Source organism: Paramisgurnus dabryanus, chromosome 6, assembly GCF_030506205.2.
Source record: "Paramisgurnus dabryanus chromosome 6, PD_genome_1.1, whole genome shotgun sequence".
Lineage (NCBI taxonomy): Eukaryota > Metazoa > Chordata > Actinopteri > Cypriniformes > Cobitidae > Paramisgurnus > Paramisgurnus dabryanus.
In genome coordinates, this window is record NC_133342.1 from 29,551,641 (window position 1) to 29,695,819 (window position 144,179).

Below are 144,179 nucleotides of genomic sequence, written 5' to 3' on the forward strand. Positions count from 1 at the left end.
ACACAACACATCAAATGTAAACCACGGTAAACTAAATACATTTGACAGCAAAGATCTCTAATTTTCTGACAACCCCCAAAAAAGATGATGGGGTCATCATCAAACATCACTCACTTTTTAGGTAGCGAAAGGTTTTTGTTTATTTTAGTTTAACTCGACACTGAAATTTTAGTTAAGCACACAGAAATGCACAGATTTTACGTTTTAAGTATACATGTGTACATCACATTGCGATTTCAGTCTCAACTAGATCGATGATCTATCAATATTAGCTACAAATGTTGTTAGTATGCTTGCTCTGATTTCACAAAACATCCATATACATTCAAAACCTAGGGGTTCAACGCCTTAAAGTCATCAATTTTATTTCGTACACATCAACCACACCAAAATTTTTAGAATGTGCAAACTGTTTTACTTCGTTTTAAACATGTTTGTGCGGTTTCGGTCTAGATTTTATAGAAAACTTCAGAACATGACACCGTTTTAACATTTACAAAATGATGAAATATTTTACTTTTAAATGGCTCCCATGAGTATGTGTTGCTGTGACAAATACTTTTGATTGTTTGGAAATTATATGAATGCAGAGAAACAACGCAAAAGTTTTGAACTTTAACATAATTTTATATGGGTCCTGATTTTTAAAAACAGTAAGCTGTAATGTTTCTTACACACAAATCTAAACACATCACAAGTCTGAATGTTTATTAGTATGCAAAGGGTTGTTGGCGTATTTTAAACACAAGCTGTTTATCTTAATCTTTAAACAAATGTGTATGACAAAAGTTGTTCTGCCTGAACTGACACTAAGGATCGATGCCGAAATGTTAAATCTTAAGTATTTGCAAAACAACCTTGACCACCATATAGATGTTTTCAATCTAATGGTACCGGTTTTAAATGTGACCAAACTATTTCAAACATTACAAAGTTGTAGTTGGTTGCGTTTTACTTTACAAGGTTTTAACACACATTACTGTTTAGTCACGGTGTGTTTCATTGCATTGCTGCTGCATACAACAGACTCTCTAGTTTATGGTAAAAGGCTTACTAAATAAAAACCTAAGCACTCTGTATTATGTTGCCACTGATGATTTTACAAGTTTACAGTTTCAAACATTTTTGCTATCTTAGCTGTGAAAGATTTAGTAAATAACTCTAAAACATAAACAGTGCTGAAGCATTCTCTTAATCTTCTAGCAACGATTTTCAAGAGATTACCAACATGTATGATGTACTAGCTGTCAAGGGGTCTGTGATATTATTTTTGAAGTAATTAGCTATCTAATGGCTACTGCACAATAACTTAAGCGATAAAGAGGTTGCCAAATGTTACATAACCTATAGAAACGAAACAAGATCAATTACAAAGCCACTGGCATAAGGTTTACACTTAAACAAATCACGCAGATGTTTAAAGTGCAGTTGTTACCCCTCAGAGAGGGGTGTCCCTAACTCCAGGACTCCTATCTCCGCCTATCCGTTACAGTCATTAAAACGGCGCCATTATGATTGAAAACATCTATATGGTGGTCAAGGTTGTTTTGCAAATACTTAAGATTTAACATTTCGGCATCGATCCTTAGTGTCAGTTCAGGCAGAACAACTTTTGTCATACACATTTGTTTAAAGATTAAGATAAACAGCTTGTGTTTAAAATACGCCAACAACCCTTTGCATACTAATAAACATTCAGACTTGTGATGTGTTTAGATTTGTGTGTAAGAAACATTACAGCTTACTGTTTTTAAAAATCAGGACCCATATAAAATTATGTTAAAGTTCAAAACTTTTGCGTTGTTTCTCTGCATTCATATAATTTCCAAACAATCAAAAGTATTTGTCACAGCAACACATACTCATGGGAGCCATTTAAAAGTAAAATATTTCATCATTTTGTAAATGTTAAAACGGTGTCATGTTCTGAAGTTTTCTATAAAATCTAGACCGAAACCGCACAAACATGTTTAAAACGAAGTAAAACAGTTTGCACATTCTAAAAATTTTGGTGTGGTTGATGTGTACGAAATAAAATTGATGACTTTAAGGCGTTGAACCCCTAGGTTTTGAATGTATATGGATGTTTTGTGAAATCAGAGCAAGCATACTAACAACATTTGTAGCTAATATTGATAGATCATCGATCTAGTTGAGACTGAAATCGCAATGTGATGTACACATGTATACTTAAAACGTAAAATCTGTGCATTTCTGTGTGCTTAACTAAAATTTCAGTGTCGAGTTAAACTAAAATAAACAAAAACCTTTCGCTACCTAAAAAGTGAGTGATGTTTGATGATGACCCCATCATCTTTTTTGGGGGTTGTCAGAAAATTAGAGATCTTTGCTGTCAAATGTATTTAGTTTACCGTGGTTTACATTTGATGTGTTGTGTATATGAAACTAAAACTCTGTCAGGATTCGTAGAGACATGAAGTATATGAGCTTTGACTATGTGACAGACGTCAGGTATCAAAATTAGGATCAGCTTGTGCCTGTGCTGTTTTAGCATCCCATACTAACATTGGTGACTTTAATTTACGCCTCTGAAAGACATGTGATGTAGTCACATGTAATTTCTATTAATCTTTCACATTTCTCTGTGTGGTGTTGCAAAAACATATGAAGAATGAGCAATGTCACACGTTGTCTGAACAAGATGTCTAAATGTTCTAATGTTTGTATCTTATGGTAGCAACAGACATTAAGACCAAAAAAATCCTTGTATATTTTGTTTTTATGAAACCGGTACAGCAAAACATACAAAAACATAAGCAGTATACAAAATCAATGATGAAAAACCACCAGTTACCATACATTGAAACTACTAGAACGTAGTTTTTGTTAAAGTATACATTTGTTGTCGGACATGGTTTATCAATCATAATGTTGAGTAAAAAATAAAATCAGATTAAAACTTTTGGTAAAACTAAAAAACAACTGTAAAACTTGCGTAAAATATACCATTGGCTCACAGGTTTGGTTTTTTAGTCATCATTAACCGTTATGATATTATCTAGATACCATAGATAGTGCATGCATGATCCAAGACCCTTTTCAAACATGAAATCTACGGCATTTTCTATGATTTCACACACATTAATTTCTCGTTTCTTTACAAGGATATCAATGCATACGTCAATTACAAAGGCCGACATAAGTATGATATTGATGATGTAGAACTCGGCCTCGTCACATTCATAAAATATCTCTAGGGCCTTTCTAATAATCACACGGGGTTCCTCTTGGGCCTGTACAACTGTCTGTACCATGTTATTGAAAGAGCCATCTATAATTTTCACACCATCTGTTTTTTCCTTGAGTCTGGTTACACGACCGGCGCTCGCTTCGCAATAGTTTGGAGGCATGCACACATTGGCTTCTTTGTATATCACAGTACATAGTAGATTGGACATCTCGCGCTTGTAGTTCTTTTTAAGCATATCTTTAAAAAGGTCGGTCCCGTACACATACCCCATCTGGCCATTGCGTAGTCGTTCGAATGATCTTTGTGCCATCTTTTTCAAGAATCTGTAGTTTCGTAGACAACTTTGCTTGCTTGTTTGTTTCTGTGTTCAATCGCCTTCTCAGCAACAAAAGGCTCGTGTCCACTGTTTCCGCCGCGTTGCGTTTGATAGTTTCTTTGCGAATTCGGACACCTTCGCAGCATCAAAAGTTTCCACAGTTTCTGCAAAACATAAAACAGACCTCTGTTGTGTACGAATCCGACACGGTTGTTCAAATTGTTCTGTGATGTGTTAATCCGGGGTTACGTTTTTGTTAAAGGTTCTGTGTTCAGAAGGAAAAACTTCTCATCTATACAGAACTCCTTCTTCGCTTCACAACCCCCGCAGCGTTGGTCGTTTGGTCCGCACCACGTGATAACATCCATTGCACACACACACACGCACACACACACACATACCATATCCTCTGGGGGGTTTTACGATGTAATTCGTAAAGCTATAGACACTGATTCATCTTAAACCTAACCTAATGTCGGTTAAGATGTTAATAGTTTATTTTATTTTATTTAGTAAAAATTATGGTTTACCTATTTAACGTATGTACGTGATTTTAATGTTATGTAGAACCATGTCTTAACTGTTGTTGTGTTTATGGACACACACAACCATGTTTAACAAAATCATACAATACGTCTCTGTGGGCCATGTCAAATTTGTTAAATGTTTTGTCTTTAAAGAAATGATTGTTGTCATGTATGTGACAACCTGTTTTATAACAACATCAAACGTTGATAAATAATATTTGCACCCGTTTTGTTGTCCTCTAAGGGCTAACACAAGGGTTTATGTCATCATAGGATGTGTGATGAAATGTCTTAAAACTTCTAAGTTTCTTTAAATTACGAATAAGAAATAACATGCTTTAATCTGTATCTGAGTAATAAAGCCTGAAATCTAAAATAAACCTATTACTTTTTGTCAATGGGGGCTGAGTTTCTTTTATTTTACCAACACTCCCTCTGTCCAGACATCTGGGGGGTTGTCTGCTGGTTGATAGCGGACTGGTGATAGAGAGAGAGAGAGAGAGAGAGAGAGAGAGAGAGAGAGAGAGAGAGAGAGAGAGACTGAAACTGTTCGTCCAAACAACAAACTTTTTCCACATCAATAAATATGTCGAACATTCGCAAAACAAAAAACACCCCCTGGAATAACATGTTCAAGAACCCTTTTATTTTGGCAATGTTTACCGTGTTACATTTATCGTAAATAGACATGTGCACACTTCGATATTAGATGACATTAATGAATTAAACTCAAAATAGGGTGTGAAATGTCTTAAAACGTTTAAAAGGCTCTTAACGCCAGATATATGTGCGCATCAGCGTACGTTTTCTGGCAACGTTGGTACACGCATTCACATGTTTTAATCAGAGACTTGGTTAAAGAAAGTCCCAAATCTAAAATAAAATCCTATTTTGCCATAGTGGTCAGAATTACATTTATTAACATTATTTTAAAATGGCAGATATGAACGCTCACCCTGCGCTTTGTCAGGCACCGCCGGATCTTTAATGGCTTGAACAGAACCCCCTGCTTGAAATGCTTCACAGATCTCGTGAAGCGAATCAGCTTTTATATAGTTTAAAATAAATAGGATTTAGTCTAAAGAAATGTCGACCTACGGGGGTTTTGGTACAATTCCTTGCTATACACGTACTGCGTATTTCATTAAATTGTGTTGTTAAAAACTTTTAGATACAGTAATGTTTGCCATAAATAGATTATGATCTAAAATAAACCTTTTACTTTTTTTGACAGAGTTACCATATTACATTTTACCACTACAGTTTTAAAAGACTCTACCTAGATTACAAACCGACCCTGCTGTGAAATATCTATCACACACGGTCATAAGTTCAGCATCAAAAACTTTGTGTCTTATCAGAAAAATACAGCTTATAGTTAAATAGATAATAACAGATTTAAGTTTAACCAGTTACAATTAAAATATTTTATTCTTGTGTGACTTTAAAGAAGTCTCTTTACAAAACAAACGTATTATCAAGTTGTATTTATAAGACACACGCAGTCAATTCCCCTAAATCTAAAAAATACTTTATTTTTGTCAGAGCAGACAATATAAGACTCTTTGTATAATATACACATATTCACACATGTTTTAAGAAGCCTTTAATTAAAAATAAAACCCAAAAATGGGGTGAATACGTCTTAAAAACATTTAAAAGTTTATTAACGTCATATATAAGTTTCTCTGTCACCATCTGTGCACGTATACACATGTCTTAGTCAGAGACTTGGTTAAAGACTCCCCTAAATCTAAAATAAAATCCTATTTTGCCATAGTGGACAGAATTACATTTATTAACATTATTTTAAATGACAGATATGAACAATCACCCGACGCTTTGTCAGACACCGCCGGATCTTTAATACGCGTGAAACTATAGAGCAGGTCATGAAAAGATTCACGGAACTCATGAATCGTTTAAAATTGTATTTAGTTTAGACTTTCGTCTAAAGATTATAGTATTGCCGGCTCCGAAGGTTATGGCTCAGATCATTGCTTAAACTATACACGTATACGGAATATTTAATTAAATAACTTGTGATGTTACAAACAAATGTTTTAATCAGAGACATGGTTAAAGATTCCCCTAAATCTAAAATAAATTCCTATTTTGCCATAGTGGACAGAATTACATTTATTAACTTTATTTTAAATGACAGATATGAACAATCACCCGACGCTTTGTCAGACACCGCCGGATCTTTAATACGCGTGAAACTATAGAGCAGGTCATGAAAAGATTCACGGAACTCATGAATCGTTTAAAATTGTATTTAGTTTAGACTTTCGTCTAAAGATTATAGTATTGCCGGCTCCGAAGGTTATGGCTCAGATCATTGCTTAAACTATACACGTATACGGAATATTTAATTAAATAACTTGTGATGTTACAAACAAATGTTTTAATCAGAGACATGGTTAAAGATTCCCCTAAATCTAAAATAAATTCCTATTTTGCCATAGTGGACAGAATTACATTTATTAACTTTATTTTAAATGACAGATATGAACAATCACCCGACGCTTTGTCAGACACCGCCGGATCTTTAATACGCGTGAAACTATAGAGCAGGTCATGAAAAGATTCACGGAACTCATGAATCGTTTAAAATTGTATTTAGTTTAGACTTTCGTCTAAAGATTATAGTATTGCCGGCTCCGAAGGTTATGGCTCAGATCATAAACTATACACGTATACGGAATATTTCATTAAATAACTTGTGATGTTACAAACAAATGTTTTAATCGTAGCATTGTTCATGATTTGTCTAAATCTAAAATAAACATTTTACTTTTTTGACACCGTAATGGGGGATTGTTTTACCAACATTGAGTTTTAGAAATCTTTAATCGCTTTACAACACGCACCCCTGTGAAAGAATGCAGGTCTTGTGCGAAAGGAGGGAGGAAGGGTGAGAGCTGACATCAAATGTCAATAAACAGCAAATGTCGAAACACAAGCCGTCATTAAACATAACAGCATACGCTTGACATAAAACACACTCAGGAAAAACAATCACTCTAAATGACCCGTCATAAAACCATTAAATACTTTCTGTCTAAAGTTGACAACTTGTACAGATTTTGATTGATGGTCCCGCCCTCTGCCAAACACGAGCTGTCAAAGAAGTCATAAAACACAAACTGTCAAAACACCATCTGTTAAGGAGTCATAAAACACAAACTGTCATAAAACCATCTGTTAAGGGTCATAAAACACAACCTGTCAAAACACCATCTGTCATGGGGTCATAAAACGCCATCTGTCAAGGGGTCATAAAACGCCATCTGTCAAGGGGTCATAAAACACGACCTGTCAACGGGTGGGGGGAGGGGGTCATAAAAGTTTGACGAGAGGTGGTCCTATATAACTACTGCTGTGCATAAAAAAAAGGAAACATGTAGTTTTTAAATCATAACAGTACGAAATGTCTTTCTGTAAAGATTTGGCTATTCTCAGATGTTTGTAGACCTTCAAAAGATAATGGTCAAAAATGGTTTCCTAGCTGTCACTGGGGCAGTACCCTTTAAAAAGTCCTAATATGTGCCATTTAGACAGACAACGTATGTATACACTGATACCACTATAAACCTTTGGATAATATGCACATTTGAGGTACTAAATAGCACTTGTTGGTACCAGTATGTACCTCTTAATTACTACAGTAATATGAACTCTTTAGGTGCAAATGTGTACTTTTTCAAAGGGTACCGCCCCATTTTTTTTTATAGTGGATGAATTATTAATATTGTTCATTTAAGTTGTTCTGCTAGTTTAATGTGCCAGACCTGTTGCCAGCTTGAGAGAACTTACAAAACAATAAGACTCTTGCCAAAAATGTGTCAAAACAAATCAATTAATAGAAAAACCAACACCTGCCTTTACCTGCATAATCCTTCAAAATAACATAAAATTGTTTCAGTTTGCTACAATACAAAATGCACCTTACTACTGACATGTGCTGCCAAAAAAGTTTGAATAAAATCACACTTGTGCAGTAGCAAAACCTTGACACCATTGCCCAACCACAAGCAACCACGCAAATTTGCACTTGCACAGTATACACTGTAACCAATGCAGATGTTAACTAAAACAGTCAAGCATTTGGGCTTTTTTTCCACAACAAAAATATGGTGTAACTCAGTTTGCAGATTATTGCATTAGCAGCACAGAAGGTTGTGGGTTTGACGAACATAATGACTGATAGGATATTGCATAGCTGAAATACATTGTAAGTCACTTTAAATTTAAGGGTTTGCCAAATGCATAATGTAAATAAAAATATGGTGCTTATAACCAACTTAAAAGTAAGTTTTACATATTAGTTTCACATACAGCCTGATCTAGAACCTATAGTTGCAAAACACCTTACAGACAAATGAACAAAAGTAAAAATATACTTGGGCTAAAACAAGAAAACATGAATTCTGTGTTTGCTTTGAGCTTTCACATATTGTGTCATTTTGATTTGAAGATCATACATAAAGCGTATGAAAGGTGTTTGTAGACAGTTACTGACAAGGTGTCACGCGCAAACAAAAATGTAAGAACCGATAAGACAATATCCACACACATGCAGACTAAAGTGAATACTTGGAGCAAACTCAATAGCATGCATGAGTCACAGTAAACAGACTCATTGCTTACAGGAAGAACAGACAGAAACAATCTGCTCTGCCCTCAAGCAAAGTCCCGAATCTAAGGTAAGCAAATGCATGGAAACTTTAGTTTAAAAGATTTTTTCTTTTAGGTTTAAAGATTTCATTTAAGATTGCAGATGTTTACCAGAATACCTGAAAGTTAATTTTCCAGTTGCTGTACTCGCACACCATTGGAAAGAAACGCCTTAAACAGAAAGTATGTGACTGCAAAAGTTCAGATTACTTATCAGCTATTTGTTCTATTTCAAGTGTAATTTATCACATTTGTTTTATCTCTATAATAATGTAAATAATGTTTTGTATGGCACAGATTCATTATTGATTACAAATGATTCCTAAGTACAATATACAGTAGTGTCTTTACTTATAGTGCATACATTTTCCATATGATATCAATGCTTTTATTTGTGGAAACATTTTTTTACTATGAGAAGTAAAGAATCCATAGAAAAAAGCTTTCTGATATTATCAATTAAAAACACTAAAATAGGAAGAAATGTTCCTAAAACACATTTTGAGTAGAAGTGTTGTTTTTACCAATTGAGGGATTACATGGAAAAGATGGAATGAATTTATGACTGATAAGATCTCTAGTTTCAATTTTATCTCAGATTTTGGCATGCATAGAAAAGTGTACTGGATAGGAATGTTTGGAATGAGCTGACGCAATATTATATCCTGCCATATGGTTTCTGCTGTTTTGTGAGAAAGATGATCAACTTTATACTACAAAGCGTTAAATCAACTGTTTTCATTTTTTTTAGCAATCTCAACTTGAGAGGAAGAATGGAAAGCTCAGATGAGTACTATGATGACTATGATGAATATAACAACAACAGCAGCAGCAGCAGCTCAAACTTCAGCTACGATGATTATCAGACCATATGTGAGAAGAGCGACGTGCGCTCCTTTGCCAGGATTTTCCTCCCGGTCGTTTTTGGGTTGTGTTTGGTGATAGGTCTAGCGGGGAATGCCCTGGTTGTGGCGGTGTACGCTTACTGCAAGCAGCTGAAGACAATGACTGATGTGTTTATAGTGCATCTGGCCATAGCCGATCTGTTGCTTCTCCTGACGTTGCCCTTCTGGGCCGCAGATGCGGTCCACGGCTGGCAGCTCGGAGTTCCTCTCTGTAAACTTGTCTCTTCCTTGTACACCATCAACTTCACTTGCAGTATGTTGCTTCTGGCCCATATCAGCCTGGATCAGTACCTGGCTTTAATGGCGGGAGACAGAAACAGAGGCCTTGCGCGAGTCTTTCGTAAGAACCACTCTAAAAAGCTTTGTGTTGCGATCTGGATCGTTGCATGTTTTCTAGGCGTCCCTGATTTAGTGTTTGCGACTGTCAAGGAACTGCATCACCAAAATAATTGTCTGTCAACATATCCGTCGGATATGGCACACAGAGCCAAAGCCACTTTGGAGGTGTTGGAGGTCATTATAGGCTTCTTGCTGCCTCTGTTGGTGATGCTTTACTGTTATATCTGTGTAGGCCGAGCTCTGGTGATGCTGCCGGTGGAGAGGAGGTGGAGGAAGTGGAGGTCTATCCGTGTGCTGCTGGCTATGGTGGGAGTCTTCGTGGTCACACAGTTACCCTACAATGTGATCAAGTTCTGCCGGGCTATGGACATCGTGTACGCGTTTGTGACTCACTGTGGTGTCAGTAAACAGCTGGACAGGGCTACGCACATCACAGAGAGCCTCGCATTGACACACTGTTGTTTGAACCCCATGCTTTACACCTTCATTGGTTCAACTTTCAGACAGCACGTCATGAAATGTGCCAAAGGATTCGGAGACAGAGGGAGAAGATTAGCGCGCGTAAGAGAGCAACAGGAAATAAACATCTCCTTAAATTCCCATTCACAATCCCGAGAGACCAGCACATTTTCTATTTGAACATACCGAGCTGTTTGCCAGCCTGCGTGGATTATGCACTATTTACAGTACAAACTGTTGAAAGAGTACAGTTTGTGTAACCAGATGCTCTTTATATTGCTCTGCAATGCTGTCACAATATGTAATAGCTGATGTAGTGTATCAAAAACAACAACAAAAACAATATTTTCAGACGCATCATGGTGCCATTGTGCAAAATATGTGTGCCACGCGATTAAATGTGCATCTTTTTTTAGCCAACACCTGTAACGTAAATTCAAAATATGTGTTAGGAGTGTTATGTATGTTGCTCGTGTTTTCAAAATATGTGTTTTTTGCGTCATGTGAACCATGTGCATCACGTGTCTTGTCAAAATAAGTGCCTGCTGCACATGCGTCTAAACCGTTTATGATAAAAGAGACGCTCACGTTCACAAAGTACACGCAAGACACTCCCTTAACAGTAAACTCTGATTACGCATGATGAGATTATGCAGAACACATATTTTGAAATGACGAACACACACATGATGGGCTACATACATATTGTGACGAACTTCGCATAGTGCGCCTCGAAAAAGGAAGTCACCGGCTGCCACTGCTCAACACAGAAAGTTGTATTTTTCACATGAAAACCAATAAAAACATGATAACCATGCTACCTTCCCCGTTTCTGTTTTCTATGTAAGGCCTTGACTTTGAAGAGATAGTTCACCAAATGAAAATTCTGTTATTATTATTTACTCTGGGGCACCATTCACTTAGGAAAGAATAATACTATGGATGTCAGTGGGGCCCCAGATTTGTTTAATTACTGAATTATTAAATTCAAAATATCTTCATTTTTGTTTAGTAGAACAAAGAAATGTATGTTTTAAAACAACATAAGGGTGAGTAAACGATAGCAGCATTTTTATATTTGGGTGAACTATCCCTTTAAGCTTTCAGTGTATTGAGGGCCACCGGGAAACAAAGGAAGCAAACACTTAAATTCTTCACTTTAACTTTATTATAGTACAATGTAAATAATCTAAGAATAAACATCTGAAAGTCCAAGCATTATCATTAAAAAAAAAATGTATTTTTTCAGAAAAACTTATATTCACTAGTAGCGAAATCTTTCACCAATCTATAAGGGGCGGTTTCCCGGACAAGGCTTATCCTTGTTCCAGACTGTAATACATGTTTGAGCTGCTTTAATTTAAAAAAACTTGTACAGACATAACTTAAGATATATGTCAAAATGCACACCTAGTCCTGGATTAATCTAAATCCTGTCTGGGAAACCGCACCTTAAAGTTCAGGTCACAGAGCGTTTTTGTCATGAACAATTCTGCTTATTTTCCAGTTAAAACAACTTGAATTTACTCTTCCCTCCTGCAAAAACCGAATGCTCGCAGAACACCAGGAGAACTACAGAAGCAATCTTGGGCAATCTCAGCCAGTGGTTAGGGTTCATGGGGTGGTACGGCATCTGTATTATTTCCAGCTGCACGAATAAACAAACGTCTGTATACTTGAAATACACTGGAAAGATCTTCATCAAACCCATATAAACTGTTTTCCTTTCCAGTAAGCAATGGCGTTTTTCTTAGAATCAAAGCATGAACCAGCTTGGCTAATAGAAACACAATTCTTTTACTTTTAAGGCTGCTAAATGCTTACCGTGTGTGTTTTGTATTTATATTGTGCACATGAAGTACTGTCAAACTGAGTGGTTTTTATGGTTATGCCTTGAATAAAAAAAATGATGAAAATCTAAGGGTAAAATACACTTCTTTCACTAATATTAGCCTTTAAATTAGTCAAAAATAAACTGTGTTTATGAGTTACTAAAATCATATTAATAGGCACAGTAACATAAGTAAAGTTGGGTGGAACTAGGAACCACTATTCCCCAGACTTGGTCTAGACTAAGAAATGTTTTATTTTAAATGTTTATTGAGACCAGGGTGCATCTGTATATGTTGGGAAAGCCATGCTTTGCTTCTAAAGTCATCTTTACTGTGAACACAGTAAGTTGAAAGTTGGCACTGACTCGATTAAATATTTTTAGCTGTCATTGCAACTCTTAGAATACAAGAATGTACAAAAGATGTTGCTGGGGCAAAAACCTTTTAAAAATGTTTGTACCTAAAGGACATATTTGTATCAAAATTATACTATAGAAACTTTTTAAAAGGTTGTCCCTGTTTTACCTTTTTCTGAGTGTGTGGGGCAAATAAAGCCGCTTCACAATGCCAAAGAACCTTTTGCATCTAAAAGGATACATATGTGTCTAAATTACCATCTGAAGACCTTTCTGTTTCCCAAAAGGTTCTTCAGATTATAAAAGGGTTCTTCTTTAAAGAATCTTTGACTAAATGGTTATTTGAGGAACAGTGGCGGCCGGTGACGTCTTTTTTCGAGGATGCTCGATGCGAAGTTCGTCACAACATGTATGTAGCCCGTCATGTGTGTGGTTTGTAATTTCAAAATGTGTGTTCTGCACTTCGAGAGATCGTGTGTGCATCACGTGTCTTGTCAAAATAAGTGCCTGCTGCAGATGCGTCTAAAGGGTTTATGATAAAATAGACGCGTTTGCCAATCAGAGTTTACTGTTAAGGGAGTGTCTTGCGTGTATTTTGGAAACGTGAGCGTTTCTTTTATCATAAACGTTTGGACGCGTGAGCAGCAGGCACTTATTTTGACAAAACACATGATGCACACGACGCAACAAACACATATTTTGAAAACAAAAGGAACACACGACACTCCGAATACTTATTTGAATTAGCGCCCCTCAGATGAACAGTCACGAGCCGCCACTGTTGAGGAAGCAAAAAAGGTTCTCCTATGGCACTGTGAAGAACCCTTAAAAGACCGTTTTTTTAGTTTAAAGAGATACTAAAATGTACCATGTAGGTACAATAAGTGCAGATTTGGTACCAATGTGTACCTCTGATCTTTATTCCTTCTTTATGTTTAAAGGGTGCCGCCCAGGGTACAGCTTGACAGTGCAAAATATCAGGAAAATTTTAATTTGACTATAAATGTAAAAAATGTATACTGCATTTGTGAAAAATAAGAATTAATAAACACACTTGATGCTACATCAAAAGATGTAACCAAGACCTTAAAGTGGCCTGCTGTATTAAAAGACAAATTTGGACACAACCCATATTTATGCATCATGTGGCTTATATTATAGTGATAATTAAAGAAAAATAAACACAAAACTTCAGCAATGTCGATTGTTTATATAAAACTTTGGTAAAGTAAAAAAAAGTGCAACAGAACATAGCATTGCTCCTTTGATTGGAAAATTAAGAAAAAGGCACAATTTTGTAATATTTTTACACATCTGAGGCAGTCTAACAACATCCTGTCCTCCACTTCAAGAGCACTATAAATTATAGTAATTTCTCTTTACATTTGCAAGATAATTGCCTTTAAACAAACTACAAAAATAACTTTAATTGCCTATCTGGAACTAAATTAACAATATAGTGATGCTCCAACAGGACATAAAGTTTCAAATAAGAACAATATAAATATGTCTGGTGGAGCTTTATAGTGACTACAAAACAACAATCTTCATATACAAGTAATTAGTGTAATGATGAAATAATTAGACACAAATAATCATGCTATTCTATTGAAATCTTACAAAAAATATTTTGCGTGTACTTTTAAATTATATTACACATCTTCATAGTGCTCCAGCTTATAATATGCAATGACAACAAGTTAGAGCCGTTTATAAATATCCTAAAAAATATGTCAGGGTGGCACAGTAAGGACAAGCAGAACAAACAGGGTGTTAAGGCACATGTTCCAACAAGCGTACAGTAAAAACTTACAGTATGTGTATCAAGTGTGGGTGGTTTTGAATTATCAAACTACATTCAAGACACCTTTAATTCGCCTTTACGAAAGCAATCACTCATCAAGAACAATAAGGGAAACCACAAAACTGGAAAAAATGTGTTGGGGACAAACAAACTGGCAATGGACACGGAAGGTGCATGTTCCCAAAGTCAAGCGTTTTGGCCAGGGTGCAAATTTTTCCTTCTCTTCCCACCAGAGAGACCGGCAGATCGGTAAACACTGTTAAAGACTTGCAAACCCAAGGGAAAGATGAAATCCAAAGATAAAACGTGAACTAATGTGAAACTGAGTGCAAGGTTCAGGGAGCAAGCACTGAGGCAGGAATGCAGCCGTTGGCAGTTGGGGAACACTTATTAGCACCCATGAAAGCAAGTGTGGGCCAGTGTGGCATGTATCATGCCTTAATAATTAAGAATCTGCACATCAAAAAGGTCACAGACTCCCTCGTTGTCATCAAGGTTGAAATTGTAATCCACGCCATGGTTGGGTGAAAGTTTTAACAGGGGGAAAACTATAGTGATCAAACACAAAAACACAAAACAAGTTACCACAAACAGCAAACACTGGTTTATTCAGTAAACAAGTATTGTAGTTTCATGCTAAACTGATGAACCTGGGTCAAACAATCTAGAAATTATTTCAGAAAACATTTTATTTCTATATCAATCCACCACACAAAATCTAGCTATTTAAGAAGCATATCAGTGCGATTGAAACAATGAGCCAAGGGCACGAGTGCTTAAACAAACTGGCAAGCACAGGAGAAAGAAACCTTGAAAGGAGTCATCACTCAGCTGCCATGAAAACCTATTCCCCTTAGTAAGAACATACAAAGATTTATCTACACTGTAATCTATATGATTCATTGATTAGGACAGCCGTAAATTGCTTGAAGTCAGAACTAATATAACACAAAAATCTATGCAACATAACCACAAGGGGGCGGTGATAGTCAATACCGACACAAACATAATAAACTAGCTGAATATTGGCTTTGGAGTCTTACCATCTGATGACATTAATTCATCTATGAGGTCAGAAACACCTGAAGGAAAAGAAAAAGATGAGTTTAAGTTAAATCCACTTTGAAAACTATTGTGCTGAAAACTTCTCTCTTATCAGTATAGCCAAACAATTGATTGAATCCACTTTACCCTCCCTCTCCTCCCTCATTTCATCCAGCATGGACTGTAGATCCTGACCCCCCATTTCCCGTTGATGGTGTTCAACGGCTTCGGCATCACCTAGAGACTCCTGCATCAACAAACACTGACTAGCAGGGGTCTCTGGGTTGCAATCTAAAAGAAGGGGTAGAAAAAATGTGTCAAATTCTAGATAAGTATCTGTTATCTAAAAATTTAAAAATCAATAAAATTATACATGCATTTGTTTAATGTATATTAAACATCCCGTTTAATATACATAAACAACTACAGAACTGTCCAAAAGTCTTAGGCCAACATGCAATTGTAAAGTGATCATATATAATTATTTCTTAAGTCTCTATTAGAATACAACTAGAAAATACAGAAAATGTGTATTTAGTATTAAAAACAGTATAAAAGTATAAGCTTAAGTGTCAAGTATTTAGGGTAAACCCCCCCTTTCCACTTGAGCAATAGCAGGCAGCTGCAGGATCTCTTAAACCTAAATGAAATTAAATCCTAATTTCTAATTCTAATCGAATGACTTCAGTCTCCTGAAAATTGCTCAAGATGTGTTTCGTGCCAAGAGAGGTCACAGTAAAACTTTCCATCCATATTATAACACATTTGGGTGAGCGAGGGGGCTGGTATGAACAACGTACCCATATGCACATCAGGCGGTGTGGAGGACGGTGTGAGCTGGTGCTCCACTGCAGGGCTTTTGAGCTGACTGCGCTTTAGATCACAGAGCTCTGCTGAGGATATTGGGAACCTCTGCAGACCCGCTGGAGTACTAGGAGGAGTTGGCATGGCAGAGATTTCATCTAAAGGAGGAACAGAGACGACCACGGGCTTGGAGCAACTCGACTCTCTATTTATTAGCATCACCTGGATAGGAGCCAAGTGACTTCTCAAGTTCACCTGGTATTTCTTCTGACCATTGTGGCCCTGCGTCAAGAGAAAAGGCAACCATAAATGCATAAAAACCTCCAGGATAGTTTCCTTCATACTTCAGCTTTGGTTGTTTTTTCAAATCGCCTTACAAAAGATAAATTGTGCAAATGGTATAACGTACCATCTCAGGTACCGGGACCTCCAGCTGTGTCCCTGATGGTGCCATAACAGCTAAAAGAGTGTCTCCACTGAACGCATCACATATGTCCTCATGTGTCACATAGCTGTACGTATGCAGTGCTAAGGAACATTCACAAAGGACTAATGCAATTCCTTTGTTTATCTTCAGTCTTTTTCTTCAAAATGTTGAAATAAAAGGCTGAGTTGTCCTTAAAGCTCTTTCAAGTTTAATCCGAAGAGGAATAACTGGTGGGGTGAGGATTATGAAACTCTAGCATGAAGTGGAATAGACAACATACTAGAAAAACTTGACTAGGGCCACTCGAATACCCAACAATAACAGCACACAGGCAAAAATGACTGGTATAGTATTCACTATGTAATTAGCTGCACAATGGTGTGAGAAAAGCTTGTTTTGGGGGTTGTTAACTACCCAGAAATCTACGGTACCCAAAAATTGAAGAATGTCAGAAAAGAAAAAACATTATACTAAAACTTCTGACATATATACATGGATTAAAATAAGGATATCTGCAACTCAAGGGGTCTTCATTCAGATGTTTGATGCCCTGTTGCAGACACGCTTTCTGCATGTCCAGCTCTCTCTCTTGAACTTCCAGTTCAGCAATATTTGCCTTGAGATGTTCCACTTGCTCCAGAACTTCCTGAGGCTGGCATCCTGAACTCTCTCCCCTAATTAAAATACAAGAAGAGAAATGCTTTACAAAATTTCTTTAGTACAGCAGTGAGCACTTATGATCCAAACAAGCAAATGGTAGACAAAGCAAACAACATATAAATTATATTGCAGGTGTTTTGCACAGAAACACACATCATGTTATGTTTGTGTGTAGCATTGCCGTGGAACGACATTTAATAATGGAGATAATTATTATTATTATTATTATTATTATTATTATTATTATTATTATTATTATTATTATTATTATTATACTTACTTCCACTGAATGGTGTTTTTTGTCTTTTTTTCAATGAGCCCAACTCCTTCCAGAACATTGGTAATATCATAGATCCTTCTTTTCTGTTTGACTGCCAAACTGTCTGCAGCCTATAAATATAAATGTGTCATTTAAAAAAAAAGTATTTTAGATTAGAAGTTTCTAAATGTATTAAGGCACAAATGATATGAAGGATATTTACGATGCCTTAAATAATTAGGTAGCCTTTGGTTATCAGGAGTGTTCTTTCATGCAGCGATGCGGAAACATATCGGCTTATGACATCAAAGTACCGCGAGAACGATTCGAAAGCACAGGTTTTGAATAGCTCTCGCGGTATTTGGCGTCATATGCCAAACGGTCTGCGCTGCACTAAAGTCGAACGCACTTAATGTTCTGGAATTCTCAGAACGTATTTTTTATTTGTTCTGAATGTTTACAGAATTGTCAATTGAAATAAAACAGAATTAAACACTTCTGAAAGAACTGCAAAACATTCTAAACTCCAAAGCTTTATGAAATCTGTGCGATACATTCGCTTCACTGAAGCGTCAGGTAACAAACACCTGCTGCGCGAGACAATCCAAAGCTGTTTTTCTTTCGAAACAATCTCTCAGTTACTACAAAAGTATTCAGTTTTCATTCAATCTCTGACACGTTTAAGTCATCACTAGCCGAACGCGTTGTGTTTACGCATACACAAAGTCTCAACGAGTGTCCACTATATTCAGTCAGGTAAAAATTATTTCTTTGTGTGACTCCTATCAGAACCGCCTTGCAACTTTCATGCATTCGCATCACTCATTCATTCATTCCGTCGCTCGCGTTTGGACCCACCACTTTTAGGTCGAGCACCCCGTCTTTGGCCTCCTGTAGCAGAGTGACGAACTTGACTGTGAGGAGACCCAAACTCTTCTCGTGGCGACTGGACCCGTTCGGGGTCGCGTGAGAGAAACTCGCGCTGTTCGACTCCGCCATACCAACCAAACCCCCTTCAGCGGCGTCTTCCAAAAGTCTCTTTTGTCTCGTTTAGGAGTGTAAAGGTTCGTGAGGGGGAGCAAGAATCATCTCTTTGACTTATTTACCTCAGGGCAACTCTAATACTGATGCCTCGAGGGTTTTTAAATGAGAGGAAGTGACGTTGGATTACAGTTACTATGGAAACGTCTCTACTCGTTCGCTTGTGTTAATGCTCGAGCAGAGATAAGCTCCACACATTGTTGAGATAACACATTTTGATATTTCGTATAAGTTATAAAAATAAAAAACAAACACGTTGTGATTTATTTAAATTAATTTAATTATAAAATATTAACAACAAAAAACACAAGACAATGTTACATAAAAGTGCATTACATAATGGTGAATAAAGGTACGTCAGAACTTACATTTACTTTTTATGTGTGTGTGTGTGTGTGTGTGTGTGCGTGCGTATATATATATATATATATATATATATATATATATATATATATATATATATATATATATATATATATATATATATATATAATATTAAACTAATTTAATTATGTAAAATTTTTTCCAGTTAGAACCCTTTTGTATTTTTATTAAGGATGCATAACGATTAATCGCGTTAAATCTATACATGGGTTTCAGCTGGCGTCACTCTCTTGTCTTCCGCCATTTTGAGGACCTGAAGTGGTCGCAAAAGAACTAGAAGCTATGCCTTCAATATGTTGTGAGCATCAAAATCGCTATTTTTACAACACTAAGAAGGCTCGACAAAACATGATATTTTGCTCGAAGTATCGCCTGTGTCTCTACACGTGAACTCGAGCATTGAGAACATTGTTTGTGAACAAAGAGTTTACTAAAAAGAAGGTTTTAAACAACTGACTTTGGTTGATTTGGCTTCCGCTCGCCGCCATCTTCCCAGTCAAGATGTATCGATCTGCGAATGGAACGTAAGGAGGGAGGAGAGTAAAGATGGATAGCTCCTAAAGCATAGTTCCATATAAATGCACAGATAATTCGTTGTTTTGTCGCAAGTGAAAAACAATATTGACCTTCTATGTGAAAAAGGAGCCTCATATGAGATTCATTCATTCGCATTCAGAAATCGATTATTTCCGTCTGGCAGGGATGACGAGCAGACACCATAACAGCCAAAATCAGTTGTACAAAACTTTCTTTTTATTAAACTCTGTGTACACAAACAATGTTCTCAATGTTCGCGTTCATGAGTAGAGATCCAGGTGATACTTCGAGCAAAGTTTCATGTTGTGACGCGCCGCCTTAGTGTTGTAAAATAGTGGTAGTTCGGTAGCAGCGAACAGCGGCTGGAAGAACGTATCGGGGATTGAGTAGGCATCACACCCAAACCAAGGTATATTTTTTTAAAGTCGCGTTTCTTTTCATGACAGTCGAGGTGCGACATGTTGTCTTTCGTAGCCATTTCCCGTATCCATAAGAATCATAGACAGTAAAAGATAAGAAATCCGTAAATCGTAGCAAGCCAGCCAATGCTTGTCAGTAGCCTACTGGTACTCGGTAGGTCCTCAAGATGGCGGCATAACGTAAAAAGTCACATGACTGAAACCCATGTATAGCAGAATAAAAGTTTTTGTTTACATCATATATGTGTGTAAAACTGTGTATAATAATTATGTATATATAAATATGCACACATGCATGTATAAATCTAAGAAAAAATATTTCATTTATTTATAAAAATATATCAAGTATTTATATTTATATATAATACAAATTATACATAAATATCCAAATGCATGTACACACATAAACATTTCTTAAATATATACAAACATGTGTGGGCATTTATCTCTACAAAGTTATTATATCAGTTCACACACATATATAATGTAAACCAAAATGTTTATTCTGCTATAGATTAATCGCGATTAATTGTTGTGCATACCTAATTTTTATGTATTGTATTTTGTCTTTAAAAACAGTTCAACATCAGGATCATGTTGGCAACCAAAATAAGAACCAGACTGTAGTATAGGTAACAAAATCCTGTGACTTTAAAATAAAGACATCTCTCAAGTATTTTGTCTGTTTTGTCTTGTGGCATCATAATGTATCAGAGGTTAAAAGTCTTTTAGCACTTTTGTGAGACGTCTCATTTTCTCCTCCATTATTCTTTTATTACTCTCAGTTTCTTCAAGCAGCTGGCGCATTTCCTCCTCCACCTGAAGCACCTGTGACAAAAAAGACAGAAATGCAGTCTGCTCATGTTTAAACTGTTTTGAGAGTGACAATCAAGCATCACTTGCCCTTGTCGATCACTTTATTCATCAAAAGAGCAATATAAAAACAACTCAATCTGCATGTAAGACTTTAAATGTAACAATTTGTGTGAGAAAACAATGGCCTCTATAACGCTTAGTAATACCTTTTGATTGGCTTGCTCTATCTGTTTCTGTTTGTCATTGGCAAGACGTAGTAGTTCAGCCTGATGGGATGCCTGCAAAGATTCCAGTTGTCTACGGAAAGCATCATCCACACAGTGAAGCTTCTCCACTGCCGCTCTAAAAATAAAAAAATAAAACATTTGAATTCATTAAAATACAAGTCTGAGAAAACCCAGCTAAAGTGATTTTTTATGATTAACCGTTTTCTACATAAAATCATTCCAAATGTAAAGGACATTCTGAGAAAATATAACCTTGAAATCTAGAAAATTGACTTGATGCTCCTAATCTCATTATTAGATTATGAAACTGAACTATATAGTCACTGGCCAATAATGGTTACCTGGTTCCCATCACATACCTGTGTGCTTGTGAAGCTTTGTCTCTTTCTTCCACCAGAGCCCTCTCTTTGGAATCAAAACCCTCCTTCATTCGTTTCACCTGGCTCTCGAGCCTGTTCAACAGTTCTGCCTTTTCCTGCCATTTCTTACTTGAAGCCCTACAAAGTAGAGAGCCTTTATAACAACAATGCCATGTAATGTAATCTAACATTCAAGACATATTGTTAAACTTGTGTCTTAGCTGTGTTATCCTATACCTGTAGGTCTCTTTGAATTCATCAAGCTCTGCCTCCTTATCAAGGAGCTGTTGTTTTAGCTCCTCCTTCCTGAGACTAAGCTGCTCGACGTTGTCTCTGAGCTCCGCTGCAGATGCCATGTCCTCCTCCAGCTTCTGTTTTAACTTTCGCTGGTCCTGCACACTCTCATCACGCAGTTTACGGATCTGCTCATCTCGCTCAATCAGTGCCTAGAGCAACACATGAACAAAATTCATCAGGCTGTGAAAACTGATCCTATTACACGTAGGACTTTCTATCTGACCATATGCTTCATTAATTTATAATAATAATTGTGTGAGCCAACTGGAATTTACCTCCTTTAATTTACGAATAGTCTCTGTCTGGTCATCAACAATCTTGGCTTTAATCCTGAGCGCATCATTGTCTCTCTCGTTCTGTTTCTTTTGCGATTCCAGTTCGCTTGACAAAATTTCAATTCTGGCCTCTAGTCGACCACGATCCTGTGCTAAGGATGCACCTAAAAACACACAAAGCTTAGCAGGTTAAAAAAAGCAACTCTTTTAACACTGTCTTACTGGAAATGCATATTGTGTACAGACATATGGAGTAAGATTTTAAAGCAATGACATTTAACAGTATGTCAGGCAATCAACATGATTGTACAAAAAAAAACGATCAACAAAATATCCTGTTGCTTTCGGCAACTGAAGACGATCGGGACAAACACTCTGATTCACATGAAATACATAGCTTTCATCGTGACACGCCTGATTAAGAAGTGTCAGACACAGTTTCTGTGAAGTTATTGTAGTACCTTGCTGTGCAAGTTCCTGGCCCCAGAGCTTTCTCTCTGCCCGTAGGCCATCTATGACAGACTCTTGAGCTGTAAGCTGGGACAGCAGCTTGGACTTGTCCTTCTTCAGTAGCTCCACCTGTAGACTGAGGCGTTTATCCTCTTCTAACCTGGATTCCAATGACTGCACACGGTCCTGGCATGCAAAAGCAGAGCATATTGTGATGTCTGAGGCACTGTATAATGAGTCTATATTTTCAAACATTTACAACTCTTGCCTTAAACTCAGTTGCAGCTTCTCGTTTAGCTTTGAGAAGCTCAGCTATTCTTGTTTTTTGCTCCTTCACCATAGTTGTGAGCTCTTGCACCAGAGAGGCTGACTGTTTCTCTTTTCGCTGTGACTGGCTGAGGCTTGATTTCACTTCTATCAGCTCAGAAGACATCTGATCAAAAGCCTCCTTTACCTACAAACATATAAAGTCAGGGTCTGAAATAGGGCAGTGCAATTTACAGAAGACATTGATAGATATAACTGTGCACGATAGCGGTGATATTTATTTAATTTAATTTTTGTTTGTTTGTTTACATTGTTAAAATGTCTGATTTGGTTTATGCAACAGGAAATCATGACTTCACTTTCGGAAGTGGTTGCGATGCTTTCTTTTCCCAGAAATAAGAAACATATGTGTGTTATATTTTTTAATTCCTTTAATGTCGCACAGCCCTAGTCTGCAAAGAAACCTTAATAAAACCAAAAATAAATTTTAGAATTAAATTTTATTTAAATGATTAGTCTATTTTCTTAAAAAAAATCCAGATAATTTACTCCCCACCATGTCATCCAAAAATGTAATGTCTTTCTTTGTTCAGTCGAGAAGAAATTATGTTTTTGGAGGAAAAAATTCCAGGATTTTTCTCACTTTTATGGACTTTAATGGACCCCAACACGTAACAGTTTTAATGCAGTTTAAAATTGCAGTTTTAAAGGACTCTAAACAATCCCAAACGAGGCATAAGGGTCTTATCTAGCGAAACGATTGTCATTTTTGGCAAGTAAAATAAAAAATGCACTTTTAAACCACAACTTCTCTTCTTCCTCCGGCTGTGTGACGAGCCAGTGCGACCTCAGGTAATTGCGTAATGACGTCGAAAGGTCATGTGTTACATAAATGAAACGCACATTTGCAGACCATTTTAAACAATAAACTGACAAAAAAACATGAATTAGTATTATTCCACATACAACAACATCAGAACGGTCCTCTTTCTCCACATTTGTAAACACTGGGGCGTAGTTTCGATACATCATCTGTGACCTCTTGACGTGATGACATATTATGTGAGGTTGCGCTGGCGTGTCACATGACCGGAGGGAGACGCAAAGTTGTGGTTTAAAAGTGCATTTTCTTTTTCATGCCAAAAATGACAATCGTCTTTTAGAAAAGACCCTTATGCCTCGTTTACGATCGTTTAGAGTCCTCTGAAACTGCAATTTTAAACTGCATTAAAACTGTTAAGTGTTGGGGTCCATTAAAATGATTAAAATTCTGAAATGTTTTCCTCAAAAAACATACATTTCGTTTTGACTGAACAAAGAAAGGCCAACATTTTGGATGACATGATGGTGAGTAAATTATCTGGATGAACTAATTCTTTAAATCCTTTTAAGGACTGCACTGACATTTAGCTCATAACTCAATTCTTTAATATATTTACTTACTAGTATTTACCAAATAAAAATTATATTCTCCTCTTCTGTGGGTTTGACTTTCTAAATTAAGAGTTGATTCAAACCTTTATAAAATATAATGTCAAAAGATCACAGTTTTCTTTTAATTTCCATTTGCAACATGTAAGTCTACCTCTGAGAAACGCTTTGCTTCAATGGTAAGAGCAATACGAAATTCATCCTCCAGGGCGGCGTACTGCTTTTGAGAATCTGCAATCTTTTGCTCCATCTCAGCCTGTTTCTGGGCAAATCTTTTTTCTGTAGCCTCTACCTCTTTAGCTACAGCGTCCTTAAACTCAGTCCCACCAGGAAGCAGCCGCGATGCAAGTTCCTTCCTGTACCACAAAGTTAAGCAGTCAAACAGGTGCAAAGTGCAAGCAGTTAGAGGAACAGCTTCCTGGAAAGGTCCTGTTTGTAAACCGAATCCTTTCCAGGCAGTTACTCAACACCGTTCGGTAAATGATTTTGTGTTGTGACTGTGTACCTGTGCATCTCCTCCCTAGAGGCCAATAGTTCATGCAGCTGCTGTAGCTTCTCTTTGTGATGTCGTGCTGATGCTCTGAGTATTTCAACTTCCCTTTTAAAAGCAGACACCTTGTTCTCCAGCTCCTGAGTCCTCTTGATCTGAGAAAATATTGTGGGTCATTTTTAATGTTGTTTGCAAAGAAATCATCCATTTTGAAGTAGATCAATGTTATATTTAGGGTTTCCACTCTAAGCCAATTGTCAAATTCCTTAACATTAACTGACTAAAAAAGCTGAATTTGCATGACCTATGTCCAGGATGCCGTGAGCCTGGATGATGTAGTGTACACCCTGAGTTTATAAATATTTAGCTTAAATGTGTGAAATGAGTATACAATGCCAATAAACAGCTGTTTGGATTATAGTCTCACTTGAAATCAGTGGAGCCCTGGACTCGAAAACAACATTCCTTACTTAACAACTTAACAAACAGATTATATTTTGATAAATAAAAAACTAAAATTTAAAGTAACAAACAAAAATCCCTGATATTAGATGAATATAAATTTCCCTGACTTTCAATGTTTGGAATAGACCATTAAAAATGCCATGATATTCCAGAAATTCCATAACCCATATTCTTTCTCATGGTAACTGTTCAAGACAAACATCAGGTGTCAATATTCCAATGACTTACTTAAATTAGGTAAAAATTGCAACCAAATATATTTTCTGTGAGAGAAGTAACAATGTTTATCTTTAAAAGCTCTTTGTATCTATATTTTGCTTCATTTTATGTCACAGCTAAGGATAGATGGAAACTCAACCATTGATAACTCCAAAAAAACAGTGAACCAGCATATTACCAAATTTGTTGTGTTTTTGAGCGTCTTAGTTTGTTGGATTGCACTTTTTCCAGTTTACTTCTTTTTAGAAGTAACTTCATAAATCACTGTTACCTCTTCTGCACGCTGCTGTGCCCTGACAGCCTCTGCCTGGCTCATGCTTTCCTCCAGACTGCACAGCGCCCTCTTGTGTTGGTCTTCTCGGTTGCGCGTCTGCTCCATCTGCTCTACCGTAGACCTGTATCTTTCCTCCAGCTCCTGCAAGCGGGTTTGCAGTCCTGCCCTATCTGAACGCTCCTTTAACAGCATCTCCTTTAACCTAGAGAAAGACAGATCTAATTTCTCACAATATTTCCAAATCATCATCACTTCCATGCGTACCCCATGCATTCATGTTTTGCTTAAATCAAGTTTGAAGGACATCACAGCATTACGCAATTATTTTTCTGTCAATTTTTGACCTTATTCTTTACATGATGTTACAGACATGATGAAAAAGATTATTATTAAAATAGAATATTAAGATGATTGATTTTAGGATGCAAACCCATGTTGATGATATGAGCAGTATGGATTTTCAGAGCATTACAATTACCATTTTTGTGACCCTATTTTTAAAAACCCAGCAAAAGTCTTTTTTTTTGTAATTGACTGTTTTCTACAAAAACATCCTACATGCGGTAATAAACTTTATGTCAAAATATAACATTCAGATATTTAATACTGACTGAGGAAGGTCATGCCAAAGATTGACCTTAATGACTAAAAAAATCAAACTTTGATGCTCTTAAAGAGACACTCCACTTTTTTTTAAATGTGCTATTTTTCCAGTTCCTCTTGGGTTAAAAATTAGCTTTTTACCGTTTTGAAATCCATTCAGCTGATCTCCTGGTCTGGCGGTACCATTTTAGCATAATCCATTGAATCTGATTAGACCATTAGCATCGCGCTAAAAAATAACGATATGTCTCCTATTTAAAACTTGACTCATCTGTAGTTGCATCGTGTACTAAGACCGACCGAAAATTAAAAGTTGTGATTTTCTAGGCAGATGTGGCTAGGAACTATACTCTCATTCTGGCGTAATAATCAAGGACTTTGCTGCGTAACATGGCTGCAGAAGGTGCAATGATATGAATCAGATTCAATAAATTGTGCTAAGCTACGCTAAAAGTGGTAGCGCCATACCCGGAGATCAGCTGAGTGGATTGAGACTTTAGACTGGATTTTACAGACACAGTCACATCTGTAAGAGTAAACATAAAAACATTTTGTAAAGTGACATTTCATACAAGATGCCATCATATTTTAATATGTGGATCGTGTACTATATGTGTTGTATGTGCAGACACAAACCCCCTCTGATGTTATTTGCAATAAAAATGAGAGTAACAGATACTGGACTGTGGCAGAGTCATTAGCAGCCAAGTGCTGCAGGGGAAGCAATTAGAATTGACTGATGATGTTCAGGAGACATGTGCCTGTCACCTCGACTTTAATCTCCATTATAATTACGATTTATCACCAGGGGGAGCGTGTGGGCTATAATTTTAGAGCACAACATCAAGGCCATCATCACACCATAGCAACTGATGCGCAGGTGGGTAGACAGAGTTTCATGCATCAGGGCAGTGTAGCGGGGACACCAGAAACTTCTAATAAAATTTAATTATACCCAAGTGTACCCTGATCTAACATTTCAGCAGGAGCCGACACCAATTAGGTGCAAAGTGTCAAGCCAAATACCCTCTATGAAAATTTGGATGGGGCTGGAAATTGTTGAGGTGTCCTTTGTTAGTAGAGAACATTTGAATGAATGAAATAATAAAAGATTTTCAACTAATCCTGTTTGTTATTGAGGTTTTTATACATTTTAATGATTAAGCTCAACAGCATAATTCTTAATTGGCCAGCTCATTTGGGATTGATTTAATTTCATGTCACGTTTTTTAAACCAATACACAATATTTTTATTTTTTGATTAATAAGAGGACTCTCATAGCACTGTTCAGCTGCTTTGCTGTAAAATATAAGAGTAAACCATTTCTATTTAAATTTAGACTTTTAGTATATAATGAATTTTAATATATTTTCTATGGCTTTGCCAGTATCGTACCAATGTGCTTACCTGTCTGTGGTGTGCAGGGCTAAACTCTGTAGGTCCTTTTCCTCACTGGCTTGAGTCTGCAGGTTCTTGACTTGTTCTGTGAGCCTTTTCACAGCCTGCTCTGCCTTCCACCGTCGCTCGCGCTCTTGGTCTCGCTCTTCCACTATTGCCTAAATGAAAACATTTACAAGTGCATTATTCTATAGTGTACATATTTACATATAGCTTTATTAAGAGCAATGTTCGATCTAGGTAATTTAGTCTGCATACCCTATAGGTTTCTTGTTGGGATTGACCTGGGCTTTTGTTAGGACTTGCTGTGATTGTTTTAGGGCCTTTTGTTATAGACTCAACTGTTTCCACAGATCCAGAGCTATGGATGGACGTCGTCCTAAGACGGGTGCCAGCAGCCTGCTTTGAGGATCTCTGCTTTTGTGTGTCTGTTACACTGCAACAGAAACAAAAGTGGAAAAGAATTACATATAATTCAGACAGCAACAGCAATGCAACAGTCAATCAAAATGAAAGTTTTCTGGCTTTTAGTATGAATATCTCAGTCTATATTTCTATAGGGATATCGACAAACTAGTGTGCTATAAAACATTGACAAAATCCACAAGTAGAAGATATAATCATTCAATATTTTACAATATCTCTCACTTTCTCCAAAAGGCAACAACAATTTTTATCATTCTGCACTTTAGCTTCTCATTAGATTTCAGACTATGAGGTAAACTAAAAGCAATTGACTATTTAAAGGTAGGAGGTCCGAAAAACTTAGGCAGCTGACTTGTTGCCTCACTACCTCATGAGGCAATGACTTCAGAGGCATGAAGGCAGCTCACTGAAACGCTTTCGGACACACTTCATAGGCAGCTTGTTTGAAAGGTGACATAGAATGATTGAACGGGGTATTATCCTTATTCTGTGATGTGACATGTAGACAAAAAAATTTTTGTTTGGGTCTGTAATGCCTTAGAAGCTTCCTAAAAACCTCTCTCAGATAGCTCTATTAGGGTGGGGGATTTTAAACAAGTGGTTTTGCACCTATTTGGCTCCCCCTACTGGCTTAACTTGCAATCTCATTACTGATTGGCTGACTTTGCTGCCACTCAAAAAATGTAGCCAATTATTTTAAAGTGGAGGGGCAGAGAGATGCCTGTGATGTCATAAGCATCAGTTTTTCAGATTGGGTCGTTTTCTGGCTGACATTTCTAAAAGAGGAATTTCTATGAGACTGAGATGTTTAGCATGACTATCACTTTTTATATGTTTGTGAATGCGGGTAGACTACCATTATTCAACAAAGACATGGTAAAAATGATTTTTCATTCTCTGTCCCCTTTGAAATATAAACAGAGAGCGCCTTTGTGAAAACTAATCACATATTTGAAAACTACAATACTAATTTCTCACTAGAAATGCAATTAATAGATGTAAAAAGTGAAAATATACATTTATTTACACTAAATTGGTGCTCCAGACGCTTTCTTGGCCGCCATTTTATTTTTTCGAACTCGACCAGGCTCGACAAATCACATTCCCCATGCGAACACGTATAGAATTGTGGGACAGGCAATGGAGGTATCTCAGGAGTTAGGAAGTAAACCTAACATTGAATTCGGACATTCCTTGATGCCTTCCTGCCTTGAAATGCTGCCTCAGAAGGCAGCAATTTAGAGTTTTCGGACGAAGCCAATATGTCCCACCCTAACTTCCTGTTTCAATGCAAATTACAACACACTATACAAATCTGCACACTTAAAGGTGCAGTGTGTAAATTTTAGTGGTATATAACTGTGAGGTTGCGAATTGCAACAAAAGGCTCCTTATTCCCTTTCTTTTGAAGCACATAGAGCAGTGGTTCTCAAACTTCTTCAGCGTGCAGTCCCTTTTATGTACGGTGCATTCCTTCGCAGCCCCCCCAAAGCAAATGTATGACAAAAACAGTGCTTAAACGTAACATTTTAATTAAACAAAAAATTTTATTATACAAAGTAGTGCTGTTGATTATTAGCCTTATTTTTTTAGGTTTAATTACACAGAATTTTATGATAAATTTATGTATTTTATAAAATGTCATAAAACTGGGGGCCCCCTGACACCATCTACCACTGACATAGAGTACCTACGGTGGCCGACACAGAACAAAGATGTCTTCATCTGAAACAACATAGTGACGAAACTGCATGGAACTTACTAGCATGAGAGAGGTCATTTAGCTCTCAGGTAAAAATATTAAGTATATTAAAAAGCCATTTAAAAACGTATTAGGCACTTGATTTACATATAATTATATAAATTTAATGATACTCATACTCAAATCTCTGTGACTCCTCAATAGACTGCAGTATCAACACTGATATGGAGTGAGAGCAACTACATTACGCTGAAGCCAAATTAACTGTAAATGAACTTTGTGACAGCGTAATCACTCATGTATACAATCAATTTTAGGTGGGAGGAGTATGGACAATTAATGAACTACCTCATTACTGCGCTACAGTAGGTTTTTATGACTTTGAACCTTACTAAGTTAGAAGCACCATCCACTTTAATACAATCAGAAGTGAATATACTGTATTGTGTTATAGTGCATAAAGAAAATACATGGAGTAGCCTCTCATGATACAATGCAACCCTTACTCTAGAACATGACATTGTGAATGTAATCATATACAGTAAACTGTAAAGTGAAAAGTTACACCACCATGCAGATTTGGGCCTGATGTCCTTGGTGATTTTTTTCGCTGCAGAGCCTTTCGGACGGGCCGGGATTCTGGAATGCCGCTGGTTCTCTTTTGTGCTGTCACATTCACTCTCTGATGTCTGATCAGTATCTTTCTTAGCCTTACGAACTGCAGAAGGTAAAGCATGGCTCGTTTTAAAGCCATCCCCTGCTGGTACCTATGTGCAAAAAAAAAAATATATATATATATATATTAATATATATATATATATATATAATAATATATATATATATTCATTCTTGAAATTAAATAACTATTAAATCACGAAAACATAACTATCCACTGGCTTTCAACCTACCTTCTGAATGAGATGGGAAACCTGTTGCTCTAGTTTTTTAATACGTAGCTCATTTTCATGATTTTCTGCGGCTGGTTTTTCACCTCGCTGCCAAAACTGGGTCAGGACCTCGTCAATACGTGGAGCATTGAGAAGAGTGTCTGATTTTGCCTACAGAAGACAAACAAATGCACTTATGCTGTAAGTTGATGAAAGTATCTTTTTTTCAGGAATGTGGAAAAAATCATAAAAAGCATATTTTCAGGTATATACTTAAAAAGTATAATGAAAGGAGTTTACCAGATCTCCAGTAACGCTAGCGTCTGATGAAATAAGAAATTCTAGGAAATCCTCAAGTCCAGGAACATCCATAGGACTGTCCTCTGCTAAAGGAGAAGTGTTTCCCAGGCGATCTACTCCATCTAGTGCCGTGATCCGAGACAGAGACTGAAGGACCATATCTCTATAGCCTACAAACATACTTGTGAAAAATCTGACTTTTGCATTTTTTATTATGTGAAAGTTTTAAACCACCATTCATGCATTAATACAAATGCTTTAATCCAAAGAATTCATGTTTATAGCTTACGTGTTTGAAGAAAAATAATTTCCTTTGATGCTTTTCATACAAACCTGGCAGTAAGCAGACTGGATTCTGTGAGCCGTCTTTGCTGAGAGTAACATCCTTCAGATTCTGCAGTCCCACCATGCACTGCAGCAGATGGTTCATACTATCCAGACGATTGCTGTGGAGCTGCAGGTGTTTTAGTTTGTACTCAGCTCCATGAAGATATAAGAGGCCTGAAAGCAAATGCAAAACATGTTTTAATATTGATTTCATAAATAAACATTAAAAAAGTCAAAGGAACAAACAAACTAGGAACTAGGTGCTGGAAGAATACATAACAATTATACTAAAATATTCACATTTGCTGAATGCACTTATAATGCAATCCTCCAACTTACCAGTTAGGTCATTTATTTGATTGTAGGCTAAATTTAGACTTGTAAGATTTGTTAGTCCATTGAGCCCTAAAAAAAAACCACACACACATTAAGAAATTATAAAATATTATAAAATATGTAAAATATAAATGCAATAAAATTTGTACTAAAATGGGAACAAATGATTTGGGTGAAACTGGTGAAAGTTATAGAAGAACTGGCATGCAATTGAATAACAAACATTTAATAATAAAGATGATTAAACTTAATGGTCCCACAATACTTGTATCCTACCAAATGTTTTGCCTTACCTTCGACCCTAGTGATTAAATTGCAAGACAAGTTTAAGGTGCGTAGTGAGGACAGAGAAACCAATCCCTCTATACGACAGATGCGATTAGATGACAGGTCCAGATGTCGAATATGCCATGCTGTCGCCAAGCCTTCAATCTTACAGAGGCGATTACAGTGAAGATTCAGAGATGAGATGCTGGGATTAAGTGGTATCTCTAGCAGACTAAAAATAAAGATGTCCAGTTAAATCAACATAACATATTAGTTACTGTACCTAAAATTTAGCCAGCAAGCCTAAACTTGGCTATAATCTGTAAAATTTACCTTGAAATGTCCTTTTCAATCAGACAGAGCTCTCCAACAGCCATGACCTGCTACAGACACATTGACAGTGGCTTGACAATAAACTCCAGTCTTCTTTATTAACCTGTCAAACTGAAGGATGGTTTAAATAAGCAATAACCCCTGCAGACCCTGTTACATTTTCAAATAACTCACAACAAAACCACAACAACAGATGATAGAGTTTTTCCACAAAGCGGCTTATTAATCTACAACTTCACAGCTAAAAAAACAAAGCAGGTTGGACCAAATGTTTGTCGTCATCAAAACAATATGTTTTATAGCTTCCGTTAGACAATGGGTATCATATTGAGCTGAAATAAGAAAGTTTAAGACACCGACTACACGTCTGTCAAGTCGGCACCTGACAACACAACAAAAACCATGTAAACAAAGCAAAGACGACAAATCCTAATAGCTCGGCTAACAGTGTGACTAACGTTACCTCTTTTATAAACTCATATTCAGGACATTTAGTGTTAACAGCAGTAAACCACGAGTATACCAGAAAATGTAAAGTTAAATCAAAAATAAAGTGACAACGTTCGCACTTTTAACGATAGTTTTGTTGCTAACTTAGTCTGCGTTTATTTTTACTTCGCAGTAACCTACTAACACTCGTCACTACTTGTAAATAATGTTTACAAAATGTTACATAATGTTATTACCTACCCGAGTTGTGATAAACTTCAACTGCCTGTTTTCATGTTTTTGCCGCTGTAGAAAATTAAAAGTCCCGCGTATCCAGCACTTCCGGTCAAATAGTCACTTCCTTTAAAGTTTAAACGACTGCTCGTTAACGGTATTTAAAAATATCAAATTAAAAATAAGAAAAAGAAGACTTAAGTACAGAGAAATTCTAGAAAAAAATGAATAAATTAGATATTTAAACAATTATTATTAGTTTATTTCTACATGAAGGTGCATCAAATAAGCATTATTCAAATGTATTATGTATATTTATTCAGTGTCCATTTAAATCTTGTGCACATACAGTGTATATACATTTTATTTACAAACACGACAACGGCACTTACTGTAAGTAAGTCGTTTTTCTACATAAAATAAATTAATTTTACAAATGATGTTTAGTTGCTGGAATTGTGTATGTTTGTCAATTTTCTTTATTCATGAATAAAAACCATTTAAACTAAAATGTTTACAGAACACAGAAAAGCTGACAGTTTCCAAACAGACATCTTCAAAAATACAACTTGATAGATGCTGGTCTCAGTCCTAAAGAAGTAAGAGAAAGAAAACCCCAAACCTATTAAAAAAGGAAATATTTTTATAAATGTATTTATACACAAATATTAAAACTGTTCATTTGCTTAAAAAAACTACAATTGTTGAAACACTGAATTAAGCAAAATATTACTTGTTTGTGCGATACAACAGATCAAATAACGAGATAATAATTCACAAATACATATAGCTTTGTTGAACAGGCAAGCATTTCACATAAAAGCTGGTAAAAATTCTTCTTGGTAAAAATGAGAACAATAAACTGCACATTCCTATGGAAAGCAATGGATCTTTTATTTTCTCAAATGTGCTTGTTAATACATTCCACAAAATACTTGAAGGACAGACACCGTCTTCATGATAACATCAAATATATAGAGAAAAGGATTTCATATGGAACATAAGACATGAATGTGAGTACAAACCTGTTCAGTTGTCTACATCAGATATGTGATTTTCAATCTAAAACACATTCAATGCATTGTAATAAGTGGATCTTATATAACAATACATATATAGATATATATCACATTCAGATGAGTATAATGACTGCTCACCAGTTCATTGGTAACACTGTCAGCATAGCCATCATCACCTTCATCAATCACTTTCCAAGACCTTCCTTCCTGAAGCTCCCGATCCATATCTTCTCCAGAATCCTCTGCTGCCTCACTATAGAGGGATTGATGGGCCTTTTCATGCCTCCTCTGGGCCTCTTCACAACAATGAATTTCCAGACAGAGATGTGGGTCCAGATAAAAGTGAATGAGATGAGAGACAGAGATTAAAGGGTGGCCGATAGCAACACTGAATATTAAAACGATTACAAGGTGGCAAACTTTCAAAAAGTTATTTCCCAATGTGCCATCTACAAACCTAATGTTTATTTTTTTTTATGCTGCTTTTTCCGATTACCTACACTGACACTGAAAGTGATGAAGACAAGTGTTTTTAATCTAACTCCCGCCAACATGGCCTCTACACTGACAGGTCTACCTCTTACCTGCCTCTGCAAACTGCTTGCGTTCAATCTTCTCTAACCTTCCCAGTAAGGAGTCAATCTTCAGCTTGATCTGAGACAGTTCTTGCTTGATTGTCAGGAGCTGGTCAGGTTTTACTTAGATACACAAAAACAACAAGGATGGATATTTATGATAGTGAAGTGCACTGTATAGTAAGATAAAAGTGTCATGGCCATACATGTGATTTTGCATGCAACTTCAGATGCATCTTTGATAATTATATTGCATATTGGTCCTTCACACGTCACTCATCTTTTTCAAAATAAGTTGTCATAAAATGAAAGATGAAGTTCAGGGGCAGTTTTGAGAGGTTTGGTTGTTAAAAATGCACATTTTAAATTAAATAAAAAAGCATGTTGGTAAAGTCTTGCTGGTACTAATTTAACTGCCATTGGCACTGTGCAAACAATGCATGACACACCTTGTAATAAATTATGTTTTGCATAGACATTGCATGGATTTTGTCAAAACTATGGTATTAAGGTTTATGTACTGGCATAAAGCAATAACAACCTGATGATATTGATGTAAGATAAGAAGCGCAACTGGACATCTTTGGCTGGAAAGAGTTTTTTGTCCTACGTGTTGTTGAGAGAGCGACCACACGTGAATGCTTGATAGGTATAATAGCCCGAGGGGAAGGTGCCAATCGCCCATGAATGTCAAAAATCCTAAAGAGAAAAATAGATACCGGTATGCATAATATGGTTTAGGTGTGTATGTGTTTCTATTTATTGTATATATATATAATCAACCTTGCATTATAATCTCTTGCATTACGTTTTGTACAAATATGGAAATATGTGTTATGTATACAATGTACTGCATAGTGTAAGGTTTCATTATGCAAAAGTGCAAATAATTTCTAAACACAATTGCTGTGTGCCAAAAAAAAATCAATCAATAAATAAATTATTACATGTTTTGGATTCTCTAAATAATTGCACTAAAGGGATTTTGTTAGCAGTTCTATTTTCCATAGAGATAAAACTCGGCTCTGTCAAATGAGCAAGGAAAGCAAACACATTAAAATGTCAGAGGAAAGATGGCTGGCGTGTCTCTGTTGCTCGAGTAATGACCCGGCAGCTTTCTGACATTCAGTAAATGTCTCACTGGAGAGGAGTGTTCATCATTAGCCCGAGCAAAGGATCGAAGTTAAACCAATAAAATTACATTAATTATGGTAACTAGTGATATCTCTTCCTCTACTATTTTCAACACAGGAAAGGTCATCCTGTAAGTGTATAAGTGGTTCTTAACAAAAATTTTAATGAACAAAAACCTATTAAAAAGCTCCTGTTAAGAATATCACACCAGCATGATCCGAGTAAAGCTAATGTATTGCTCTGAAATGATCCGTGTCTTTGCTATTATTGTAAGTGAATGCCATGTACATACCTGTTATAAAAATCATCCCTGTAGAAATCATAATCAAATTCATAGCCACTGTAAGAACATGTGTACATGCTGTTATGCAAATCCATTTTTTACAATGAAAAAGTGTTTTAATTTTATGGCTAAAAAATGGGGGGGGGCTGAATTCTTTCACCTGTATAAGGAAAAGGGACGTTTTGATCCCACTTTCGGCCTATAAGGACGGGGCTCTCCGGCCATGTTGATGTCTGTAGAAAGATCAAAAATGATTGTAGAACATTTTCCTTTTGATTCATAGTCTCTTTCAAATAAATGTCAAGCATGTCTGGTGATTACAACAGACTCAGAGAAGTCTTCGTAAGTGCATAACCACAATGCCACAGAATGAATGAATGATGACTCTCATCTGCTATCACAGCATCTCTCTCACTTAACGCATACAGATGCAGAATCATTCTCAAGTATGTTTCAAGGTTACCCCGAACGTTATCCCGAAGGATGGCCTGCCTGCGCGCCATCACAATTCAGGCCTTTAAGACATTTACAAGCAATTTCAGCCTTCACTGTGATGAAGCACAAAACAAAACACTAAATCTGCAAAGAAAAGTATAGTGCACTTTCAAAGTTTAGATTAGGCTCCGCTTGACTGAGCCAAATTCATTATGGAGACATACAGGCATTTCAAGTAGATGCAGTCACACTCGGAATGTATTTATAAGATTGAAGACATTCGGGAAATGAGAGGGTCAGTATGAGTTTAATTAGAAAAGTAGACTGGCATCAGATATATTGGGAAATAAAAGTGCTCTCTGTATACAAAAGAGAAAGATCAGGTTTGTGTCAATTATTACAGTTTTGTGCAATGAGAAATGTTGTTTTCTATGAAAACTGTGCTGATAACACAAATAATCTAAAAGGTTACAATGACTTACAGAGCTAAGGTTCAAAGACAGTTTTCATCAAAGGTTTATAACAGAAAAGTAAACTTACAGTCACTTACTTTGCTGTCCTTATATCTCGATATTAGTATAAAACTTTGTATTTAAGAAAAGCCAGAACAGGATAAATGGCCAATTTGAAGTCTTTCAGTTTCGTTTTTTTTTTTTTTTTTTACTTTTAGGTCCGGATATAATTTTGAGTGTAAGTTGTCTTAATTTTTCTAAAAGAGCGCACCTACACTGAAAAAAACGATTCATTCAATTTACTAAATATTTTTAAAGTAAGTGGTTGCAATTAGAAAAAATTAGAAAGGCAAAACAAAACAAAAAACTTTTGTTTAAATGTAGCTTAAATAAATTGATTGCAACCACTTACCTTAAAAAAATTGAGTAAATTGAATTAATATCTTTTTCAGTGTATTGCTAAAAACAACGTTATTTTGTGTATTTGGTATAATACAATGTGTTTGTGTGGTTTGTAGTAAAAAAAAAATCACATTATTTTCCACATACCATACATTTTTTTAGCTTCAGATTTCACTCTCTTCCTGAAACACATGGATTTGAAAAGTTCTGTGTCCCTGATTGGCCAGCTAATCTGTACAATGTGATTGGCCTGAATACCTCTGACATCAGCCGGAAATGTGACGCTCCTTACCATGTTTGAAAGATGTGCTCACAATGCAATGCTAACATGAGTTAACTTACAGGCTGTGAGTCTGAAGCGGGAGGAATTAATATGATAATGTCGGTCTTGTCTACAGCACCAATCCCAGGAAGTAAACTGTTGCCTACAATCTGTGTGTTTGTTGTAGTCCAAGAAAATAGATTTACGTTGGAGATGATAATTCGCGTCATCGTTTACTTTGGGGTTTGTACCTTTTGCATATCATTAACATGTACTAATACAGCCATTCCCAAACTGTGGTCCGCGGACCACTAGTGGTCCGTGAGGGTACTGCAGGTGGTCCGTGAAAAGGCAAAATAAGAATATGTATATTTTAATATACAAACTCGTTCATATTTTGGGCGAACGTGTACTGCTGCCAAATAAACGTTACTGTGAACTCATTCATTCTGGTGCCTGTGAACGGCACGCTCTCTCAGTTTAACGTCGTTCAATAGGGTGCCAGATTTGTATATTCTTCCAGGCGAAAACCCGACTAAAACACACTGTAAACAGGCCTTAATGTGTAGCGGAAAAAACACCCAATCTGGCAACACCGCCACCACTCGGTGTTCACCAGTCACGCTGCATGCGTCATTACAACAACACAGACGCTGCTGAAATTCCTGCCGCACAACTCAAATAGTTTAAAGCAACACTATGTAGTTTTTTTACCTTTAAATAATGTCTCTAAAATTATTTAAGTGATAGAACAACTTTTAACTGGACAAATTGTACTGTTGCTGCAACCTGAGCAACCTCCTAGCTGCTACAAGCACACTCAGAAAGTGGCGGTGGAGGGTAGAGCACACAGCCCCGCCCCTCCCCCTGCCTGCAGAAGAGTGTCTGATACCAGGCACTGTTGCGCTTTTCAACCACATGGGGGAGCTGTAAGTCATTTTTACATGGAAACTACATAGTGTTGCTTTAACATTAAATAACATCATATTTGTCCTAAATCGTTAACGATTAACATAGGCTGCTAACGCATATTCCGCATCTTGAAATAGACTTTGACTAAGCTCACGCTATTTAACGTGCACGTGTGGTGTGCAATACCTGCGAGTTGTCATACACGCAATGCCTCGCAGCTCTTCTCGCCCGGGGTGCGACCCCCACCCAGCTATCCTTTCAAGGTATGTGTAAGCAAATACAAAAATTAAAAGACAGTCAATGCTAATGTAAACCCTGGTTGGATAAGGATTTAAAGTTGGACATGAAGATGAAATCTGACGCATTTAGCTTCAGTGTTAAAACTGATCAAATAATTGCTGTCTGTGGTGGTTCTATATGGGCTATAATGGCAATCATTTAAAAATAATAATATGGGAAAAAATAACTATAAATTAGTTCATTTTTGGAACTGTGACCTAGTTTAACATTTTCAAATATGAACTATGAACTGAACTAGTTCATTTTAAAATTTGTGAACTGTGAACTAAACTAGTTCATGTAGAAAGTGAACTTTCCCAACACTGAGAATATGTATATAAATAATTATGATATAAGGTTAAGAAACCTGTACTGATGTGATGACCAGTTATAGTTTTAGTGCTAGTAAGCCTATTTTGATGTGCAGATTAATTCAGGACTTTGTGTAGACATATTTTATAATGAGTATTATGAGGTGGTCCGCGAAAATTCTTGATTACAAATAGTGGTCCACACACACAAAAAGTTTGAAAACCCCTGTACTAATAGACACTTACCCACCAAAGGAAATGTAAAAACGTCTTTAATACGTGTGAGCTTTTTTATAGAAAAAAGGATAAAATGAACTAAGCTTAAAAAAAACACTGAAAATAATGCATTTTGCACCTACACTTTTAGAACAGATGTGTTAAAAACGACACAGTCAATGTTAGTTTAGGGACAACACACTAAATGTGTTGTCCCAGAATCCATACATCTCTGTATTATTACTGGAACAACACAACTTGTGTTTTGTTTTAACACAAAATCAACACAAAATGACACAATGTGTTAAAGCATAAGACAAAAAATTAACACATGCTTTTTTAGAGTGTATTGTTCCTCTCTGATGGGATGGGAAGAAAAGTGATTCCTGTCCATTTAAAAAAAAAATTGTCACACTGTCACTGGGGTGGTACCCTTTCAAAAAGTACATCTTTGCGTCTAAAGAGTTCATATTAGTACCTCAGATGTACATTTTGGTACAAAATACTTATCTTATGCAGGCACGGATTAACGCACGGGCCTACTGGGCACTTGCCCAGGGCACTTGGCCAGCAGGGGGCCCTGTCAAATTTACTGTGTCTATTATTTTCAAATAAATATTTTAATTTTATTTTCAGTAAAATTGTGTTAAATATTGAGGGATAATGTGAATTTTTTTGCAGTTGCAAAGTATTAACTAGTAAATAAATCAAATAAATAATCTAAATGTATTGCTGCGCTGTTGAGAGGGACATCTAGAGGCGAGTGAAAGGAATTGCGTAATATAAAAGTCACATGTAGAAGACGGTTACTCAAAAACTAAAACAAAAATGAGTTTAAAACCACAACCAAGTGGATCAATGATAAGAAAGCATAAAAAAAGACAGCTTTTCCTCACCCTGCCAGTCAGCAACTGTGAAGGAGAACGTTCATTTTCTCTAATGGCAAGTAAAAAACGAACTAAGAAGCAAAATGTGTCAAGAACGTCTAAATTCACTGTCTTTAATGGCCATTGAATGCGATCTTGTGAGGGAACTGGATTTTGATGATGTTGTGGAAGCGTTTTCTCTGAGGAAATCGAGAAAGATACCCCTCAGCTAAAGATGAAAAAGATTTAACTTTAGGTAAAAAGCTCCGCTCATCAATGTCAGTTCGAAAGCGGCCGTCCAATCACAGTGGAGGAGGGGCGGGACGGGGACATCACAGCAACCAACCGTCTCACAGCTGACAAAGCGCTTATGCCTGGCTCACACTACAGGATTTTTAAAATCCTGGCAGATTTTGAAATCTGGTTGCAGCACACACATAAAGAGAATCTTGTCAGATATTCTTCTCTAAAATCTTAAACATGCTCACACTACAGGAATTTAAAATCCTAGTGCATCACACACTACAGGATATTATTAGGATTATCTTGCCAGAGCAAGCACTTCACTTCACCTCAGGAGAAGAGTATATAAAGTGAAGATTATGACACATTTATTATGATTTCTTTTTAAATATTTACAAAGTAGCAGCTTTCTTTTTGAAACCTAGGCGATTTCTCCTCCTCAGCTCTTGTTTATGAGGCAACAATCATGATATGTTTTAAGGATGTGTTATGCAGGCAGTGTTTGAATGCATACTGTATAGCACCAACTCAAGACTAATCCTTATGCAAGATTTATTTAAATTTAAATACATCTATTTAAAAACATATTTTTAATATAATTGGCTAACCTATATATCATTATTTTTTGCACATTTAAGAGTTATTATAAGTGATCTAGGCTATTTCTATTAATACTCTGTTTTCCTGTTCCTAACAAGAATATTATTGTAGGCTAAGCGTTAAATGACTGATGCTTGGTTAAACTTGTTTTGCACTGTTGTTTGCATTATTTAATTCCACTGTATATATACTACTCTGCGGTGATATTGTTTTGTAGCTATATACTATGTGGATTCTATTTTTGTTGTTTATTCTTCTGAGGCTGCTGGTCTTTGAGAGCTTATAAACAAATTTTATTATAGTTTTATAATGACAGTAAAGTTTCTATTCTATTCTATTTTATCTTGCAGTGTAGGGTCTAGTGTTTAATTCGGTATTTACATTACCAATGGTTTTGGACAAATATGTCATTTAATGTGAAACGTTGGTAGTGTCGATATGAGGCGCATTAGATTCTCAAGTGTGCGGTATTTCAGCAATCAGTGCTGCACTTGGGTGAGGCTCAAGCGGATCATTTATATTTCGAACAACTAATGGCGTGATAATGTTTGTTAGTACATATCCTACATGCCGGTGAACACTGAACAGCAATGCATGCATGATGACCTTAAATTACTTTTATGGTTACATGGTCATACAGATAAAAACTTTGTGCGTCTGTAAAGTAATATTTAAAACATGATGCGCTTTCTGCCGGCTGCCCCATCGGGTTCTGTGCGTTTGTGGAGCGCGTCACAAAAAAAGAACTGAAAATCGTCATATCATTTTAAATTCATTTTGTTAATAAGCTAATTATTTAAGTGCAACTTATTTCGTGTATGCCTATTTATTTTATTACATTTCCTCTATACACATAATAGCTGCAGGTGCGTGATGTGACTGACCATCATCATGTTCTGTTGTTTTTAGGATATTTTAGATAGCCTAATGTTTATGACAACGTGAATCAAGCAAGGAATCAATTTCTATATTTTAAATAGTCTGTCTGCCCCAACGAGCTGCAGTTGTGGCGGAATGAGTCCGGCTGCGCTGTCTACCCGTACAGCAGCTTGTTTCGCGGTCCCGAAAGCTGTCAATCATCTCCGTCTCTCAATGATTATTGTGAAAGTATGACGTAATTATGCGGATTTAAAATCCTAAATATCAAACATGTTTGATAAGATCGGGGCGGCCCCGATTTGCTTGAGAGCATATCGGAAGGTGTAAGTTTAGATTTTTAAACGTCTCACATTACAGGATAATCTGGGCCGAACTTCGGAGCCGATCAAGGTCCGTTGCCCGATTTTCCCTCGGATTCTCGGGAGGGGAAAATCGGGGTAAATTCGGCCCGATTATCCTGTGGTGTGAGCCAGGCATTAGCTGAAGAAAGCTGGCACTCAGCTGAAAAACAGGTGCCATTTGGCTTTGTCCAGGCGTTTTCAGACGCGTTTAAAAGTTTTGGTGTACAAAGCCCCTAAAAGTTTTGGTGTGTCCAATCCCACAAAGCTTTTACGCCCGCGACCGGCGCATGTTTTCAATTGATTGCAATGGAAACTCGGCGCTTATTAAATAAGCAAGCAGCTAGCGGGTTTTTTCCGTGCTGAAAACCGGCGCTCGGGTTTTTTTTTCGCGCTGAGCGCCGAGAGGTCAAATGCTCGTCAATGTCAGTTCTCACACGGCTGTCCAATTACAGTGGAGGAGGGGCGGGACATTACCACAGCAATCAACCTGCTCACAGCTGCAGTATCACAGCTACCAAAGCGCTCAGCTGAAGAAACAGCTGGCATTCGGCATCCTCAAGGCGTTTTCAGCCGCGTTTAAAAGTTTTGGTGTGTGAACGAATGCCTGTGGTGAACGACAGTTACACATGAAATGTAATGAAATGTCTACTAAATGTAGAAATGTAAAATATTTGTGGAATTTTCTCCTGTGATATGATTTGGAGAGGTCAGAATCTTTTTGAGTATGTTGTACAGTATGTTGTATGTTGTCAGATACTGGTGAGATATTAAAACAAAACAATTTGTGGTGTGAAAGTACAGAATATTGTGTGCATTCTCTCCCCGCGTATTAGTGCCATTGTTAATCCTTTAAAATGGGGCATACAGGCAGAGGCGAACCAACACTTGAGCCCTGTGCATACAAGTGCAACGCTGTTGCCCAAAAAATTGGTAAAGGGGGCCTTTGAGACATCCGTGCCCAGGGCACATCATCGCCATAATCCGTCCCTGATCTTATGAGGACCTTTTTAAAGGATACTGCCTCAGTGACAGCTTGGGACAATCTTTGACCATTTTTCCTGGGATGTTTGAAATAATTTTTTTTTTGGAAGATGAAATGAATCAAAACAGTTTGCGTTATCCAGTTGTTCCAATCATCAGTGGATGACCATTGACGCACCATAAATTCACTTAAATACCAGTATATCTTATACATGAAGCCATATCAATATATTAATCACTTTTAACCAATGGTCCTCCAATGGTTAACCAGTATGCTTTCCTCTCTGTCAGTGGTCTGTCAGGTTATATGACCAGAGTGAAGATTGGCATTTCTCTTAGCAATGTCCTCTGCCTGTCAGCTAAAGGAGCTGGAAGAGGCAGAGTTGAGTATTTACAGTGATTCATTTGACAAGACATAACTGGCTGTGACAAGTCACCATCCCTGGGATAAAAATTGTGCTTAAAAGCTAAACCCATGTGAAATATAAATCTGAAAGCACATTGACCCAGGAATACACCTGACTGAGAAAGTTTGAACTTCAAGGAATTGTGTTCAACAATGGCACCTTAATAAACAAATTAAATTATACTTCTAGCTTATATCATACAGCCATTTGCTGTGCCATTGTGCTGTATCTTCTTTATAATGGCTTTCAGAGATGACCTACTTAACCAATTTTTGTCTTTTATTCATTCCTTTGTTATGATGTAATTCAGTGACTGATGTGCGCAATTGTCTGGAACTGTTTGTACTCTTGAGGACAAGTATCATATCCATAGTGCACCTCATTATCTCTATTGCCTTTTTCCATTAAAGCCACCTTTAAAACCTCACTAATCATAATGAACAAATAGCTGAGATCAAATCTTTCAATGGTAAAGGTTATACAAGTTAAACCAGACAAATATGTGGTTATATATTATCATTCAATTAAGAAAGCAGATATTTACTGCTCTAATTGAATCATAAACACGTTGTCACATCAACAGAATTTTGTTAAGTTATTTAAAAGCTTTCAACAGGAATAAACAAAACATTTCAGCACGGTAAAAATATATTGTCTGGCAAACTAAAATATGCTTCATGTTGTATTGTAAAATCTAAGTTAACTGGTTTTATTCGTAATATAAAAATATATATGAACCTATGGTGTATTTTATTCATCAAGTGCATAAGTTAATTGGCATTGAACAGCAGCTGTCAAAAGTGACTGCAAGTGCAGGCATTTGTAAAGTTACATGTAAAAATTTTCAGTCACACTGAATTCCAATATTATTGAATGTCGCACTAAATCATAACAGATGGTTGCTTTTTTTTTACAACGACTTAAATATAAAATATAATTTGCATATTTTAACAGGGTATTAAACATAATTTCTAAAATATGTGTATCATAATTTCTCAGTAAAGTACTCACATCTCTGACTGTGACGTCTGCCTTTATGCACTGTTCTTCTGTACATGTCCATCAGGTCGTGCACACTATATTTTGAGAAACAAGTGATTGCTCTCCCTTGAACCCACATCAACGCAGTGTCACAGTGAGACTGAATGAACTGAGTGAAGCATAGGCATGGACCCTTCCAGACTCTACCACTTACACTGTATGGGGGTGTAACAATTGATTTAAAATATTTATTCACAAAAAAACCAGGTTAAAATTTTTATTACTTTGCATGGGAAAAAATAAGCGTCACTGTTGAAATCACTTTTTATACTTATCTATCATATATATAAATAACAATTATTTAATTTGAAATGCAAACAATAAATTTACTGTTCTTGTAGCTTATATCAAAAGCTGAGCCCCCACAGTTGATTGTAATTGATTGTAGTAAATGGCATTAAAGAAGACATATCATGAAAATCTGACTTTTTCCATGTTTAAGTGCTATAATTGAGTCTCCATTGCTTCTATCAACTCAGTAACTTGGTTTTGATAAACCATTAATTGCAAGCAAAATAGGTAATTGAAATTTGGCTCCCCTTGTGATGTCAGAAGGGGATAATACCGCCCCTTAATCTGCACTCTCCAACCAAGGCACTGCCATTTAGTACAGAGATCAGCTCATTTGCATTGAATTGAATTGAATTGAACTGAATTTGCATTTTAAAGGACACACCGCAAAACGACACATTTTTGCTCCTACCACCTTCAAAATGGCAATTTTTAACATGCTATAACAAATCTATGTGATATTTTGAGATAAAACTTTTCATATGCATTCTGGGGACACCATAGATTTATTTGACATCTTAAAAAAGTCTTGAGAAATGTCCCTTTTAAAGACACACTTTGAAACTGAAGACATTGAAATATCTTTTCCATTGTCAATTAGATTTCAGCCTGCTGAAAAACAGGAAAGCAAATTATAGTGACATGGACACACATACAAATTCACTTTTGTTTTGTCGACACTGATATTCTTATAAGAGCTTTGTAATTTAGACACACTAAAAGAAATATGACTGATTTTAAGTACTATTTATGATACATTTAAACATAGATATAAACATTAATCTTACAAGGATTCAAATGATCAACATGGATTTTAAACAGTTATACATAACTGTCCTCTATTTGTGCTTACAGTACTGTCATGGATGGCTGATGTCTTTTATCGCCATCTAGTGGTTGAAATAAATTTCTGGTCTATTTGCCGTTCAGTATTTTGTCAGTTTAAGATGTTTTAAGTACAGCATTATGCACATTGTGTCTTATAAAGTCAACAAGCACCAGATAAAAATGCACTTACACTACTGTTCAAAAGATTAATAACTCTAACTCATTCTTTATTTAACTTTATTTACACTTTAAAAAATATTGGGTTGTTTTTAACACCGGGCTGGGTAAATATAGGACAGAACACATTTCTGGGTTAAAGTGGCCCAAATAATGGGTTGTTTTAACCCAACTGCTGGGTTGTTTCAACATGGTTGATTAACAATAACCCAGCAGTTGGGTTAAAACAACCTATTTGGGTCATTTTAACCCAGAAATGTGTTCTGTCCTATAGTTACCCAGCCCGGAGTTAAATATAGGTCTAAAAGTAAACTTATTAAAACTATGCAATGACATATAATGTAGTCTAATTATGAGAATGTTTTATGGATTATGATGTGACTAAGTATTAAAAATAAATAAAAAATGTTACATTTTAACATCTTCATTGCAGTCTCTCTTTGCCTAAAATTTGGAAAACCTTTCCCCCTGTTATTTTATCATGCAGCTTCTTGTGGTCTCTCCCTGGGATTCCTTTAATGTTTTCTTATTGGCTGATTTTTTTTTCTTTTCATTTTTGTTTGAAAGACATGCATATAGATTTATTTTCCATTGCACGCTGTATTTTGGTGACCTGTACGTCCTCCTGCTAACAGAAGGGGGCAACAAAACCCAACCTTTCCTAAAAGCATACAGGAACTATTCTCTTTATGAACCTTGTTTAAGGGTGATATTGATTGTGTTGTACTAATTTTGTTTCTAGGAAAATTTAATACTAAAAATGTTCAAAGAATGCATATTATATTATCAAAAATAAAAATCTTAACTACAGTATATTAGTATAATTTTGCTCATCATCTTGCTCCTTAAATACAGCTGGTCAGTGCAGGTCTGTAGTTTCAGGTTTTATCAAGCTAATTAAAACCCATCAAACCCAAAGTTCACACAGTAAAATATCACTAATAATCATAACCACAAAACAAGTCAAGTGGCTCAATAAGATCAGATATTGGTTTTACTCTAGTTTATTGAGCTGTGAAACCTCGTACTGAAGACTGACAATAACCTGTGAAACAAAACAGTTTGGACAACAGATAAATTAAAAACATTCATGCATATTTAAAAAAAAAAACATATATCTCATCTCAGTCCAAACTTTGTAGCCTAATCTAAGCAACTGTCTGCTAAAACATAAAATATGTTGATGCTTTACTGTGTGGGTTATTTGCATTTGTTTCCCCAAGATGTTAAAGTTTACAAATGTTGTCAAATTTGTAGCCTGCAATATTTTCCACAAGCATATAAAACACAAATATAACAAATAAACGTAACATACAAAACTCAGTTCAGCAAAACTTTATCACTGGTGTTCAGTTCAAGCCACATTCACATTTTTAATAAATGATAGGGAATATTTAGTAGGTTACCATGGGAACTGCTATGACCTAAGATTAGCTGTTTTGTGCCAGAAAATATATATATTTATTTTTCTCCTTTATTTCTCCTGATCTTTTCACTCTCATACATCCGTGTCATCAAACGCACTGACTCACCTGTTTTAGTGTAATTTATAACTAAAAAACAGACAAAAATAGTCACATACCCAAGGTTTGTCCAGCAAGTACCCTGGCATTCTCTCCGGCCACTGCAGAACGAGCGTTCCTCTCGCTGGCATACTGAACGAAAGCAAAGCCCTTATGCACAGAGCAGCCAGTGATCTTTCCATACTTAGTAAAAATGAGTTCAATGTCAGTCTTTTTCACCACAGTGGTGTTGAGGTTACCAATAAACACCCTGGAATTGAGAGAGCGAGGATCTGTCTTGTTTGTAATGTTGCTGGTTTGAGTTTTTCCAGTCATCCTTCCTACAGGATGTCCTAAATCAGACATATAAGAAGAAGAAATATTAAAGGAAAGTTCATCCAAAGATGAAAATCCTGTCATTATTTACACACCTCCAAGTGGAAAGTCTTTCAATGTGAAGAACAGACCAAAAGTTCTTATTCACTGAACATTTTGCATCAGTAAACAAGGAAAGATAATTAACACTTTTAAGTGTATTACTTATCTTAAAAAGTTTATGGGGCGGTTTCCCGGACTAGACTAGTCCTAGACTAAAATAAATGTAAGAGCTGTCCAAACTGAAAACAACTTGCACTGACAAATCTTAAAATACATCAGTGCATTTTGTTTTGCCATAAGTAATGTTTTAGTAAGGCATGTTTGTTAAAACTAGATATTTCCAGTGCTGTTTTGTTGTTATGTTGTCTATACAGTTTAAGGCCCAGTGTGTAATTTTTTAGTGACATCTAGTGGTAAGACTGTGAATTGCAACTAACGCCTAAATCCACATCTCACCTCTTTTTTCGATACACATAGAGAAGCTATAGCTGCCACAGGACAAATATGTTTTCATCTGAGACAACATAGTGACAAAATGTGATCTATAGAGCAGTTTGTCCATTTAGGGCCACTGTAAAAACATGCTGGCATGAAATGGCAATTTCCATGTAATAAAAACAATACAGTTTATTTTGTAAGATCTTTATACACCACTGATAACATAGTTATGTATATTATATTGCATTTCTATCAAGAGATCCCTTTAAAAGTTACACAATGTACCTTTAACAGTATAAAATATTTACAAGAAATATGTGGAAGAACAATCAATATTAATACACAGAAAAAAAACATCATTTATACTCCTGACAGATTCGAGAATTAACAATTTGATGAAATAATAAGTTATTTAATGAGCTTTTAAGCAGGCTCATTTGATACATTTCTATTACATGACTTTTCACCATGGTAACAGACACAAGGAACATAAAAGTGTGTGACCATGAAAGACTGAAAGTTATTTTCAGATACCTGCTCCACATATTCGCACCGTTTCTTAAACACGACCACACACACACACACATTGACGCATGCACAGGTAAGCAACAACATATACAACACCCCATACCCTATATATACATTTTCACATCTTCCTCCATATGCTAATATTATCCAGCTACTAAAAATGTGTTGAGCTCTATTTTGCATCTTTAAAAACAACACTTCTTACTTGTCATATACAGACCACACATTAAGCCGATAAAGCAATGAGATTAACACCATGAGCGAGAGGAGAGCAGTCAGGAGGAGCTGTGAGGAGAACCGCAGTGTGAGATCTCTGACATGTGTGAAGATGTTCACACTCACAAAAAGTATAAAATATGAGATTTCTCTCATTCTCAAACTGTTTCATCAGGATTTCTACTTTCTTTGGCTTGATTTATAATGTATAACCAATAGCATGAGAAAATCCATAAAGCTTGGCTAATATACAGTATAAGTTTCAATGAGAATCCATATTTATTTTCCCTCCCTTTACAGGAAATACGTACACACAGTTAGTAGGCTGGGGAAAAAGTCATTACTTATTGTGACCTGTCTTGACACTTAACACATCTTGAACTCTTTTGAGGAGACTGAAATCCTGAAGTCATTGCATTTTTGGCTTTTACGTCATTTTCAAGTGATCCTGCTGGTTCGTGGTATTGTTCAAGTGTAAGATGAAATGACACTAAATACTTCACACTTTAGCTTATCATTTTATTCAGTTTTTTAAAACTGCATACACACTTTCTGTATTTTCTGGTTGTATTCTTATAAGGAGACTGAAAATAAATACGGTAGCCATTATACCATTGCAACAACAACTCTAATGATTGCACTTTTTTACGGTAGTGTATGTGACACTGAAAGCATCTTTAATCATAGAGTTGAAAAAAGGATCGGAAATATTTGTATGGATGTCAGGGAAATATACAAAACTTATTCTCAGACGATAAGCTTTAAGCTTGGCCACAGTGGGACTACTCAAATGTGGAGCAATGTCTCACATTCACACATAATTAAATGCTAGAGAAAACATTTACATCTTATTAAATCAGCACAGTGACGTGCAAGCAAAGCATTTTTACCAATAGTCACGTAATTTTTTTATTCTTTTTTCATGTTTTTTTTCATGAACGTATCACGAATTTCTGTTTGTGTGTCACTGTCACGTATTGGTTACTCAACTGTTTTGCCCTATTTTCTTACCATTTTCACTTCGGTTATGAGTTAGATTTACATAAAATTACATCCTTACCCAAACCCAACTCTAACCTAACTGCAAGCGACAATGGTTTAAAATTTAGAAAATACAAAAAATTAATCAGAAAAAATAGTATAAACCAATACTTAAAGTGACATCCTAATGCAAACACCAAATCTATCCCTAAACCGAAGCGAAAATGGTTTGAAAATAGGAAAAAGCAGTTGAGTAACCAATACATGACAATAAGATAAACAGAAATTTGTGATACGATCACGAAAAAATGCGGAATTTCGTGACAGTATTATAAGAATAAAAAAATTACGTGACTATAGGTACACAATTTTGAGAGACTGGGTAGCAGAAAACACATCTGTGTCACAAAATGACATATTTTTTTAATGACATAATGAATAATTTAACGACGGGAAAAATTGTTTGTGCGCCGAGCGCAGGGTCAAAAAGGGTTGTACATATTTCCCTAGTGAGTAATGGGTGTGTTTTAATAATAATAATTTATTAATTATAATAATAATAATTAGTTACATTTATATAGCGCTTTTCCAGTGCTCAAAGCGCTTTACATATGAATGGGGGAATCTCCTCTACCACCACCAATGTGCAGCATCCACCTGGGCGTAAAGTGCAATAAACCAATGAGTCTTATCTCTCATCCCCTTTAAAAGCCAGTTGCGCTGGCACCGTGTGTAATTCCTATTTAGATGACGGACTTTGTAAACTGAAAAACTAAGCTGAGGAAAAAGACCACCAGTTTAAGAATAATGTAAAAAATGTGTTGTTTTCATTTTTATTGATTTTTTTAAACCTTTAAAAGCCCTTTTCTTTCAGTCATAGAAGTACAATACATTGCTGTCAATGTATTGATATCCTACATAATCAATGTGATCTCATAAAATAATTTGCAAATATGCAAGAAAAGGTTTGTACTCTAAAAATACAAACGAGAGATAAAGGATTTACAAACGTGCAAAGAGCCGAAGCGTTTCAGCACTAGAACAGCGCCATATGGGATTTTTGACAAATCATTACTTAAAATGTTTCTCATTCAACCATATCCACAGGTACAGAGTCATCATATACAATAAATCCGTAAGATAGCATTTAAAAACATTTAAAAATAGAGGCATTTGTTTAAAGCAAAGCATTTATTTATTTACCGGGCTACAGCAGCTCTTTGTGCTTTCTAACGTCTCATAATCGGTCCTCATTTATGTCCAAGAGACTCAATAATAATCTTTTACATTCAATCCTTTAATCTTTCATATTTAAAAGCGTTTTTGTGCTGCTGCGCATTTATGTATGTGATAAGCAAACCCGCGTTGTCGTCCCATTTATAGGCGCATATTACTAATGCGCTCTTTAAATAACAAAAAACATATTGTGCCATTGACTTTAGACCAGGTTTTTGTTGGTCAATGGCGTAGTCTAAAAAAATGCCTCAAAATAGCAACGCGCCAACAATGCGCCTGAACACACCTCGTTTTCAGACCAGAACGCCCATGGGCAGTGGCGTGTTTACCATTTTGGGGGCCCTAAGCAAAGTCCAAGGACCTGGGGCCCCCCATGCCCCAACATTAAGAAAAAAATTCTTGGTTTAAAAATACAAATAGTGCCCATTGTCTTATTCAAAAGAATAAAGAATCATTATCTGTCAAAAACATAAAGGTCTTGGTTTTACCGCAGTGGTTTCCAAACTTTTTCCAAAAGGCCTCCCTTTTGTACAGAAAAATATTTTTAAGCCTATCTCAGATATATCCTTTGCTGGCAAATTCCTTATAGGATGTATTTAAAATGATGTAATTAATACAGTACTGCAACTTCAGTGTGTGATCTTAAAAAAAGATAAAAAGATCTTAAAAAAAAATAAGAAAAAAGCGGAATGCTTACCACGCAGACTTTTTATAACTCTGCAATCATTAAATAAAAAAATCATTAAATAAGTTAACCGCTTGTGGACAGTAGGGGGCCCCCCAAGCCCGTGGGGCCCCAAGCAATTGCGTGGTTTGCGTGGTGGGTAAACACGCCACTGCCCATGGGCGCAAAAGGGGGCGCAAATGCATTTGCTATTTAAACAATGTGACGCTAAACGTGAAAATGATCATTGCGCAGGGTGGAAACTAGGAAAAGACACTTGCGTCGTGCATTGCGCTGCTTGCGCCGGGTGTAAGATAGAGCCCAATGTGTTAAAATAACACATTAAATAGGATAACACAAAACAATGTGTTAAAATGAACACATATTTCTTAGAGTGTAGGAACACAGATTGTGCTTTTCAAACTAGACACTCTTGACAAACAAACAAAAAAACTTTGAATTGGAGATGATCAGCCGGACACAAAATCCATTTCATCTGCGAGACGGTCAGTCAATCTCTCAGACTGATCCTCGGTCAAACCAGCATCCTGCTCTCAATGCACACCTTCATTTTTTCAAAAGCACTGACGCATGAAAACATTTCACTTCCTTCTGTTAACAATAACCTCTCCTCATTTTCTCAGACTGACAGGCATGGCAGAGCTCTGGTATTGTGACTGGACACAACATTTCTGTTTCATTTCAAACCCATCACTTCAGCTGTTCCACTGAGCCCATGTACAGTCTGTTATCACTTCCCAATTCAAACCCAACAATACTCTGACTCATACCGTATGTACCGTATGTACAAGAACACAGATTACATTTTTATTGAATCACGTATGATTCTTCATCTCTATACATACAGTACACTCTAAATAATGATGGGTTATTTTTAACACAGCATTGCTTCATAAAGGGACAAATCCAGCCTGTTGCCGTCAAATATCAAATATAAGCATTTTCTGGGTTAATTTAACCCAACGGCCGGGGTTTTCCCTTTTTGACCCTGTATAGAGAAGAAGAATTATATGTGATTCAATAAATCTAAATCCATGTAATCTGAGAACAGAGATGTCCTGCATGGCAATGTAAAGTATTTCTAGCTATCTTGAGTTACAGTTTTTGATTTGGTGTTATATAATATTAAACATATGAGAAAATGACATGAGCCCTTGTTAATTACTACTGGTATGTCCTTAAAGAAGGTAGCATGTACGCAGAGTCTCTAAGTAAGTAATGTTTGAGCTTTGAAGAAAACTCGGATATTCTGTCCAGGTATGGCATTCATAGATACTCTGGTCCCTCCTAGAATTCCCAATGAGAGATAAGCTTTACTTGGGAAAAGGATATTTCACGCCTGGCTTCCCCCACCTGCCTCTTGACTGACATGGTCTGAATAGTAAATCTTTCTTTTTCAGAAAAACATCTACCTCACTATCATCCTCAAACCTAAATGAATTTTTGAAGAAAGAATAGCATATCGATGACACAAACTGATTTGTATACTTTTCATTTGTATAATTTCAGAAAGGCTAGTTATACAAATGGAATAAAGGGTGCTTGTCAAGAAAAATCGCAGCTGGAGAAATGATGAAAAAAGTTTATAGAAAAAAAATAATGCGAATTCACAAATGACAATGGGTCATATTTTCAATAAAACAAAGCTGTCTGCCTCAGCGTATCATAGACTTCTTTAAATAATGAAAGATACCAGCGTGGGTATACATACATTTGAAAAAGTAATTTTTAAAGCTAAAATAAACGACATTGTTCATTATCCTGAACAAATTATTGCTGTATATGAGATATATAGGCTTTAATTTATAATAAAGTGACCTTCAAGATGCAGTACTCCAAACTTTTAAAGCAACTCAAGATTTACTAATCATGCATGCAGTGTAAATAAACATTTGTATAAAGGTTCACATCTTCAACGTTATCAAACTTTTTTTTATTTAAGGCAACAAAGAAGGTGGCAAGCAAGTAAAAAAAGATTTTAACAAATACTATAATCTGTATTTACATACAGTACTATTTTTATTTTGATACAATGTATAGGAGTGAAAAGGATTTAAAAGATGAAACACAAGAGCTACTCACCAATCAAAGAGCCTGAACATGAAACAAGATGATGAGTAAGTGCAGAATGAACTGAACTGAGTCTCTCGATCGCTCACATCTCAGCCTCTCACTGCATCATGTGACTGCACACTGCTGCCCTCCTTATCATCCACACGCACATGCTGAAACTCCGACTGTATTCATTCATACCTATACTGAAACTGTAGGAAAAAACTATTAATAACAAAACACTTTGTGTTTGTATTCTATTTATTTTAAAATAAAAACATTCTGGAAAAACTACCAATTATAAACTAGATAGTAAAGTTTGAAGACAAACTTTATGTTGGCTTGAGAAAGCGTAGCCTGAACGTTTAAAACGGTTTGACATAAGTTTAGTTTAGTAGGCTATCTGGCTGTTAGTATGTTTAAGTATGAAGGTAGCATGATTTACCATGAAGCTAGCATGATGCTAGCATGATTAGCATGAAGCTAGCATGATGCTAGCATGATTAGCATGAAGCTAGCATGATGCTAGCATGATTAGCATGAAGCTAGCATGATGTTAGCATGATTAGCATGAAGCTAGCATGATGCTAGCATGATTAGCATGAAGCTAGCATGAAGCTAGCATGATTAGCATGAAGTTAGCATGAAGCTAGCATGATGCTAGCATGATTAGCATGAAGCTAGCATGATGTTAGCATGATTAGCATGAAGCTAGCATGAAGTTAGCATGATTAGCATGAAGCTAGCATGAAGTTAGCATGATTAGCATGAAGCCAGAATGATGTTAGCATGATTAGCATGAAGCTAACATGAGGCTAACATTTATTGCGTTGCTAGGGTACTAAGTTTGGTTGCTAGGGAGAAAATTGGCATCCCATAATGATCACCCTTCAAGCCACAAGTAAAACGGTCCAACCCCCGTGTCTCTACAATGTTCTGATGCGGAGATATAAGGCTTTGTTTATTCCGTTACTAGGGTACTAAGTTTGGTTGCTAGGGAGAAAATTGGCATCCCATAATGATCACACTTCAAGCCACAAGTAAAACGGTCCAACCCCCGTGTCTCTACAATGTTCTGATGCAGAGATATAAGGCTTTGTTTATTTCGTTGCTAGGGTACTAAGTTTGGTTGCTAGGGAGAAAATTGGCATCCCATAATGATCACACTTCAAGCCACAAGTAAAACGGTCCAACCCCCGTGTCTCTATGTTCTGAAGCGGAGATATAAGGCTTTGTTTATTCCGTTGCTAGGGTACTAAGTTTGGTTGCTAGGGAGAAAATTGGCATCCCATAATGATTACACTTCAAGCCACAAGTAAAACCATAGATATGTATATAAAGGCTAGATGGCTCGTCCGCGCTGATGGCCAATTGAGTGGAACGTCCGCATTTTGGCGGCCATCTTAGGACAGGGCGCTCGCTCACTCGTAGCATTGAGTTTTAATGATGCAGGTACTTTTAAATGACCATAACTTGCTTAATTTTTTACCGATTTTCAGACGGATTGGTTTGTTATAAACGTCAAAGATGTACCTATGACACTGAATACGTATACTAAAAATAAATAAAAAAATTCATGAAACATGTTAAAGCATCCAGAATTATAGCCACGTTAATAACGTTTGTAAAAAACCAAACTGTTTTTAAATCCGTCAAGAATTCAGCAAGTTACGAGCATTTTAGTTGGCGTATGTCACTCACCTTCCGTCCACAGCAGCAGGGAGCAGCACTATGGCAGCACTGACCTAAGATGGCCGCCAAGTGACGACACAGCTGACTCCGCCTTGAGCCATCTAGCCTTTATATACATATCTATGAGTAAAACGGTCCAACCCCCGTGTCTCTACGATGTTCAGATCCAGAGATATAAGGCTTTGTTTATTATGTTGCTAGGGTCTTCATATTTTGTTGCTAGGGGCGTGGCTTGATACCTCAATAAGAATCCTAAGAGACTGATTGGATGCCTGAGTAAAATGAGCCCACCCCTATGTCTCTATCACACTCTGGTGCAAAGATATCCATCTGGGCTTTTTATAATGGTAGTCTATGGGAGATGTTGCTAGGGTACCCAAAATTGTTGCTAGGGGCGTGGCTTAATAGCTTTGGGGTGATCCTAAGAGACTGATTGGATGCTTGAGTAAAATGAGCCCACCCCCATGTCTCTAAGACACTCTAAAGTGAAGATATTCCATCTGGGACGCTTTTATTCCATTTTATGGGCATGTTTCCTGCCCCATTATAAGTCAATGGGAAATTTTGGGGGCCTCTTACACCCCAGCAGTACAGCTTACACCCCATTGTGAGGTATGTTCTTACACAGCCTGTCAGCCTCCTTAAATGTGGTAAGCCAAAAGTTTCTACAAGTTTCTCACTCGCAGCTATGACCCGTCAAAGTTTGTCTCAATGTTAAGTCAATGGAAATTTTGGGGTGTTTCAGCGCCCCGTTTAGGAATTCGGAAGGTCCCATCAGTTAGAAAAGATATAGCAACTCGAGTCAGATCAGACCGAAGGTCTGTCCAAAGTTTGATGGCTGTAGCTTGAAAGCTCTAGGACGAGTTAGAGTTAGAAATTGTAGTCTCAGAAAAAGAATAATAATAAGTTTAAGTGCAACAACAGTATGTTGGCTTTCTCAAGCCAACATAATTATTGATGTTTTATTGCAACAGTAAAACATATTCAACTGAACACAAACCCTGATAAATCTAAGATAGTTGCAGATTATTAGAGGTGGTCGACAAAGTAACCAAAACCTGAATTGTAAGATTTATTAAAGAACCAAATTGCTGTAAGGAACTGTTTTCTGTAGCACCTTTATTTATTTAATTATTTGTGATATTTTTTCTGCTTTTTTAAATTTACAGAGTAAAACTGCTTTACAATCAATTTTCATTAAGGAAAAGGCTTTAGTAAGAAATGGGATTTAGGAATTCACAAAATCAGAATTACATTTTTCCCAAATAAACACACGTCTTTGATTTAATAATAAAACAGCATGTACTGAACTGATTCAGACGTCAAACTTTTTATATAGATTCTAGTACAGCAAAAGGACTATGGCCTTATCTTAAATTGAATCTTTGAGAATAACCTGAAGTGTACCAGACAGCTTCTTCTGAAGTAAGTAACAGTTCAGTATGTTCCTCATGGATCGTCAGGTTTGCTCTTTTAAATCTTGATTGTTGCACATCACTGTACCATGGCATGCTTCAGCACCTGCATGAGGGTGCTGCCTGAATCTTCTTTTGCTCCAACCCAGCTTACAGAAAAAAGTTCTAGGAACGTTCCCTGAAAGTTCCCAAAGACGTTCTGTCAACATAAAAAGTGTCTGGGTTGTCTGAACGTTAGAGGAATGTTACATTCTACCATTTTCAAACGTTATGACAATGTCATGTTTTAATGTTCACACAATGTTTAAAACAACAACTGTTTTTTATTTTGACTTGTTTGCTTGTTAAGTAAATGATAGAGAAACATTGCTTTTTATTATTTTATGAAACATTATTTCTGAATGTTTAGTAAAAATATTGCTGTAGAAAACACCATTCACTTATAGGTTTAGATGTTGATGTTTTGTTTCATTTTAAGTTACCATTATTGTGATTAATGTTTGTTAGACTCTTGACTTCTTACTAGCTTTGCTTCCCTAGTTGCATTTCTTTGTGTTTATAAAACACATTTGTTATGGGGATGTAAAGTTAATAGTGCTATTATGTTGGTTAGTAATGGAAAAGATCACCATCTAATTAATTGATTTATCAACATTAAGGAGTTTTAGAAACTTTGGGCAAAAATTGGGACGTACAAGCATCAAGAATCAGAGTATGAATCACAAGCATCAAGAATCAGAGGATGAATCTTAACCATGGTGACAAAGAAAATAGTGCAAAGTTCATTATTCATCCATGCTGCAGTGCATGATGGGAGTCCTGGATTAGATTTGTAATTTGTTAATACCCAGCATGCATTGCAGCATGAAGTTTTTCATTTAATTGTCACTGCATATTATATAGGCAGACATGAGTAAAAGCCAGTTCACTTCAACCACATACGGTCTCCTGTCTTGAAAACATTACAGGTACCCAAAATGAACATAAGATTTGCAAAAATTGTGTGTGTTATGTGACCTTTAAAACTTTAAAGGCTGCAAAAAAGTGCTGTTAACGTCACCACAGCACACCTTCAGAGGTTAAGAGATGTCCATGCCTTGATGGGTCAGGGCTGTCATGGTCCTGTCCTCAAGTCTTAGGTCTTGTCCACACGGACACGGGTATTTTTATAAGCGTAATTTTTTTTACGTGGTATGGCCGGTTATCCAAATGAAAAATCAGGGCACTGAAACCGAACATTTTTGAAAACCCCTGTCAGGGTGAGGATTTTAAGAAACAGCGGTTGCAGTGTTGTCGTGTAGACAGTAAAACCAGGGCTTTTGCCTTGCGATGTCACTTTTGTTAAGCTTCTGATTGGCCAATGTGGTTTTACGATTTGGGTTATATATAGTTGCCTGCTGCTGTGGAATGCTCTTGACAGCACTTGATAGGGTGTTTTTGCTTTTTCATGAGAACAGAGATTTCATTTAAACCGAGCATGTGTGGATAAGATTTTTTGGAGGAAAAACTCTAGTTATAAAAAATTAGGGCTTAGAGACAAGATCATCGCAGTCCCATGTTTTGTGTGAAGGCAACTATCCTCATAACCATCATCCTCTCAGAAACGAATGTTGGCAGGGTTGTCAACTTGATCTTATTGTAGACAGCAAAGACCACACCAGCGTCTCTCCTTCCCAACCCAGAAGGTGTCATTTTTCTCTTGCACCTGACCCTCATCCCTGGTCTCTTGAAGGGCAGAGTCGATATACGACGAACTGCCGATGATGATGATGATGTGAGGCACTGGCTGTGTTTTTTCAGGCCATGTGCCTTCTGTCTCTATATATATATTTTTAATCCTTGCTTTTCCAAGTGAGTTTTATCAAACACCCCTCTGATCCCCTCTTGATTTTCTCCCTTATTTAATGCCTTTGTGTTTGCTGTCCTGTGCTCATTCATTTTGTAAACCTCCCTGTCTTTGCACTGGTTAAAGTTATACTCTGTCTAGACAAGCAAATCATATTTCAGTTTTAGTCAAATTTATTGTTAAGTCTTTGTCAAGTTAGTCTAGTCTGTTTTGTTAATATTGAATTGTTTTGCACCCTCGTGAGTTTTTGTTTTCTTGTTAAGTGTACAATAAAAGTCTTTGTGTTCATCCGCTGCCTGCGCCTGGGTTCTGTCCTGTTAAATCATGTTGAACGAAATAAAAAATCGTCCTACCTTTTGTAATATGTATTACGCTACTTTACTATATAACCCTTAGAAAGTCTTAGACACAGGTTTTGTAACCTGTCGTCTGTTATTTTAGTATATACACCGAGTATTATTGTAACAATTGAGTTTGAAAAATATATGCATGATAAATTACATGTTGTATGCTTTAAAAAAAGACAATCACACAATATTGTTAATTAACTGTTTATTGAAATAGAGGGAAAAACATCTATAGAAAGAATAATGCATTTAACCTATAGACGGTTTCAGCAGTTACAACATAAACAAACGACTTTCGTGTAACACACCTAACGTCCGGTAAAAAGATAGACAAAGGAAAAAAGTGACTTACCATCAGATGGGATATCTTGCATACACGACGAAGAAGAATATAGCGAAGGCAAGCCTGAAGACTGAGAACAAAGAAACACAGTCGTATTTATGCATTTCTTTTGAAGGCGTTCCCCAAAAACTGAAGGGGAATTCGTACTTGGCAACTTGTCTATAAAAGGATAAAGATTTGATGAGTCAGAAACTGGACGCGACCTCCATTTCTCCGGTCTCTAAAGTCTGAAGCTTTTTACTTTAATATAGGGTATTAGACTTTCTACTTTTATATATTGTACAGTACTATCACAAAACTTGTATTAATAAAACATATAAAAGACAAGAAAAGGTTTGCTTGTGTCTACTAGAACCTTAGCTGTAACGAATGACCCACGGAGAAAGTCTAATGATCGATTGGTGTGAGTGTAATTTATCACTAGTTTGCCAGATAGATGGGGGTATAGTGATTATTGTACTTATTACAGACAGAAATTGGTAGGTTCGACTATCCTAGCCTGAATAAATAATAAGGCTTAAGGTGTTTTTAACCTGCACCGTAAAGCAGGACCTACACAATATTAAGCAGGTGGTCATAATGTTATGGCTGATCGATATATATTTATAAAATTACATTTAGACAATGATTGCTATCAGGATGTAAGGTAACTTTTAGCATAACTAAAATATTTATGGATCAAATCAGCTACCCTGCCTTTAATATTAGGCAATTTCACAACTTCAGAAAATTAACGAGGTCCAGGCTACTGGGACCTCAATGAGTGCGTTTACATGCACAGTCATACGCAAATTATGCTTAATAAACTGATAACACGTGGGGTCATGTAAACACTTATAACGGTTTTCTTTTATCAGGGAAAGCCGATAAACGGCTTGAGCAAAAAACGATGTCGCATGTAAACACCGTAACCAGCTTTCTAACGTTTTTTTCCATGTGCGCATGTGAAAGATAAATGCGTCAGATGCGGAAGTAAGTGCAAAGTAAAAGCAAAAAAGTCTCCGCTCAACTGAAGCAGTTGGCAGAACTGCGAAAATAAAAGCTTGTGTTATATTAACAGGTTCTGCAGATACAAGAAGAGATACAACAGTACAGCTTAACGCAGATATGCCGTCGGCTTTTTAAATAAATATTATGTACTATAGGCTGTGACGTCCCTACCTGCGAGAAACCTGACAAATCTCCAAGTCCCATGTAAACGCAGTTTTCTGCATAGAAGGTTTATTGATTTGCATGCAAACGCATATAGTAAGCAGATTTTTGATAGTAATCCGGTTATTCTGTGCATGTAAACGCAGGTAGGTACAGCCAGGATGGACACTTTGTTCCAAAATAATTTATTGTATAAGCAATTGAAAAATAAGATTGTTTCTGACCCCTCTTTACAGAAACAGCATAGTAAAGAGATCCTTTCTTTAAACCTACTAAAACCTACTAAAACATTATTCCTTTGTTTAATATGTTTGTGATATACAGTTTATTAATTTGTTTTTATCACTGATAGAAAGGCCCCCAATAATAAGACATGGGAGTGAAAAAATACAGACTTATATATATTTTTAACCAGATGAAGAAGCTTAGGGGAGAGACAGGGTAAACACATTCTTTGAAGATACATTTATCCGAAAGCTATTAACAAAATCAGTATGATCATATAGATCAGCTGGGAAATGTTCTTTGATTATGCAGTTACCTGGATTTGATTGTTGTTGAAGATTTCGCTTAATCTTGGATTATTTGGATGCTCCTGTGATTCAAAAGCACCCAGCACCCTGGTGAACTGCAGCCCAGACCCACCCTGCACCGCAATCCATGTGGGGTACAGGGCACAGCAATGTGGCTGAACATAAGGTTCTAGATGGAGTGTAGGAATGTATGAAGGTGTTAAAGTATTTTTGAAGGAGAAATGAATGCTGTAGTGTAACTTCTACTAGGAAGAATAAATGCCACGTAATTCAATACATTTTGATCTAGCCAATCATCACTTGACTCTTGTAGTATATAAGTTCCCTACTCAACCTCTTTTCCGTGTGCAGATGATGACGGTAATGTTCACTTGCTCGATGCTTAGTGAAAAACCAAACGTGTTTTAGAAGCGATTGTTAGTCGTACCACACAGAATCAGAAAGTTCCTCAGTCTTTTCGGGCCATTTAACGTTACTCATGATCTTTCCATTCACTGATAAACTGCTCTTTCTCATCTGCTACTCGTTCTCACACAACTTTACAGTAGACGTGTTGTTTGACCGGCCGCATTGCAACCAACTCTCACAGAAAGCATCTTTGCCACAGTCCCTTATTTTGGATGAGGCCCTGGGGTGGGTGGCCAACTCCCGCCCTCCAATGCCACTAGTCCCGAGCCGCTGCATCCTGAGCTAGGAAACAAGCAAATCTAATGGCAGCACCCTGGAGCGACCTAAACCCGAGGGCCTTATGGGCACAACGGCGGTCAGTGTAAAGCGGGCACATTTTGAAAAGGCTCACCTTTGCCCTTGACTGCCGGAGCAGTGTTAGGGTATTTAAAAAACGCGCTACATTGTCATGGAACTATGCCTATCTCTTGTGCGCCGACGACTTAAAAGTGGAACTACTCACGGCATGCGGTGCATCTTCAGCGTCATCACTGGGTCCTGGCAGGTGAGGAGCCCGGCGAAAATCTTTGTTCGTCGGATCCTCCGCCACGCAGCGTCTCAGCAGCGCAACCCAGCTCCCTGTGAAAGAAACAAGGCGCTGCGTCATGGTGTTGATAATTCGACACCACGACGCAGTGGTATGTCCAGAGATGGGCAAAATTCCAAAGACATGTATGGCCCGACCAACCAACCACCCTGTCATTAAATGTGTAAGCCTTTCATTTTTAAAAGAAAGAGTAAGGCCTAATGGCCATTATTTTCGTGTGCCTCTTAGACAAAGAATAACTATCTCTAATAAAAACCCATGCCGCTTCACCACAGTATGAGTGAAAGCGTCGGTGCTGTAAAAAAGGTTCTTACAATTACACGCTTCTGCCTTTCAGAAGCAGGGCCATTCCTGTTTATCCAGTGCAGGCCCTGCTTCTAACTCTAGGATGAGACCCTGGGCGAGCTGTGGCCCGCGCACGCCCTCCATCCCCAACTGCCTACTCCGTTTCAAAAGCAAGGCCATTCCTGTTTATCCAGTGCAGGCCCTGCTTCTAACTCTAAGATGAGACCCTGGGCGAGCTCCATCGCCAACTGCCAACTGCGTTTCAAAAGCAAGGCCATTCCTGTTTATCCAGTGCAGGCCCTGCTTCTAACTCTGGGATGAGACCCTGTGCGAGCTGCGGCCCATGCAAATCTAATGGCAGCACCATGGAGCGACCTAAACCAGAGGGCCTTATGGGCACAACGGCGGTCAGTGTAAAGTGGGCACATTTTGAAAAGGCTCACCTTTGCCCTTGACTGCCGAAGCAGTTTTAGGGTATTTAAAAAACGGGCTACATTGTCATGAAACTATGCTCATCTGTCGTGCGCCGAAGACTTAAAAGTGGAACTACTCACGGCATGCGGTGCATCTTCAGCGTCATCACTGGGTCCTGGCAGGTGAGGAGCTCGGCGAAAATCTTTGTTCGTCGGATCCTCCGCCGCGCAGCGTCTCAGCAGCGCAACCCGGCTCCCTGTAAAAGAAACAAGGCGCTGCGTCATGGTGTCGATGCTTCGACACCACGACGCAGTGGTATGTCCAGAGATGGGCAAAATTCCAAAGACATGTATGGCCCGACCAACCAACCACCCTGTCATTAAATGTGTAAGCCTTTCATTTTTAAAAGAAAGAGTAAGGCCTAATGGCCATTATTTTCGTGTGCCTCTTAGACAAAGAATAACTATCTCTAATAAAAACCCATGCCGCTTCACCACAGTATGAGTGAAAACGTCGGTGCTGTAAAAAAGGTTCTTACAATTACATGCTTCTGCCTTTCAGAAGCAGGGCCATTCCTGTTTATCCAGTGCAGGCCCTGCTTCTAACTCTAGGATGAGACCCTGGGCGAGCTGTGGCCCGCGCACGCCCTCCATCCCCAACTGCCTACTCCGTTTCAAAAGCAAGGCCATTCCTGTTTATCCAGTGCAGGCCCTGCTTCTAACTCTAAGATGAGACCCTGGGCGAGCTCCATCGCCAACTGCCAACTGCGTTTCAAAAGCAAGGCCATTCCTGTTTATCCAGTGCAGGCCCTGCTTCTAACTCTGGGATGAGACCCTGGGCGAGCTGCGGCCTATGCAAATCTAATGGCAGCACCATGGAGCGACCTAAACCAGAGGGCCTTATGGGCACAACGGCGGTCAGTGTAAAGTGGGCACATTTTGAAAAGGCTCACCTTTGCCCTTGACTGCCGAAGCAGTTTTAGGGTATTTAAAAAACGAGCTACATTGTCATGAAACTATGCTCATCTCTCGTGCGCCGAAGACTTAAAAGTGGAACTACTCACGGCATGCGGTGCATCTTCAGCGTCATCACTGGGTCCTGGCAGGTGAGGAGCTCGGCGAAAATCTTTGTTCGTCGGATCCTCCGCCGCGCAGCGTCTCAGCAGCGCAACCCGGCTCCCTGTGAAAGATACAAGGCGCTGCGTCATCGACACCACGACGCAGTGGTATGTCCAGAGATGGGCAAAATTCCAAAGACATGTATGGCCCGACCAACCAACCACCCTGCCATTAAATGTGTAAGCCTTTCATTTTTAAAAGAAAGAGTAAGGCCTAATGGCCATTATTTTCGTGTGCCTCTTAGACAAAGAATAACTATCTCTAATAAAAACCCATGCCGCTTCACCACAGTATGAGTGAAAGCGTCGGTGCTGTAAAAACACGCTTCTGCCTTTCAGAAGCAGGGCCATTCCTGTTTATCCAGTGCAGGCCCTGCTTCTAACTCTAGGATGAGACCCTGGGCGAGCTGTGGCCCGCGCACGCCCTCCATCCCCAACTGCCTACTCCGTTTCAAATGCAAGGCCATTCCTGTTTATCCAGTGCAGGCCCTGCTTCTAACTCTGGGATGAGACCCTGGGCGAGCTGCGGCCCATGCAAATCTAATGGCAGCACCATGGAGCGACCTAAACCAGAGGGCCTTATGGGCACAACGGCAGTCAGTGTAAAGTGGGCACATTTTGAAAAGGCTCACCTTTGCCCTTGACTGCCGAAGCAGTTTTAGGGTATTTAAAAAACGGGCTACATTGTCATGAAACTATGCTCATCTCTCGTGCGCCGAAGACTTAAAAGTGGAACTACTCACGGCATGCGGTGCATCTTCAGCGTCATCACTGGGTCCTGGCAGGTGAGGAGCTCGGCGAAAATCTTTGTTCGTCGGATCCTCCGCCGCGCAGCGTCTCAGCAGCGCAACCCGGCTCCCTGTGAAAGAAACAAGGCGCTGCGTCATGGTGTCGATGCTTCGACACCACGACGCAGTGGTATGTCCAGAGATGGGCAAAATTCCAAAGACATGTATGGCCCGACCAACCAACCACCCTGCCATTAAATGTGTAAGCCATTCATTTTTAAAAGAAAGAGTAAGGCCTAATGGCCATTATTTTCGTGTGCCTCTTAGACAAAGAATAACTATCTCTAATAAAAACCCATGCCGCTTCACCACAGTATGAGTGAAAGCGTCGGTGCTGTAAAAAAGGTTCTTACAATTACACGCTTCTGCCTTTCAGAAGCAGGGCCATTCCTGTTTATCCAGTGCAGGCCCTGCTTCTAACTCTAGGATGAGACCCTGGGCGAGCTGTGGCCCGCGCACGTCCTCCATCCCCAACTGCCTACTCCGTTTCAAAACCAAGGCCATTCCTGTTTATCCAGTGCAGGCCCTGCTTCTAACTCTAAGATGAGACCCTGGGCGAGCTCCATCGCCAACTGCCAACTGCGTTTCAAAAGCAAGGCCATTCCTGTTTATCCAGTGCAGGCCCTGCTTCTAACTCTGGGATGAGACCCTGGGCGAGCTGCGGCCCATGCAAATCTAATGGCAGCACCATGGAGCGACCTAAACCAGAGGGCCTTATGGGCACAACGGCGGTCAGTGTAAAGTGGGCACATTTTGAAAAGGCTCACCTTTGCCCTTGACTGCCGAAGCAGTTTTAGGGTATTTAAAAAAACGGGCTACATTGTCATGGAACTATGCTCATCTCTCGTGCGCCGAAGACTTAAAAGTGGAACTACTCACGGCATGTGGTGCATCTTCAGCGTCATCACTGGGTCCTGGCAGGTGAGGAGCTTGGCGAAAATCTTTGTTCGTCGGATCCTCAGCCGCGCAGCGTCTCAGCAGCGCAACCCGGCTCCCTGTGAAAGAAAAAAAGGCGCTGCGTCATGGTGTCGATGCTTCGACACCACGACGCAGTGGTATGTCCAGAGATGGGCAAAATTCCAAAGACATGTATGGCCCGACCAACCAACCACCCTGTCATTAAATGTGTAAGCCTTTCATTTTTAAAAGAAAGAGTAAGGCCTAATGGCCATTATTTTCGTGTGCCTCTTAGACAAAGAATAACTATCTCTAATAAAAACCCATGCCGCTTCACCACAGTATGAGTGAAAACGTCGGTGCTGTAAAAAAGGTTCCTACAATTACACGCTTCTGCCTTTCAGAAGCAGGGCCATTCCTGTTTATCCAGTGCAGGCCCTGCTTCTAACTCTAGGATGAGACCCTGGGCGAGCTGTGGCCCGCGCACGCCCTCCATCCCCAACTGCCTACTCCGTTTCAACAGCAAGGCCATTCCTGTTTATCCAGTGCAGGCCCTGCTTCTAACTCTAAGATGAGACCCTGGGCGAGCTCCATCGCCAACTGCCAACTGCGTTTCAAAAGCAAGGCCATTCCTGTTTATCCAGTGCAGGCCCTGCTTCTAACTCTGGGATGAGACCCTGGGCGAGCTGCGGCCTATGCAAATCTAATGGCAGCACCATGGAGCGACCTAAACCAGAGGGCCTTATGGGCACAACGGCGGTCAGTGTAAAGTGGGCACATTTTGAAAAGGCTCACCTTTGCCCTTGACTGCCGAAGCAGTTTTAGGGTATTTAAAAAACGAGCTACATTGTCATGAAACTATGCTCATCTCTCGTGCGCCGAAGACTTAAAAGTGGAACTACTCACGGCATGCGGTGCATCTTCAGCGTCATCACTGGGTCCTGGCAGGTGAGGAGCTCGGCGAAAATCTTTGTTCGTCGGATCCTCCGCCGCGCAGCGTCTCAGCAGCGCAACCCGGCTCCCTGTGAAAGATACAAGGCGCTGCGTCATGGTGTCAATGCTTCGACACCACGACGCAGTGGTATGTCCAGAGATGGGCAAAATTCCAAAGACATGTATGGCCCGACCAAAAAACCACCCTGCCATTAAATGTGTAAGCCTTTCATTTTTAAAAGAAAGAGTAAGGCCTAATGGCCATTATTTTCGTGTGCCTCTTAGACAAAGAATAACTATCTCTAATAAAAACCCATGCCACTTCAGCAAAGTATGAGTGAAAGCGTCGGTGCTGTAAAAAAGGTTCTTACAATTACACGCTTCTGCCTTTCAGAAGCAGGGCCATTCCTGTTTATCCAGTGCAGGCCCTGCTTCTAACTCTAGGATGAGACCCTGGGCGAGCTGTGGCCCGCGCACGCCCTCCATCCCCAACTGACTACTCCGTTTCAAAAGCAAGGCCATTCCTGTTTATCCAGTGCAGGCCCTGCTTCTAACTATAAGATGAGACCCTGGGCGAGCTCCATCGCCAACTGCCAACTGCGTTTCAAAAGCAAGGCCATTCCTGTTTATCCAGTGCAGGCCCTGCTTCTAACTCTGGGATGAGACCCTGGGCGAGCTGCGGCCCATGCAAATCTAATGGCAGCACCATGGAGCGACCTAAACCAGAGGGCCTTATGGGCACAACAGCGGTCAGTGTAAAGTGGGCACATTTTGAAAAGGCTCACCTTTGCCCTTGACTGCCGAAGCAGTTTTAGGGTATTTAAAAAACAGGCTACATTGTCATGAAACTATGCTCATCTCTCGTGCGCCGAAGAGTTAAAAGTGGAACTACTCATGGCATGCGGTGCATCTTCAGCGTCATCACTGGGTCCTGGCAGGTGAGGAGCTCGGCGAAAATCTTTGTTCGTCGGATCCTCCGCCGCGCAGCGTCTCAGCAGCGCAACCCGGCTCCCTGTGAAAGAAACAAGGTGCTGCGTCATGGTGTCGATGCTTCGACACCACGACGCAGTGGTATGTCCAGAGATGGGCAAAATTCCAAAGACATGTATGGCCCGACCAACCAACCACCCTGTCATTAAATGTGTAAGCCTTTCATTTTTAAAAGAAAGAGTAAGGCCTAATGGCCATTATTTTTGTGTGCCTCTTAGACAAAGAATAACTATCTCTAATAAAAACCCATGCCGCTTCACCAAAGTATGAGTGAAATCGCCGGTGCTGTAAAAAAGGTTCTTACAATTACACCCTTCTGCCTTTCAGAAGCAGCGCCATTCCTGTTTATCCAGTGCAGGCCCTGCTTCTAACTCTAGGATGAGACCCTGGGCGAGCTGTGGCCCGCGCACGCCCTCCATCCCCAACTGCCTACTCCGTTTCAAAAGCAAGGCCATTCCTGTTTATCCAGTGCAGGCACTGCTTCTAACTCTAAGATGAGACCCTGGGCGAGCTCCATCGCCAACTGCCAACTGCGTTTCAAAAGCAAGGCAATTCCTGTTTATCCAGTGCAGGCCCTGCTTCTAACTCTGGGATGAGACCCTGGGCGAGCTGCGGCCCATGCAAATCTAATGGCAGCACCATGGAGCGACCTAATCCAGAGGGCCTTATGGGCACAATGGCGGTCAGTGTAAAGTGGGCACATTTTGAAAAGGCTCACCTTTGCCCTTGACTGCCGAAGCAGTTTTAGGGTATTTAAAAAACGGGCTACATTGTCATGAAACTATGCTCATCTCTCGTGCGCCGAAGACTTAAAAGTGGAACTACTCACGGCATGCGGTGCATCTTCAGCGTCATCACTGGGTCCTGGCAGGTGAGGAGCTCGGCGAAAATCTTTGTTCGTCGGATCCTCCGCCGCGCAGCGTCTCAGCAGCACAACCCGGCTCCCTGTGAAAGAAACAAGGCGCTGCGTCATGGTGTCAATGCTTCGACACCACGACGCAGTGGTATGTCCAGAGATGGGCAAAATTCCAAAGACATGTATGGCCCGACCAACCAACCACCCTGTCATTAAATGTGTAAGCCTTTCATTTTTAAAAGAAAGAGTAAGGCCTAATGGCCATTACTTTCGTGTGCCTCTTAGACAGAGAATAGCTATCTCTAATAAAAACACATGCAGCTTCACCACAGTATGAGTGAAAGCGCCGGTGCTGTAAAAAAAGGTGCTTACAATTACACGCTTCTGCCTTTCAGAAGCAGGGCCATTCCTGTTTATCCAGTGCAGGCCCTGCTTCTAACTCTAGGATGAGACCCTGGGTGAGCTGTGGCCCACGCACGCCCTCCATCCCCAGCTGCCAACTACGTTTCAAAAGCAAGGCCATTCCTGTTTATCCAGTGCAGGCCCTGCTTCTAACTCTAAGATGAGACCCTGGGCGAGCTGTGGCCCGCGCACGCCCTGCATCCCCAACTGCCTTAAGGGTTTTAAAAAAAACGGGCTACATTGTCATGGAATAATGCCCATCTCTCATGCGCCAACGACTTAAAAGTGGAACTACTCACGGCATGCGGTGCATCTTCAGCGTCATCACTTGGTCCTGGCAGGCGAGGAGCTCCGCAGGAATCTTTGTTCTTCGGATCCTTCGTCGCGCAGCTCTCAGCAGCGCAACCCGGCTCCCTGTGAAAGAAACGAGGCGCTGCGTCATGGTGTCGATGCTTCGACACCACGACGCAGTGGTATGTCCAGAGACGGGCAAAATTCCAAAGACATGTATGGCCCGAACAACCAACCACCCTGTCATTAAATGTGTAAGCTTTTCATTTTTAAAAGAAAAAGTAAGGCCTAATGGCCATTACTTTCGTGTGCCTCTTAGACAAAGAATAACTATCTCTAATAAAAACCCATGCCGCTTCACCACAGTATGAGTGAAAGCGCCGGTGCTGTAAAAAAAGGTACTTACAATTACACGCTTCTGCCTTTCAGAAGCAGGGCCATTCCTGTTTATCCAGTGCAGGCCCTGCTTCAAACTCTAGGATGAGACCCTGGGTGAGCTGTGGCCCGCGCACGCCCTCCATCCCCAACTGCAAACTCCGTTTCAAAAGCAAGGCCATTCCTGTTTATCCAGTGCAGGCCCTGCTTCTAATTCTAAGATGAGACCCTGGGCGAGCTCCAACGCCAACTGCCAACTGCGTTTCAAAAGTAAGGCCTAATGGCCATTACTTTTGTGTGCCTCTTAGAAAAAGAATAACTATCTCTAATAAAAACCCATGCCACTTCACCACAGTATGAGTGAAAGCGCCGGTGCTGTAAAAAAAGCTGCTTACAATTACACGCTTCTGCTCTTTCAGAAGCAGGGCCATTCCTGTTTATCCAGTGCAGGCCCTGCTTCTAACTCTAGGATGAGACCCTGGGCGAGCTGTGGCCCGCGCACGCCCTCCATCCCCAACTGCCTTAAGGGTTTTTAAAAAAACGGGCTACATTGTCATGGAACTATGCCCATCTCTTGTGCGCCGACGACTTAAAAGTGGAACTACTCACGGCATGCGGTGCATCTTCAGCGTCATCATTGGGTCCTGGCAGGCGAGGAGCCCTGCGGGAATCTTTGTTCGTCGGATCCTCCGCCGCGCAGCGTCTCAGCAGCGCAACCCGGCTCCCTGTGAAAGAAACAAGGCGCTGCGTCATGGTGTCAATGCTTCGACACCACGACGCAGTGGTATGTCCAGAGATGGGCAAAATTCCAAAGACATGTATGGCCCGACCAACCAACCACCCTGTCATTAAATGTGTAAGCCTTTCATTTTTAAAAGAAAGAGTAAGGCCTAATGGCCATTACTTTCGTGTGCCTCTTAGACAGAGAATAACTATCTCTAATAAAAACACATGCAGCTTCACCACAGTATGAGTGAAAGCGCCGGTGCTGTAAAAAAAGGTGCTTACAATTACACGCTTCTGCCTTTCAGAAGCAGGGCCATTCCTGTTTATCCAGTGCAGGCCCTGCTTCTAACTCTAGGATGAGACCCTGGGTGAGCTGTGGCCCGCGCACGCCCTCCATCCCCAGCTGCCAACTACGTTTCAAAAGCAAGGCCATTCCTGTTTATCCAGTGCAGGCCCTGCTTCTAACTCTAAGATGAGACCCTGGGCGAGCTGTGGCCCGCGCACGCCCTGCATCCCCAACTGCCTTAAGGGTTTTAAAAAAAACGGGCTACATTGTCATGGAACAATGCCCATCTCTCGTGCGCCAACGACTTAAAAGTGGAACTACTCACGGCATGCGGTGCATCTTCAGCGTCATCACTTGGTCCTGGCAGGCGAGGAGCTCCGCAGGAATCTTTGTTCTTCGGATCCTTCGTCGCGCAGCTCTCAGCAGCGCAACCCGGCTCCCTGTGAAAGAAACGAGGCGCTGCGTCATGGTGTCGATGCTTCGACACCACGACGCAGTGGTATGTCCAGAGATGGGCAAAATTCCAAAGACATGTATGGCCCGAACAACCAACCACCCTGTCATTAAATGTGTAAGCTTTTCATTTTTAAAAGAAAAAGTAAAGCCTAATGGCCATTACTTTCGTGTGCCTCTTAGACAAAGAATAACTATCTCTAATAAAAACCCATGCGGCTTCACCACAGTATGAGTGAATGCGGCGGTGCTGTAAAAAAAGGTGCTTACAATTACACGCTTCTGCCTTTCAGAAGCAGGGCCATTCCTGTTTATCCAGTGCAGGCCCTGCTTCTAACTCTAGGATGAGACCCTGGGCAAACTGTGGCCCGCGCACGCCCTCCATCCCCAACTGCCTTAAGGGTTTTTAAAAAAAACGGGCTACATTGTCATGGAACTATGCCCATCTCTCGTGCGCCGACGACTTAAAAGTGGAACTACTCACGGCATGCGGTGCATCTGCAGCGTCATCACTGGGTCCTGGCAGGCGAGGAGCCCCGCAGGAATCTTTGTTCGTCGGATCCTCTGCCACGCAGCACTCAGCAGCGCAACCCGGCTCCCTGTGAAAGAAACAAGGCGCTGCGTCATGGTGTCGATGCTTCGACACCACGACGCAGTGGTATGTCCAGAGATGGGCAAAATTCCAAAGACATGTATGGCCCGACCAACCAACCACCCTGTCATTAAATGTGTAAGCTTTTCATTTTTAAAAGAAAGAGTAAGGCCTAATGGCCATTACTTTCGTGTGCCTCTAAGACAAAGAATAACTATCTCTAATAAAAACCCATGCCGCTTCACCACAGTATGAGTGAAAGCGCCGGTGCTGTAAAAAAAGGTGCTTACAATTACACGCTTCTGCCCATCACAAGCAGGGACATTCCTGTTTATCCAGTGCAGGCCCTGCTTCTAACTCTAGGATGGACCCTGGGCGAGCTGTGGCCCGCGCACGCCCTCCATCCCCAACTGCCTTAAGGGTTTTTAAAAAAACGGGCTACATTGTCATGGAACTATGCCCATCTCTCGTGCGCCGACGACTTAAAAGTGGAACTACTCACGGCATGCGGTGCATCTTCAGCGTCATCACTGGGTTCTGGCAGGCGAGGAGCCCCGCAGGAATCTTTTTTCGTCGGATCCTCCGCCGCGCAGCTCTCAGCAGCGCAACCCGGCTCCCTGTGAAAGAAACGAGGCGCTGCGTCATGGTGTCGATGCTTCGACACCACGACGCAGTGGTATGTCCAGAGATGGGCAAAATTCCAAAGACATTTATGGCCCGAACAACCAACCACCTTGTCATTAAATGTGTAAGCTTTTCATTTTTAAAAGAAAGAGTAAGGCCTAATGGCCATTACTTTCGTGTGCCTCTTAGACAAAGCATAACTATCTCTAATAAAAACCCATGCCGCTTCACCACAGTAAGAGTGAAAGCGCCGGTGCTGTAAAAAAAGGTGCTTACAATTACACGCTTCTGCCTTTCAGAAGCAGGGCCATTCCTGTTTATCCAGTGCAGGCCCTGCTTCAAACTCTAGGATGAGACCCTGGGTGAGCTGTGGCCCGCGCACGCCCTCCATCCCCAACTGCCAACTGCGTTTCAAAAGTAAGGCCTAATGGCCATTACTTTCGTGTGCCTCTTAGAAAAAGAATAAATATCTCTAATAAAAACCCATGCCGCTTCACCACAGTATGAGTGAAAGCGCCGGTGCTGTAAAAAAAGGTGCTTACAATTACACGCTTCTGCCTTTCAGAAGCAGGGCCATTCCTGTTTATCCAGTGCAGGCCCTGATTCTAACTAAAGGATGAGACCCTGGGCGAGCTGTGGCCCGCGCACGCCCTCCATCCCCAACTGCCTTAAGGGTTTTAAAAAAAACGGGCTACATTGTCATGGAACTATGCCCATCTCTTGTGCGCCGACGACTTAAAAGTGGAACTACTCACGGCATGCGGTGCATCTTCAGCGTAATCACTTGGTCCTGGCAGGCGAGGAGCCCCGCAGGAATCTTTGTTCGTCGGATCCTCCCCCGCACAGCTCTCAGCAGCGCAACCCGGCTCCCTGTGAAAGAAACGAGGCGCTGCGTCATCGACACCACGACGCAGTGGTATGTCCAGAGATGGGCAAAATTCTAAAGACATGTATGGCCCGAACAACCAACCACCCTGTCATTAAATGTGTAAGCTTTTCATTTTTAAAAGAAAGAGTAAGGCCTAATGACCATTACTTTTGTGTGCCTTTTAGACAAAGAATAGCTATCTCTAATAAAAACCCATGCCGCTTCACCACAGTATGAGTGAAAGCGCCGGTGCTGTAAAAAAAGGTGCTTACAATTACACGCTTCTGCCTTTCAGAAGCAGGGCCATTCCTGTTTATCCAGTGCAGGCCCTGTTTCTAACTCTAAGATGAGACCCTGGGCGAGCTCCATCGCCAACTGCCAACTCCGTTTCAAAAGCAAGGCCATTCCTGTTTATCCAGTGCAGGCCCTGCTTCTAACTCTAAGATGAGACCCTGGGCGAGCTCCATCGCCAACTGCCAACTCCGTTTCAAAAGCAAGGCCATTCCTGTTTATCCAGTGCAGGCCCTGCTTCTAACTCTAGGATGAGACCCTGGGCGAGCTGTGGCCCGCGCACGCCCTCCATCCCCTACTGCCTTAAGGGTTTTTAAAAAAACGGGCTACATTGTCATGGAACTATGCCCATCTCTCGTATGCCGACGACTTTAAAGTGGAACTACTCATGGCATGCGGTGCATCTTCAGCGTCATCACTGGGTCCTGGCAGGCGAGGAGCCCCGCGGGAATCTTTGTTTCTTCGGATCCTCCGCCGCGCAGCGTCTCAGCAGCGCAACCCGGCTCCCTGTGAAAGAAACGAGGCGCTGCGTCTTGGTGTCGATGCTTCGACACCACGACGCAGTGGTATGTCCAGAGACGGGCAAAATTCCAAAGACATGTATGGCCCGACCAACCATCCACCCTGTCATTAAATGTGTAAGCTTTTCATTTTTAAAAGAAAGAGTAAGGCCTAATGGCCATTACTTTTGTGTGCCTCTTAGACAAAGAATAACTATCTCTAATAAAAACCCATGCCGCTTCACCACAGTATGAGTGAAAGCGCCGGTGCTGTAAAAAAAGGTGCTTACAATTACACGCTTCTGCCTTTCAGAAGCAGGGCCATTCCTGTTTATCCAGTGCAGGCCCTGTTTCTAACTCTAGAATGAGACCCTGGGCAAGCTGTGGCCCGCGCACGCCCTCCATCCCCAACTGCCTACTCCGTTTCAAAAGCAAGGCCATTCCTGTTTATCCAGTGCAGGCCCTGCTTCTAACTCTAAGATGAGACCCTGGGCGAGCTCCATCGCCAACTGACAACTGCGTTTCAAAAGCAAGGCCATTCCTGTTTAACCAGTGCAGGCCCTGCTTCTAAATCTAGGATGAGACCCTGGGCGAGCTGCGGCCCGTGCAAATCTAATGGCGGCACCATGTAGCGACCTAAACCCGAGGACCTTAAGGGCACAACGGCGGTCAGTGTAAAGCGGGCACATTTTGAAAAGGCTCATTTTTGCCCTTGACTGCCCAAGCAGTTTTAGGGTTTTAAAAAAAAACGGCTACATTGTCCTGGAACTATGCCCATCTCTCTTGCGCCGACGACTTAAAAGTGGAACTACTCACGGCATGCGGTGCATCTTCAGCGTCATCACTGGGTCCTGGCAGGCGAGGAGCCCCGCGGGAATCTTTGTTCGTCGGATCCTCCTTTGCCCAGCGTCTCATCAGCGCAACCCGGCTCCCTTTGAAAGAAACGAGGCGCTGCGTCATGGTGTCGATGCTTCGACACCACGACGCAGTGGTATGTCCAGAGATGGGCAAAATTCCAAAGACATGTATGGCCCGACCAACCAACCACCCTGTCATTAAATGTGTAAGCTTTTCATTTTTAAAAGAAAGAGTAAGGCCTAATGGCCATTACTTTCGTGTGCCTCTTAGACAAAGAATAACTATCTCTAATAAAAACCCATGCCGCTTCACCACAGAGCAAGCAAACATATCTTTCTGTTCTTGACAGGGCACATATAAACAAAATTATCTTCACAGTATTCTTTTTCTAATAAAACATTTCTTATGTCTTAAGTGTATGTATAGAAAGTCAAAAACTAGTCTGTGCTTATTTGGTCTTAAAGAGACAGTAAACTCAATTAACATACTCAAGTCTGTTAATGTTAATCAAGAGAATGTTAAACGTTTTAAGAGAAAATCACTTTGTAGCTCCAAAAAATAATTATATTTAATTTATACAATAAAGACAGTGTTTTCATTCACTATTCAGTCAAAAAAACTGGCTGGTAAAATGTCACTGAGGCAGTTGGATTTCTAAAAACAGTGCTGGTGGTCAAAAAAGTTAACTTCAGGCCCTGTTTGTAACCAAACCGATCATAAGCCCCATTCACTTCCATAGTAGGAAAAAATAATACTATGGAAGTGAATGGGGCTCATTAACTGTTTGTTTACAAAACAAATTGAAAATTGTGTGGGGCTGAGGGGCCACTGCTGCAAATACCTTAGTGGGCCCTCCCTTAACAGATGTAATCCCGCTCCAAATTTTACTTAAACTTGAGAGCCCTGCAACTATGCCAGTCATCTTTGTCTGATTTAAAATCAGCATGGTTACTTTTACCTTCCACTGTACATGACAAATGACAGTCAATAAACCAGGATGCCAACCATCTGCGAGTGCTTAATTATCGGATCCAATTTGAGCTTTGGATACATAAAAAAAAAACTTGTGCGACTACACCACATGTGACTGGAAGTGATGTATCTCATTGTGTTCCAATAACACTGTGTGCAATGTGAAAATAATTCATCACATGTTAATACACATTACACAAGTTAAACAAGTGGGTTTAAACATATTGGGTTGTTCTGTTTTGTTATTTCTAGCATGTATTATTTCTATAACAACCCAGCCAGCTGGGTTAAAATCGGGCTCACGTCACGAGGCATTTGTGAATTTCAACGGTTGACCGGTGCCACTGCTGACAAAAGAGGTACGTTACTATTCAAATATTATCTACGAGTAATATATATATATATATATATATATATATATATATATATATATATATATATATATATATATATATATATATATATATATATATATATATAATATATTGTTATATATATATATATATATATATATATATATATATATATATAATATATTGTACAAATACGTGTACAATAACACTGTTGTCTAGTTTTTGTCCATTACACCTGTTCCCTTGATCACGGGCGCCACTAGCAATTTTGGGCCCTATGAAAGAATATGAGGTTGGGCCCCTACCATCCCCAATTCGCACCAAACATACAAGCCAACCTAGCTATCCAAAATCTTTGTCTGCAATTTAATAATTCAGACCTATTTCTTTTGCTATTGTTTGACTACAATTATCAATATTAATAGAAACCTACAATGTCTGCAGCAATGATTTATTGTGTAAATGTAAATTAAATTGAAAATTACAGTAATCAATTATTAAGAGAAAATCCAACATTCATAAACAAAGATTAAAGATAATTGTGATCCTGCCAGTAAAAAAAACCCAGCTGAAGTATTTATTTGTGATTGACTGTTTTCTACATTAATAATTACTAGATAATGTAAAGAACATTTTGTGAAAATATAAACTTAATATCTTTGATATTAACTGAGCAATGACATGTTAGCAATTGAAATTTGTGAAATTAATACTTGAAAACAAATTGTGATGCTCTTAATCTCACAATAAGATTAGAGACTTTAGTTTGATTTTCACAGGCAGTCTTAGTGACATACTGTATACTTGAGCTGTTACACACACACACACACACACACACAAAAATTGTAACATTTAAAAATGGCAAACAACATCTTTTCTAGAAATTGACCTTCTGACTTAAATAAGACTGAATCTAAAATGCTTGTATTATAATTATTAACATTATTTATAAGCATGGCCGTAGCCAGGGTTTGACAATTAGTGAGCTACAGGGGTGTTAAGAGTAAACAAATGCTATCCCAGGAGAAAAAAGTGCACTAAAATAAACTTTAAGTACACTTACTAAATGTACTATTTTGTGCATTCATTTTGTAGTTAATATATAAAAAATGAGTCTTTAGTACTTCACCTAAGTGTACTTAACTGTGCTATTCTGAGACACCTATTTTAAAACACAAGAAATCTATTTACTGGTATTGTATACTTGCATTGAAGTACTAAAGTAGAACCATACACCTTTTATTTGTAAATTTGAAGTGCTTTTACAAAATACTTAGTACATTCAAGTATACTTTATTTTTACCTGGGATCTAAGTATTCTGTCTAAACTGTTTTGTCATTTTACACTTAAATATACACTCTTTCTATATGTTTTGGGAGTGGACATTGTTATATTATCCGGTATTTATTATATCACAATTTGTAAACTACTGTTATGGTGGATAATTAATTTATTTTCATAAAATAATCATTCTATTAAGCAACATTATATAAACAAGAACTTTGTTTAATGCTCTTATGAATGTAATGTTTTTAGCATGACTTTGTTAAATGCTAACTCCTAAACTGAATAAAATAACATAGCCTTCTTCATATACAATGCTTACATATTTGACATATTTCACTGCTCTACATCTTTGTACCAGTGTTATTTTCTACTGATTTTTAGTGTTAAAGCGATTATAAAATACAAAATCATGATGATTATTGTGTGTGTCTTGCCAAATGTATTACTGAGCGTATGGTTACAAAGAATAGACGCCTTTTGCACATTTGATGCCAGCGTATTCATTCTCGTATCGGCAGAGACAGGCCAATGGTACATAACCGTATCGGTATATTGTCCCACCACTAATGTCTAATAGAAAGTCAAAGAGCTGTTGACGTTACAGTGTGACCCACGCTGTTGAAGTGAGACCCGCGATGGTGTGCACGTCACAAACTGTTAAAAATATTAAGTACAGTCTTGCCCAGCAAAATGTCTTTCAGTATAAACAACCAGCTCCTGACCTACGTTTTCAAGTAACCCGTCCGCAATTGTTTAAAATAGTTAATTGGCATCTTAATTTCAAACGACCTGACTGACCACGGCCCAAATATCATAAAAAATATTTTTTGGATGACTCGTAACGACGGGTGACCGCAGGCACTTTCTCATTTCTTATCAAACTGCGCATCACTGATGCGGATTGAGTGATTAATTGAGAGAATGCAACTGCTGTTTCGCAACGTTCATGAGATTGGAAAGAAAATGGGGCACTTTTCTGACTACGTTTGAATGTGCGAGTATGTATTAAACTGTTGGTGAGATGGGATGAGAATGCAATGCTGACATAGGCTGCAGTAAAATCACAGTTGCAGATGTGTAGTGTGGTGACAGATCAGAACTCTTGATGTGTAAACTTTAGAAGGAGTTGCGCTACTGTGTCTCATACAATAGTAAATGAACATACATTTTGCGAATAGAGTAATAAAAAACAACATATGTGGGGCGACTGTTTATGTGCGCTGTTTGAAATTACCCCTCCATCTGTGTGTGCACGCGCGGGTTTAAGGGCACTCGATCGGAGAGACGCGTTCCTAAAAGCAAGCGTACTTTCTGTTCTTGACAGGGCACATATAAACAAAATGATCTTCACAGTATTCTTTTTCTAATAAAACATTTCTGTATGTCTTAAGTGTATGTAGAGAGTCAAAAAACAGTCAGTGCTTATTTGGTCTTAAAGAGACAGTAACCTCAATTACAGTGGCGGCTCGTGACTCCTCATCCGAGGGGCGCGAATTCAAAATAAGTGTTCGGAGTATCATGTGTGTGGTTCCCTCTTCCAAAATATGTGTCCTGCGTGTTGAGAGATCATGTGTGCATCACGTGTTTTGTCAAAATAAGTGCCTGCTGCACACGCATCAATACCGTTTATGATAAAAGAGACGCTCATGTTCCAAAAGACACTCCCTTAACATTAAACTCTTGTAAGGCCCCTTTCCGGGTCCGCCCACAGGTCCAACGACGGTAGCCAATGGCGCGGCAGAAGGGATTCTTACGTGTTCCTGTTTTTCCTTCACGCAACAGAACAGAATTGGTTATAGACATTTGTTTTACAAACAAATATGAACTAATATACGTTACCTCGTTAATTCATCTGACTCCTTGATGAAATATTTTAGAATTTGTTTACGATTAATAAATTTGGGTAAACATTTGGTCATTCTATTTACTCATGTTAACATTGAACTCATTCATTCGTTTACCGATGTCATATCAGCGCACATCGGCCGATGTGTGGGTACTGAACACAAACTCGACCGTACTAGAGGTTGTAGCTAAAGCAATTTAACAAGTCAATCTCTTGTTAAAAGGTCCCCATGTAGCTCTCAAAAATCGCCAATTACATATAAAAACATAAAACCATAATCAGAGGTTCAGTCTAGCTTCTTCTAGACGCCTATAGTTAAATCATAGAACTATATAACAACTTGATTATGAAGAGGTAATTATAATTACCAAATGCGATTACAAAACAACTTAGTTAAGGTTAAATAATTAATCTGACCATACAAAAACTAGAGGTTATGGCTAAAGCAATTTAATGATACCGCTTCATGTTTACGTGCTCTCATTAAATAGTATCCATATAGCCCCCACAGTCGCTTACACCACTTAATGAATTATAACCAGAGGTTTAGCTTAGCTCCTTCTAGCTGCCTATAGTTAAATCATATGACTATAGAATAACGTGATTATAAAATGTATAATAGGACTACCATTCTGATAGTCCATGCGACTGCCCACCAGCATAGTTCAGAGGCAGAATTTAATTAACATGAATTAACCCCGATCAAAGATTTGTGGTAACAAAGGATATCGTAATACTTTATCGTAATTTAGAAAAGTCAATGATACAGAGAAGATTAGAATGAATACAAATGTAACAATTTATTTACCAGGTAACCAACACAATAATTCAAAGTCAATTCAGTCAATAATTCAAAGTCAATTCAATCAATATAACATATAAATCAGTCATAAGACATATGAAATAGTTCAAAGCCAACCCAAACAAATAAAACATTGATCGATCACATAAAAATATTCAACAATGTGAAAGCGAAGCTTCAATTCAAATAATATAATACATTGATCAATCATACAAAACCTTAATGTTACAAAAATGAGAAGGCTTGAAAATGTTACCTGGAGATGTAAACTACACACAGCGATCGTGCGGGATATCTGTATACAGATTCCCTGAAATGTTTGTCAGCTCTCCTTAAATACCCAGACGGAATAAACATTATGTATTCATTATTTACCAATGGAAGTTTGCATTGATTGGTTCTTACAGACCTGTGGGAGGCACCTCGTCCTGGATACATTTGTAGTGGGGTGTAAGCTCTATAAGGGTGTAACTCTGTTAAACCTGTTTTATTGATATGGGAATGAGACCTGTGTACCAGTCGCGATGAAACCTTTTAATGAAATGATACATGAATAACAATGAAAGGAGGGGTAGAAGGGTCAGACATCTGTTTGCAGGTCTACCATTTGTATGGAGATATGATGTTTGACAATCAAGGGTATCTATCTGTCTGCAGATCAACCATTTGTATGGAGATGTGATGTTTGACAATGAAGGGTAGCTCTCCGGGGAGTCTACTGTATTCAAGACAAAGTTCTGATTCTCGAGAGAAGTGTTTTGGGGGTCTTGGTCTCCTGCCGTGGGTCCTGGGGGAGAACTTGTTGTTTTGCAAAAAGTTATCTTTTGATGTCCTTGCTGCCTCGGGCACCTACAGGGCACACACACACTGCACTCTCGGGTATCCATGCTGTGTTCTCAGGAAGGGCTGACCTTTTGGTCAGAATCAATCAAAATTCTTACAGTATTTCCCCGCTTGGCCCCGTGGGTGAGTTGTAATAGGGTACCTGCGGGGTCAGACAAAGCAAAGTTTTTTTTTTTTTTTTTTTTTTTTTTTACAGTCTTTGGAACACAGGTATCTGCAGCGGGCTGAGGGCAAGGGCAGCGTGTGTGGATTCCTGTGTAGAACTGATGAGGTGTCTGAAATAGCAGCACTGGACCATAGTGAAGGTGAAGATCAGGGCACTGCCAATGGCACACCCCCGGAACACCCAGTCCCACCAGGTGTATGTGTACTGTGCCGACCGAGTGGATGAGCTGGATAACAGTTGTGCAGTCTTTCGTGCCAGGTTGATCTCAACCTGCGCTTGGTTGAGGTGGTATTCAGTTTGCAGGATCAGTCTCTGTGTTAGCTCCATCGTGTCAACCACAGCTTGGGTACCTTGTTCATAGAAAGTGTCATCCCACCATGGTGAAGTCTCTGTGTCCAGTGGCACTCTTCCTAAAATGTTGACTTGACCCATCGAAAAGTCCTCTGTTACTTCCAAGCAAAACGAGTGATTAGCAGAGCAGGCCAGTCCTCCGTAGGTAAAAGAGTTCATCTCACTGACCACGCACCACTGTGAATGTGACACCTGGATAACATCATAGTAACCATGCAGTGACTGAACGTTTATAAGTTTGGTGTCATTGGGGGAGAAAGGTTGCAAAGTGTTACATGTACAGATAACATAATTGTGCGTTTCATGGCAACATGTGCGACTGGTAAACAAGGTCTCAGTACCCTTTTGTGTCATGTATCCAGTGAGGTGATCCCATTTAATTACCTGATCCTTCACTACCACGCCCATAGAGCGTATGGTAGTGGAATTTGGAAAAACCTGATCTGGGTGTATTAAAGGAAAACTGACGAAAAACCCAATACATCCATTACATTCATTTCCTGTAAACATCATTATGGTGGATAGTAATTCAGAATATCTTACATTTTTCATTTTTTCTGATTCATACCACCGATGTAGATCTAAGATCTCTATAAGGTCATTCAAAACATGCCTAGGTGTCTTGTACAGACGAAGGTCAAGGATTTCTTGTCTAGCAGCAGTGAATAGATCTTGTGCATATGTCCTACAGGCTAAGTCACGTTCGATGGTACGGGTCTGATTGAATAATGTGTGGGTGATCGCAAGAAGCGCCTGCGCTTCGGATCGAACCGCTTTTATGATATTTTCATTGCTATTGGTGATATGCTGAAAACCAGTGGCCACCTGGTTTGCCAACCATGTTGAGTATTGTGATTGTTTGGTTATTTTGTAGTTGTTGGCAATGGAATTAATTGAGCCGAAGAGACCCGCTATGTTTCCGAGCAGGTCTCGTTTCGAGCGTGCAGGTGAGATTTGCACGGCAAGTCGGTTTTTGTAATCAGAAATTAAATCATCGATTCGTGACTGTAGCCATGCATATGTCTTGTCATTTTTATCACAGTGATTAACATAAGCAGATAAAATGTTGGAAATATTGTATGATACATGTGTCATTACTAGATTTACATCATGAAATAATGTCTTGTTGACATTCCCTTTTATCAGTCCACCAGGAGGAATAGGATATAGTCTCGGACATTTCTTTGGTTTGCTATATCCACAGGTGGTTAAATTAAAACAATGATTCATTATCCATGTGCAATTCTGTGGCCCAGTGTAATTATCTGGGTCGTTGACACATTTTCCCACGCAATACATGCCTTCTCTCCGGCTAGTCCAGACAAAGGCTTCGGGTTGATTGTTATCAGGTACATATGAAGTTACATCGAATTTATATTCGGTATAACTCATATGTGTATTGTTGATTGTCTCAGTGTGTGTGCACCTATATATTGCGGGCTCTAAATCTTTGGTTGAATAACAAATTTTAGGATCAAATCCATTGTTGTTTTTTTCATAGAGAGTGCGCATGCTCCCAATTTTCGCTCCTGGCTCTGCTTTAAGTTGATACCAGGCTGTTATGTTGTGGAAAAATGTGGGTGCCGGTGTGTCACCTGAAATGTTTACTATAGGGAGATGGTCGGAGCCTACTTTACAGCAAATTTTTGATGCGCAATTTGGTTCCGGTACTACTCCGGGAGGCCACGTGACTAGTTTTCTGGTTGAAAGTGTACTGAAAAATGTGGATGACCTCTTTGTGTATTTCCATACCCATCTCCCGCATTCCAGTGTGTGTGTGAGTGAAACCCTTTGACCCAGCTTGATGCAAGCGGGTCCAGAAATTTTCCTCTCGTCCGGTCTCCATGGGATTGCTGCAGCCACCCTAGGAGATGAAACAGAGAAAAATGTTAAATAATTATTGATTAGCGGAACCTTTGAAGATTTTGCACTGGGACATGTGGTACCATCTCAACTTCCCCTTGACACTTATGGCCACACAGCTATTGCATATAGCTTTTATCTCATGTGGTCCATGCCACCTGGGTGTGAATGGACCCTGTTTTACAAACACCCGTATCATGATCATATCACCCTCTGTAAATTTGATTTCAGAGGTTGGGTTAAATTGTGCATCATTCATAAGGTCCGACTGTTGCTGTTTTAAAGTGGTTTGTGTTTGTAACACTGCCAGTCTTTGTTGTAGTTGTGTTAGCACAGTCTGTTGTTTTGCAAGCACAAGGGGTCCCAGATCAGCTGGGGTGATTTCTGGGTCGATGGGTAGTTTCATGACTCTGCCTGTCATGAGTTCGAACGGGCTGATGCCTGTTGCTTTGGATGGGGTTGCTCGCAAAACTGTCAGAACTGTTGGCAGTGCATCAGTCCACCTGTTTTGATGCTGCATTATTTGTTTTGAGATGTTCTCTTTAATCGAGTGATTTGCGCGCTCTACCATACCTGAGCTTTGAGGCCTGTATGGAACATGAAATCTTTGTTTGATATGTAGCATTTCACATATTTGTTTCATTACCTGACCTGTGAAGTGTGTTCCTTGGTCAGACTCAATCTGGGTTGGTGTTCCCCAAATTGGGAGGATTTGATTTGCCATTACTCGTGCCACCGTTCGTGCGCTGTTGTCGCGAGTTGGAATCGCGTCCACCCACTTTGAAAATTTATCAATTATGACGAGACAATAGCGATATCCCCCTTTGGCAGTGGGTAATGGGCCAATGAAATCTAGCTGCAAGAATTCCCATGGCCCTTTGGGTGGTTCTGGGCGACACAATTTTGTACGTCCAGTTCTACCCTGGTTGATGGTGGCACATACAAGGCATGTGTCACACCATCTCTCAATATCTGATGCCATTTTTGGCCACCAGAAGTTTCTCTGTATCAGCTGTTGTGTTTTGGTAGCTGATACATGTGCATAATCATGGTACAATTTGATCACTGGTTTCTGGAGGGCCTCTGGAATTATGTATTTCCCATCTCTGAGAACCATACCTTCTACGATGCTGATTAATTGATCCTGCTGCAGTTGCGGTACAAGTTCTCCATCTGACAACCATAACTCTTGCTGGTATTGTTTTAAGTCAATGGGAGCAACCTGTATCGCACTCACAGAAGGGGCAATCAGCTCGTCGGGCTGCCATTCACTCCCTTTAATGGCTGCAAGTTTTGCAAGTTTGTCAACGATGTTGTTATTTTTCTCGTGCTCGTCTGTGCTTTTAGCGATGTGCGCGCGCACTTTAATGACTGAGATTGGAGAGTTGTGCGTTTTGATTGCTTGCCAAATTGCGGTGATTGTGTCAAAATGTTTTATTGGTGTTCCGGCGGATGTGAGAAACTTTCTTAATTGCCATTGGGCCATAAAGTCGTGCACGACGCCGTACGCATACCTGCTATCGGTGTACACACAAATTGGTTCTGGGTGTGTTTTTATGGCTTCAAGCAATGCAATTAATTCGGCTTCTTGTGCGGATTTGTTTGCTGGTAGTTTTATCAACAATTGTTCTGAATCTGAGTTGAGGGGGTGGGGGGTCCACACCGCACATCCTGTATGGAAATTGCCATCATGCCAGTATCTGGATCCATCAATGTACACTGGTGTTTGATTATCAAATTGTGTATCGTGAACTGGACTTTGCGTTTCATGTTTTGTTTGGCATGTGTGCGGGTGGCCCTCCATCTCCCCCAAGAGATGTGGTAGAATTCTTGTGTTTACCATAGTAATGTTGCGCGCTTGGATGTCTGCCAACCATCGCGCCAGTCTTTGCGACGATACGCCTTTGATTCGGCCCTGTAACAGCATTTGCACTGGCGTGTGCATAGTGTGCACAACAACAGATTGAAAACCGACAATGGGTTCTGTTGTTGTTAACATCCAATGGACCGCAAGAACATGCTGTGTACATGGGTCGAATCCCTGTTCGACTGGAGATTTCTTACGGCTATAGTATGCAATCGGGCGCAACTTTCCTCCGTGATCTTGCGCTAGCACTCCACTCAGAGTATTTTCATGTGCATCGACCTGTATATGAAACGGCTTCGATGGGTTGGGCAAACCCAGAGCGGGCGCGGCGCACAGGTGTTGTTTTAAATCTGTAAAAGCCTGTTCATGTTCCTTTGCCCATTCGAGGACCTCAGACGGTTTTGATTTTCCCTTTAAAAGGGCGTATAGTGGAGCGGCTATATTTGCAAAGTCAGGGATGAAATCTCTTAAGTAATTTGCGGTACCCAAGACTTTCTGCAGAGAGTTCAGCGTGTGCGGACGAGGAAGTTCAGCGACGCATTTACGTCTGTCATCTGTTAATGCCTTGTGGCTTTGGGTGATTGTATAACCTAGGTATTGAACTTCTTTTTGTGCAATTTGGGCTTTTTCTTTGTTCAATTTGAAACCAGCTTTACCTAGTGTTAACAGTACTTCATCGACGAGTTGTAAGTGCTCATCGAATGAGTCTTCGGTTGCAATTAATATGTCATCGACATAGTGCATTACATTACCGGTTCCGATTACGGGTTTTAGCGCGTCCTCTAATGCCCGATGGAAGATCGATGGCGAGTTGTGCAATCCCTGAGGTACGCGGCGCCAGGTATATTGTATTTGATTCACCGTGAAGGCCAATTTCCATTGGTCTTCACGTCTGACCTTGATGGACCAGAAGCCATTCTTTATATCAAGTACAGTAAACCACGACGCTCTGTTGGAGATTTGTGTCAACAAGGTCGAGGGGTTTGCAACGATAGGTGTAGCTTTAGGTAAAACTTTGTTAAGACGTTGGTAATCAATACAAAGACGCCATTTACCATTTGGTTTTGGGACAGGCAGACACGGAGAGTTTGTGGTCGAGCTACATCGTCTGACAATGCCTCTGGCTTCAAGCTGCTGGACTATTTCATGCACTGCCGTTTCAGCCTCAGGTTTGATGCGGTATTGTCTTTGTTGGGGAGGTGGCTCTCCCTCAATACACACAACAAAGTCAATGAGGCCACAGTCATGTTCATGATCAGCCCAAACAGTGCTATGTTTGTCAATCAACTGTTGAATGGGATCTGTAGTGGAAATGGACATAATTCTAACCACATTGCGTGGTGGACATTTTTTCACTGTCTTGTTAGTTTGAATTTCAATCTGTTTTTCAAAACAATGAATGACAAATCCATGTTTTTTCATGATGTCCATTCCCAGTACAGTTCCTTCACTGTTGTTTGGCAAATACCAGAAAGGTTCTTCAATCATGGCTATGCCTAAATCGAGTCGAGCGGGTTTGGTTTGTGTTGCTACCATTAGCGTGTCACCAATTCCTTTTATTTGAATGGTCTCGTCGGTCAAGGGTAGCGGTATATCAGTACAGGAGCAAGATGCACCAGAATCAATAAGTACGTCAGTTAACCGGCCTCCTAAATTAGCTCTTATTTTGATTCGGTTCCCGCTTCGGACTATGCTCCCGATCGCCACGGAGGCCACGGATTCCTATGGTGAATTACGGTCACCGGAAGTTCGGCTCGCGCTTTTATTCTCGTTGTTGAAATGCCTCGCAAGATACTCATTAAACTTTTTCTCTAATTGTTCGTCGATTTCGGACGTCATGGATTGGTCCTGAACCGATCGATTTCTTAGATCTCTTTCTCTTTTGTGGCAGTCTTTAATGCTATGATTGGGTCTCCTGCAATAGTGGCAAATAATTCTGCTTCGAAATTTAGGGTCAGAATTTTGTGAGCCCTTCCCTTCAGTTAGCCAATGGGCGGATGCTACAGCACGGGGTTTTAACCTCCATCGCTGTTCTATCCTCGATCCCCAGTCTACAATTGCATTAAACGAGTTTTCTGTCGGGTCGACGCCATTTATTAAAGCTTTCTGAACTGGGGTGCCAGCATTGTTTTTAATGATTTGTAGTAATGGCTCGTGATCACGGCTCGCGTTTTCCATCCCCGAGTGCTCTTTGTATGTTACCCATACACGCTCAGCATAAGCCTCGAATGATTCACCGTTTGCCTGTTTTATTTCCAGGATTCTACTCCAATCTGAGTTTGTGGGTCCCCTTAGGTCTAACAACGCTTGTTTTAGACGTGCGTATATGGCTTCGTCGTCTTCGTCAACATACTGCTCTATTATGCGTCCGGATTTCATTTCTGGGGTTAGCTTAGATCTGAGCTCTTCGGGAATGGTTAACAATGCGATTTGCCACACATCTCTAGTTTCTAACTTGTATACAGTGGCCTGTAACATTAATGTTTCCCAATACGGCTGAAATGGTCCCTTACGGGGCATGACTCCTACGATTTGTTTGTGTTTTGAGCACTCGTCGCATGTTAGTGGGCGGCTAATCGTAGTTATTTCATCGTTTGCGTTTCTCATTGTTTTAAGGACGGCGACACGAACAGATTTTGAGGGTGCTTCGCTTGTTTTTGCTCTCGTTTTAATGGGGCTTCGTTGATTTTTCTCGTGTTTTTGTATGGGGGCTCGCTCTTCGGTTTGGATATCTCTGCTTGTTTTGTTTGTCGACGCCGCAACATCATCATCATCGCTATCATCAATTATTTCTGATCCAAAAGTTTCATCCAGTGCTGCTTGCTTAACTGCAGCCACTGGGAAGCCTGCATTACCGCAGCAGTCTTCGAGAGCAGAGATATAATTGCCGCCGGTTTTTAGTTTCTTTTTTAGCCCATCTATTTCTCTCGCCATTAACTCGCTCTGCCTTGTCCAGCTTTGTTTTTCATACGTAAACGCTTCAATTTGTGCCCTTAGCTTTTGTAATTCGTCTGAGCGCTCTCGTTCGATTTCTCGGATACTTTCAATTGTTCGCTCGTTTTTGGTTATAGTTGCCAAATCGTTGCGACGCATCAGGTAAACAATAGCGAGGGGAGTCTTTTTGTATTTTGATTTCGTTTCCAGTTTATGGCCCTCGCTAGAATACCAGGATACGATTTCATTATTGTTCCATGTGAGATTTAGTCCCTTCTCTTTTAACAGAACAAGGGTGTTTTTCAGTTTTAGCGCGGCGGTTTCCATGATTTCCTCCTATACACTGCTTCTATAATGTCCCTGTGAATCCATGTTTCCTCTAATTCTTGTACCCCACCGGATTTCTACGGTCTCCGGTCTAACAATGGGCTTGCCGGCCCGTTCTACAAATGGTGTCTAGATTGAGTGTGCAAACTTTCCCTCAACACTTCTAATAGGCAAAAAGGAACGAACTTACCACAGCAGCTGTAGACAGGGGAGAAGGAGATCAAACCTCATATCTTCCGTGGGAATCCAAAACTGAATAGTCGCGTCGGAAAGACGTCACTCGCCTGTGCAGGTATAGTCGCGTCGGAAAGACGTCACTCGCCTGTGTAGGTAGAGAGATCACGTCGGGATCACCACTTTGTAAGGCCCCTTTCCGGGTCCGCCCACAGGTCCAACGACGGTAGCCAATGGCGCGGCAGAAGGGATTCTTACGTGTTACTGTCTTTCCTTCACGCAACAGAACAGAATTGGTTATAGACATTTGTTTTACAAACAAATATGAACTAATATACGTTACCTCGTTAATTCATCTGACTCCTTGATGAAATATTTTAGAATTTGTTTACGATTAATAAATTTGGGTAAACATTTGGTCATTCTATTTACTCATGTTAACATTGAACTCATTCATTCGATTACCGATGTCATATCAGCCCACATCGGCCGATGTGTGGGTACTGAACACAAACTCGACCGTACTAGAGGTTGTAGCTAAAGCAATTTAACAAGTCAATCTCTTGTTAAAAGGTCCCCATGTAGCTCTCAAAAATCGCCAATTACATATAAAAACATAAAACCATAATCAGAGGTTCAGTCTAGCTTCTTCTAGACGCCTATAGTTAAATCATAGAACTATATAACAACTTGATTATGAAGAGGTAATTATAATTACCAAATGCGATTACAAAACAACTTAGTTAAGGTTAAATAATTAATCTGACCATACAAAAACTAGAGGTTATGGCTAAAGCAATTTAATGATACCGCTTCATGTTTACGTGCTCTCATTAAATAGTATCCATATAGCCCCCACAGTCGCTTACACCACTTAATGAATTATAACCAGAGGTTTAGCTTAGCTCCTTCTAGCTGCCTATAGTTAAATCATATGACTATAGAATAACGTGATTATAAAATGTATAATAGGACTACCATTCTGATAGTCCATGCGACTGCCCACCAGCATAGTTCAGAGGCAGAATTTAATTAACATGAATTAACCCCGATCAAAGATTTGTGGTAACAAAGGATATCGTAATACTTTATCGTAATTTAGAAAAGTCAATGATACAGAGAAGATTAGAATGAATACAAATGTAACAATTTATTTACCAGGTAACCAACACAATAATTCAAAGTCAATTCAGTCAATAATTCAAAGTCAATTCAATCAATATAACATATAAATCAATCATAAGACATATGAAATAGTTCAAAGCCAACCCAAACAAATAAAACATTGATCGATCACATAAAAATATTCAACAATGTGAAAGCGAATCTTCAATTCAAATAATATAATACATTGATCAATCATACAAAACCTTAATGTTACAAAAATGAGAAGGCTTGAAAATGTTACCTGGAGATGTAAACTACACACAGCGATCGTGCGGGATATCTGTATACAGATTCCCTGAAATGTTTGTCAGCTCTCCTTAAATACCCAGACGGAATAAACATTATGTATTCATTATTTACCAATGGAAGTTTGCATTGATTGGTTCTTACAGACCTGTGGGAGGCACCTCGTCCTGGATACATTTGTAGTGGGGTGTAAGCTCTATAAGGGTGTAACTCTGTTAAACCTGTTTTATTGATATGGGAATGAGACCTGTGTACCAGTCGCGATGAAACCTTTTAATGAAATGAAACATGAATAACAATGAAAGGAGGGGTAGAAGGGTCAGACATCTGTTTGCAGGTCTACCATTTGTATGGAGATATGATGTTTGACAATCAAGGGTAGCCTATCTATCTGTCTGCAGATCAACCATTTGTATGGAGATGTGATGTTTGACAATGAAGGGTAGCTCTCCGGGGAGTCTACTGTATTCAAGACAAAGTTCTGATTCTCGAGAGAAGTGTTTTGGGGGTCTTGGTCTCCTGCCGTGGGTCCTGGGGGAGAACTTGTTGTTTTGCAAAAAGTTATCTTTTGATGTCCTTGCTGCCTCGGGCACCTACAGGGCACACACACACTGCACTCTCGGGTATCCATGCTGTGTTCTCAGGAAGGGCTGACCTTTTGGTCAGAATCAATCAAAATTCTTACACTCTGATTACGCATGAACCCTTTGACGCGTCTGCAGCAGACACTTATTTTGGCAGGACACGTGATGCACATAAGATCTCTCAAAGTGCAGAACACATATTTTGAAATTACGAACCACACACATGATGGGCTACATACATGTTGTGACGAACTTCGCATCGTGCGCCCTCAGAAAAATAAGTCACCAGCCGCCACTGCTCAATTAGCTAACTTAAGTCTGTGTCATTAATGTTAATCAAACAGCCTAAGAGAAAATCACTTTTGTAGCTCTAAAAAATTATTATATTTAATTCATACAATAAAGACAGTGTTATCATTCACTATTCAGGCAAATAAAAATTGGCTGGCTGGTAAAAAGTCACTGTGGCAGGTGGATTTCTAAATCCACCTGCCACAGTGGCTGGTTTTCAAAAAAGTTAACTTCAGGCCCTGCAGACATAGTTTTAATGTTTTAGTATCCTAACCTTACCAATCTGTTACGTCCTGCTCAAGCCGTGCTGGCAAAGTTGATCTATCAACTTGGTCATCAGCATTTTCTGGATAAATTTAGGCTCATATTTAAAGGAACAGTATGTAAGAAATGTATATCAATTAATCATAAAATGGCCCTGATATGTCACTAGACATTAAGAAATCATTTTCATTTAAAATACTTTTATCAATGAAAGTAGTCTGGCCAGGATATTGTCATTTAAAAAGTGGAGTTGCAGCCCTCAACTGATGTTTATGTTGTCATTTTGTGTATTGGCCACCAGTTGTGTGATTGCAGTACCAGTTTTGGCCACAATCCTGTTCCTTTAAGGTAGTAAAGACAATATTAACTCCTGTCAGTATTGGAATGGAAGCTAATCTTCAAAACATGGTAAGGAGCATTACATTTCTGTCAGAGGCTGACGTCAGAGGTATTAAGGGCAATAACAATGTACTAGTAAGGTGACCAATCAGGGACACCCATTTTCAGATCGGTGAGTTTTGTATCAATTCAGAGCGTTTTGAGGAAGGCAAGATATCTGGAGCTACAAAAATTTACAGTATGTGGAAAAAAATGTGTTTTTTAACCATAAACCACACAAACACATTGTATTATACCAAATACACAAAATAATTTATTTTTAAGTAACAAAATAGGTGCTCTTTAAAGTCAACAACGATAAGAGCTTTATCTGCAGTGACTACTAGCTCAGACAGAAAATCTGCAATTTCTTTAAGAAAGTTTTTGTGGTGGGCCGATGGTCTGTAGATAGTAGCTATATGACGAAAGAAAGCTGTTTATTGTTATGATCTGTTAGTTCCATATTTAGTAACATTATGTCAAATGAATCCAATTTTAGTTCAGATTTATTATTTACTTTGAATATTTTATCATCGCTTGTAGCAACATCACCCTTCAAGCGAGATTTGTGCTCTTTCTTTTAAACTAATGCAATCGTCTGTTTTAAGCCAGGTTTCTGTTAAGCAGAGCGCATCCAAGTTTTGGTAATGATTTCATTGATAAGGTTCTTTATTGGTAAGCAGTCTAATGTTAAAGTCTTTTTTTTTTTTAAATCAAGATAATTTACTCACCACCAAGTCATCCAAAATGTTGATGTCTTTCTTTGTTCAGTCGAGAATAAATTATCTTTTTTGAGGAAAACATTCCAGGATTTTTCTAATTTTAAGGGACTTTATTGGACCCCAACACTTAACAGTTTTATTGCAGTTTAAAATTGCAGTTTCAAAGGACTCTAAACGATCTCAAACGAGGCATAAGTGTATTATCTAGCGAAACGATTGTCATTTTTGGCAAGAAAAATAAAAAATATGCACTTTTAAACCACAACTTCTCATCTTCCTCCAGTTGTGTGATGCGCCAACAGAAGCAGCTAAACTATGCATGTGGCATGAAATGTAGCAAAGGGAGTCTTACCGCTTTCATGCCAGGTGGTGGAGTTTCTGTTCACCAGAACCGGTCCGTAAAGCTGCATTGCGTGGGGGAAGAAGTCATTGGGCCGGTCCTGGCTTGCTCTGTTTGCTGCCGGTGGTGTGGGATCCGGGTGACGGTAGCCACAATGCTACGCTGTTCGTTGGGTCCACGAGTCAAGGCTGGTCTGAAAAAACAAAGCAGTATTTAAAAAAATATGCTAACACGAAACATCCTTAATCCAAACTGGTATATAAGTAAATAAAACCTTATCCAATTAGTGAAAGCATAAACCATTTAGTTAAAACTTATGGTTAGTGTACACATTAAGCCAATGTACCATTTAAGCCCACTTTCAATTTTGACATTCAATGATAAAAAGATAAAATCATATTTTATGCTGATCATTATTTTAACCAATTCAGGGATTTGTTAATCCCCTTTCCCTGAGATTTTAATTGCAAACCAATATATTTTGTCAGTGTTGAGTTAAACCCATTTATGTGTACACTGTTGTTTTAGGACCCTTCAGAAATAAACACATTTCTGCAACTGTCAGTAATTTCTTTTATACATACATTGATAGTATGTATTGTGATATGGTAAGAGCGTTTCAACCGCAAGTGTTTAGTTCTTTTTCAATAGGAAACTTTTTCAAAAACAGACCTTTAAAATAAGAGACAGGGGAAACAAAAGACAAGACTGATCTCTACAACACTGTAAAACTTACCAATCAATATTAGAGCGCCACCCTCAGGCTGAATTACATAAACCAAACCAAACCAAACCTCTACCAACAGTTATGTACAGTATGTGTTCAGTTATCTGAATGTAAAACTTAAGACTTTGTTGTACCCCCCCCCCCCCCCCCCCCAAAAAAAAGAATTAAGCACCAGCCTCCGCAGTATCAATATATCAACATGTCCCAATATGTCTTAACATGTTTACACACACACACACGCACGCACACACACACACACACACATGTATTTCTAATGACATTTGTAACAATTATTAAAAATTGTTGGCCTTTACATCTGCTTTTAGGTTCCATTTACATTACATTTTATGAATATACAAGTAAAGTAACATCATATGGCATGTTTAGACATGTTGAAAAGTATTATATACAGTATATACTACAGTATTCACTATTATTGGTTAGCATTTCGAAAAATGGTTGGCCTTTACATCTACTTTTTGGGTCAATTTACATAATAATTAATCAAAATGATTTTGTCAGAGTTTATTTTAGCCAAAGCAGTTTTTATCTAACACAAGTTTCTATTGTAATGCTTTGTAAACGTTTCCTTTCATACCTTACTGATATTTCATGAATATACAAGTGAAGTTACAGCATATAACATGTTGAGAATATAGTGTAGTACTCAATATTGACAATCACTTATAGTGTTTCTAAATGGTTGGCCTTTTCATCTGTTCTTTTGGGTCAATTAACATAAACTCTTAACAAAAACATTTTGACTAATTGTTATATTAGCCAAAGCAGTTGGTGTCTAACCCGTTTTTGTTGTAATGCTTGTTAAGATTTCTTTCCTACCTCCCTTGCAGCGTCTCCCTGAGAGTTGTCAACCTTTACTGTTCTGGGCCCGGTTCCCCGATAACGTTCACTCTTAGCGTGCTAAGAAGACTCAAAAAGATATATCTTACCAAAGTTGTTGATGTTCCTAAGTGTGTTCCCCGAAGTGTCTCTTAGGAAGCTTCTTAACACGCTGCCTCTAAGTACGACGTACAATGGCGCTGTCCCAAGTGAAGGTGCTGAATTATTTGCGATCGATCACTCAGGGATCGATTTTCTACTTCACGCCAAGGTGCATTACGACGTTAAGAAAGACAATACGTTATATACAAATGGAACATAACTCAAATTATTCCAGTCACATTTATTTTAAGTTATCCGTAAAATATAGACTATTAATTAAATTATCAAATTGTCAGTAAAACGGGTAGACGAACCGGGTATCCCTCGCTATTTATCCACCCTCCTTATCCCGTTGTGCCACTTGTGCCGCTTCTTGACATGGGTTTTGACTTAAAAAAAAAAATTGTAATACGCTTTTATACGAATGTTAATGTACTTAACAATCAGAATTGATTGCAGTATTTCTGTTTAATGCGGTAGGCTATTGCTTACCATTAATGTTTTCAATAAAAAGCAAGGTAGATAGAGAATATGGTCTTAGATGATCTAGCAGCTCCATAATGATTTGTCTTGGAAGGCGATTTTTTTATTTAGCCACGTCAGGCAAAATTTCAAAAGGTTTAAGGGTTGACGAATAAAAAAAAGGCATGGACTAAACAGTTACGCGGCCGGTGTTGTGTGGAAGTCTGTTCCCCCTATGTTTCCCTTTAGTGTTGTGTTTTTATAGCATTTTTATCACATTATACATTTATTCTTTATATACATTGAAAGTTTTAATGGCTACTGAGATGTATATGTGTGCATTTATGTAATGTATCTTGACTGTTCTTGATTGTAAGTCATTCATTTTTACAGTATGAATCATATTATATGTATAATATATATTTATTATGTTTGGAAACATAACAGTTTTAAAACAAACAGTAGAGAAAAAAAGAAAAGAAAAGAAAAAGACAGGCTATGTTAAAAGACATAAAACTGTCACATATGAAATATTTAATAAATTGTATAATAGAATACATGATATTATTGCTTTTTAGTATAACCAATAGAAATCTTTAATCTTTCTAAATAAATTATAAATGTAACGTGATGAAAACGCTATAAACATAGAGGGAACAGACTTCAATGAGGAACAAACACCGGCGCCGTCTTTGATTCATTAGTTCTGATACCAAATAAAGTCAACTGCATAAATAGTCCTGTATCCATTGCAAACATATTTTATTACAAGTCTTAAAAATGTCCATAACATAAAATCATTGTCAGCATACCATAGTTTGACTTGCACTGCGCTGCGCTGATTTCTAAAGACTGCAGCGATAGCGTTTTGCGCTTAAACAACGCTAAGAGAGAGCTTACGAATGGTCCAGACCAACCTTACGAAAGTGTGACTTACAGAAGATATACTTAGCGTACGAACGTTTTGGGAATCATGCCATAGAGTTAAGAGAGAGGTTAAGGAATAGGTTAAGAACTACTTAGCGATAAGAACGTTTTGGGGAACCGGGCCCTGAGCCTCACCATAGAATGACCAAACACACTGCAGACAGCGCTTTATGAGAGAAGCGTTCTCTGTGACATCACGCGTTCTATGTCATCTGTTTCATAGCGACAGAAAAAAGAAGGAAAAAATCTGGTTCAAAGCGGCTGACCATAATACAGAATAAATAATATATGCCGTTTTACATTTAGATGTACATGGTATATATTTTTCTAGGAGAAAACAATTTCACCGATTGTATTATTGTTTTTATAATAATAATAATAATAATAAATAATGGTACTTGTTAAAATAAATAATAATAACAATAATAATAGTTATAATAATAATTATTATTATAATTATTATTATAACTATTATTATTGTTATTATTATTTATTTTAACAAGTACCATGCTGCAATACATGTAAACCCCGGGTTAACTGAATCCTGGGTTACCTGTTTCAAGTTTCACAAGGCATATATGTTTACATTACTAAACTCTGGGTTAACTTATTGCATATTTGCACTGTCAGTAGACATGATTGGCTAAATAAAAAACTCTTTAAAAACGCTATTCTCGTGCTTCTGCATCAGTGACAGTTCAATTGCCCTCACCTTTGACAGTACTTCTGAATCCTAAATGATCGTTTCATGTCTGTACGGAAAAAACAACACTCACTCTGGGTCATGAAGTAGCCATAACAACGTTCTGCCTGCTCGCGTGGCTAATTCACTGCTTTGACCAAAATAATTTTAAAGCGTTATGTTTTGAAATAAGCCTCCATCTTGGTGTGTTGTAAGTCAGTGATTCCCAACCGGGGGTACGCGTACCCCAGGGGGTACGTGAGTCCAGGGGGTACGCGAAAAGATTTAGATTTTGCTTTGATCTCATTTACTTTTAATTAAAATGTCTTTCGTTTGTCCAGTCATTGACATAAGATTGATTTTTGTGAGGAAAGCATTGTAAAAAGGACAACTTTAAATGTCGTTTTAATCTTATCATTAATATTATTAGCCGTCCTGAGTAAATGCGCTGCATGCTCCAAAACGCATTAGCGATGTCCAACTCAAGAACGATTTGCGTGTGATTTACTGCAAAAGCGCAAAAGAGACCTTGCCAGGACATCGCAATGAAAATGCGGACTGCGGAGTGTGAAATTCCAGCTAAAAGCACACTAAGAACCGGAGGACGAAAGATGAAGGGTAAAATAAGTTTTGAAAAACCTGATTTGACTTCTCGAAGTTTTGAAAAACCTGATTTGACTTCTCCTCGTGACTTCTCCTCCTCTTTTCTCCAGCAAATTAAACATAGCATAGGTTTGGCAAAACTATATATATTTAAAAAAAAAAAGTATGTTCCTCTGGCAAAATTTAATACTCTCCTCACATTAATGTTGCTCCTAAAAGGAAAACTTCTTCAAATGCATATGCAATAAGGTCGCAAAAGTGACACCTTTTCAGAGATAAATTTCTACTGCGTGTCTTTATTCAGATCAGTCGTTATTAACGCCAAAATTGTGGTTTGCGCAAGCTGTTACTAAATCTGGCCCTTAAAGGGGTCATATGATGAAATTTTTTACATTTGTAAAATAAGTCTTTGGCGGTCCCAGAGTCCGTATGTGAAGTTTTATCTCAAAACACCCTACAGATAATTAATTATAGCATGTCAAAATTGACATTTTATAGGCCTGAGCAAAAATGTGCCGTTTTGGGTGTGTCTTTTAAAATGCAAATGAACTGATAAAATGCAAACACTGATCGCAATGATGGTGGTTTGTTGAAATAAACATGCTTCATCTGTCAGTGATTTTTACTTTAATGTTTAAAATTAATTAATTAATATTACTAATTATTTGTCTTTAAATTACAATTTTGGTTTAGTTTCGATGAAGGGGTACTTGAGCCTTACTGATAGGGCTGTGGGGGTACTTAGGGCTAAAAAGGTTGGGAACCACTGCCATAGACTGTTATTTATGTACGGTAGTATTGCTTCACCATTTTTTGTTTCAGCTGTTTAACTGGTTTCATAAAGGAAAATCTGGTCTAAAGTAATCTGTTCTGGATGTGTATGGTTCAAAGTATTTAGGAGCTTGAGCTGTGTAAAATGAAGGTGGTGTCGTCTAGTGGATTTTCAGAAACAATAGGCATTTCACAATTCAACAACGTTAAAATGAATACATATTGGTTTGTAATTCACATACTTTGTAAACTACTAATATCTGTTAACTACTTATATCTGTATCTGCAAATGTTATTGTGCTTTTAATGCCCAGCAAGCGAAGCTCCTCTGTTTACTTGCATTCGTTTACAGACTATAGCGGGCCCGCAGGCCTGTTTATGTATCACAACTTACTCCTGAAAAACATGTTTCTCAAGCTTTAACCAGCCTCGCTTATTGTCTAAAATTTAGCATGTATTGAGATCTCGTGAGACGGTAGTTCATGCTTTAATTGTTTCTTGGTTGGACTACTGTTTTGTATGGTATACATAATCTGGCCCCAAGTTACTTATCTGAACTACTACTTCCATAGAATCGTTCTAGAGACTTAAGATCTGGTAACCAAAACCAGCTCATGGTTCCCCCCGCAAGGTTAGAACGCAGAGGAGATAAAGTCATGGGCCTTTGTGCAATAGCGTGATAACACACATCAGAGCTGCTCCATCTTTATGGATTAAATCTTTATTTAAAACTAATTTGTTTTTCTTATCTTTTGTCAATTGGTCAGAAATGTGTATTATTTTATTGTTTGTAATAGTATTTATTTTATTATGTGTCTTGCATGTGTTTTACGGTCTTTTTGATTATGTGTTTTCGCTTTGGACTTAACTCTGATTTTTATTATTATTTATTATTATTTTTTATTGTGTACAAATCACTTTGGTCAGTCTGGTGGCTGTTTTAAATGTGCTTTATAAGTTAAATAAAAGAACTATAGAACATGCCCCCCCATAATCAGAAACGGCCACGTTGTCTCCCTCCCCCAAGATTTGCTTTTTAAAGGGCACCAGACTGCGCCTAAAATGCTCACATGGCGACCAAAAATATATTTGCAGTGCTGTTTTTGCCGAAGTGAATTTACACGTTTAGATTTGAAAGTTTGCATGCTATACCTTGATGTGTGCTTTCTGCGGCGCAGCAGCTGTCTATCACACTATTAATTAAATGAGACGCAGCACATGAAGTTTCACATAGTCAAAGGCTCGACATACCTGATAGAAGTTTGTGTTTGTTCTTCGTTTAGGGTAGAGTGTAAAAAATATGAAAGTGTTTAAACAAAAATCACCTCTCCGCGACAGAAAAGCATTATCAAACAATCATACATTTTCGAGACATGATCTGCTAATAAAGCTAGCCCCGCCCATGTATGTAATGTTCACGAGCAATTTTCTCAGCAGTATTTAACTCATTAGAAAAGTACTAATAATCTCTACGACGGCAACTTAAAAAAAACCGCATCTTCAGAATGTAAATCAGACAATTTAGCGCATCGTAATAATATCACACAGTAATATTAAACTATTTGATTTAGAGTAAAAAGATCCCCAAAATAGCACCTATAATCCTTTCTAAGACTCAACTCATTATTTATTCAAATACAACAGCCAATAGCAAGTCTCCGAATGCACGCACCCTTCAATATTTTTTATTTTGTTTAGTCCTGTTTATTAAAATTTTTATATCCAGTTGGGTTGTAATATAATATATGGTAGATATAAATAATATAAAATGGTTACTTAAGCATACAGTATTGTAGTTTGATTCGTGATGCCTTTTGCGCAGCTGCATTGCATGCAGTCTTAAAAACAAATTTTGGTCATCATCATCATTTTATACAGCTTGCGTTTGAGAAGCACGGTTGCTTTTTTCCTTAAACTTAAGGGTGTTGCAGAAAAACCCTTACGTTTAAAAAAAAAAACATTACGTTTTTTTTCTGTTGCGTCTCCATGGCAACGATAGTGTTTTATTACAACAAACCTGGGTCGCTATCAAACACTTAACGATTACCCTTAACGTTACCTAAGAGAACCGTTTAAGGGATTATATGCAAAACCCTTAAATTATTCTCTTACAGTAGGTAACGGGAATTTACCCCTTAAGTGTCATACTTAAGGGAAAAACTTTTACGAGTGGAGAGATATGAAGCTAGGAGATTTCACTCAGAGACCCGCTTCCTTTTGTAAGTACACTTAAATATGCTATACAGATGGACGTACATGGTTTATTGCTATATCTGGTATGTTTTGATAAATAGGGCATATTGTTTTGTTCCCCCAAAATGTTCAAGCTGTGGTTACTGTAAAATCCAGCATAAGCTGGTGAGCTGGTTTTAGCTGGTCTCCCAGCTTGGTTTTAGCTGGTATTGCTGGTGTAGCAAGCTGGTCTAGCTGTGTTTTGGTCACTTTTTAAGCTGGTCTAGGTGGACTTAGCTGGTCATGCTGGAAGACCAGCTGACCCACCAGATTCAGGCTGGTTGGACCAGCTTAGACCAGCTAAAACCAGCTACCAGCTTATGCTGGTCTTTGCGGTCTGTGGTTGCACACACACTTCAGTAATTTACGGGAGTGACAACCGAATTCTAACGTTAATACTAAATTAATTAAGTGACCGCATTTACAGAAACTCTGCATAGTGTACATAAACGAACCGAGCAAGTTGATATGTAAATGTGCATCATGGACATGACAAGATTTATTTCAGAAAAAAAGCCTAATAGTTAGAAGAAGGAGAAAACGTTTTATTTATGCGCGGTACAGAACAGAGGCACGAGCGCCTAGAGTTGCCAGATATTGCACGAAAAAAACAGCGAAAAAAAAGTTATGCTGGTCTCCCAGCTTGGTTTTAGCTGGTATTGCAAGTTTTGGTCACTTTTTTAGCTGGTCTAGCTGGACTTATATGGTCAGGCTGGAAGACCAGCTGACCCACCAGCTTTGGCAGGCAGGGAGGACCAGCTTAGACCAGCTACTTCCACCTTAAACAAGCTAAAACCAACTACCAGTTTATGCTGGTCTTGCCGGATTTTTCCGATCGGCACCTTCCCACTTTAATTACACCAAAAACTTGATCGCTTCATGGGCCAAAAACATAAACGGTTAAGCATAATTTATGAAACGTTAAGCTAAAAATAAGACGTGAACCTGGCAACACGGCAAGACACCGCTGAAGCAGTCTCACAAATGTGTAACTTACAACAGTGGTTCCCAACCTTTTTAGCCCTAAGTACCCCCACAGCCCTATCAGTAGGGCTCAAGTACCCCTTCATCGAAACTAAACCAAAATTGTAATTTAAAGACAAATAATTAGTAATATTAATTAATTAATTTTAAACATTAAAGTAAAAATCACTGACAGATGAAGCATGTTTATTTCAACAAACCACCATCATTGCGATCAGTGTTTGCATTTTATCAGTTCATTTGCATTTTAAAAGACACACCCAAAACGGCACATTTTTGCTCAGGCCTATAAAATGTCAATTTTGACATGCTATAATTAATTATCTGTAGGGTGTTTTGAGATAAAACTTCACATACGGACTCTGGGACCGCCAAAGACTTATTTTACAAATGTAAAAAATTTCATCATATGACCCCTTTAAGGGCCAGATTTAGTAACAGCTTGCGCAAACCACAATTTTGGCGTTAATAACGACTGATCTGAATAAAGACACGCAGTAGAAATTTATCTCTGAAAAGGTGTCACTTTTGCGACCTTATTGCATATGCATTTGAAGAAGTTTTCCTTTTAGGAGCAACATTAATGTGAGGAGAGTATTAAATTTTGCCAGAGGAACATACTTTTTTTTTTAAATATATATAGTTTTGCCAAACCTATGCTATGTTTAATTTGCTGGAGAAAAGAGGAGGAGAAGTCACGAGGAGAAGTCAAATCAGGTTTTTCAAAACTTCGAGAAGTCAAATCAGGTTTTTCAAAACTTATTTTACCCTTCATCTTTCGTCCTCCGGTTCTTAGTGTGCTTTTAGCTGGAATTTCACACTCCGCAGTCCGCATTTTCATTGCGATGTCCTGGCAAGGTCTCTTTTGCGCTTTTGCAGTAAATCACACGCAAATCGTTCTTGAGTTGGACATCGCTAATGCGTTTTGGAGCATGCAGCGCATTTACTCAGGACGGCTAATAATATTAATGATAAGATTAAAACGACATTTAAAGTTGTCCTTTTTACAATGCTTTCCTCACAAAAATCAATCTTATGTCAATGACTGGACAAACGAAAGACATTTTAATTAAAAGTAAATGAGATCAAAGCAAAATCTAAATCTTTTCGCGTACCCCCTGGAAACTCTTCACGTACCCCCTGGGGTACGCGTACCCCCGGTTGGGAATCACTGGTCTATGGTATTACTTAAAGACAAGCTATTTCTTTATATAATCTTTATTAATTAGCTAATCTTGGATAAATTCACAAGGGATAAGCAGTTGTTGATGTTCAATAGTTGATGGGGAAAAACAATTGATAGGGTGCTGGGTGTGTATCAAGTTAACATTCAGATTGAAAATTATGTGATGTATGTCTTCTTTACTCACCATGTGAGAACTGCACCCTTCTTGAGTTGCTTCGCCCTTTTGAGTGAGTATAGCATACACTCTAAAAAAAAAAGGTTCCTTGAGGTTCTATATAGAACCATGGGGTTCTTTACTTGGCCAATAGAACCTTTTACCAAAAAAAGGGTTCCATATAGAGCCCTTGGAGGGCAGAGAACCCATTTTATTAAAATGGTTCTATAATTCCCATTTGTGACTGAAGTGTAAACAAAAGATTACACAATAATTACAGACCTACACAACTCATTTACAAACCTACACAACTCATTCACAAACCTTTTTGTGTCAATAGGCTGTGGTCAAATAAAGAGAGAGTCAACAAATAGGCTATTCATATTTATTGTATGATTTATTTCCTGTGAGCTTTTTTATGCAAGTTTGTACATTAGCATGACACTTATGGTGCGTTCCAGGCAGGTTTTTAAACCCGTGAGTTACGACTTCAAAACCACGACTCACGACCTTATGCGTTCCAGGCAGCCCGTAACTCGTGTTTTTACAACCTTCTACCGGTGAAAGTGCACTGGAACGGCAGTCAAACCCGTGACTTCCCACCCGTGAACTCGTACTAGATCGATGTACTCCCAGTTCAGAGTCGTGAGGCGTGGTTTTGAACTCGTGAGTTACGGGTTACGGGTTGCCTGGAACGCAGCATTACAGTGCAGTTTGCGTTTTTGGTGAATAACCAGGTGTTTTCTTTATTTTGTACCTTTATATTGTCAATGTTTAATTTAACCTGAAGGGGCATTAAAAACAAATAATCGCAAAAGTGCCCTCTGGTGGCGTATATATGCGTTGCACCATAAGCGAAGATGAGCTTGTTGGGTTATATGTTGGGTAATTTTGAAGCAGAGCCAGCTTAATAGATACATAGCTGTTTCTCAATATTACTTTCTCTAGTCCACAAAATGTATTTTAAACATAAGTTCAGGCGAGAATATATATGTATAATGTTCAAATTTGCAGTCGGTTTGTAAAGTGAACGCCAATTTTAAAGTTTAATTACACAAAGTCGGAATGTTACCGGCGTGACCACCGGGTGTCAGTGTTGTTCTTCCCCAGAGAGAACTCCTCCCATCCCCCCACACAGACGCGTCATCTCAGCTGAACTCCTGGCTCTCACTGCAAGGATACTTGACGCGGGAGTTTACCTCAGGATTCATGAACAGTTTTTCATCGACTTATTTCTGATTTATTTGAAGGAAAAGGTTTGTATCATTGTTTTTAATCATTTAAACTATTTCTGAATGCAAAAGTATGCAAAATGATGGTTCACATGACATAACTGTTATTAAACTAGTTTTATTAGCTTCCGTTGGCTAGTCTGTAATGCCCAGTAAATCTAAACGATGTTTATGCTTGCTTTTAAATGATTTAAATATTTCGTTTGATCAAACGTTTTATGAAATATGTCTAAAACATGGCTTGTTTTAATAATTTTAGAAACGTTACAATGTAACGTATTCTAATGGTTTAGAAATTCAGTTTAAAACAGATAACGTTAATATGAGGAAGAAACGTGTACGTTTTAAATAAATAATCGTTTGTTGTAAAAGTTGAAATCAAACTGATGCTTTTAATATCATGTTTAGATTATGAAACTTTAGCCTTGAGTTCAGAGACAGGGTCACATATTGTGAACTCTCATTTGGTCTGTGTAAGTTACAGACATTTTTATTTGTCAAATGTTTTTGATGATGCCCCACTTAAATCACAGTTTTGGCTCTTTTCCACAGACCCTGATGGATAAAAGATGGATATTTTTTCCTGGAGAAGCTAAAACAATGTAACTTTGAGGTTCTGATACCAGCTTTTAAAAAGTTATTTACAGGTAACATGAAAATGCACTTGTTTTTTTATTATTTAAAGTGATATGTTGATATTACAATGAGGCATATCAAAGCATTTCTTTATTAAGAATCCCTGCTTATTTTGCTGTGAGTATGTCATTTTCAAAAGTGGTATGTAAGGTTGCACGATTAAAGGAATAGTTCACCCAAAAATTATATTAAACTCATGATTTACTCACCCCCAAGCCATTCAAAATGCATATGTCCATCATTTTTTTGACGAACAGATTTTGAGTTATTTTAGAAAATGTTTTAGATCTTTCAGTTAATCAAATGTAAAGTTACGGGGTCCACTCCTTCACGTCCAAAAAATGTGCATCCATCCTTCACAAAAGTCCAAACGGCTCCACGACAAAAATCCAAACGGCTCCACGATGATAAACAAAGGTCTTCTGAGGGTAACCCGCGCCGTTTTGTTGTAGAAATATCTATATTTAAACTTTATAAACAGAAATAACTAGCTTCCGGTAATACTGCCATCCAAGACTCCTCTGTATTCAGGACAGCTCTCATCTTAAATGCGGATGCGACCAAGATGGCGCCATTAGCAGAAGCTAGTTATTTTTGTTATATTTCTACAACAACACTGCAAGGATTACCCTCAGAAGGCCTTTGTTTATTATCGTGGAGCCATATGGATTTATTTTGTGAAGGAAGGATGCAAATATTTTTGGACTTGAAAGAGTGGACCCCATAACTTTACATTTGATTAACTGAAAGATCTAAAACATTTTCTAAAATAACTGAAAATGTGTTAGTCTGAAAAATGATGGACATATGCATCTTGGACGGCTTGGAGGTGAGTAATTCATGGGTTTAATATCATTTTTGGCCCAACTATCTCTTTAATTGTATAAAATTGTCAAGCCTATCTAATCGGTAAAGCTGGTTCTGTGATTAGTAGTAAATTGCCATAATCTGAAAACAGGTGAAGCACCGTTAACTACATGCCGTAGTTCACTGACAAGCTAGCACATATAGCATTCATTATCACATAAATTTACATTAAAGTTTTATTGAAAATGAATGCATGATTTGTCATTTTCAGAGTTCACCAGACTTCTCTGTGTTATTTCCTGACCATGCCGAAAAGCTATTTGAAACTTGGGCATTGCATTTTCCAGACAGAATCCTGCACTTCCCAGCCAAGAACCAGGAGCATCAACAAATCACCTCCAGGTACACTTGGGAATACAATAGTTGTTTGCTGTGTATTATGACAATAAAGTTACTAATTTAACCTAAACATTTATCTCTACAGAACCCCATGATGATATTCCAACTCCTGTCTACAAAAGTGGGAAGAAAATCTTAAGTCTATGTAAGTAATGGAAGTATTGCACACTTTGCTTTGCAAGCATTTAACCTAAAACATTTAATATTTTGTTTGTGAACTAGCAAGAAGACATGTTTACAAGTACGAATAGAGTTAAAACTCGGACAAGAAAAATTGTCTTTCACTCGCACATCCAAAACATTAACTTTAGGGACAAACGTTAATGTCCAGCCTTCTATTCATTACATAATATATGCTAATAAAGTGTTGGCTATATTAAGTAATAAGGGCAAGTATGCAGTTTGTTGCAAAATCAAAAAAATCGGGCTTACTGCCAGGTAAAGTGACGTGGCAGAATCTGAAATTACTGTGAATCTGAGTTATTGGCATGAACAAAGAGTATATTTTAAGGTTATTGAAAAAAACAGAAATTTATACATTTCATTACAATTAAACTAGATACTACATTTGTGTGTATGAAATATAAATTGTTTGGTTTTGTATAATAATGCTGCATCATGCATTTAGCGTCTTTGCCTGCATTCTAACAAGTGTTTGTCTGTTTTCAACAGGTTGGGACCAACATGGTTGCATTCTTCTGAGAGGCTGATGTGACAAAACCATTCCCATTTGTCCTTGGATTGGAAGATGGCGATCTCTGCCATCAAGCCTTCGTTGTTTTTGACAGACAGTCACTCCAGCAATACACCCTCCTTGGTGATGTTGACATGTTTTAAACTTTTTTTTTATGTTTTGGACATGAATTTTACTAAGCAGTGCACATCAGTGTGGGTGTTTTTGAAGACTGTTGTTTACAAACTCCCAAGAACGGAATCCCTTTCTATAAGAAGTCTGTGTAGTTATTTGTCATGCTAAGGTGATAACTCATGTTGATCATATATTGACTGTTTGTGCAACTTTGTGTTGATCTTATGTGTTACATTAACCATTTCTTATTACACGGTTCTCTAAAATGCTAGATTCTGATTGGCCAGTCGTGACATTCTACTACTGCTCAAAACTAAAAACTCCAATGCTGCAAATCATTTTGGCAGGTACAGTTTTATATTACACAAAAATTAAATATCAATGTCTATTAATTACATATCCGACATTAAATTTATAAATGATTAAATGTGTTCGTGACCTTTGTCCTGAAGAAACTGTTGGGGCTTTTTTCTGTGATGACATGCTGCCAATACATTATCCCTTACTTGTACAACTTTTTACTTGATCTAATTGTAATGTTAACTGGGTATCTGTCATTTTAGATTGTGAGATATAATACTAATATATTTTTTTATTTATATTTAATATATAAACGTATGTATGTTTATTAAAAAGTGAAAATGCTTAATGGAAATAATTAAATAACTAAATGGTTGAATGAAATGAGACATTTTAAATGTAAACTAAAGTTTTGCTGTCTAATACAGAATAAAGAGATGTGATTTTAAGTAATTTTTATAGATTATAGATACAGATTTCTGTATAATACAATTAATAAATATTAAACTTTTATAATTTTCTGGATCGGTTATAATTTCTTTTCAATAATAAATTACTAATAATAATAAAGAACCTTTAATGGTTCTAAATAGAACCATCTAACTTTGATTCAAAGAACCATTTGGGGTTCATTTTAATGAACCCATTAAAGTGGTTCTATGTTGAACCATTTGGGGGTTCCATATATGAAGCGGGTGATAGAACCATTTCTGGTCCGATATAGAACCATTTTTTTTAAGAGTGTAGTGATGATCATTTTAATTATAATGAGAGATCAATGTCCCATTTGCAAGAAAAGGTTTGATTCAGATATTTTTTAATGAATGCTGGTCAAACATCTAATCTCCTGCCCAGCTTTGAAATGAAAATCTATTAACTCAGTATTTGGTAAGAGTATATACACTACATGGACGAAAGTATTTGTACGTCCCCTTCTAATGATCAGGTTTGATTACTTAAGTCACTTCTATATGCACAACTCATAATGCTACAGCGTATAATCATATTTTAGAGAAATTGGACAGCAGTTGGACAGGGCCCTTTTTACATTACAATGGCCCTATGTATGACAATGATAACTAATTCAGTAGTGTATGTAAAGTATGTGACTGGTCTGCATGACGCACAGACCAGAACCCAGCAGAACACCTTTGATATGACTTGCTGGCTTTGAGCCAAACACTCATCATCCAAACCCATCGATGACACAGGGGTTCAGTCTTTTCTGAACAGAAGAAGCCCTGAAAAGGAACTGTTGCAACAAAGATGAAAACAAAATTCTTTAAAATACTGGTATAGCATTATTATTTATTTTGATTAGAATTACTGAACTAGATGAACATGTTTATTTATTAACGCCATTCCAGCATCTATATTCAGTGGTTAATCTATACACAAGTTTATCTGTTCACAGACTGAGGGAAGGGCAATTTGACATCTCTAACCTGCATGTTTTTTGGATTGTGGGAGGAAACTGGAGTACCTGGAGTAAAGCCACACTGACACAGGGAGAACATACAAACTCCACACAGAAAGACTTCCTGACCCAGCTGGGGTTCAAACCGACCTTCTTGCTGTGAGTTAACACTGTCAGTCACTGTGCCACCGAACATGTTCGATTGAATTTAATGCTCCTGTAATGCAATCTGTAACTTTATCCTCCCTATCACCATCTCTGTTTGAAACCTACAAAGTAAAACTCCCAGTGTTGAATTAACACTGCTGGGAGTTTATATGGTCCCACTCTACAGAGTGTTGGGCTACGTTTACGCGTACATGGTTATTTTGAAAAACGGAGACATTTACCTTCGTTTGCGCCCTTCGTTTACACGTAAAGATAGATTTCGCCTTTGAAACCCATTCTTTCTAAAAACTCCGGCCAAAGTGGATTTTTTGAAAACCTTCATTTGCACACTTGCATGTATACTGAGACAAACTGATGTTTAGGCGGCGAGCGTCACAGTATGCGCCAGAGCTCGCACTAATGTCAAAAGTGCCACCTATGTTTACATGTGACTGCTACTCTGAACGCTTCCATGATCACATTTATGTTTGAGCAAACTCGTTTCGTGTATTTGTATTTGCAAATACAGCTGCTCCATTATGTCGAGGAGCAGAGACAAGTGCTCGGACGTCAGCAATTTTACACGTGTTCGACTTCATATGGCGCTGCAAGAACCGACAGGTGGATGATGTCAACGTACCACGAGATGAGAAATCACATGTAGAGGTCTAATTTCGAATCGCTTTCGCGGTACTTTGACGTCATCGGACACCTACTGACATGTGTGCACGATATTATTTTTGAAACTGGATAGGTTGAAATGTCCGTTTATGAAAATAGCCGCCCACGTGTAAACGTAACCTTAAAGTAACACTGAAGCAGTGTTAAAGTTAACAAGATAATGAAGTTATGAATTAGTCATTAATGGTGAACACCTGCTGGTTCATTCCATGTCATCAACTTCATTTTAGAATTGTTCCTGTAAATTTTTATTTTGTTAACTCTTTTTCTGGAGAAAGTAACACCTTATTATGGTGTTTGTATAGGGCAAATTTTTACTTCTCTACATTCTAAAACATAGAATCATACTGTGTACAGAGGGGTATTGCACAAAAGCAAGATAAGGGATTAAGCTGGGATTTTCCAGTTATCCTGGCTGAATTTAGACCTGACTCGGTTGCATGAAGGAAGGCTAAATTAATCTAGATGAAGTTACTATGGAGATTTACTCTTTGCAGCTAGCCTGCTCCAGAGCAGGCTAACAACCAGGCTAAAATTAATCCTAGTGATTAATTCAATTCAAAGAACTTTATTAATCCCAGGGGGACATTGCTTTCATGTTACAATTATAGAAATGAAAAAAAGAAAAGAAATAAAAACATAATTATATGCCCATCAATGATTAAAAAATTAATAGATAAGAAATAAAAAATAATAATAAACTATAACCATATAAAAAAGGGTAAATACTTCAATAGTGAATTGTCCCAGCACTTACAAAGAGGAATTATACAGCCTAATGGCCACAGGTATAAAGGATCTTCTAAAATGCTCAGTAAGCAGTGATCAGTCTCTGACTAAATGTACTTCACTGGTTGGCCAGCACCCTGTGTAGTGCGTGAAAGGGATTGTTTAGAATTGAATTAAGTTTTGACAGTATTACAGAGTCCAGCTCCATACCAAGTACATAGCCAGCCCCTCTAATTAATTTGTCCAGTTTATTTCTGTCTGCCACCTTCATACTAATTCCCCAACAGACCACTGCATAAAAAATGATGCTAAACACCACAGACTCAAAAAACATCCACAGCATGGTATAGCAGACTATATCATTTCAGATTAATCGGCTAGTTCCTCTTTCAATCCTACTAGATATTAATGTGTTTTAGTCACTTCATGGTCCTGCATTAAAATACTAGATATACTGTAATTTATCTAAGTATGCGTACTGTTATTTTAGTTATTATGAAGACTGCTGTCAGGGGTTTGATGAATACATTTAGTAATGCAATTGTTGATATAAGAAATGGCGGATGAAGTTGAAAGGCGGTTTCAATTAAGGACATATGTAGACTAGTATTAAGGCATGAGAAATATCTGACTGAGAGGTACAGATTCTCAGGTGATCTAAGAAATGTCAGTCTAGCACTGAAATCACTTCTACAAGACTGCAAGTAACAGGAACAGATAGTGTTACATTAGGGCAGTAACCGTAAAACAGGCATTATTTTGTGTTACAGCTTTCCCTATTGTCAATGGATGCAGTGGATTGCACCCCTGTGCCAGATATATGACTTTTTTAATGTTAAAATTAGTAAAGACGATACAATATGTCAGCAGACACTACCTTATGTGTAGATTTATTTCTGCAATCAAGTCTCCAGCATGCAAAATGTTCTTAATCTTGATATTCTGAAAGTGATGGATGGTCCAAATTATTATGCACATGCTATTTTTGTTTGTTTTTTTAAATAAAGTCCGTAAATTTACAAATTGTATTTTAATCTCAATAGTTATATGACAGTGTGCATGTTATTCTATTTAAATACATAATTTGACATATTTAAAATGTCAAAAGATACTTTAATACTTAAAAAATATGCAAATTATGCTTTTCCAAATTATTATGCAAAATGCACTTTATCAAAATTTAGTGTGTTAAAATAATCCACAAAACAGATATCTGTCAAATGTGCTGCATGGACACATAATGACAAAAAAACATTAAATAATTTATTTAACACAAGTTACATAATAATATATGAGCATATTTTTGACAAGACTTTAACTCTCCCATTTATTAAACTTGTAAGTCTATAGTTTCTGTCTTTATTTCGCTTGAAGATGCTAGTATTGCATCCCAGAGTTGATGTTTGAATATGAATTATAGTTCTGTCCACCTCACAGATCATTCATATAATGATGCTTCATAGACTCCTGAGACTAAGGTCAGAGGATTCATACTGTACCTTAATTTTTTTCTTATTTCATGCCCATATTTAAATAGTCAGTGTTGCTTTTTTGCAGCATGCTATAGTGTATTGTCCTGCATGAAAGTAAATAAATTTCAGAAGACATGATTCCTTTTTCCCATCTTTTAGGTACCGTACAGTACATATCTTCCAGATGTCATTTTGGCCCCCTCAAGGGACTTACCATCTTACTTCCCAATATTCCAGTCCAAACCAGCCTTGTTTGAACATGATGGCTATTCACCAACAATCCAGAATATACTATTTAGTGTATTATGGCATGTCAATGATAAAACTGTTTGAAAACTTCATGAAGATCACAGTAAATTTAGTAATTTTGGAAGCTTTAGTTTGGGGGTGGGGTTGAAATCCATTTTTATGCACTGAAGGATCCCATATTGAGGGCTTCTTGGTATTACAGAGGAACCAGCATGTTTGCTTCTTAGGAGGTGGCATTTTTATTGTTGCCTTTTCCTAATATTTTGCTTAAAAAAATTCTTCATTTGGTCAAATCCTGTACATAAATCTTAAAATAATTCAATGATTTTGGTTTAGTTCCACCAAATATAAATTGTTATAGGAAATAAATAGCTTTCTTAAGATAATGCACACTTTTTTTGCATCAAATACTGTAGATACACATATTAGTAGTTAAGTGTTTGCAGTTTCATGATGAATTTTTATGAGTTTTATCCATTTTTGCATCAGTGATTCTTTTTTTTTAGTTTACACATTTTATAAACATTAAATTCAAAAGATGAACAAAAAAAGTTAGGGATGTCCTACTGGCTACATGCCTACGGAAAAGAATAGAAATTATGGCTACGTAGAAGTCTAAATTACTAAATCTGGCATATTTACAGTGCATGATGGACTTAAGACAAGTGCCCATTAATGCACACCCTCTCTTAAAAATAAATATCAAGTTGTAACAAATATATCAGACTGTTGGAGTGACAGAGACAGAAAAACAGGACAAAATTATAGAAAACATTATTGCAAAAAAACTATGTAACGAACAGACAGATTCAATATCATAATAAGTGTATGAACCATTTGTGTGGCATATATACAGTATGTTTTGAAGGAGAAACAGTATGTAAGTGTAAGTGATTACAGTCAGAAATGAGCGCCCTCACATGTGTTCCACAAGTCACTGTATCAGTTTGCATTAATCCCAAGTAACATGAAGATGTGCTCCCTGACAACAAAAACATTTATTTTATCTGATTTGCCTGTGGTCAGCTTTATCGACCATGCAACACTAAGCATGAAATACATAAATGTCTTCCCAGGTGAAAAAACTGCACTAAAATAGACTTTATTTAAGTACACTTAGATGTACTATATTATGCTTTAATTTTGTTCTTAATATACAAGAAATAAGTTCACCCAAAAATTAAATTTGTTGTTTATTTACTATTTTTTTCTTCAGTAGAACAATAAAGAAGATATTTTGGAGAAAGCCCAGTGTTCTGTGATTCAAAGCTAATACAAGTCAATGGATCTGCCACTTTGAGAGTTCAAAACGCAGATATTTACAATACAAATGTAATTCATGGTCATGGTGACATTGAACTTAATTTACAACATTATTAGCGTTAATGCAGAGCCTCTGCCAAACAAGAAGTGTGCCTTATGGGCTCCCACTCTATATGTGGCAATGAGAGGCTGGTTTGCCGACTGGTTAAGCATTGTCTCATCCAAAAAAATAAATAAAATGGTGGCCAAGAAAGCAGCTGAAAAATAAAGAAAGTCTAGATTTCACAACTTTTGATTGCATTTCTAGCGAGAAATTAGTATTGTTTTTCGATAAATATTAGATAAGTTGCTATCTGGTGCAAATGTGCTCTCTGTTTAAATTTTAATCATTGTTTTTACTGAGGAAAAAATATTAAGTAAATAAACAGCTTATATTTATTTTTGGGTGAACTTTCCATTTAAGATAAATTTAAGAAGATCTAAAAGTGTACTCAGCTGTGCTATTTAGAGACACCATTTATTTCAATACACCAAAAATCTATTTAAGTATTACTGATATTCACTATAGAGGTGCAATGAATTACTACTGAAATAATACTATACTTCTTATTAGTACACTAGTGTATTACTAGTGCAAGAAACACCAGTGTATGGTATTTAAGTATATTTTTACTCCATTCATGTTTACTTTATTTTTATTTCACTTGACAAATTGAATTAAGCAATTCTCATCAAATTCCTCGGTCATGCCCATTTTCTAACCCAAAGAATTCATTGTTTTGAAAACAACAGTGACTGCATTACAATGAAAGACACTGCAGAATTGCTGAATACAGCACATTAAACCATACCACTAATTTCTGTTTGCTTATGCAGAGCATATGTTTACCTTCATTACCATTCAGGAGCTCTTTCACATCCACTTAATGACATTCAGATGGTCCCTCAGGTATGAAGGCCAGAAGTGCAGTCAGCATAAACCAGTCTCGTGCTGACTGAGGCATTAAACCCCAAGTCGTATAGACTTACCCATATACCATTTGAAAGACAATAGAGGGCCAATTAAAATTTAAGGCATGGGCCACAAGTTGCTCTCATAATTTACTCACCCTCATGCCATCCTAGATCTCCTTTCTTCAGCTGAACACAAATGAATTGTTTTGTAATAAAAAGCTGTCATGCTATCTTCTTATATGGGGGTCAACGTGGCTTACCTTCAAAAAGAAAACATCACAGGGCACCCATTACAGCCTTTTTACAAGATGGAATATAAGTCTCAGGTGTGCCCAGAATGTGTCTGTGAAGTTTCAGCTCAAAATACACAACAGATTATTTATGTCCAAAATGCCCCTATTTGGGTGGGAGCAATTTTTTTTATGTCTGTATCTTTAAATGCAAATGAGCTACAGCTCCTCACTGCCTTACAAACAGACAGTGAGTGCTTTTAGTTCAAATAGATCTGATTAATACAGTCGAAAAACATTATGTAGTGGACAGAGTTCAACTCACTGAAGGTGGAAACTATGTTAAAGCAAGACTGTAAGTGGACAGGGCTTTATCAGTGTGACCTCATATTGGTAAGCGAATCAAACGGCATGTCTAATGAGGCTGCTTTGGTTTAAAGGGAATCAAAAACAAGACGCGGGTGGTATATGTAATCACTTCACTTCTAACTTCTTCCCTACCCCCTCTGATGATTTTGTTTCAGTTTCACCTCAACATTCCTTTGCTAACTTTCTCCCTCCCACCCCTGAATATATCTTTGAATCAATAGAGACGTCCAATCCCCCCACGTGCAATCTGGATCCAGCCCCTACTAATCTACTTAAAAAATGCACCTCTGTTATATCTGGTCCCATATCAAATCTAATCTCACAGTCGCTCAGCTCAGGTTTTGTTCCACAAGAATTAAAAACTGCTTCAGTAACCCCTATTCTAAAGAAACCAAACCTGGACCCCTCTGTATTGACAAATTATAGGCCAATTTCCCATCTCCCATTCCTTTTGAAGCTCCTTGAAAAAGTCGTTGCAGCTCAACTTCACAACTTCTTGTCACAGAATAGCCTTTATGAAACTTTTCAATCTGGTTTTCGCACTCACCATTACTTACCGGAAGGTAGTTATTTTCGTTAATAAAGTTTTTAATATGGATATTTCTACAACAACACCGTGCGGATTACCCTCAGAAGACCTTTGTTTATCATCCTGGAGCCGTTTGGATTTATTTTGTGAAGGATGAACGCACTTTTTTGGACTTGAAGGTCGTGGACCTCGTAACATTACATTTAATCAACTGAAAGATCTAAAACATTTTCTAAAATATCCGAAAATATGTTTGTCTGAAAAAACGATGGACATATGCAACTCGGACAGCTTGGGGGTGAGTAAATCATGGGTTTAATATCATTTTTGGCGCCGAACTATACCTTTAAGGGCGTGGACACTTGATTGACAAGTTAACTGCAACTGCTGTTTCAGCAACCAGCCTCCAAACGTCCCACCTCTTTACCCATTTTCAGTTATCTGCGTGTGATGCACAGTGACGCATGCCAAGATGGCGATGACAGGCTCTGCCAACTGTTGGCTTCAAAAAAGCTCTTCACAAACCTATGGGAGACGTAACGGACATGATGACTTTATTTTGTACAGTCTATGAATACAGCACATTGTTACCTAACTAGCTAGTCACGACTATTTCCCAAAAACATAGCAACTTTGTTGCACATGTGTTGTTGTTGGCAACGTCGACAAAATATGAGCTCTGTGTTTAACAAAAGTTTATGACACTTACCGTACACATTTTGTCCAACACAGATGAACACATTTTTATGAATTTTGTAGTCTTCATATGTTTTTTTATTTCTTGTAAACGTATCTAGTAAATGCAAAGGAAAACATGGAGGGGAAAGACATTATTTTTAATAGTGATAGAAACTACATTTAATTCACTAAATGATCACATGGCATATCTAAGGTAAAAAGTGAAACCCAACAAAACAACAGTTTGCATGAAAATAGTATTAGTTTAAATCATTCACGCTTCCTGACCCTGCTATATATTATACATAAATACACAGATAGCTTCACATTATTACCATCACTAGAGCCCCAAAGTCTATGCCACAAGTTTCCCAGCACGACACATGACGAACAAAATTAAGTATATCTCTACATTTATTAAAACTCAACAATACAGAAATGATTCTTAAGGGATTTCTTCTCATGCACAGATCTGAACTTCAGTTCAGTCATCATAACCCAATGGTTTACTTATAAACTTTAAGTGTTCATACATGTTTGACTTGTACGTTCCCATCCGGTTTCTAAACGTCTTGTTTCTTATTTCTTGTAGCCACCCACATATCCTCTCAGGAAGTCCTCAAATCGTGGAACTGAATCCTCTGCAGCTACCTGATCCTGCTTCTGCTGGCCTGCATCATCTTTTTGCTCCTCACCTGTGCTTTCTGCTCTGCGCAGACGGCAGTTGTAATCGATTTCAGGGTCGCAGTCAGGGTGAGGTTCAACGATGCCATCTTTGGCCGTCTTTGCTGCTTCTATTCCAGCAGATTTCGGAGCTGCAAACTTACCACAGGTGGGGTCATAGGGGTGGCAGTCGGGTACAGAACTGGACCTTAAGTCCTGATTCTCCACCGGGGTGCAGTCTTTATCATAATACACATAACAGTCATAACCTTCTTTGGTCTTGCCACGAATACCCAGTTGGTGGCGGGTTTGATACTGGGGAAGGATTGGAGGGGGTCTCAGAAGTGCGGCAGTTCCACCCATCAAACAGTAAGGATCGTAGCGGGGATCACAGGCCAGATTGAATGGTGATTGTTCTTTTGGAGCAGCTACATTGGCAGGATACAGGTGATACAAACCTGAGGGGGCCCTGGCTACCAGCTTGGACTGGCAGTAGGGGTCTTTGGTAGGATCGCAACCAAGGTTAGCATAAGATGGCAGGGCGCCAAAAGTGGGCGTGTAGCCGAAAGCAGCGCGCAGGTGGTACTGCAAACATTCGGTGTCTGATGGGTTGCAGATACGCAGGAGCTCCTCCCTCTGCTCAGCTGACAGGAAAGGCGCCAGGGCCGGACCGTAGTAGTATTGACCTGGATGAGTTTTCAATGCCAGGGGGAGAAGGGGGCTCAGGATTGGAGCTGGGATCTTTGCTGGGGCTGAAGATTCTTCCTCTGCAACTTTTGGTCTAGCAGCATACATGCAGTAGGGGTCGAGGTAGGGGTTGCACACCGTCAATGCAGCTTGCTTCATGGGTAAAGGCATCACTAACTTAGCTTTGGGTTTGCTGGTAAGCTCTGCAATGCAGTCGGGATCATCGGAGTTGGCACAGGCTTTGTAAATTTCGCTCAGGTGAGTGAGGTAATGGTTGTAGGAACGACCCTCTTCTACTCTGTGCTTATTCTGCAGGTAGGCGACGTACATGCGGTCCATGCCCTCGATCTGTGGAGATGATCACGGCGATAAACAAGACACATGTGTGAGAGTGTGTATTTTTTATTATTTTTTATTTTAAATATCTTAACACTGAAATTTATTTTAATTTGGCAACATTTATTTATTATCCCCAAATATTGTTTATTTATTAAGGGAAATAATCCAGTTTAATATAATTTATTCAATTACGTTAAACCAACAAAGGTCATTGCTAAGGATTATCATGACAACAATTAGGTTGCCATTTTTTATAGCATTAAACTACATTACGCAACATCAAATCAAATTTGCAGTCAGATATTAGTCTTTTTTTCATCCAATCCCTGTTTCTGCTAGTGATGCAACTTACTCCCTCCTGGTTGTTGGTGTCCATATAGTATCTATACCATCCCCAATAATCAGGTTGACTTCTGTAGTAGGCAATGTTCCTCCTGTTGCGGGACAGCTTCTTCAACGGGGATACGCTGTTTGTCGTCTCCTCAGCAGCAGCCTCCATAACTGCACAAGTACAAAAGCAAGACTTCAAGATTTGAAACGATCCCTATTAAAATATCCGACTCTGTTATACAGTATGATGCAGCCTTTAACTCTTTCCCTGTCATTCACGAGTTATCTTGTCAATTAAGAGAAAATATTTGCATAAAAAAATTATGTTCATGATGAATTTTTATGTTCATCTGCAATACCGTGACTATCCACTAGATGGCTACATACTCAATTTATGGAAAAACTAAAGCCAAAAACGTTATTTACAAATTTTTAACTTTGTATATGTTTTGATAATCGTTCTGAATCTGATCTCTAACAAAATTCCTTTACAAAAATGCAATTATTTCAGTTTTTTGCTAAAAAAAATTAATTTTTAAAGAAGAATACCCATATTTAAGAGTTTATACGCAGAGAAAAAATACAGATAGGATGAAAGTTTTTTTCCCATCTTGTTTGTTTGTTAATTGTTTGTTTGAAAATTTCATTTGATATATTTTTATGTTTATATATTTTTAGAAGAAAATTTTCCTGGAAGGCATCTTCAAACTTTAAAAAAATGGCTGGTGGTGAATGAGTTAAAATGCTTCTCTGGATTGTGATGGTGACACCTCACTCTTTTTTTAGCATAATAAATTATCTCTTAAAGTTGGGGGGGGTAATGGTATGGGAGTTATTAACACAGATAAATAGATATTTCTGGGTCGAACTCACTCCTTTTTCCTACAAGTTTCGAAAAGTTTTTTTCAAAATGGTTAACTGTTACGTATCATGGACCCCTTATTCCTTTTATAGGCACTTCTGAACGCTGATCATTAGCATTATTCCTTCAAGTATATATCAAGATTCAATGGCGTGACGAAAGAAGTGTGTTTTTAGAAGTGAGGAAAAGAAAACCTTATTCAGCTTTCTTAACCCTGACTTAAGACAACAACGGATGCAGTTTGTTTTTTTTCTGGACAGCAAGGTAATTGCGAATTGGTTTATATTTGTTACCTGCATTTCAGAAACGATTGCTTTATAAACAAGGCCCAGTTTGACGCCGGATTTGCCAATCGTTTACAATTAAATGATGGAGCAGCCCCAACGTTAAAAAAAAACATTCAGGAGTCGGAACCACAGGCTGTAAGTAAATCAGAATATAATCTCAAGTGTTTCGTAAAAAAACTGAAAGGCTATTCTGTCTTTTATAAATCTGACAACACAAAAGACTATTTGGACATACTGTGTGAAGGATGATATACTAGGTAAGATTAACATGAGACTGGCAGCAACTGTATTAAGTGAGCTTTAAATTACATGTGTACCTGTAAATTGGCTAGGTTTTGATCAATAGATTTAATGCTTTGAACTTTTAACTTTTTATTAGATGACATTCATATGATATTGGTGATATTGATATAATTACATCAAAAAGTCAAACTTACCCTTCTTTTCTTCATGATGTCCTACCGGCCCAGCACTCAGAAATTCTGTGTTAGACAAAAGTAATAAAACAAATGTTACAAAATTGTTATCAATCAAAAGCCCCACACGGCACAAATTGAAGTAAATGCCAAGCTGCTCCAGTAACGCGTCTCTGTGAGTGCACAGCAGGCGTATTTCCTGTCGAAGGAGGTGCTTCATTCTGCAGATTACAGTCTCATCTCTTTTGAGAGCGCTAATGCTTTAAAATGGGTCTTAAATTTCCGGGACCCCCTGCAAGTATACAAGTACCTGTTAAACTACAAAGAGATCGGGTAAGTAGCCTATAGCTGCTATACTATAATTATCACCATGCTGGGGGAAAAAATGAAGGATGTTAAATGTTCTGCACGTGCAAGATTATTGGCACACATCTGCACCTGCAGTGGGTCTCTTTAGATGTTTATAGATCAAGGAAAATGTCCAGCTTGTAAGGTCTGTGCTTCTGTTTTTTTCATGGAAAAGACTTCACTGGCTGAGATATCACTTCACAAACAGGTTCATAAAAACTTTTTTTTGAAAGAACAATGACATTTATATAAAGAACCCAACTCACGTACTTGACAAGCAGCAAATTGTAGTCCTATTGTTGTCTAGTTGTTTTTTCTTTGATATACACTTTCAGAATGTACAAAAGCTGCTGGGATGGTACCCTTTTAAAAAGTTCCTTACGTCAACCATTTGGGTACAGATACAATACAATATGTACCTTTTAGGTAATAAAATGCGCCTGTTAATGTATTTACAAAAGTGTACTTTTTGAATCTGTACCCCCTGATAGTTTTATTTCTGATAGTGAAGTAATGTTTCTTTTGCGCCATTGAACACAATTATAGGCCTATTTTGTGTGTAAACAGTCACTTTTGGCCAAAAACAAACATCTCATTTAAAAATACTCAAAAATTTCTGTTAAAGTGAACAGGGTCGCTGAATCTTGCCTGAAACAAAAAAGTGCAAGCAGACTGTGCCACCAGTTTTAAGTGTTACATTTCTGCTATTGGCATTTCAATGTTAAAATGGTACACCTATGCATCCATGGAAATGATCTAAACATAAAAAGCCACATCGTCTACACATAGAGCTAAAATTAAACACAAAACTTTTTAAGAAATATTATTATATACAACAGAACACAGTTTTAAAGAACACATTTTTAGAGTTGTTTTTATTGTAATGTTCTTAGTTTTCATCATTATTGATGCCTACCTGGCATTAGGACAGTTGTGAAAGCAATTCCACAGATCATAATGGAGAATGAAAGCCTGGCCATTGTTGTTCTGTTATTGTCTCCTGAAAACAAAAATATTCATTAAATCTATAGAGTCACAAGAGAGTGCTCAGTATCAGGACAATTAACAAAATTCAGATGACCAAATATAAAGTGGTTGTATATTTTGGGTTTTCAATTTAGCAAACACTTTTATCCAAACCATCTGCATTCATGGTATATAAGTGTTTCCATGTGAATTAAACCCATGACCTTTGAACTGCTTCTGCTAATCTAATGCTTGACCAAGTGAGCTAATGTACAGGATCACCTTTTCAATTGATAATTCTTATATTATTATATTCCCAAATTTAGAAAGGTTGTAGGTTATAAACATATAGCTATGTGTTTTGCCACTTCTTAACCATTGTAACATTTCATATTTGTTGTAACATACAGGCCTACTATTTTCTTATATTGTAACATTATGCAAAAGTGAAATACATAAATATGTCCTCATTTGGCAAGATATGACGTGTATGACAGTTCACCTGAGAAATAAAACTTTCAGTAAATGTTTATAATTTTAGTATAGTTTTATAATTTAGTAGTTCTGATCAAGTCATTAATTTAGGCCTTAACTTGACAATTATAATCATCAAAAGAGAATCATGTCATGAGCTCTTACCTGTTTCAGGAGAAAGTTTTGGAGATGGTAATAAATTGCCACCAGGCTCGGTTGGGGTGTACTCAACTCTCTACCCTTCCTCTGCACTCCCCTTCAAACCCTTTGAGGTGCTGCTGAGGAGTGCGACAGTTTTAAGGACCTCCATAATCATTAGGAACTTAAAGACACGCCATGTGTCAGGGGTTTGCTGTTACCCTTATTGGGATTGGCTCTCACTAAAATCAGCTCATCGACCAATGAGAGTCCTGTAATTAGGAAGAAAACAGCAAGATCCAACTTGGTAGAAGGAGCCGGAGGGATGCCAAAAAATATTGAGGAAATACCCCTTTTTACTGTTTGATAAATGGGGTGCCACGTCCACCACAAGCATCTCATAAATCTGAGCACTTTATGTACTCTGGCATATAAATAATACTGTGCTGAGATCACAATTTTATTACCAGTTTATTCATATCTTGAATATTGCAGGTAGGCAAAAATATAAATAAATAGTCAATTAAAAATAGCAAATCATTGTTTTTACTAAATTCACTAGCACTGAACACTAAATTTAGGCATTAATTTAACAGAAACTTATACCCAAAGATTAGTAAACAATTAAGCGATTTATCATATATAGGCAGGTAGTTATACAACAATTGCTTATTATACTAAGTTACAAGTTTTCATTATTCCAAAGCGTTTCTGTTGAGAAAGAGTTAGTAATTTTATAAGATAGTATGTGTGTCTGCAGTCAATATCAATTTGTCAAGTATTTTTTGGAAGAGATGAGTTTTTAGTTGTTTTTTGAATGTTGCAAGAGATGTGGCTGACCGGACTCCTATAGAAAAGATCATTCTATATATATACTAGCACAACAACACAGTATGAACTGAAAAATAAAACCCTGCTGTAAAAATAACCAACAAGCAGAATCCTGTCAGCAGCTTTTGTAAGGTGTTATCTTGCCGTTTCTGCACTCTCCAAAGATTCCTCAAGAAAGCAGAAATACTGTCTGCCATGTTGCAAACTGACATCAACTGATGGCCAGAGGCTAACAGGACATTATAAAACATCAGGGTTGGGTCAACAATCTGATTTACTTCTTTTATTGCCCTAACGTGATGGTTATAGATGATGGCTTGTCATATATCATTCCAGGTTTCTTACTGCACAAATATTTGATTGCAAGCTGAATCCTTATATTAGCAGGGTCAATTTCTCAGATGTGACATACATTCATTCAACTCATGTTTAATGTATAGATTTAAAGGTATTTTATGTCATTATATATACACTGATATTCATTCATCTGTCATGATAATGGGGTGGTTGGATCAGCACATCCACTCTTACATATATAATTAAACATCTGACTGACTGCAAACAGGTGTTTCACACAGCACATAAACCTACAATCCAACCTGGAAGCAGCTGAAAACACGAACACGATATGGCCTCATAATTTTAACTTATGTGGGTAGGAATGTCAGTTTCTCTTAGAATTTTGGTACACCTGGCGCCAGAAAAGGTTTTAAAAATTACTTTGGAAATAGTCACAGTTTGAGACATATCTTGTTCATATCATTCTCTAAAAGATTCCTAAAAGGTTATTTTGGGAATCAAAAATGGCTATTTTATGACATCATAGATTTAGATTCAAAGGATTATTCCATTGTCAAAAAAAAAAAATAATAATCCAGATAATTTACTCATCACCATGTCATCCAAAATGTTGATGTCTTTCTTTGTTCAGTCGAGAAGAAATTATGTTTTTTAAGAAAAACATTCCAGGATTTTTCAAATTTTAATAGACCCCAACACGTAACAGTTTTAATGCAGTTTAAAATTGCAGTTTCAAAGGACTCTAAATGATCTCAATGAGGCATATGGGTCTTATCTAGGAAAACGATTGCCATTTTTGACAAGAAAAATAAAAAATATGCACTTTTAACCACAACTTCTCGTCTATCTCCGGCTGTGTGATGTGCCAGCACGTTATTGCATGACATAGAAAGGTCACATGTTCCATATATGAAACGCACATTTGCAGACCATTTTAAACAATAAATTGACACAAAGACATTAATTAATATCATTCGACATACAACAACATTGGAACGGTCTTCTTTCTGCACACTTGTAAACACTGGGGCGTAGTTTCGCATACATCATCCGTGACCTCTTATGTGAGGTCGCTCTGGCGCATCACAGGACCGGAGATAGATGAGAAGTTGTGGTTTAAAAGTGCATATTTTGTATTTTTCCTGTCGAAAATGTTTCGCAAGATAAGACCCTTATGCCTCTTTTGGGAGTCCTTTGAAACTCCATTGAAACTGTGATATTAAACTGCATTAAAACTGTTAAAGGACAATTTCAGTATTTTACACTTAAAGCCCTGTTTTCAGATTGTTTGTGATGAAATAGAACGGTTTTGACTGAAATTTGGACATATGCGGCTGCCCCGAGAATTTTCGGGTGTTTGTTTTTCACTTCCCACCTCTACAATGGGTGTATAGGTGCACTGGACCAATCCTTCCTAAAATGCATTAAACTTTCGTTAACAAAGACGTGAAACTCACCGAGTGGTCAGGGGTGTTCACTGATACTCACACAAAAATCGCTGCAAAAGATGCTTTCCAACAGCTGTTTTAGCATTCGTTGTTAACTTGTGGACCTATTTTTCCAAACGCCTCACACCCGTACATTCTTCCGTTGAGAGCTTGAATAATAAACACTCCTGCCCAGTTGGTGGCGCTAATCCGCCTTTGCCAATTGCAAGAATAGAAACAATGTTCCCGGCGCGGAGTAATACCGTACCTCACAGCACATCTAATACAAGTCAATGGAGTTGGACAAAAACTACGATTAAACCTGTTGGAAAGCGTCTTTTGCAGCGATTTTTGTGTGAGCGTATCAGTGAACACCCCTGACCACCCGGTGAGTTTCACGTCTTTGTAAACGAAAGTTTAATGCATTTTAGGAAAGATTGTTCCAGTGCACCTGTATAGCCATTATAGAGGTGGGAGGTGATACAAGAAACACCTGAAAATTCTCGGGCCAGCATCATATGTCCAAATTTAATTCAAAACCGTTCAAAACCGTATTTCATCATAAACAATCTGAAAACAGGACTTTAAGTGTAAAATACCGAACTTATCCTTTAAGTGATGGGGTCCATTAAAATGAGAATAATCTTGGAATGTTTTCCTCAAAAAACATAATTTCTTCTCGACTGAACAAAGAAAGACATCAACATTTTGGATGACATGGTGGTGAGTAAATTATCTGGATTTTAGATTTTTAAGAAAATAGACTAATCCTGTAAAAGTGAACAGGAAGCAAATTTAAGATTACAGGAGTTGTTCTATAAAACCTAAGATCTCGAAATGTTCTCCATTTATTTTATTTGGTGTCAGTAAAAAAATGATCCCATACCGCAATAAACATGTTGTTTTGAATAAAACTAAATACATTTTGTAGAAAGTAAAATTTAAATCTATTTTTTAATAAGAAAATATATTCAGTTTGAACCTTTTTTTAAGTTATGTTTACAGGTTTGTAACATAAACATAAAGTTTTTCTTCCAATGTGACATGAATATATTTACTTGGATTGAAATGGCCAAAATATAGTCAACATTTGAAGTGTATCAAAAAAGTTCATCAAAGTTGTCCTAAGACAAGAACGGGTATTTTTCAAAATGTAACTTTTATAAAAGGTTTTGATCCACTTCCAATGTTGACTAGTATATTTTGGTGAAAATACAATATTGTAAACTTTAATTTTTAGCTGAGGAAAGACATTTTTTGTATGTTGAAAAATATTTGACATTATAGTTTTTGCTGTATGGAACATTTTAAAGAGATCATCTCATTTAACGTTTTTTTTTCTACTATACTTTCCACATTTTACAGTTTAATTGTTGCTATATTTCACAAACTTTACAAGTGGGTTTTTGTTGTAAAGTTTGTGGCAGGAAGGTCAAGGTGATAAAACTCACAGGAGTTCAATCTGCTTGCATGTCTAGTTTGCAAGACTAACATTTTATTACTACGCATCTACAATTCAGAAAAGCATTGGAAAATGACTATATTTCTGCCTCTCATACCAACAACACAACAGTTTGTAAACGACATAGAAAACTCTTAAAAAATGTAGGCTTGTTTACATGTTTCTGAAAGCTGCTTGTAATGTGGTTACAGACAAATACAATGCCATGACATCATGTAACTGACAAGTCTTTAAGCTAGACGGGACAAGGAACTGATACTTTCATTACATTGTTTAATCCTAATTGATTATGAAGTAAAAAATGGGATATTTTATTATCTATGAAGTACTTCTGTCTACAATGTTTCAACTGGTAGAGCATTGTGAATGGCATCTCAATGGAACACAAAATGTACACCATAAGTTGCTTTGGATAAAAGTGTCTGCCAAATGCATAAAATACCATTTAAATGTATAGGAAACATGAATAAACTGTATCGAGTCATAAAACATCAATGTATACATGTGCACAATGACTTTGATGTTCACTGAACACACTATATCAAGTTATCTTTAATTTTGAAATATTTTGGAGCTGTCTATCTGATAAAGTTTGTTTTAACAAAAAAAAAGGAAAGGACTTTTACTTGCCTTCCAGTGCAGGAAACTTTTTCTCTTTGAATATACTGTAATATCCATGAGGGACTTTTTGGCTTTTTTGATTTTGTTTTGGCCCAAAGACATATGTCCCATAACATAAAGAACTTAAAGAACTCATAAAGAAATGCTGCCATAGTAAAAACACCTCATGCTGGGGCTAAACCTCTACAGGACCACCAGAATTAGTTTGTAATTGTTTCAGTATGTTCTACCTTTAAAGTGACATTCTCTATATTTCTTTAATGATAAAATAACATAAAATGTACACCAAAACATTGTAATCATTCAATTAATTTAGCATTTAAACAATTAAAATGTATTTTAATGTGATACATTTATATGTTCAGTTAGCTTGTGAGATTAGGTGTGTATAAACCTCACTTTAAATTTCACATTGTAAGTTACTTTTTGTAAAAATGTCCTGCAATCTCAGAAAAAGGTAAAAGAAGGTAAAAAAGCTGTCACTGGGGTGGTACTTAGAGGTACTGCCGAGGTTGAAGTGCTGCAAACTAAGTGCTCTTCCGCCATACAATATAGTTCTCATTTTTATCCGGTTAAAAAATAGCCACGTTTAATTTTATGCCACCATACTTACTCGTGTAACCATACAGTCTTAAAATAGGGAAAACATGGAAGTGTTTGATGGCTTCTAAATTCATCCCTGTTCGGATCCTAAGGAATGAATGGGTCTAGGCTAAATGCTAACACATTCACGATGCGCTGTACAAAGATGAAGTGCACGCATTAAAAAAGATAGGGATGTATTAATTTGTCTAAGTTGAGGTAAGAACATAGTAAAATATAGACAAAAATGTGGTGTTTTCCTTTAAAATTATAATCAAGTATAATCAACTTGATGAGTAACTTAAAAATGAAAGTTGATTAGGCAGGATTTTTCCTAAAAATAAAAAGGGTAAACAAGAAATCACCACCAGATACCGAAAAAAATTGTCAGATTTATAGAGACTCAAGGTTCCTGTACAAACAGCGACAGTCTTTTAACTGGAATGTGGATAAAATAATACCCAAAACAGGCATTCACTAATAGTTCTTAGTGAACAGATGTATATTAGTCACCTAATACAGTCTTACCACAAATCTCATTCAGAAAAGAGACATAAGACACGAATGTTAAATCATACGATTTTTAATCACATTCTTGAGATTGTTTATTATCTAAATACAACTGTATTTTGCTAATTCTCTTCCGTTTCGACAAACAAATTGTTCAGGCATATGATATGTGCGTGGCAGCAATCAAATAGGAGAGATATATAGGAATAAATAATATTTAAATTAAAAATGATCAAATTGACACTGCTTAAATAATTAGCATTCATCAGTAGCAAATAATAAAAATAAAAAAAAATTTTAGATTTGTGAAATCTATTTTCAGTCATTGTGTAATAAAGGTTAAGCTGCTGATACATCTAAAAACAAAATTCATATTTTATAATACATCATTAGTTTGTTAGACAATGGCGGCTGGTCAATGGGGGCGCTGGGGCCACCGCCCCCTTAAAGTTGGCCAGAGAGGAAAGCTATTTTAACATGTTACCAAAAAGTTAAATATAGTGCAAATTAATACAAAATAAAATCATTTAGTTGAACTATTTCACTGTTAGTCACTAGTCAGAATTTATTTAAAAAAATTTAAACTGTATTTCGTTGTGTGTGTCATATGTGTGTGTCTGGGGCGCCACCCAAATGAGTGTGTATGTAGGTTAGTAAACTTAATTTAAACTATCTTTACAAGTGCTAAGTTGTTGTAACTTATTAAATCAAGTGAAATTTGCTTTAGTTATGTAAACTTTATTTGATAAGTTACAGCAACTGTAGCCAATACAGTTAAAATGACTTGTAAATCCAAGTTGAACTAAAATCTTAAAAAATTAAGTGCAAAAATATTTTTTTACAGTGATGCTAAATTTAGATATACATCAAAAACTATGTCACTGTGAACAAAAACATGGTCTTGATACATGTGCCTTTGTACTTTGACTTTTGAAAGAGGCAATTATGAATAAAAGTTTAATTGAGAGTCTTTTACAGAGAAAACAAAAAGGTGTGCATCAAAAAGATAAAGATCTCATTGGGATTTAGTGCTAATTATCAATTATTACATTTAATTAACATAAACCCTTAAGGTCAGGTTTATTATAACTCTTTATTATATATAAACTGTGCTTAAAGGGTATATTAATACATAAACGTTCAACTTAAGTGCCTTTTTTCTCTATAGTGCCCTAGTTGCATCACTCTGAAGAAAAGTGCAAATACAAACAATACAAGTCTGAAAATAAAACACGGGACTATACATGCAAAGGATTACACTTACTAGCTTTTCAAAAATGAATCATGAAAAAATACAAAAGAAAAACAAACAAACTAGAAAACAAATCAAGACACATCTTCACATGTGTCCTACAGTACATATGGTGTTTTTGTTGTACGTGCTACCACTGTGAAAGTACTGCTGATTGTCTATAAGTAGGAGTCTCTGTCTCTTAGCCATTAAGCTTTTTTTAAAGGAGAAAATGACAAAAAGTTGAACAGACAAAGCCTATTTGGCAGCATTCTGCATCCACCTTTCCTCCGTCCTACTTGTTTTAACAGCTAAACTAGTGACATTTCTCTGGTCCATAACCCACTGGTCATTGTCCGGTTGGTATGAGAATGTGATACAATGACCCACTCATATAAAGCAGTGCCAAAACCAGCCACTACCCTCACAATTAGCCACAGATGGATTATTTTGTATAGCTAAATAACCAAATCACACCATTAAAGTTAAAACAATGGGATACCTACACAACCCTGGACCTTTCCCTGTAAACCATCCCACCCACATCCCATCACAGAGGGAGGCGGAATCCCTCAAAATGACATCAGGGTCGCCCCAGCAGTTTCGAGAGAAAGCCTGGTTTGTCAGGTTTAGGTGGATCTGCGCGGTTCGCTCTGTCCAGGCCCAGCTCTCCCTCCAGCTGTTCCAGCTCTGATTGGTCCAACAGCTCAAAGTCCTCCGCCTCACTGTCTGATTCCTCAGCGAGCGCCTGGACCAGCGCCGGCGGTACCATGGCCTCCAGGCGTTCCTGCATGGCCGCGGTGACTGCTGCTGTTATCACGTCTCCAGCTAACCTCTGCACAACCTCCAGGGCCTGGACTGTAGGTTCTTCTTCAGATTGTGTGGACCCAAACCTGCTGGGATGGGCAGGAGTGGTGGGCATTCCAATGCTATCTTCATCTTCCTCCCCATTTGTTCCCAAGACATTGTCGAGGGAAGGAAACTTTGGTAGACCACCGGTGAAGACTTCTTCATCGCTTCTCCGGTCTGAGTCTGAATTGGAAAATAAAATGATATTAAACATTCACATTTTAAAAGAATAATATGAAGACCTAAACAAGCAAACCATTTCTTTATGAGACATTTAGAGACTGCACAGCTGTACCGTATGCAAGATTTTACACAACTGTTTGTTATAAGTGAAGTTGAAATAGCCAACTATTATAGAAGGGAGCGTCCACAAACTTTCGACAATGTACTGTATGTTTCTGAAAGATGAGGGTGCTTACCCTCTGAGTTTTCTGTTTGAGGTGTGTTTCCCTCTGAAAGGTTAAAGGTACCATTGTCTGTCCATGTCACTTCAGAGACCTCTGTGTCTGATATCGACAGCTCCCTGCACACGGTGGAGTCCACCTGTAGTAGATCTTCCAAGTTCAGTATACATTCACACAAAAAACTGGTAATACAATTTTAATTGGCTATTCCAAGACTATCAAGACTGACCTTGGGGAAAAGTGAGGACAGATCTGCTTCAATGCTCTCTCTTTCGGCTTGTGACTGAAGTATCCTTTTTTCTAAGGAAAGTTGAAATTGCAAATGAGAATATATCTGTAATCAAGTTTCTCTTGATTCTGGTTTATGTTGGTTTAGCAGGTTGACCTATGTAGTTCACCATTGCGACCCAGTTGGTGAAGCTGGATCATGATAAATGCTGGGTTATTTTCAAACCAGTGTCGGGTCAAAAAGGGACATTCCCAACCATTGGGTTAAATTAATTCAGAAAATGGATATAACGTTTTTGACCCAACAATGGGTTAAAAACTAAAAATTTTGTTAAAGAGCACCTATTTCATTGCTAAAAAAACAAGGTTATTTTGTGTATTTGGTATAATATAATGTGTTTGCGTGGTTTATGGTTAAAAAACAATTGTTTGTAGCTCCAGATTTCCCTCTCTTCCTGAAATGCACAGATTTTGTAAAAAACTCATTGATTTGAGAAGGGCTGTGTCCCTGATTGGCCAGCTAATCTGTACGTTGTGATTGGCCTGAATACCTCTGACGTCAGCCGGAAATGTGACGCTCCTTACCATGTTTGAAAGATTCAGTCACAATGCAATGCTAACAGGAGTTAACAAACAGGCTGTGAGTTCAAAGCGGGAGGAAATTATAATAATGTCAATCTTGTCTACGTCAACAATCCCAGGAAGTAAACTGTTGCCTACAATCCGGGTGTTTGTTGTAGTCCAAGAAAACAAAGAGATTTACGTTGGAGACAATAACTCAAGTTGTTTACTTTGGGGTTTGTACTTTTTGTATATCATTAACATGAACTAATACAGTGGTTCTCAAACTGGGGTCCAGGGAGATGGTGCCAGAGGGGCCCCAGTTTTATGACATTTTATTCACCTTATTTTTCACGACAACAAGGGCGGCGCCATTTCGCTCATTTTGTCAACGTTCTTCCGGCCGCATAGACGATGAGCAGCTGAGGCAGAGACTGAAGGCGACGTGTTAAGCTTAAAAAGCTCACTCGAGCGCCTTTATGTTTCTTTCTTATCAATTTTAAGCCAACTGAGGAACACCCTTATCCCAAGTATTGGTTCGACTACGATGTTCCGGTAACTTTAAACCACGCCTGGTGTTGAAAAGGTGGCCAGTTTCAGGTAAGCTATCTTAGCTAACTTTGTGCTCGTTCGCCTAAAGTTAGATTTGTGATGTCCGTTCTACAAATAAACTTAAGATCAGTAACGTTAGTTTATAAAATGCAACTATTTGAAGGGTTTTAATTGTCCACCTATATTTTTATATTTACGATAGTACAACAGTATATTATGGTACATTGCATTCTTACAGTAGCCCATGTGATTCCTACAAGTTACTGAGATTTCAGAGGCTAGAATGTCAGTTCATTTCTCATTCAGATATTGATAATGACCTATTAAACAACGTATTATTTAACACTGAAGTTAAAGGTTGTGTGTATAATGTTTCTGTCTCTTTTTAATGCATCTCTCTCACACACTGTTCTGTTTAAGTATGGGTGCCATTTATATATTAATTCTCATGATGCAAGTTTATTTTAAATACTAACATAAAATTGTTTATGGTTATATTGTTTTCACAGATGCATTGATGTTTAGTGATGCAGTGGACAACTGTGAGGATGATACAATCAACATGTTCCTAAACTGTGATGCAGAAACACAATGGGAGCATCTATCCGTCTCTGACCACAACTACACTTTAAAATCACAACTCAACCTGAAGCAACCTACATCTGATATGGGAAAACAATGGTGCAGTTTCCCTGACAGGGCTTATGCTGGTCCCAGGCTAAAATGCATATTTGAGCTACAATAATTTAAAAACACCTTTTACTGACATACCTCAACATATATTAGTGCCATTGTTTTGTCACAAGATGCGCACCAGTCTTGTTTTTTGTAGGATTTGTTTGTAAAAACTAAAATGTCCTAATATAATTAAATCCTAGTCCTGTAAACCCTGTCCGAGAAACCGCTTCAATGCTTCTGCTTCATGTGTTGAGCTGGCACAAATGTACATATCTCTACTGAGAAACAACCATCTTTGGTTCAGCTTTACACAGGGTTGATATTGCATCCATTACACAGTCGCCAAGCACTTTACCAGTACATACACCAACAGCTTCCAGATATACGCTTGGGATCAGCTCCTGATGACTCCGATAAAGCTGTGTCTTAATTTATTGCAGGGTGGTCTTGCTTTAACTGTTGTAAAGTTACATTAAACCTTCATATGTGATCAGATGTCATGGAGTGATATTAAACATTTACAGTGTGATCAGATGTTGTGCATTTATATTAAACCTTTACAATGTGATCAGATGTTGTGCAGTTATATTAAACATTTACTATGTGATCAGATGTAACCTGCCATGCAGTTATATAAACCTTTACAATGTGATCAGATGTTGTGCATTTATATTAAATCTTTACAATGTGATCAGATGTTGTGCATTTATATTAAATCTTTACAATGTGATCAGCTGTTACCTGTCATGCAGTTATATTAAACATTTACTATGTGATCAGATGTAACCTGCCATGCAGTTATGAAAACCTTTACAGTGTGATCAGTTATTATCTGTAAGGAATTTCTTAAACCATATGTGAGCTTTAGAGATTCCACTTAAAAGGATTTTAGTCTCATGATTTGAAGGAATAAGTGTTGGCAAGTTTGCAAATGAATTCTATCATGGTACATTACCACATAAAAACGAAATAGTTATTGGACTGGCTAAGGTGCACATTTGCTATAAAAAAGACGAAATCACTGTGTAAATATTGGTAGACATACTTTTAATAATTTTTAATGCTGCTCCATCAACTCCTGACAGGACGAGGTAATTAAATATGCCAGGTTACTTGCCGCGGCCGCTTCATATCGTCTAACCACGAGACGATTGATGGGACAATATAAGACTATCCAATCGTCGTATGAAGTTTTAACCGTGCTCCTAATTTAGAACATTTACAGCAGTAGCGATATTTGTCATTTCACTAAAGTTATAGTGAACTACAAACAATCTTCTAACCACCAAACTAACCACCGAATGCACTGTGCCATATTAGCAGCGGAAGTCGGTTGACAAAATGCGGAAGAGCGAAGAATTAAAAAGGGGCGTGGCGGAATAAGGTGAATAAAATGCATTCATTTATCATGAATTCTGTGTAATTAAACCTAAAAAAATAAGGACCAACAGCACTACTTTGTATAACTTAATATGTTTTGTTTAATTAAAATGTTACATTTTAGAACAGTTTTTTGTCATAAATTTTCTTTGGGGGGGGCCGCGAAGGAATTCACCGTATACAAGGGGGGCCACAAGCGGAAAAAGTTTGAGACCAAACGAAATGTTAAATCATCAATTGGATCATAGGTGCCCTTTAAATGTTGTGTTAAACTAAAAACAACCCAGCATTTTTTTAAGTCTAATGAAGCTGGTAGGCCCTATTAAGATGCCTGATGCGGACCCAAGCACAAGTCATACTGGCTTTGATGGTCTCATGATAATTTTGATTTCTAAATGCTTCTTACGTTTAACCCTTTGTGTATCTGAAACGTACCATGGTTCTCCTTGATTTTCTGAAGAAAGTCGGCCACTCCAAAGTCCAGTTTCTGCATAACTGGTTTCAACCACAATCCAAACTCATGTGATGACACCAAGGGCCAGAGAAAAATTCCTAGTACTGTATTAAGCAGATGGACAAACTATTAATGTGAGTGTCATGCTTGCCAGCGTCTTTATGAACCAGCTGACGGCAAGAAACCAAAGAAGTCAGAGACTGAGTGAGATTGGCGTCATGGTTGAATTAGTAGGAATCCACAATCACATGTCAATCGTACTGTTAGGTGTTCTAGTGCGTTCTTCAGGTAAACCCATAAGGGTGTTCGCTTTGCCAATAGTAACATTAATCTTTAAACTTAAAAAAGTGCAAATCTCATACATACAGTGTAAATCTGCCACTAAATACATTAAGGGGCGGTTTCGCGGACAGGGATTAGACTAGTCCTAGACTAAAATAAATGTAAGAGCTGTCCAAACTGACAACTACTTGCACTAACATATCTTAAAATAAAAAACATCAGTGCCCTTTTTTTTTTGGCTCAAAACAGTAATGTTTTTAGTAAGGTATGGTTGTTAAAACTAGTTATATTTCCTAATTAAACTAAGGCCTAGTCCTAGTTTAAAATAATCCCTGTTCTGGAAACCACCCCTTACATTTCAATTACAGATTATCCTCTTTTTGTGTAATACTTACCTAAGGTGTATGAAATAACAACCCCTGGAATGTAACGCCCGAGTAAGGCCAGAAAGGAACACATACTGCATACCAGCAGACAGAACTGCGATGAGAGACAAATACAGTCTTTAACATTCCAGCCCTGCCTCTTTTACTGTATGTATTACACAAATATTTCAGTCTGCTGCAAATCCATTCATACCTTGCCTGGATTCTGCTGTTTAAAAGAGGAAGTCTCTTCAATGAACAGCTTGAAGCTTGTCCAGGGGTCTGTGAACGGGGATCCTGATCCAGACTTGTCCTCCTGGGCAGAGTCTATGACCTCCCAACTAGAAATTAAAAAGACGGTAAGCATTTGTGCTGAACCACAAGTCAGATAGGATAACCTTTCTGAAACAGCACACCTTATAATTCATTCATATTTATGAATAATTCATACTTTGCACTTCTTCATTTACCACTGGATATGTGCTGAAATATGTGTTGATGTTAAATAAACCTTTTTTTTTTTTGCAGTCTTCAAACTACTTTTCATGGATCTAACAGTCTCTGGACTTTTTTAAGTGTCTGTAAAGAAAAGATATACTGTAATGTGCATTGCAGTATAACTTCTTTACAGAAATGAAACAGATGATAAAGACAGTCACGTTTCTACACTCAAAAAAATGCTGGGCTGTTTTTCAACCCAGCGTTAGGTCAAAAAGGAACAAACCCAGCCGTTGGGTTGAATTAACCCAGAAAATGTTTATATTTCACTCAACAATGGGAAAAAACAACCCAGCATTTAAGGTTGAAACAACCCAGCACAACCTGGTTGGGTTCGTCCCTTTTTGAAAAGACACATTTTTTGTGTAAAGGGGATCATTACATGTCAGGACTGCCTCTACCAACCTGATTACGGGAAAATATACCTATTATGTGGTGTCAATTTTTATAATTTACACAATATGAATAAAAAAAAATGAATAAAACTCCATCCTTAACTCCAGCATCACTGGGGCGAAAGCAGATAATGTACTAAATCGTAAAAACGAGATCACACAAATAAAAAAATGTTTGTATGATATATTGCTATTGTTGTACACTCTAAAAATGTTGAGCTATTTTCATAAGGGGACAAACCGAGCCAGTTGGCTTGTAATTTAACCAATGCTGTATTGTTTCAACCCAAAATGCTTGGTTGTTTTAACAAATAAACATTTTCTACACTCTCAGAAAAAAAGGTACAAAAGTTGTCACTGGGACAGTACCCTTTCAAAAAGATACACCTTTGTACCCAAAGAGTGAATATTAGTACTATGAACTGCCAATATGTACCTTTAAAGGTACATATTAGTACCTTAATGGTACATATTAGGGCCTTTTTTTAAAGGGTACTGTCCCAGTGACAGCTTTGTACCTTTATTTTTGACAATGTAGGTTAATTTAACCCAACGGCTGGGTTTATTCTTTTTTGACCCAATGCTGAGTTTAAAAATATCCAGCATAAAAATATTAAAAAAAAAAAAAAAATTGGGGTGTATTTATGTAATGTTACAAGATGTTTAAGGACATTTAAATGCATGTTAATAAATGATGGAAAGGATTAGGTTAACAAAGGTGTGGCAGATTATAAAGAAGTGGCAGCATAAAGTCATATCAAATAATATCCAAACATTAATGTGAGATAAATGTGACATACACCTAAGCTACACATTTTACAAACACTAATTGGAGCACAATTTATTTCTAGATTTTACAAAATCAGAATGAAATTAATTAAATGGATCCATTGACTATAACAATAGCACACTCTAAAAATGTCTGGGTTATTTGTGATCCATAATGGGTAAATATTGGACAGAACACATGTTAAAGATTACCCAATGTTGGGTTGTTGTTATTCAACCATGGGGTCAATTTTAACCCAGCGGTGTGTTCTGTCCAATATTAACCCATTATGGGTCAAAAATAACCCAGACATTTTTAGAATGCATCACAATGTGTATGCCTTTAAAGACATAGCACAGAGAGTCTAGCACAGAGTACATGTGAGATACTTCACAGTCCCAGTGGTGATCCAATTACAGCAATACCGAATACAAGAGGATTGTTTTCACTTAGCACTACAAAATGTTCATAAGATAACTGAAATGGAGTCGACCTGGGCATACCTGATTTATAAATGGGGTGGAGGTTCCATGCATACTGAAATATTTGGCTTGGCTAATTTAATTTAGTGCTCACCTTCTTTTTTTTTACAGATGCAAGATTGCCATCCAGGGATTCAAATTTTAAAATATCAATCGCAAAGAACCTTATTGATAGCTGAAGCTTAAACATTTCACTTTAATAGATCACTATTCTTATAATAGACCACTAACCTCAGAATTAGACTCTTTGATGAGTTAACATTACATCTGACATAATGTGAGGTGTTTAAATATACAGGTTTTGTTTTGGTTACTGGATAAAGATGATTTAAGCTATTTTTTCATTGGTCAAACCTTGATCTTTTGGCTTTCATGAATTAGCATGACTTTTAGAAAGTGGCATCTGAGAATTCCTTGGCACAGGATACGCATCTATTAACAGGCTGCCAGTAATGCCCTTTATCTTCTTTTATGCAGCTCTACCCCTGCCCCCTCACAGCTGTTGACCTGCATTTCCCGTTGCCAAAACATAACAAACAACGCCCCCTAGAGTACCAAAATATGTTAAAAATATACAAATAAAGAGCTTGCGTACAAACAAATCAGCCCCAAACTTAAACAAGCATGCCTTAAACAACTATCCCCTCACTTCTGTGTTTCCTCCAAAAGGTCATAAAGCAGTCACCACAACATTGCCGATAACATGTTTCCCTCATCGGAGGTTTCCTATTAAAGGGGGCGTCGTGTGACTATGAGGCAACAGAGCTCACATTAGCAAGTGGTTGATACAGTTCAAGATTTGAAGAAGCCAGGAAAAGTGAGATCAGGCTTGCCCAACCCGGACCGGAGCTGATGACTGGAGATCAGTGAGTTGTGATAACCACATGATGCAGATGGGCTTGTAAAAATGTGTCACATTACATATTTCATTACAGGGTAGGTGGTTGTTTGGGAAACCTGGCTGCTGACTGGTGCCATGTGGTGTTTGATGGTCACTCAACGCTATTTTATATCTAACTGCTTATATTTTTGCTGCTGGTAGCTGTTTAGATTAAATAAAATGCAGTGGCATTCAAAAGTATAGAAACACTTATTCTTTATTTATATTTTTTTTTTCCACATTTTAAAATAATAGTCAACTCATCAGACATAATTGTTTTTTGTTAACTATCTTTCACTGGGGTAGTACCCTTTAAAAAGGTCCAAACATGTACCATTAGGTGCAGATATGTATACATTTGGTACCAGTATACCTGAGATGCTAATGTACCTCCGAGGTACTAATTTGAACTCTTGAGGTCCAAAGCTGTATGCTAGGGCGGTCAAAAGATTAATCGCGAAAACAAAATAAAGGTTTGTTTTTGCATAATATATATGTAATATAATATGTGTGTGTGCACTGTGTGTAATTATATTGTATATATAAATACACAAACACATGCATGTATGCATTTCAGAAATATTTACATGTATGTAGCCTATGTATTTATTTAGATTTTGATATATTTTATATTATATATAAACTGTTATATATAAACTAAAAAATAAATACATAAATAAAAATTTTCAGGTATGTGTGCATTTATATATATATATATATATATATATATATATATATATATAAATTATGTATATATATATATACATAATTATCCAAACACATTGCAAACTTTTATTTTGTATGCAATTAATTGTAATTAATCTTTTGACAGCCATACTGTATACTTTTTGAAAGGGTACAGCCCAGGGTACGTATTTTGACATTTTCCTCCTGTATATTTGAGCATATTTAGTGTAGTTTCAGTGTTGCCCAGAGTTTGCCTGTTTGTTTGTTTTTCTTTATTACTGATTCTAAGTAATCCATTAAAAATAAAATTTGTACTAAAGATAAATAATGTTTTGTTTAAACATACACCTTTAGATTAAAAGATATTTATCGTCAATAGAAGCATTTCAGTCAAGTGTTTCTATAATGTTTTGAATGTTATTTTATCAAATTTCTTTGATAAAAAAGTCTTCTTTAGCACATAAGCCACACAAAATATGTAGAAAAGCCTGTAATGTAAATTCCATTAACAGGTGACTCTTGTTTCTATAAAGCAAACATCTCTATAGTAGACCTCCATGATCATCTTTAAAACAACAAAGAAATATACTTGTCTTATCCTTAAACAAGCATAGTGACAGTACACTGAAATAGCCCTAAACAAACAGCTGAGGAATGACAGCAAAAATCCACCTACGTCAGAAACACTAGCTCTGCCAAATGAAGGTCTTCAACAATGTTTTACTCCTGTTTATGGTTCTGCTGAGGGAAAACAAATCCCTGACAGTTTCCATTGTGCGGCCTCCCTGCACATATCAATACATAAGTGCTTGTGACAATCAACACAAAATTTCACCAAGCAAATGTTCCACAACAAAACCTTATCGCACTTGTTGTGACCGCGTCACCACTGAGCATGTGATACATGACTGACAATAATTCAGAACATCCTCACGTCTGAAACGTGACACATTTAAAGGCTATGTAATTGCAGTACCAGATACATGTGTGCTATGATTAAAATGAAAGATTAAGCAATAAAAGACAAGTATTTGATTGATTATATAATCATACTTTTATAAAACTACAAGACACAAAATATACATGCATGCACCAAATAAACAAAATATTTTTACAGAGTAATTTAAAATGTATTATTACATTTATAATGATAAAAGTATTAAATATTATTATATTTATTACACATATGTTAAATTCCTTGAAATGGCTAAATTCACATTTGAAACAGATTATACACATTTTGTTTTAAATAAAGTTAATTGTAATGAATTTTATCTGCGAAAATGTCATTTAAACATAAAACAAAAACCTACCTGAATTGGGGAAAATGGTTTATTTGCACTAATGTAAAAACAGTGAAATATATAATTTCAGGATTTTAATAAAACTGCTTAGTTCAAATTATAGCTACTTCATACTAAAACAAGATTTAAGATAATGTGAAAACAATTCATATGTTTAACTTAAAGTTTGAATAATTTAATTATTTCAATTAATAATTTTTATTTTATATAGCGGTATAATATATATGCTGCCATGGACTTCACCAGTGTGTGTGTGGGTGTGTTTTATTTGCAAAGACTCATTTTTGGTCTAATTCAGATAATCCAGATACCAACACAAATAACATTACCAATATATAATCAATATATTCGTTCATTTATTACCTTAATGTTGATCCGTGGTCTTCTGCGATCATCTCAAAACCTCTAGGCTTCAACATGAGAAGCGCTTGGTTGTGTCAGAAGGTGAGTGTGTCAGTGATAAAGTCCAGAGTTCAGATAGAATCACAAATGAAGTGTCGCATGAAGCCACACCAGCTAGTGTTTATGTTGAGCGAGGCCTGAGCTTTACTATTTCAACCGGTCAGGTCTAAAAATACCATAGTCACACAGCATTCCTCAAGCAGACATCACAGTGCTGGACAAGGTGGTGGGGGCATGAATACGCACACGTACAAACACTCAATATAACACCCCCTTAATACCCCCTTTTCATAGAAAAAGACCCTTTGGGAACAGTATTTTCTTACTGAAAAGTGATCTACACAAAGGAACATAGCTACCATTTTTAACTAAAAAATGGTCCCCAGACCTCACCAAACTTTTTACTCTTTTCTCATAATGATCATCTTATAGTGACAACAATCCACTAAATAGTCGAATAGATGAAACACTTCAAAAGATGCGCTGTTTCTGAGATTTAAGATCTTGGGTGCCATGCCTTCACAATTTGTCCTAAAATGGCAACTTTTCTCATTCTGAAACCAAAAACTGATAGCTGATTCTTGGCTGGTATATACTGAACTGTACCGGTGCCATCGGTTAGTTGCCAGGTGTACTCATTGCTCTATATATACACACAGAGAAATGATTTATTCAATACTCTTTAAAAGGCAACCCAGGATGAGACCTCAAGAAGCTGCTTGATAAAATGCTACATTTTTGTAAATTTCTAGGCAAAGGGTGGCTACACTGAAGATGCTAAAATATAACATTTGACATAATACAAAGTTTTGTTTATTTTAAATAATTTCCTAACATTATTCAATATTACAATATATATTTATATGAGTTTACAATTATTCTAAATTGTAAAAAACTAAAAAGAATGAGTAAATGTAAATATCATATCATATTTATAGCCTACTATTAGGCTTTTAATTGTTTGGTCATTTGACTATGATGAAAGGGCAGTGACTGGTCAAACAACTAATACCATCATCAAACCCTCACCTAGAATCCAATGAGCTGCTGAGTTTTTAGACACACCTTTTTTTTCTCAGTATCCGGGTATGTGATTGGTCCCTTGGATGAGACACTAGAAAATCCCCCCAATAAGAGGGGTGGAGAAATTTAAGGAAGGATTGCGATGAGTCATTCTAAAGACTGAAACATGCCACTCTCAGGACAAACAACAATCTGAAACATAAGCTTAAGTTTCACAACACTGAATTCAACACATGCAATCCCAGGAGGAACATCCCATGTTTGGTCACATATCGCATCGTACTATGATAAACAAACATTTATCACTCAATATGACAAATATTATATATTTATTAGACTGAATATAATTTACACTATTCTTTTAAAGAATTTTCAAACATTAAACTGCTATTTTGCTATTGTATTGTATGGTATTGTCATTTCTTAGGCTTTTTTATTATTATTATTTAGTAAATATTAGTTATAATTATTATATTATACCTCCATAAGTATTGTGTTTGTTTATTTATTTTTTTATTATATTTTACTCTAATTATATTTGTTTTTAATTGTCTTTACATTTTCTCATAAATCTTTTAAAAAAATACCTTAATTTTGATTATAATATTCTCAACACAGCCTTTAAAGGGATAGTTCACCCAAAAATGAAAATTCTGTCATCATTTACTCACTCTCATGTTGTTACAAACCTGTATACATTTCTTTGTTCTAATGAACACAAAGGAAGATATTTTAAGAAATGTTTGTAACCAAACTGTTCATGGACCCCATTCACTTCCATAGTAGGAAAAAGAATACAAACAGACATTTCTCAAAATATCTTTCTTTTTGTTCATCAGAACAAAGAAATTTATACAGGTTTGTAAAACATGAGAGTGAGTAAATGATGACAGAATATCATTTTTGGGTGAACTATCCCTTTAACAAGATTACACATTAAATATTAAATTATTCCCATTTAAATGCTCAATAACATACTCAAATACAAAACGTGTTTGTAAATATAGGAGGAGGGGGGCCTGAAGAGTCCAAGCACAGATCAGGGGGAACAACTCTTTAAACATGAGTCATGAATCACATCAACAGCAGCCGACAGAAACGAACAAGTTGAGGCAATCCAGCAGCTGTTCGTCAAGCTCTCGATGTTTAATGAGGTCTGCCTCACATAAACACCACACTGAGGATTACTAAACTGGCATCTCACCCCTGGCGCACAACGCTGCCATTACATTTGTTTTTACCTTAAGTACATAAACAATGACAGGGCAGCTCTGGTCAGGGTACTGTTCAGCAACCAAATTTAAAATGATGGAAAGCAGAAGACCACTGATATGCAGTTTTGGCTTGACTCATCAAAAGTCAATTTAGTACTTTTATTCAGTTAGACTGGCTTTTGAATAATTTCATATGCAAAAATATGATACCCTCCTGCATATAGATTCAGCACACCTGCCTCTAATTTTTAGGTAGCCATGAAAAGATTAGCAGGTTTAGGTGTGCTTGATGGGGTTGGATGTGAACTCGGCACAAAATCTCCAGGAACAGGGTTGGTCACCACTGCTCTATGCCAACTAAAAGGAATAGACCACTCTCTAGTGGTAACAGGTTGAACTGCAGTTTATATTTCAATTTTTTAATGCATGGTTTATGGTACAGGTGTGCATGCTCTTAACCTACCTGCTTGTCATACTCCTCCATAAAGCAGCTCCTGTAAACAGGAAAAATAAACATCAGTGGGATATGGCAGTCATATTACTATATTATTATAAGCAATAAGTACAGCAGCAATTCCATGCTATCAGAAAAGCAAGTATATGTGACCTACAGACAATTGCTGAGCTATGTGCCAAACCTGTGACGTTTTAGTTACAAGACAACCCCATAGCTTTTTCTTTTAATGTTATGTAAAAGATCATATAGACTCAAGTAGGACTGGTGGCCAACATATCAACACTTGCTCTCATGCTGTAATATTACGCGATGACAAATTCATACCGTTTGATCTAGAAAGAGCCACATCTCGCATGATCTGTATCACCAGTATGACAGCCAGACACAAAGAGATGATGCTGAATACTCTACATGGACTGAGGGACACCAACCTGTATTAAAACAGAAACAAGAGACATAAAGGTACATTTAATGCATATTTTATCATCTTTTAACTTTTTTCAAAATTCAAAACTGCTATAGTTTACCAGCATTAAACAACTGGTGTGTTATTTAAATTTGTAGCATTGTTGCCTTACAGCAACTAGGTCCAAGCCCCGGCAAGGTCAGGTGGAGTTTGCATGTTCTCCCTGTATCAGAGTAAACCCATGCTAGGCAAAAACCATGCAGGTTAGGTGAATTAGAGATGCCAAATTGCCCTTCCCTCAATGTGTATATGAATCAACTTGTGTGGATTAACTCGTTTATGGATTAATTAGTTCTCACCATGAATACAGCCATAGATGCTGGCATGCCGTTAAGAATAACAAAACATGTCCAATCTTTGGTTTTTAAATCCAGCCTATTGTTTTGAGAGTGAAACTAATAATGTTGAGCATTTACCTAATTCCAGTAGGGAACACCAAGTTACTCAATACATAGTCCTATTAACCTTAATACTGTGTTTACCCACATATCACCCAGCTTTTAATTTTTTAGCTAATATAGCTCCTGTAGGACATGCATGAGAACCTTTTGCACATGCAAGATGCATAAATTATACGTGTAATTTTAAACGTTAAAATATTAAATATGTATTAATGTCATGCAAAGAAAACATTTCCACAATAGTGTACTTACAAAAATAAGCCTATACCGAAACAATAGTCTACAAGGAAAATGCCTTTAGGGCTTGCATTACCTTTAACATTATATTAAAATACAATAAATTATGATCCATATTTGTTAATGTAACATTTTATTTTAAGTCAGAAATGATGTTTTGTCTGATATGTCTGATATCTGCATTTTCTGCACAACAATAAGTGATCTCATAGAAATAAGTGCACGAGGAAAAAAGCGCTGCGTCATGTGTCTCACCAGAAGCCAATATTTGTAATTGCGAAGAAAGCGGAAGTCCATAATGGTCTTTTCCAGTTGATCAGCTTTGATACATTACAGAATGGATGAAATGTCCCTGCAGGGCGTGGGACGCTGCCGGTGGTCTGCTCTATCTCTGTCTCCGCCATCTCTTCACCTGAGTTCAGCTCTGCGCTTTTAACCGGCTCCACCTGCTCTGACACATCCGCGCGATCGTATCCACCCCGATGAGCCATAGCAGACAATCGGGAGCCCGGTCCCCGCTCCTCACGCGCACTGCCGCCAGCTGCTGTCTGTGTTGTTGTTGTTTGGTCGCTGACGTCTTTCAGAGGCAGCCCCGCGTTGCTGTTGGGAACTCTGACGTCACCGCTCAGTCAGCTGTCTGGCCTGTTCTGCTTGCAATCCTGATCTAGAAGTTAAAGCCTAATAAACTCTTGCGTTCTGTTCTTAATTTAATTGCATTGTCTTAAAAAAATATGTTTGAAATATCCTACGGTGGCCCTGAAGTGCAAACCACAACAACAAATTACTAAACAACAACAACAAATTAAAAAACACCACAACAAATTAAAAAATACTACAGCAAATTTAAAAAACACTACAGCAAATTAAAAAACACTACAACAAATTAAAAAACACCACAACAAATAAAAAACACTGCAACAAATTAAAAAATAACAACAAATTAAAAAATACTACTGCGAATTAAAAAACACTACAACAAAATAAAAAACAAATACAAAATAAAAAACACAACAGCAAGTTAAAAAACATAACAACAAAATAAAAAACACTACAACAAAATAAAAAACAACTACAAAATAAAAAACACTACAACAAATTGAAAAACACAACTACAAATTAAAAAACACAACAACAAATTAAAAACACAACTACAAATTAAAAAACACAACTACATTAACCTACCGGAAGAGGTAGGTACCAGTGGGCAACATGAGACATCGCTGATTGGACGACACTGCAGTTCGGCTTTTGAACCGGCTTTTGTTGTAGTGTTTTTTAAATTTGTTGTAGTGTTTTTTTAACTTGCTGTTGTGCTTTTTATTTTGTTATGGTTTTTTATTTTGTTGTAGTGTTTTTTAATTTGTAGTTGTGTTTTTAATTTGTTGTAGTGTTTTTTAATTTTTAGTTGTGTTTTTTAATTTGCTGTAGTGTTTTTTTTAACTTGCTGTTGTGTTTTTTATTTTGTATTTGTTTTTTATTTTGTTGTAGTGTTTTTTAATTTGCTGTAGCGGTTTTTAATTAGCTGTAGTGTTTTTTAATTTGTTGTCGTTTTTTAAATTGTTGCAGTGTTTTTTAATTTGTTGTGCTGTTTTTTAATTTGTTGTTGTTGTTTAGTAATTTGTTGTTGTGGTTTGCACTTCAGGGCCACCATAAAATATCCCTTGACGATATGTTTTTTTTTTGTGGAGCCCGGTTTTCTAGACCGGGTCGGGTCAACACAATTCAAGTCCTTGATAGTTACACAAAGGGTGTAA

The 144,179-nt window shown here is 37.8% G+C and overlaps 7 protein-coding genes and 2 long non-coding RNA genes across 13 annotated transcripts; 2 read left to right on the forward strand and 7 right to left on the reverse strand.

The window, feature by feature from the left end:
- The first annotated feature begins 8,648 nt into the window (after positions 1-8,648).
- ackr4a (atypical chemokine receptor 4a) lies at positions 8,649-11,275 on the forward strand. 2 transcript variants are annotated; one of them, XM_065276506.1, is made up of 2 exons: positions 8,649-8,763; positions 9,486-11,275. In XM_065276506.1, exon 2 carries the CDS (start codon positions 9,508-9,510, stop codon positions 10,615-10,617), a length of 1,110 nt encoding a protein of 369 aa, XP_065132578.1. In that variant the 5' UTR covers positions 8,649-8,763; positions 9,486-9,507; the 3' UTR covers positions 10,618-11,275. The 2 variants fall into 2 exon arrangements, with proteins under 2 accessions (XP_065132578.1, XP_065132579.1); XM_065276507.1 differs by lacking the exon at positions 8,649-8,763 and adding an exon at positions 8,835-8,917.
- Positions 11,276-13,096: 1,821 nt separating this feature from the next.
- On the reverse strand, positions 13,097-18,770 carry e2f5 (E2F transcription factor 5). Its single transcript, XM_065276508.2, has 8 exons — positions 18,482-18,770; positions 17,645-17,754; positions 17,217-17,378; positions 16,687-16,795; positions 16,274-16,559; positions 15,621-15,764; positions 15,473-15,511; positions 13,097-14,977 (listed from the first exon to the last, which is right to left on the reverse strand). Exons 1-8 carry the CDS (start codon positions 18,620-18,622, stop codon positions 14,868-14,870), a joined length of 1,101 nt encoding a protein of 366 aa, XP_065132580.1. The 5' UTR covers positions 18,623-18,770; the 3' UTR covers positions 13,097-14,867.
- A 1,712-nt stretch (positions 18,771-20,482) lies between these two features.
- lrrcc1 (leucine rich repeat and coiled-coil centrosomal protein 1) lies at positions 20,483-32,929 on the reverse strand. Its single transcript, XM_065276513.2, has 20 exons — positions 32,845-32,929; positions 32,155-32,265; positions 31,848-32,053; positions 31,558-31,623; positions 31,225-31,392; positions 30,892-31,061; positions 30,613-30,762; positions 30,275-30,471; positions 27,835-28,012; positions 27,586-27,734; positions 25,572-25,776; positions 24,632-24,771; positions 24,281-24,482; positions 22,697-22,882; positions 22,440-22,614; positions 21,979-22,142; positions 21,644-21,852; positions 21,407-21,544; positions 21,027-21,162; positions 20,483-20,832 (listed from the first exon to the last, which is right to left on the reverse strand). The coding sequence occupies exons 2-20, from the start codon at positions 32,196-32,198 to the stop codon at positions 20,722-20,724; spliced, it is 2,994 nt and encodes a 997-aa protein (XP_065132585.1). The 5' UTR covers positions 32,199-32,265; positions 32,845-32,929; the 3' UTR covers positions 20,483-20,721.
- Positions 32,930-33,057: 128 nt separating this feature from the next.
- On the reverse strand, positions 33,058-54,069 carry ralyl (RALY RNA binding protein like). Of its 4 annotated transcripts, none has more exons than XM_065276510.2 (9): positions 53,798-54,069; positions 47,334-47,606; positions 35,989-36,061; positions 35,838-35,885; positions 34,953-35,110; positions 34,421-34,534; positions 33,975-34,132; positions 33,843-33,879; positions 33,191-33,439 (listed from the first exon to the last, which is right to left on the reverse strand). In XM_065276510.2, exons 2-8 carry the CDS (start codon positions 47,587-47,589, stop codon positions 33,847-33,849), a joined length of 840 nt encoding a protein of 279 aa, XP_065132582.1. In that variant the 5' UTR covers positions 47,590-47,606; positions 53,798-54,069; the 3' UTR covers positions 33,191-33,439; positions 33,843-33,846. The 4 variants fall into 4 exon arrangements, with proteins under 4 accessions (XP_065132583.1, XP_065132582.1, XP_065132581.1 ...); XM_065276509.2 differs by having other exon boundaries at positions 33,198-33,408; XM_065276511.2 differs by lacking the exon at positions 35,838-35,885 and having other exon boundaries at positions 33,058-33,408.
- An 8,864-nt stretch (positions 54,070-62,933) lies between these two features.
- On the reverse strand, positions 62,934-66,463 carry LOC135764737 (uncharacterized). The gene is made up of 3 exons (XR_010540256.2): positions 64,649-66,463; positions 63,852-63,967; positions 62,934-63,044 (listed from the first exon to the last, which is right to left on the reverse strand). It is a non-coding gene; the product is annotated as an uncharacterized lncRNA (long non-coding RNA).
- Positions 66,464-80,188: 13,725 nt separating this feature from the next.
- On the reverse strand, positions 80,189-83,106 carry LOC135764747 (uncharacterized). The gene has a single exon (XM_065275422.2). The coding sequence runs from the start codon at positions 82,766-82,768 to the stop codon at positions 80,930-80,932; it is 1,839 nt and encodes a 612-aa protein (XP_065131494.1). The 5' UTR covers positions 82,769-83,106; the 3' UTR covers positions 80,189-80,929.
- Positions 83,107-104,997: 21,891 nt separating this feature from the next.
- LOC135764755 (uncharacterized) lies at positions 104,998-106,304 on the forward strand. The gene is made up of 3 exons (XR_010540264.2): positions 104,998-105,160; positions 105,243-105,302; positions 105,830-106,304. It is a non-coding gene; the product is annotated as an uncharacterized lncRNA (long non-coding RNA).
- A 9,026-nt stretch (positions 106,305-115,330) lies between these two features.
- Positions 115,331-119,907, reverse strand: and2 (actinodin2). The gene is made up of 4 exons (XM_065275442.1): positions 119,832-119,907; positions 118,589-118,633; positions 117,025-117,173; positions 115,331-116,681 (listed from the first exon to the last, which is right to left on the reverse strand). Exons 1-4 carry the CDS (start codon positions 119,893-119,895, stop codon positions 115,563-115,565), a joined length of 1,377 nt encoding a protein of 458 aa, XP_065131514.1. The 5' UTR covers positions 119,896-119,907; the 3' UTR covers positions 115,331-115,562.
- Positions 119,908-126,283: 6,376 nt separating this feature from the next.
- Positions 126,284-143,000, reverse strand: retreg1 (reticulophagy regulator 1). The gene is made up of 9 exons (XM_065276514.1): positions 142,681-143,000; positions 141,646-141,752; positions 141,328-141,358; positions 133,425-133,551; positions 133,241-133,325; positions 132,545-132,667; positions 128,940-129,010; positions 128,726-128,849; positions 126,284-128,489 (listed from the first exon to the last, which is right to left on the reverse strand). Exons 1-9 carry the CDS (start codon positions 142,914-142,916, stop codon positions 128,041-128,043), a joined length of 1,353 nt encoding a protein of 450 aa, XP_065132586.1. The 5' UTR covers positions 142,917-143,000; the 3' UTR covers positions 126,284-128,040.
- Positions 143,001-144,179: the final 1,179 nt, after the last annotated feature.

Excerpts from the sequence above, each read along its gene's own strand:
- ackr4a (XM_065276506.1), top strand. The coding sequence starts at position 9,508 with ATGGAAAGCTCAGATGAGTACTATGATGACTATGATGAATATAACAAC.
- e2f5 (XM_065276508.2), bottom strand. The coding sequence starts at position 18,622 with ATGGCGGAGTCGAACAGCGCGAGTTTCTCTCACGCGACCCCGAACGGG. Across the intron at positions 17,755-18,481 it reads GGGTGCTCGACCTAAAAGTG|GCTGCAGACAGTTTGGCAGT; the intron begins GTGGGTCCAAAC and ends TTATATTTATAG. Across the intron at positions 14,978-15,472 it reads TGAATTAATGTCATCAGATG|TTTTCCCCCTGTTAAAACTT; the intron begins GTAAGACTCCAA and ends TGATCACTATAG.
- lrrcc1 (XM_065276513.2), bottom strand. The coding sequence starts at position 32,198 with ATGGCTGTTGGAGAGCTCTGTCTGATTGAAAAGGACATTTCAAG. Across the intron at positions 24,772-25,571 it reads CACAGCAGCGTGCAGAAGAG|ATCAAGAGGACTCAGGAGCT; the intron begins GTAACAGTGATT and ends ATATTTTCTCAG. Across the intron at positions 22,615-22,696 it reads AAGCTGCAACTGAGTTTAAG|GACCGTGTGCAGTCATTGGA; the intron begins GCAAGAGTTGTA and ends TTTGCATGCCAG.
- ralyl (XM_065276510.2), bottom strand. The coding sequence starts at position 47,589 with ATGACTGGAAAAACTCAAACCAGCAACATTACAAACAAGACAGATCCT. Across the intron at positions 36,062-47,333 it reads ACTTGCTGGACAAACCTTGG|ACATCAACATGGCCGGAGAG; the intron begins GTATGTGACTAT and ends ATCTTTCTACAG. Across the intron at positions 34,535-34,952 it reads TCTTACATCAATATCATCAG|TAAAACCTGACCAGCTCCTG; the intron begins GTTGTTATTGCT and ends TGTGTATCTAAG.
- LOC135764747 (XM_065275422.2), bottom strand. The coding sequence starts at position 82,768 with ATGCGCACTCTCTATGAAAAAAACAACAATGGATTTGATCCTAAAATT.
- and2 (XM_065275442.1), bottom strand. The coding sequence starts at position 119,895 with ATGGCCAGGCTTTCATTCTCCATTATGATCTGTGGAATTGCTTTCACA. Across the intron at positions 117,174-118,588 it reads ACATCATGAAGAAAAGAAGG|TTATGGAGGCTGCTGCTGAG; the intron begins GTAAGTTTGACT and ends GTACTTGTGCAG. Across the intron at positions 116,682-117,024 it reads ACACCAACAACCAGGAGGGA|ATCGAGGGCATGGACCGCAT; the intron begins GTAAGTTGCATC and ends TCATCTCCACAG.
- retreg1 (XM_065276514.1), bottom strand. The coding sequence starts at position 142,916 with ATGGCTCATCGGGGTGGATACGATCGCGCGGATGTGTCAGAGCAGGTG. Across the intron at positions 133,326-133,424 it reads AACAGCAGAATCCAGGCAAG|TTCTGTCTGCTGGTATGCAG; the intron begins GTATGAATGGAT and ends CTCTCATCGCAG. Across the intron at positions 129,011-132,544 it reads GAAAATCAAGGAGAACCATG|AAAAAAGGATACTTCAGTCA; the intron begins GTACGTTTCAGA and ends AACTTTCCTTAG.